This window comes from Cavia porcellus, unplaced genomic scaffold, assembly GCF_034190915.1.
Source record: "Cavia porcellus strain 051 isolate PalLab524CR breed Dunkin Hartley unplaced genomic scaffold, mCavPor4.1 scaffold_4, whole genome shotgun sequence".
Taxonomy (NCBI): Eukaryota; Metazoa; Chordata; class Mammalia; order Rodentia; family Caviidae; genus Cavia; species Cavia porcellus.
Genome location: NW_026947487.1, coordinates 61,042,125 through 61,164,020, shown reverse-complemented (window position 1 = coordinate 61,164,020; position 121,896 = coordinate 61,042,125). Strand labels below are relative to the sequence as shown.

The window sequence follows — 121,896 nt, the reverse complement described above, 5'->3', positions numbered from 1 at the left end:
AGTTGTACTTAATCAATACTGCTTTGTCACTAAACTTAGTTTCTACAGTTTAAGATCACTTCTCTGTGGTTTTTACATACTGAAATTAATAGAGTGTTTTTAAATCTTTGAAAGTCCTTTATTCCCATAGATCTATTTTACTACTATAAAGCATGTTTAAATACATTTTAAAAGTAAGAAGTGAGGTAGCATCCGTAGTTTCTGGACATAAAATACAAAAGGCTTAAGACATTATAAACATTTTTAAGTGGTTTATACCTAGATACGTGTGTTTAGAAAGCTTGATGAAGTTAGTGTTTATTTTTAATAACCTTTTATTTATTTTCTTCCTTGATTAGCATTGCCTTCTATGTTAAGAAGTGCGGACTCCTGTGAGGTGCTGGAGGTCTGAACCATCTTGAAAGGTTTCCAATCTTGGGTAGTTACTGCTGCAGAGGCACTAAGGAATTTACCAGGAAAAGCGATTTGGCACAAAAATGATTTATGAAATCTCAACATTTCCTGAGGTCCTACCACTGGGTACCTATTTTGAAACTATGAGTGAACTACAAACCTGGAAGCTTTTTTTTTTTTTAAAGCTAACGAGTATCTTCAAAGATGTCAATTATTTTGTCTTGAAAATTTTATAAATTGCATTTCTGTGCACATCAGCCCTGCCTTACCATTTGAGTTTATTATTCATAATAAAGGCTTTGTGCTTTTTTTTTTTTTTTTTTTTTTAATCTTTGAAACCTCTGCTATGAGCCCTTATGCAAAACGTGAAGGGGCTACTGGTGTTTTTTTTTAAATTCTACATACAGCCTTGTTTAGAGGGAAGGTTTTCTTGTGCAAAGCTGGTTTTATCCTCCTTAATCCCAGCAGTGATAAGTGGGAGATGCTTTAGAGTGCTGCTTTTCTTCTGCCACCCCTGGATCCAGTTTGGCCTCCCTGCCACCGTGGGAAGACTAGAGGCTTACCCCGTAGAAGTCGGTGATTAGTACACACCCTCCCAGCTTTAATCTTAGAAGTCATGCTTGATACTAAGAAACCAAACTGCCATAGATAGGATAGAGCAAGAAGTTACACAAACTGTTGAGCCACAGTAATGAAAATAGTTCTTCAAAAAAAAAGGAGTAATAAAAGTACAACAAAATAATCATGTTTTCAGAATTTGCTAAGGGGACATTGGTCCTTAGGCTTTTACTGTCAGCACCTGCCTGGGACTCCACTGAATGGTGGTGAAGAAAATACTAGTTAGTTAGCTTCGAGATAATCATAAACAACGTGGAGTGAAGTTGCTCACAGTAGTATAGACATCTGGTAAATAAAACCGGATTGCTGGCTCCAGCTGATTTTGACTCTTCTTAAAAATGTAACTTTTTTCAGTATCTTCCCAGGAGTTTTATTTTTTACTTTTTATATTATTGGTACATTTCACTTTTTCAATCGTATTTTATTGGTACATTCTAGATATGTACAGTAAAATTCATTATATGGTGTTTAGAGGGCCAGGGATTTAGCTCAGTGGCATAAGCGCCTGCTTGGCAAGCATGCTGTCGTGAGTTCAATCCCCGGTATCAAAAAAAGACATCTCAGGAGATCTTCTCTTTCAAGCATAAATGGGATCACCCAGTACCCTGCAGCTCTCACATCATGTGATCAAGAGATTTTTCCAGGCCTGTACACATGCAATTCTGTTTTTTACTTTTATTATGCTGACTTCTGCTTGCAAGTTGCTTTAGTGTATTAACACATCAGATGGTACTAGACTAATAAACTAATGAACCCTAGGAAAGTGCCACTTTTTTTAGCTTACCCTGAGTAGGGATTTTATAAGGAACTGCTATTTGATGGCACTTTTCTTCTGAACCAAGTTTACTGAGAAAAACACTTTCCCTGGCTTTACATGTTTTTAGGTGAATTTTCATGAGTTGCTTTGACAAGTATTACATCTTACGATCCTTTTGGCTAGGAGTTAAATTTTATAAAAACAGTGTCATCTGAAACAGCAAGCACCCTGTTACTTTTTCTGTATTTTACTTCTACTTTTTAGGAAACATTGCCCTTGGCAAACCTGGTGGAAAAAAATCAGTTATGTTGACTATTCACCACCTGCCCATCAAAACTCGGTCTTGTAATCTTAACAGCTTTCAATATCACATAACAATGATATTTACAACTTTTGTTATCTGGGCAGGCACAGTAGCACATACTTACAATCCCAGGTACTAGGGAGGCCAATGTAGGGTTGTAAGTTCAGTTTCATAATAAAACAATAAAAAGTAAAACAATTAAGAGGGTTGGCATAATTCATGGTATAGTGCTTTGCCAAGCACGTGTGAGGCCATGGGTCCAATCCCCTGCACCAAGAAAGGACATTATGTCCTGTGGACTTAAGGGCATAGTGCAACAATCATTTCCTGGGGAGAGAAAGCTGCCTCTGGTGTTGGGAGAAAGGATAAAAGCTAGCAGAGGATATTCCAGACAGCACTGTCTCTCAGTCTTAGGAACGCTGCAGTATTTTTGACTTTTGTTTTTGGTGGTACCAGGAATCAAACTCATGACCTCATGCTGGCCAGGGAGGTGCTTATGCCACTGAGCTGAATCCGCAGCCCCCTGCAGTATTTTTAAACAGACACTTATCTTGAAATTACGTTCTTGGGTTTTTTTGTTGATTGTAGCTGGAAGTCTGTTGGGAGGTCTTCTAGATTTATCTGTTTAGCTTTAGAATACAAGTTCTTTGACTTTTAGAAACATTTCATCTTTTTAGTAAAATGCCTTAAATTTCTTGCTAAGAAAACCATTAAACCTACATTGAAAACTTCAAAAGTAGCATGTGTGCAGGGGGGCATGCATGCCTGTGCAGTTGTGTTTGGAGAAATTTTTTTTAGTTTATTAAATTGACAGTTTATAATTGTGTTTTTAAAGCAAGTAAGTAACTCCTTGAAAACATGAGCTTACAATTCTGTCATACATCTAAAGGACAGATGTAAATAGGTGCAAATGGCTTAACATTTAGTCCCAACATCAAAATCAAATGAGAGGGGCTGGGGATTTAGCTCAGCGGCATAAGCACCTGCCTTGCAAGCAGGCGGTCATGAGTTCGATCCCTGGTACCGATAAAAACAAAAAAGACAAAAAAAAAATCAAATGAGCTTATTAAAAATATAAAGTGGCCTATTAAGTGGTATATCAGTTTCTAGAAGTTACTGCTCAATTTAGGTTGCAACCACTGCCTTCTGTCACTCAGTGAGCAGCTTCAGGAAGGCGGCTTTGCATGAACACTCCTGAAAACAGCCCTCAGGCAGATTGCACTACACATCCAATTCAAGAAAACTGCTTTCATATACGACATCTCCATAGGAAGATGGGAGGTAAGCAGGAGGTGACTGGAACAAGGCTGTCAGAATGGAGGTGGACAGAGATGGGGCACGGGCCAGAGCTGGCAGGGTGCTGGCAAGTTGGGCTGGACTCTGCCAAGGAAGAGAGAAGCAGGTGGCTGAGGCCGGGCATGAGTTTTGTCACCATTCAAAGCCAGTTACTGTGAAAGTTCCCCTGCTTCATCATCTTCCTCTACTTTCCTCTCTTACTGAGGTAGCCACTTCCAACATCTGGTGAGTTTGAGGGTGGGTGTTTACCTCCATGGCTCTAAATAGTACACCTTCCTGCCACTTCTTGGTTTATAGTTCTTGAAATTACACAGTTCCCACCCCTCCCCCAAGTTCCCAACCAAGTTGCATCGTTTAGCACAATAGTAAGTACATCATGACTGGGTAAGTGCTGTTCTTGTTTTATGTTTTTTGTTTGTTTTTGCTATAAGGCAGACTTTTTTGGGATGTTTTTGGGTTTTTTTGGTACCAGGGATCAAACTCATGACCTTGTGTTTGCCAGGCAGGTGCTTGTGCCACTGAGCTAAATCTCTGGCTCTGTTTGTTTGTTTGTTGAAACAAGGTCTCACTGTGTAGTTCAGGCTGGCTTCAAACTATGTAGCCCAGACTGGCTTTGAACTTATGGTGATCTTCCTGCCTCAGGCTTCTGAGAAAGTACTGCCTATAACTGGACTGTATGATAAAAATACTTGCTGCTTTCCCCTCCCCTTTTTAGGGGGAGGGCAGTGCCAAGGATTGAACCCAGGCCTTACTTAAGCTAAGCACAACTCTCCCGCTGCGTGATGCACCCCTCCCCCCATTTCTTTTTCTGAGAAACTTTTTGTTTTTCCTGGATACTGTTTTTTATTGTACTGTTCTATGCTGTTTACTAATTCACTCTTATCTCAGACATGTTCTCATGATCAAGACACCATACCTGGCACACACAACTTAAAGGAGAGGTTTATTTGGCCTCATGGTTTTTAGTCCAAGGCAGGAAAGGCATGGTGGGAGGATCTGGAAGCTGTTCACATCATCATGACCAGGAAGCAGAGAGAAAGGGAGGAGCCAGGAGGGAGATGCACCCTTCCAGGTCACCTTAGTGACCCGTGTCTCTGGGCTGGTCCCTCCTCTCAACAGCAGTTCCCATTATAGTGCCCCTGTGATTCAGTCACCACCCAAAAGCCCATCTATGAGTACGTGACAGTTCGGGGGTCACACTCAATAAGCCATAACAGCCCTAAACTGTCGGTGTTGAAAGGCCCTGCCGGTGCTCACAGGCACCTCTCCCCGAGCTCCTGCCTGGCACAGGTACAGGGCATCGTGCAGCTCCCTCTCCACCCTCAGTGTCCGCAGTGTACTTCCTCCTCTCCATGTTTTGCTTCCCTCTGTTTATAAACTCCTCTTTCATCACTGGGTGTGTCCCAGCAACTTCCTGAACAGCCTGTAAATGTGTTCTCTGTGTTCAATTGATAGTTTGGCTGGATATCGAATTCTATGCAGAAAAATATTTTTGCTTTGGAATTTGAAAGCATTGCTTCATCACTCTCAGTATCTCTGGGAGAAATCTAGTGCTAGTCGTGACCTTTTAGCCCTCTCTCAGACTTTTAAGGTCTTCTCTTTGTTCCCCAGTTCTGAAGTGTTACTATCACAGAAATCCAGTGGGTCTGTTTGCATTATACAGTAGGCACTTGGTGTTATGGGTGCAGTCTGGTGACACATCTTTCTGAGACTGGGAAGTCCTGAATTGTCACTTAGACACCCCATCTGTACTTTCAGGAAATCCAGTTATTCAGATATTAGTTCTCCTGGATACAGATTAATTTTCTTGTCTTTTCTTGCCCATTTTGTATCTCTGACTTTTTGTTGAGTTTTTATCTTTCTCCTGGGAGTTTTAAAAACATTTCTATCATGATTTTCCTTTCCAAGTTCTTTTGTTTATTACCAGATGTTCATTGTTAAAAACTAGTATCCTATTTTGTTTCATGGTTATGATACATTTTTGGAGTCTCTGAGAATGTTGGTACTGTTCCATTATCTGGTTTTCATCTGCCTGAGTAGTCACTGCTGACTTTTCTCTTGTTTGGGTTAGAAGTTTTTCCTCAGATTTCTGGTGATTCTGAGTTGCATGTATTGAGGAATCAGTCATGCCTGTGAGTCACTGCGGCCATGCTGAGTGTGGGAGTTTGGCATCCCTAACACTTCTTAGATTTTCAGCCTATCGTCCTCACTTTCTGAGGTGGCTAACACTCCCCGCCCTGAGTAGCCAGCGCTTCCCAGTGTGACTGGGATTACATGTTCCTTCTCCCAGCTGCCACCACAAGACTCAATCTCCCAGGCTGCTGTACCAGAAACACCAGACCAACATGCCTTCTACCAATGGCTGCTACTTTCTCTGTCTCCATTCTGTGACCCTTGAAACACCTCTCACTGCCATTTCAATGAGTTTGAGGAGCCAGCAAGTGTGAGTGTGGTTTCAAGCTATCATATTTCCCAGCTAGCTTCCCAACATAAAACTCAACTATCGGCAGAGAAGCATATAGGAGCATTCCCAAGCCTTTAGAATCAGCTGTCTGATGAAGTTTGTGTGGAGAGGATTAAAGGAAGCTGCCAAGTCTTATCTTTGGGTTGTTTCATTTCCTACTACGAGGTACATAACTGCTTCTGATTAAAAAACTGTGAGTCATTCTGTTGGTGAGTGCTCAGTGGGCACCTGTTACCTAGCGAGCTCAGATGGGAGACAAAGGAAAAGGGGGATGCCTCTTCCTCTTGAGGGCTTGCAGCTGGGACCAGGAGATGAGAAGGTGACTGAGTGTCATGTAATTATATGTGCAGAGCCCAAAAAAGTGTCTGTGAGGTTGGGTGGGAGGCTCAGGATGCTCTTGTGCTGACCTGCTTGACTGTGGCCCCTTTGACTGGTAGAGGAAAGAATTGAATTGGCTGTAAGAATTTTAAGCTTTTGTGGTAGAGATTGACTTAGGCTTCAAAAGCTTCCTTTCCTGCACAAGTGAGACAGGACCCCTAATCTGTTTAACTACCCCAGGAACTAACCTGGGCAACAAATGCTGAGGGTTCTTGGATCTCCCATGGTGCATGCTAGGGTCTTCAAGCAAATGTGTTCTTGAGTTTTTCAACACACTGAATAATTTAAATCCAAAACAAGGCATGCCTGGACATCTGGAGGACTGCTTACCTGGGTAGAGACATGCAGCTCCAGCTACAATGTAGACAAATTCCGCCATGTGTATCCCTCCACTCCAAGGTTTTGAGAAGATTTTCTTGGTTGTTTTTAAACACAAAAATAAACTTTTTTAAAAGTATGGACATGACCCCCATTACAAAAGCAGCAAGCCCAAATAACCTAATGATGCACTTCAAAGTCCTAGAAAAACTAGAACATACCAAGCCCAAAACTGGTACAAGGAAGGCAGTTATGATGATCAGAGCAGAAATCAATGAAATTAAGACTAAACAGTACAAAGAATCAAGGAACTGAAGAGCTGGTTCTTCAAAGAATAAACAAAAAAGACAAACTCTTAGCCAATCTTGACCCTTAAAAATGAAACAAAAGGCCCAAGTCAATGCAATTAGAAATGAAAAAGGTAAAATCATGGCCACTCTTGAATTCCAGATTATTAGCATCTACTTCACAGATCCATACACTAATAAACTGGTATGTACATATATATATGTGTGTCAATCACACACATCCCCCAATATGGAAACAAGAAGATATAAAATCCCTGAATAATCAAATAGGTTTCAAAAGCTCCCTCCACAGTGAGACAGTTCCCCCAATCAGGCAATGAAATTGAACCAGGAATTAAAAAATAAAACCCTACCAACTAAGAAAAGCCAGGACCAGATAGACCTGCTTGAATTGTATATGAACTTTGGGGATGATCTAACGCTGATACTACTCAAGCTCTTTAATGCAAGTGAAAGGGAAGGAGTACTCCCAAAGTGATTCCTATAAGTTAACATTACCCTGATTCTAAAACCAGACAAGGATCCAACCAAAAGAGAACTAAAGATCAATGTCTTTCATGATGCAAAAATCTTCAGTAAGATACTGAATGCAAACAGAATGCAATAAGTTATCAAAAGATCTAATATCACTTCCAACTAGGTTTCATTCCAGGGATGCAAGGATGGTGTAATATGTACATATCAATAAATGTAATTCATTACATAATCAGAAGCAGGGATAAAAAATCACATAATCATTTCAAAAGACAAAATTCAGCAGACATTCATGATAAAAACATTGAAGAAAATATGTATAACAAGACCTATCTCAATCTGATAAAAGTCATTAATGCAAACCTACTAGTAGCATCATATTAAATGGAGAAAACTGAAAGCTTTCCCTCTTAAACTCAGGAACAAGAAGACGATGTCTACTATCACCACTCCTGTTTAATATAGTACTTAAAACATTAGCAAGAGCAATCAGGCAAAAGGAAGAAATAAAAGGGATATGTTAGGAAAAGAAGAGTCACATCATTATTTGCAGATGACATGATCCTTTAAATAGAAGACCCAAAAAATTTCAAAGACATCCAGATTTTACATCTGGATGTAAAATCGACACACAAAAATCAATAACATTCCTGTATCCTAATAACTCACTGAGAAAGAAATTAGGAAAACAGTACAATTTACAATAGCATCAAGAAAAGTTAGATACTGACACATTAACCTAGGAAGCTATAGTACTCTGAGAAAGGAGACCAAAGAGAACATCAGAAAATCGAAAAATATTCCCTGTTCCTGGACAGGCTAACCCAAATTAGTCAAAATGGCCATACTTCCAAACCGATACACAGATTTAACACAATCTCAATCAAAATGCCAACAGCATTCTTCATAGAAGTAGAGAAAGCAATCCTAAAATTCACATAGAGCCGAAAAATACCCTGAATAGAAAAGCAAGCCTGAGTAACAAAACCAAAGTGGAGAGCATCGCAACCTCAGATTTGAAGCTATATTACAAAGCTATAGTGATTTAAAAAAAACATGGTACTGGCACAAAACAGACGTGCAGCTCAGTGGAACACAATAAAGGACACCCAAAGCAATCCAACTATTTGATCTTTGACAAAGTAACCAAAAACGTACACTGGAGGAAAGGTAGCCTCTTTAACAAATAGTACTGGGGAAACTGATTATCCTCATGCAGAAGATTGAAACTAGACCCATACATATCTTGATGTGTACTAAACTAAAATCAAAATGTGTCAGTGATCCAAATGTTAAAACAGAAACTGGAAGATATTTTATCTGCTGGAAGATAAAATAAGCAAAACTCTTAAAGTCATAGGTATAGGTCCTGAGCAGAACCCTGGTTGCATAGGAAATAGTACCAAGAGTCAACAAATCATATATCAAGTTTAAAAGCTTCTGTACAGCAAAAGAAAAAAAGCAGAGTGAAGACACAATCTACAAAGAAAGGGGGAATTTTTTGATAGCTTCTCCTTAGACAGAAGCTAATATTTAGAGAATATACATAGATCAAAAAATAGACACCCCAAAATAAAAGACCCAATCCAAAAATGATTAACTGAAGTGAAGAAATCCTTGTCAGAGAAAGTACACATGAAGAAATGTTCAACATCATAGGTGATTAGAGGAATGCAAATTAAAACAACAGTACTCCAGAAAGAATCATCAAGAAATCGGATAACAAATGTTGGAGAGGTGGAGTCACGGGGAGAACCCTTCTACAGCATTGGTGGGAATGTAAACTAGTACAACTACTATGGAAATTCCTCAAAAAAAGCTCAAAAACTAGAAATTCCTTTTGATGCAGGTATTTCTCTTCTAGGTGTCTTCCCCAAGGAATTATTATAGTGAAACAGTGATATAGTCACGTGTATAGCAACACAATTCATAATAGCTAGATTTTTTTTTGAGACAGGGTCTCACTATGCAGTTCAGACTGGCCTTGAGCTCAGTTTGTAACCCAGACTTGTCTTAAACTTGCAAAGATTTTCCTGCCTCAGCCTCCTGAGAATAGCTAGATCTTATCTTGAAAGTAGCCCATCTGTCCATCAGCAGACAAATGGATAAAGAAAATGTGGTATTTACATACAATGCACTACTTATTCTGCCATAAAGCATAAACGTGAGTCAATTTTAGGAAATACGGATGCACCTTGAGATCATAATGTTACATAAATCAGGTGCACAAGGGTAGATGTTGCATGGTTTCGCTCATACTCAAGAAACACAAAATACAAGTAAAGAGCAAAATAAAAGATAGATATTAGGAACTAGGGAGTTAGATCTTTTTCAAATAGAAAGGAGACCAAGAGAGGGAGGGAGGGCTGTGAATTTGGCTCAGCAGCATAAGTGCCTGCCAGACAAGCGTGAGGTTGTAAGTTCGATTCCCAGTACAAAAGAAAAGAGAGAGGGAGGAAGGGGGAGGGGTGAAAAAGAAACTAAGATGTATTATGTACATGTACCATCTTTCTACAAGAATGTAATCATTATATATTGCAAGTATGTATTAATAAAGTTTTTTAAAAAGATAATAGGAAACAGAGAGGTCAGATCCTTTGTAAAAGGGAAGAGATCCAAGATATGAAGGGGAAGGGAAAGAAAAGGCGAGTGAAAAGAATTGAGATATAGACACGGTCTCCACAATGAATGTAAACATTGTGTGGTACAAACATGTACTAATGAAAATAAAAATTAAAAAAAAATAAAGCATGGGCATAAATTGGTATCTAACCGTTTTTCCTCAGACTATAGCTGAACACTATGAATTCAGAGACCCATTCTTTTCCCTCCTGATTTGGGGGTACCATCCTTGACTTGAGAGAGCACTAAAGAGTGCATATTCCCATACCCCGGCCCTGGGAGTGGGACTCCATTCTTACCTGGAGACCAGTGTCTCAGGCTGGCCGGGGGACCTGCAGCCCTGGAGCTGGGCACACCCTGCTCTGCTGAGTCGGGGGCTCAGTGTGGAGCAGGTGATGTGTGGGTGATTCTGCCGCTGGCCATACTTTGAAAGTCACTGAGGATTGAATGTTCCAAGAGGCGACTGTCACTGAGAGATCCACAGCAGAATGGATGAGGTCGGCTCTTGCTGGCTGGTGGCATGCACAGGTGCAAACAGCGTGTTTAACTCACTTTCTCTAGCTCAGTTTTCCTATCTGCTGTCACAGGCCTGTGTGAAGATGACACATAGATGACTGAGAGGGAAGTCACAGCGCTGCTTCCTGTCTGACCTGAAAAGGGCCAAGGGCTCACCATGTGACCAGAGCTGGGACTCCTGTCTCCTTGCCAGGGACAAGCTGCTCAGGAGAATCCCTAAGAGGCTGCTGTGACCTGGCCAGAGCTGCCAGCGGGAAGGTAGACAGTAGGGAGCAGCTCCAGCCCGAGAGCCAAATGTCACCTTGTCCTATGCTCAGAGGCTGGAGGATCCCAGAAAAGGTGCCTGGGAACAGGAGGCAGTAGGGGGGCTCACTGCAGCCGGGGATCTATGCCTCACATCTGGAGTGGAAGTCAGATTTCCACCTTTCAGCATTCCACTGTGTGATTCCTCGGCAGGCTCTCAAAGTGGGTGGGCTCTGGGCTGGACTGCAGGTTCGCTTGGGCAGCAGGCTCAGGCCTCACCAGGGTCTTTTCTCACCAGCTAAGCTGAGGTCCTTGGTCTCAGGTCCATCAGAGCAGTTCCAGTGCACGAGCTTCCTGTAGCCTCCTTGTCACATGATCATACCTATGCTGGTTAAACTGCAGGTTCCCAGCCCCTTCCTGAGGCCACCTTTTTACAGTTGAATGAACTGAAAATAGGCCGGGTTCCTGTCCACTACAAGCAAAGAATTGCCAAGCCACCTCCTCTGATGTAGTAAATAACTATGCTTGGTGAAGATCATGGGATGGTAGCAAGCAGAAGGGCCAAGGAAAAAGGAGAAGAAGAGGAACCTTTTAGTGAACACTAACACAGCTCGGGCTTCCCATAGTGAAAGGATCAGACACCTCTGGCAAGTGCCTCCCATTCTGTCTGTTGTGGGTGTTGGAACTAACTCACACCCTCCATCTCCTAAGCTTAAAGGTGGATAATCACCAGGGCACTGTCAGGCCCCACCGTTTCCAACTGTGTCAGTCTGGCCAGGGCCTCGGAATTGGTCCTAAGAAATGGGAACAACAAGTGCCCTGTGACTCTTCCAGCAAAGCAAAAACCCATTCATGGGTAGAGGGAGCTCTGGACAGGTAGGGAGGGAGGGACTGGGGCAGGTGTCCCGGTTAGATGCCCTCCTGGGCTTGGTCACTTTGGTATCTGCGGCCACTCCCATCTGACTCAGAGGCTTCTTGTTCGCCCAGACTGGGTGCCTCTGAAAAGGAGCAGATTTTTTTTCCCTGCCAACTCGAGGGCCCCACCCTAGGCTACAGGGGCCATTCCCAGGTTACACACCTACTTTCTTAGCTCGCTTTGTCCTGGTGCCAGCGAAGGCCAGGTCAAGAAGGCCTGCGCTAGCCAGGGCAGTGGGTGGGCGGGCCCCACTGTCGGACCCTCCCGAGAGGGCCAGGCCTGAGTCAGACGCGAGGCCGGGACTGAGGCTTCCTCGTCTTGGCGGGAGGGCAGCAGCCGCCGCCGTCGCCGTCTGGGGAGCCTTCCAGAAACGGGCGTTCCTGCAGGGCGGGGGAGGTCTGGAGCAGCAGCAGCGGCGAGAGTTTGCTAGAAAGTGTCTCCCGGCGGGGCCGCGCGGGTGCTCCCCGGGCACGTGCGCGTGGACCCGGGCCGAGGACTCGAGTGCGGGTGCGGTCGCTCCCGGCGCTGGAGGCGGATCGGTGCGTTCTCGCTTTGCGGGCCGAGCGGGGCGGACGCCGGTACCGGGCTGGGCAGGGAGGCCAGTGGGGGGCGCCGTCGCCCGCTGCGCCCTTCCCCCTCGCGGCGACCCGGGCTGCGGTGCGGGCAGAGGCCCCCCGAGTCGCGGGCGGGGCGCGGCGGGGTGTCTGTGGGTCTCCCTCGCGCGGTGGGACGTGGCCTGGGGCGCCCCCCGAGAGCCCCTCTAGGTGGGGGCGCGGGGCGCGGACACCCGCCGCCAGCGGGGCCGGGATTGCGGATCTTCTCCCCGCCTTGCGGCCTCTGCCACGTCGGGTCTGGGCTTCTCAGACCCCTGCATCCCCTTCCGCCCTCCGGCACTGCCGAAGAGGCCCCCCGACCTCCGCTTTCCGGGTGACAGGACGGACGCCAGAGAAGGACAGGGTCCCGGGGGCCGGCGATGGTGCCTTCAGATTCCTTCCTGGGAGGACCTGGCTCATGGGGACAGAGGGGTGGGGGCTTTGTTGCTGGGGCCAGGATAGGCTGTTGGCATTGCCCTGGGAAGAAAGTCCAGGAGGACAAGGCGAGGGGGTTGGGAGTGGAGCAGTCACCTCAGAAGGGGCCAGGTACTGGAGTTCGGCCAAGCACAGCCCCTCCTTGGGTTTCCACCGTGTGAGAAAGACTAGGCAAAGGTACCCACCCACCCTCCTTTCTCAGGGTGGCTTGCAGCTGTTCTCTCTCTTAAAACCCCAAAAATGTTGCTTCTGAGTCCTCAAGCCAAGCCTGGAAACGAGAGTGTGGATCCACGCAGAAGCAGCGTTTAAGATGAATTCAGGCTCCTCACTGGTGGGATGCGGCCCTAAGGTGATGCCAGGCAGAAGGAAGAATGAGTGGCCAATAGCACTGCCATGGGCAGGCCCTTTGGCTCAGTCAGTCTCTGGCTTCAGTCAAGGTAGATCCCTCACAGGAGGCAGGGAGCAGAGAAGCTGGGAGCTGTGACCCCAGGTATGTGTGCAGGCCCCACAGCAGTGGTGGCCCGGCCCTGGAGAGCAAGCTGGGATCACAGGTGCAGGCAGGATGCTGCTTAGAGCTCCCTCTTCTGATGATAGGAGTCCAAGACCCTTGGCCCTGGACCTTCTTTTCCCTTGAGGCCCTTGGGCTTTTGAGAGGGGGTGCTTCTTGGCTTTCTACAGAGGAGGCTATGGAGAGGTGGGACCTGTCAGGCCCTTCCAAGGGTCTTCAGTTTCCAAGACTCCTGAATATCCCTTGTGTGGGTTGGTTATGAAGTAGGCAGGGCTGAAACGATCAGCCCTATATACACATGGGAAGACTGAGGTCATCTGAAGCCTGGAGCTGGGACTAGGCCTGACCTTCAGATCTTCTGTCCTGTTCTGATGGAAGGTAGAGTCTTCCCTGGGCCAGTTAAATCCCTCTCTGAGGGGCAGAATACATTGATTAACCCCTACCTGCCCATCTGCCGTTTTTTCTGTTTCTGCCCCATACCTTAGAGGCCCTTTGGGGTTTTGTCTCTGACCCCCACCTCCTGATCCCATTCTTCTGCAGCTGGGCACAAGAACTGCTGGTAGTTGCCTAGCTGAATCCAGCAAGGGGCACTCAGGTGGGCCTGCCTGTGTCACCCAGAAGTGAGGTAAGGGTGGCCCTGCTCTCAAAGGCCATTGGCTGATAGGGGCGACAGAATACACCTTGACCACAAACCCTCACACAGCCGGTGGGCCAGGCTGTAAAGCACTGGGTGGGGGGTTTTATGGGGTATCTTTGGGGGAGTTTGTTGACAGATCATTCTCTTACTCATGCTTTTTATATTTTCAAAATGTCTACAATGGGGAAGAAAAGCAAAGCCTTTTGTGTTTGTTTTGGTAAATTTTCAATCCTTCTGCCCTGGCACCTGGACTTCAGTTTGCAGATGAAGACTGGAGCCAGATGCAGCTTCTAGATTCAATAAAGAGGATCAAGAGACAAGGTCCCAGAGCTGTGAGACATCTTGGGACCAATTAGTCTCACTTACCCTAACAGAGTGGCCTGGCAGGCTGGCAGAGGGTGCCCTGAGTGGCTGATGCCTACATTCCATAGGCTGTCACTTTGGGCCTGCTGTACTTGTGGCTCAGACTGTTAGAAAGCGATCTGATGGGCCCAGCCCTGAGGCTGCTCAGAGGATGGATGGGGATCCAGGGGTGATGGCCAGCCCCCTTCTGGAGGCACCAGGTCAGTGCAATGTCGCCGAGGTTATCATTGGTTTCTAGGCCCCGAGCTATTGCTGTTTGGGAGCCACAGCTGCTGGGCACTGGACTCATGGGGTGGAGGCCATGGCCGCAAGGGGCAGGGACTGCTTCACCTGTAGGCTGGGCTCTGGGCAGTGGCCCAAGGACTCGTGCTGAGGGCTGTTTGTGACATCAGCCTGCAGGTTCTTCTTCCTGTTCTTCCCAGATCTTGCAGACTAACTAAGTGCTTGGCTGTTGCTTCTTCCTGTCACCCCTTGCTCCACTGTAGCCCTGCTGTGTGTCTTAGAAAGTGCTCAGGGCCCTCTTGGACAACTGGCCTCAGTGTTCCCTCCAGCCATGGTGGGCTGGGATGTGTGGCCTGGGACTCTTAGGACTTGATGCTTTGTCTCTGGGGCTTTCACCCTTTTCTGCCTTTGGGCATCTGTGGGCCTGGATGTTCCTTTAAGAGGAGAGAAAGCAGGCATTTCTGGCCCCAGCCCTCCCTGGCCCTCTCCGTGCCCTAGTTTGCATGGTGGCGGGTAGCTCCTCTCTACCTGAGCACATTCTTTATCTGGAAATGGCTACATGGAGCCCACAAGGTGGGGGTAGTGGGCATCTGGCCAGGGCCAGTGCCAGGTGCGGTGAGCTGGCAGCAGAAGGCCCAGCCAGTGTGTGCACCAGGGGGTCTTCAGTGAATGACCACCTGCTGAGTGAGGTGGCTTACATGGCATCCCCAGTGTGCAGAGGGAGCCTGTTTTCAGTCATCAGGACAAAGGCTGCTGGACAGGAGCATAGGCTCAAGAGGTTGCTCCTGGGCTTGAGCCCCAGCTCCGTTCTTCCTAGCTGTGCATCAGCCTCTAATCCCCAGTACTATAAAACAAAGGAGCAAGCAAACAGACCCAAACTTCTCAGATTTCTAGTTTCCTTTGCAGTCTTCTTCCCAGAGAGTTCCGTCTTCACTTTGCCCCAATCTGCACCTGCACAGCTGGCCTTTGTCCCCTGCTGGTTTCTGAGGGCTCTTATCTGCTGTTTTAGGGAGCAACTGCATGGTACCAGACTCCACAACTCGGGGTCTGGGCTCGTCCGTGCAGAGGGGCTGCATTGCACCTCCTCTGTTCAGCTGCTTTTCCAGTCCCCATGGCGGGGAGCAGGGCCTGGGGTGGGGGGAGGGGGCCACCAGGGAGAAGACAGTGAGAGCTGAGGCTCTGAGGCTCCAGCCTGCTGTGTTGTGTCCCGTTCCTAGTTTTCTCTGCCTCCTGCTGTAGTGCTGAACTGTGCGCTCGGTTCTCAGATAGGGATGTGGGGTTGCCGATCACCCCTTGAGAAGGCCTAGCAGGAGCTCAGAGTCTTGAATGGCTGTATGTTGGTGGGCAGTCAGTTTTCTTTGAGCCTCTGTTTATTCTCTGTGAGATGGGGTTACAGATTCCACCCTCAGGCGGGGTGGTTGGAAAGATTGTTGGCCTCTGCCTGTGACGCCGTGATGGTGGCTTTGTCTCAGTGTCTGTCTCTGGTGCTGCCCTTTTCCCACAGTCTGGCTGTGGGGTCATTAGGAAGTGGATGAGCAGGGGCTGGAAAAGGGGAACCCTGTGTGTAGGGTTGGGGTGCCTGGCTTACTGATTCTGGGGATATGCCTTTAAATTCCCACCTCACAGGGTGGAGGAACTCAGGGAGGATGGCCCTGGAGCTCAGATGGCTAGTTTGGGTGTTTGGTGGGACATGTGGGAATCTGCTCTCCTTGCAGCCTGGCAACAGCAGTGCTGGGACAAGAAGCTGGACTTTGGCACCCAGGTCAAGGCTCTGAGACATATTTCCGGGAGGAGGAGAAAATTATTTCTTTTCTCATTTTTAGCTGGTTTTAATAATTACAGAAATTACTTGCATTTGATTGTTGAAAAATCAGAAAAGCAAGCAGCTAAGGGGAAAACTTAGGATCTGTGCTCTTTGAGGCAGACCTTCGGCAGTGGTATGTAGGATCCCAGAGGATTTTTTTGTGGCTAGTTTGCAGTAGCACAGAGGGAACCCAAGGCCTTGTGCATGCTGGATGGATGCTCTACTGCTGAGCTGCACCCCCAGCCCCAGTGACTTTTTTTAATGTATGGTAACAAAAACAGAATTGAAGATCACAACAACTTTTGTTATTATCCTCTAAAGAGAGTTTTATCTATTGTAGACTTTGCGTGGAGTTGAGGGTCAAGAAAATTTGAGGTGTTCTCAGATGGACATCAGGATCGGCCCCATGTGCCATCCCAGAGGGAATGGATTAACTTCTCTGTGCCCTGTAGCTGGACTGAGATTGTTTCCATCATTTCTGCAGTTAGAGTGCTGGATCTAGCAGCTGGTAGCTAAGTCTTCTTATGCATTGGCGATTCTCTTTTTAGGGTCCATTTCTTGGCTTTGTGGTGCCCCTTTACTGCATCCAGACTGGATATGGGTTTGTGGTGGGACTGTGTCTGGGAGTGGGGAGGTTCCAGGCGCCTGCTGAGAACTTTCTACCCAGCAGTAAAATCTTCGGTGGTCAGCAGACAGGACAGGGAGGACTGCCCAACCCTGAGGAAGGCTCTGCCAGGAGAGGTGTGGAGACGCTGCAGTCCACCGCCCAGGCTGGCCCTCGAAGCTTCTGAGTCCCTGTGGGTTTGGCAGGAGGTGGGTGAAGAATGTGACCCCCATGCTCCTCTACTGGGTGACAGAGGAGATGGGCCTGGGCGCCTCCTTCGCTTACACCAGGAAGGTCTTGGAGGCTGCAGGGAGGCCAGTGGGTCAGGCTGCCCGCCGTGTGTCTTCCCCTGCCAGGAGCAGCACTGAGGCTGGTTCTGCGGTACTGGCTCTGGGACCCTGGTGAGTCACCCTCCACACATTCCTCATCTTTAGGAAGGGGTTGGATGTGGCCTTTTCACTCTGTGTCACTTAGATGAGACAACAGATGTAGGCGATTTTACAGGAACAGCATTTCAACATTTTGGTATGGAAAATTGAATTGCTTACGGAGGAAGGGAGAATAGTGTGTTTACTGCTCCAGCTCCAACAGCATCCTGCTCCTGACCAGCCTGGAGTCACCCTTGCAGCCACACACTTTCCCCTCTGCAGCACAGGAGTCCGCTTCATTCACAAAAATGAGCATTGACTCTTAAAACCACATGCAGTCACCAAAACAAACAAACAAACAAACCAAAACTGTTAGAACTGATAAACTAATACAGTAAAGTTGCATGATATAGGATCAATGTACAAAAATCGAGAGAGTTTCTATATACTAACAATGAACTGTCCCTGTCCAGACATGACATTTTAAAAGAATGCCATTTATAATAGCATCAAAACACAAAATATTTAGAAATATAACCAAGGATATGGAAGACCTATGTACTGAAAATAATAAAACATTGATAAAAGAAATTGAAGACACACACAAATGGAAAGATATCCCGTATTCATGGGCTGGGAGAACTAATATTGTTAATTGTAATATATAGAGCAATCTACATATTCAATACAATTCCTAGTAACATTTTTCACAGAAATAGAAAAAATAATCCTAAAATTCATGTAAAATCACAAGAGACCTCCAAGGAGCCAAAGCAATCTTCAGCAAAAAAGCAGAAAGCATTACACTACTTGATTTCTCCCTCTCTTTTTCTTTTTTTGAGACAAGCAGTTCAGGCTGGCCTTAAATTCACTATGTAAACTAGGCTGGCCTCAAACTCCAGAAATCCTCCTGTCTCAGCGTCCTGAGTGCTGGGATTACAGGCATGCACCACCATGCCAGACTACACTACTTGATTTCAAACTATGCTACAACAGTATAGTAATTAAAGCAACAAAGTACTCATGTTAAATAGACACATTGACCAATGGAACAGGATATAAAGTGCAGAAATGAACTCAAGCATTTGTGATTGATTTTCAACAGAGTTGCCAAGAATACACAATGGGAAAAAAGGCTACATTTATTCAATAAATGATATTGAGAAAACTAGATCTCCATAGAAGGAAGAATGAAATTAGACCTTTGTCTCGTGCTATATAGGGAGATCAGCTCAAATGAAGACTTTAACATAAGACCTGAAACTGTAAATATAGCTACTAGAAGGAAACATAAAGAGCAAAAACTCCACAGCACTGATCTGTACAGTGATTTTTTTTATTTCACTCCAGAAGCTCTGCTGACAAAAGCAAAAATAGACAAATAGGATTATGTCAAACTGAAAAGCTTTTGCACAGGAAGGGAGATCAATTGACAAAATGAACAGACAGTCTATGAATTGGAGGGAAATATTTATGCAAGTCAAACCTTTGATATAGAGTTAGTATTCAGAATATACAAAGAATGGAAATAATAGTAGGATAACAAATAGCTCAATTAAAAATCAGAAAGGACTTGGGTCAACAGGTATCAAAAACAGACTTACAAATGGCCAACAGGTGTATGGAAAAATGCCTGAGGTCGCTATTTACCAGGAAAATACAAATTAAAACCACCGTGAGCTATCTTCTCACCTGTCAGGATGGCTGTTAACGGTAAAGGTAAGTTGTTGGTGAGGGTGTGGAGGGAATGGAACCCTTGCACAAATGTAAATTAGTACAGCTATTATTAAAAACTAAAGGGAAATAAGGAAACTAAGAGCTATTATAAGGTCCAACAGTATCACTTCAGCTGGATTGAAATCAGTAGATTAAAGACTGGTGTGCACACCCACACCCACTGCAGCACCATTCATAAGAGCGAAGATATGGACACAACTTAAGTGTCTGTCAGCTGCTGAATGGATAAAGAGGTTGTGATACCTATGTACAATGGAATGCTGTTTAGCCTTTAAAAAGAAAGGAGTTCCCAAGCACATGATGAACCTGGAAGGAACTTCGCTAAATAAAACAAGGCAAGCACAGAAGGCCCAATACCACATGCCCTCACTTACACGTGGAATAGAAAACGATAGAATCCAGAAGTGCAGGTAGAATGGCCTTCACTAGACTCTAGGGTGGGAGGCGGAGACACCGGTCAGCGGAACAGGGAGACTGAGTGAACCACACTTCCCTTCACTCAGCTGCAGGCAGCAGCGCCCTGGTGATCATCCATGGTAAGCTTAGGAAGCTGGGATACCAGAGGCAGAGACTGTTCCAAAACCAGTGAGAAATAGGCACCTGGAATCAGGGGTGTCTGATCACAGGGGGAGGCACCTGAAGTTAGAAGTGCCTGACCCTTTGAATACAGGGACCCTGGGTGGGTAGAGGCTCCTCAGAGGCCCGTGGAGAATTCCTCTCCCTTCTGCCCATTCCTGCTGCCATCCTGCGATCTTCAATAAATGTATCTACTTACTACCAGGTATATGCATGGCCATTCTTGTTGCAAGAAACTTGGAGTACTGTGGCCCATTCAACTGCAATGGGTACAAAGTTTCAGTAAGTGGGAGGAATAAGTTTCAGAGGTCTATGGCACAGCATGGTGACTGTTGTTAATAACCTATGTTAAGAGAAAAAATATTAGTATATTTTCACAAAGAAAAAGACGGCGTGTATCTGAGATGATAGACTTGCTGAGTAGCTTGATCCTGTGGTACCATGTTGTGTACAGAATGGTAACATCACTTAGTACTCCAGAAATACCTACGGCTACCTTGGCCAATTTGCAGTACGATAACACACACACACACACACACACACACACACACACACACACACTCTCACACACACAATATTAACACCACACATAAACACTGGTAATAAGAGCACAACCATTCCTTCAGTCTCTGTATTTCCAAATCTTGAACCTGGGGTGCTGGGATTACAGGTGTGTGCCACCGCCCTGGCTGCAATGCCTCTGAAGTCCGTTGTGGCGTTGACACTGTATTCTCCAGCCTCTCCTGCATGTGTGTGTGTGCAGCTGCGTCTCTTCCCCTGCTGGTCAGCTTCCTACCCAGCGTCAGTGTTTCTCATCCCTGCATCCTGGGAGGAGGCTGTGTCTGGGTGTGCTCTGTTTTGACTTTTGCACATGCACAGACGCATGTTAAAGACAGCATCGCTCGCTTTCGGAAGGCTTGCACTGTTCGTGTCTTCTGGTGTACTGTTGGCAGCTGGGCTGTCCCATAGTTTAAACTTTTTTTCCTGGCAGTACTGAGGATTGAGCCCAGGGCCTTTGCACTGGCCTTTTAAACTTGTTTTCTTCAAAATAGGATCTTGCTAAATTTCCCAGGCTTGGCGTATACTCATGATCCTTCTGCCTGAGCTTCCCAAAGTGCTGGGATCACAGGTTTGCACCTCCACACTGCAGCTAACACAAACCTTGGATTTTTACTCTGCCACAGGTGGTGCTGAGGTTTGGTGCTGGCTGGAGAACGCCTAATCTTTTTCCTTTTTCCCTTTTCAGCTTTTACTTCATTGTTTTTTCTTCCTTTGTCTTCATTGGGTAGTGCTTTCATTAGAGAAAAATTGAAAAACAAGACCCAAGGGGCTGGGGGTTTAGCTCAGCGGCATAAGCACCTGCCTTGCAAGCAGGTGGTTGTGAGTTCGATCCCCGGTACCAATAGAAATGAAAAAGACAAAAAAAAAAAAAAAAAAAAAAAAAAAAAACAAGACCCAAACAAAAAGAAAGTTGAATTAAAACTGCTGAATTCTGTTGTCTGGGGTTACCTGCTGAGATTTGGGGTATTGTTTGATTGTCTCCCAGGGGCTGGGGCTGGGACCCAGGACCTGTGCCCTCTGGGCGCCTGCACTGCACTCCCAGCTCTGTGCTCAGTCCTCGCTTCGTGGCATCTCTATCAGCCCATTCCTGAGACCCGCTGAACGGGGTGGCGTCTTCCTCCCTGCCCTTCCTCTGTCACAGCAGGCTGGGTGCAGGGAAAGACAGGCAGCTGCTGGCAGGATCCAGCTGCTAAGTTTTTCAAAGGAAATAAGGCCTGTCAGTTGGCAGGGCTGTGTCTTCCACATCTGTTCGTTCTGCATTCTCTGCTGTTACTCAACACGTTGACCCCAGCTGCCCCCTGCCTTCTGCAAAGCCCTGGCCTGGCCTGCCAGAGATAGGACCTGGGTCAGGGGCCTGGCCCTTCCCTTGGACAGCTGTGCCATGTGCTGTTGCAGGGGGCAACCTTCCCTTCCGGCTTGGGAGCTGGCCCAGGCAGCTCATTAGATTTCTACCCAGGAGGTCCAGTGGTTACAGGGAACCGAGTCTGATGGCAGAGGTGCAGGTAAGAACCTGTTTACTTGGCGAGCCTGTGGGCTCTCTGAGGCCACCATTAGGACCATCACTGAGCTGAGGCACTCATGAGTTGTCACTGGTTGCATGTCCTTAAGTCTCTTCCCTTCTGGAAGAGCATTGCTCTATGCCAGTCTTGGAGGGCATGACCCTGGGCATCGCCTGGAAAAGAAAGGGTTCGCTGCAGTCCCGAGCTCAAGCCAGGAGGAGAGGAGGGTGGAGGAGGTGCACGAATGTGCTGGAATGATCTAAGAGGGCTGAATGACGGGACCACAAGGCTCTCTCTGCCTGGGGTGTAGAGGAGCTGGGCCTGAGGCTGGCACTGCGTCCTGTTCCGTTCTTTCCAGGTGGGTGAGACTTGAGGGAGATTCTTGCTCTGGATGTGCAGAGTGGGTTCCAGGCTTCTGTTTTGTATTCTTCTAGGAGAATCTGGGTTTGTTGTCATTGTCTTTTGAGACAGGATCTCTATGTAGTTCAGGCTGGCCTTGAACTCATTGTGTAGCTGGGGTAGCCTTGAACACTTGGTAATCCTCCTGCCTCAGCCTCCCTAGTGCTGGGAAAACAGGCGTGAGTCACCACACCTGGCTGAGAATCTCGGTTTCAGTTAATTTGGCAGATTCATCCTGAGGGCCTCTTGACTCCCTGGTGCTCAGGGATTCACCCCCTACATGGTGGGCCTGATGAAAGAGAAAGCAGGATGCTTGGTTGCTCCTGAACAGGCAGGAGTGCTGCACGAGAAAAGAAGTTAGTTCGGTTTCTTTGAGCTGCTGGTGTCTGAAGCTGTATCTCAACCCACGGGAAGCAGAGAAGGGGGACCTAGTGGTTACCGTGAGTAAAGGGGGAGAACTGGATCCAGGGACTCCGATGGTGCCATGAAGGCTCTAGTTCTCTCTCCACCCTGTCTTAACTTCACGTTTAGGCAAGTTCTCACACACAGTGGGCATATTTATAATCTACTGGTGCATACAAGATTACTCCCTTTATCTCACAATTTCTGTAGATCAGCAATTCAGGTGGCTCTGGCTTAGAGACCCTGCCGAGACTGCTGTCAGGAAGCAAGATAAGTGCGGGCACCAGAGGCTCCCTGGTGTGGGGGATCTGCTGCAGGGTGGCCGTGTCGCGTGGGTGGCAGGGTGGTGTTGGCTGTAGGCGGAGGCCTCAGCTCCTCACCACCTTGGCGTTTCCACAGGGCCGAGTGTGCTCATGGTGTCTGAGGGGCTGATCCGGCAGAGCAAGGTGGAAGCCTCCCTGCAGGTCACGCATCACATACACCATGTTTTATGGTCACATAGATGGCGTGAGACATGAGCAGCGGGGGCAAAGGTGGCCCAGCAACTCCCATTCGTCACACCTTCTTTTATAGACATAGTAGTTGTTACTGCGAAGTTGTTTCACTGCGTACCGATGTGACGCTTTTTCCTGCGTGCATATAGTATACTTTCATCACATCCTCCTCCCTGTCACCCGCCCTTGTTCTCTCCTCTCACCCTGTTCTCCTACTACCCTGTCAACTCTCATATCATCTTTGTGCATGTGCTGTTTTCTGTTTTTTTTTTTATTCTCCATATTAAGGAGAATATGAAATATTTGTCTTTTTTTGAGTTTGGCTTGTTTTGCCTAACATAATTTACTGTTCAATCCATTGTCCTGCAGGCTACATTTCATTCTTCTTGGATTTCAAAACAAGACAGAAGAAAATATTGCATATTGCTATCTTCTTAACAGATGCTCAGACTACCAGCCTTAGGCCTGCAAAGTCAATCAAACAATACAAGGATTAAGTTGTTTTTGTACCTTAGTTGCTATCAACTCAGCCTGTCCTCCAAATCAGCCAGGCGCTTACAGGGTGTGGGGTGGGAGTGAGAGTAAGGTGGTGGGTGGGGTGCTCCTGTCTCCCAGCCTGTGCTCCAGCTGGCTCATGGGAAGGGCGAATTGGCTTCTTGTTACTCCTCCCAGGCCCAGCATGGCTTCTGCCAACTCACAGGAAGGGCAAATTGGCTTCCTTGATTTCATTCTTCTTCTTCTTTTTTTTTTTTTTGGTAGCAGGGATCGAACTCACAACCTTGTGCTTGCCAGGTAGGCGTTTATGCCACTGAACTAAATCCCCGGCCCAGTTTCATTCTTCTTTATAGCTGAATATCCATTGTGCATATATGTGGCATTTCTCTCATCCATCCTTTTCTTCCTCCTCTTATTTATTTATTTTTTTTTTGGTACTGGAGATTGAACCCAGAGCCTTTGTACTGAGCTCTATGCCCAACACTGTTCTATTCTGAGACAGGCTATCACTAAGTTGTTAAATTGCCCAGGCCTGGCTCCAATTTTTGACCCCCCAGCCTCCCAGAGTTTCTGGGGTTACAGGTGTGCACCACCACACTTGGCTTTGTGTGATACATTTTCTTTGTCCATTCATCTGTGGGTGGGCACCCAGGCTGGTTCCCTGTCTTAGCTATTGTGAATTTTGCCTCAGTGAACCTAGGTATGCAGGTGTCCCTGTGGTGTAACTTTCGTTATTTTGGGAATACACCCAGGAGTGGTACAGCTAGGTTAATGGTAGTTGCATTTTCAGTTTTTTGAGGAACCAAGGAGAGCTCTTCTCCCACATAGTCACAATAAAAGCCCCGAGCTTTCTCAGTGGCCCACCATCAGCCCTGTGCCCATTCCTCTCTGCCTGTCCCTGGAGGGCTGGGGCTGCTTCCCATGCCTGCTACAGAAAGAGGTTCACACCGTGTGTTCTCTACAGAAAGGCCACTGGAGTCAGGGGTGCTGGGCCACCAGGAAGGTTTCCTGGAAGAATTGACGTCTGTCCCCGTGTGCACAGATCCCTGTGCCGTGAGCTGCAGAGACCCCTTGGCTGGGGCGGGAAACACCTCCCTCCTTACACCCCAGCCCCTGCAGAAAGTTTGAAACATGCCCTAAGTTTGGCTTCTTCTGGTGGGACCAGAGCTCCACCTCTGTGTCTGTGCTGGGGCCTGGGCTGTGCGCTCGGTGTGTAGCATTTGTCCCTTGACTGACTGACAGTGTTGTCCACCTTGCTTTTGCTGCAGTTCTGTTCCTCTCTCAGCAGGAGGAGGTCTGCTTCCCTGAGCTAGTTCCATATGTTGGTGAGACCTTGTTCCCAGCCCAAGACACTGCATGACTGTTCGTTGTTTTCAAATCACTTTTGGGTCCTTGGCCCCAGGGAGGAGGGTGGAGTCATTTCCTGAGTCAGGAAAGGATCGGGGGCCTAGAGCATGCAGAGCCCCGTATTCCCTGTCCCAGATGCTTTCAAACCCTGAGGCCACCTCCTTCCAGGGAGATCAAGGAGAGATGGAAGCCAGGCATGGTGGTGCATGCCTGTAATCCCAGAATTCAGGAGGCTGAGGCAGAAGGATCTCCTTGAGTTCAGGTCCAGCCTAGGCTACATAGTGGGTTCAAGGCCAGCCTGAACTACATAGTGAGATCCTGTCTCAATAAACCAAAAGGAAAGATGGAGAGTTTGCTCAGAAAACTGGGGAGAACAACATGCCAGGACTTGGCGAGCTAGGGGACAGACCCTTCCCACTCCCACAGAGGGCTCAAGTACGTGAAGACCTCAGGTCAGGCCATGGAGTCAGGTAGAGGTGAGACTAAATCCTGACTCGGCCTTTCTTAACAGCATGTGCTTGAGCAAGTGACTGGGTCCCCCTGAGCCTCAGCTTCCTTTTCTATAGAGGAGATGGCAGCGTGGATGGGGAGTCACCACAGTCTGCACATGTGAGGTCTCAGTGCACCATGCACACTGAGCGCAGGAGTGCTAGCTCTGCAAAGCCGACCCATGGCGGGTGTGAGGCATAGGGTATTGGGTGCACTGGGGCCTGGGCAAGGTGTGGCGTGTGTCAGGGAACATGTGACCACTGTGTCCTCCGAGGTGTAAGGTGGGAAGGAGGCTCCTCGGTTATTGAATGGCCAGTTTACTGTCACACAGCTGTGCAGTCAGCTATGCGTGGTCCAGAGCACCTTGAGTGCCTGACGGTGGGGAGTACCCTCCTGCAATCAGCTGCTCTGTGTCTTCCTCAGGCTGCCACCACACACTGCTGCTGGGGCCGTCTGTGCTCCCACCCATCACTCCAACCCCAGCCTCTGCTGGCCCCTTCTTCTCTCCCTGCCCCTCTCACCAGCTCATCTCCTCACTCCCGCCTTAGCCAACTCAGGTTGGGTTCTTGCCTGCTGGCTCAGAGGCAACTCACTGTGTTTTCCCACAGTGTACTAAGCACCTAGCACCATGCCCTACTGAATAAAAGACTGGGTCAGTGCCCATCAGAAACAGATGTATAATTTACATTCAGTCATCTGCACTAATGTTAAGGAAACACAGTCACGAGCTTTCTTCTGTACACACCCATGTTGCTGGCACCAGACTGAGCCACAGAATCTCTTGGGCCTCTAGAAGATCTCTGAGTCCCTTCCAGTCAGGAGCCTCCCTAACGGTAACTCCTGGATCTTTCTTCTCCTTTTCCTCCTCGGCCCCCTGCCTTTCTGCCTTTCTCTTCTCCCTTCCCTCCTTTCCTTTCTTTCCCCACTTCCTGTCCTTTCCTCCTCTTGGGGATGGAGCCCAGGGCCTTCACACTGATCTAAATCCCAGGGCTTTAAATTTTTTTAATTTTAAGGCAAGCCTTTGCTGAATCTCTTACGTGGTCCAGGCAGGGCCTGAACTTTCAGTGCGCCAGCCTCCGCCTCCCTGAGTGCTGGGATCACAGGCATGTGCCACAGTGCCTGAAAGATGGGTCTTTTCTGAAGTTTCGTGTAAATGGAACCCATGAATGTGCTCTTTGCTGTCTGTCCTCTCATTCTTGATGCCTTGGTCCATATCTTTGTGCGTTTGTTTAACCGTAATCCATTCTTTTTTATTACTGAGTAATTTTCCAGCATGTGAATCTGTGAAAAACCTGTTTATCCATTTAACTGCTGGCAGGACATTTGGACTGTTTCTGGTTTGATGGTTGTGATCAAAACTGAACACTTGGATGCAAGCCTTTCAGTGACATTCACACCCACTTCTGGGTAAACACTTAAGTGTGGATGGCTGAGCTGCAGGGCAAGTGTGTGTTTAGCTGTGGTCCACAGGCCAGATGGTTTTTCAACATGGTAGCTCCGTTCTGCGTTCTAGCCAGCTACGTTTGAGGACTGAAGTCGCTCCGCATCCCTGTCAGGACTTGGCATTTTCCTTTTAATTTAGCTATCCTAGGATGATAGAATCTTGGTGTGCTTTTAATTTGCTAATAAGTAATGCTATTGAGTATTTTTTTCAGGTGTTTATTGATCCTTTTGGTATCTGCATGGTTGAAGTACTTGTTTAAGTTTTTGCACATCTTTTTTGTTTGTTTGAGACACAGCCTTGCTGTGTTTCCTTGGTTGGCCTGAAAACTCGGGGCACTAGTGGTCCCCTTGAAGCTGTGTCCAGCTGTTGTCCATCTTTTAGTTGGACTGGCTTTTTTCTTTTCTTATTGATTTGTGGGTGATCTTTATATATTCTGGAGAGGAGTCTTGTCAGTGGTGTGTGTTTGAATATCTTCTTCTTGTCTGTGGCTCGCCTTATCCCCTCTCAGTGATGTCTGTTCCCTCCCTGCTTTGGATACCTAGGACCAGGAGACTGTGCCTTAAGGAGAGACTAAGTGACCAAGCTCCAGGAGGGCCCCACTCCCTCCCTGCTGTGGCTTCTGCAGCGGGCTAGAACCCTGTGTGACTCCTATGCCTCTCTAAATCAGATGTTGGATTTAAGCCCTGTTAAGCCCCAGTATGGAGCTTGGCACCAAAAGCATACCCACTGTGTTCAGTCTAGATGCCCATTCTGTGGCTTGCTGGCACTGGGCATCTGGGACACAGCTCCTGATGGTGCAGCCACTCTCTAAGAAGGCAGGGTAGCAAGGGAACTGTGAGGGGAGAGAGTGCAGAGACTGCAAGACCTTGAATAGCAATGACTGACTGTAAACCTAGGAGGGGACGGAGGGTCTTGAGTTTGAGGCCTGCCCGAGCTGATAGCAAGTTCAAGGCCAGCCTGGATTAAGCTATATAGCAAGACTGTGTCTTGGGAGGGAAGGAAGAAAGAAGATAATGAAGGCAGGGAGAGTAGGTGAGAGGGAGCAGAGGAGACAGAAAGGAAAGAAGGCACAGGAAGAAAAGGAAGGAAAAAAGAATTGGACACCAGGACCCAGGCCACCTGCTCAGAGGCTGTGCCACCCCAGCCAGGCCGAGGCTTCCTCTTCTGTCTTGGCAGTTTCCAGCCTGTCCCGGTTTGCTCTCCCTGCTGAGCTCCCCGTGACTTCAGCAAAATAGAAGGGGAGCTGGTGCTGGATTCCCGGCCTCATGATCTGGGGTGCTAGGTTCCAGGGGCTTCAACTGTTTAGAATAAAAACTCCAATTGCAAGCAGGCAGTCGTGAGTTCGATCCCCGGTACCAATAAAAAGGAAAAAGACAAATAAATAAATAAATAAAAAATAAAAACTCCAAGCTGGAGCCCTGGCTGGGGGCAGGCGTGAAATGGAGAGGCAGTGGATTGGGCCAAAAACCTATGACTTCCAGGCCATCTTTTGGGCTGCCTTGTGACCTGGATGGAGAAACCAAGTTCCAGGGAGAGGAGAGGGGCTGTCTGAGAGTGCATAGCTGGGCCAAGGCGCCATGCCAGACTGTCTGCCTCTAATTGCTTATTAAGGATGCATTTGCTCCCTGCTTGAAGCAGTCCTCTAGGGGCCTGTAATGGAGGTTTTTGGTTCTTGTTTTATTATTTTTTTTTCAAAATCATTCCAGTTTCATGCTTCAAATTTCCATGAAGTCATTGGAGCTAGACGCCTGGCCTAGTGGCTCCCCTAATTGGAGAGGGGCCCCTCACACCCCGAGCAAGCTAGCAGGAGAGAAGAGGCGCTGAGTTGAGGGCCCAGCGGTAGCTGAGCCGCCAGAGCAGGAAGTGGTGGGTCCCAGATGTGAGTCACGCTCATTAGGTAGACAGTTGGGGGAATCTCCACATGTGTGAGATTGGACACGTCTGCTGCAGGCAGGCAGGGCTGCGGCACCTCCCTGCAGACTCAGAGACTGGCCCGGCAGCTGAGGGGTCCCAGGAGAGCCAGGTAAGGTGGGTGTGGGCATGGGGTGGCACCTGTCACGCAGCCGGGCCTGAGGGGACAGGAGTGGAGAGGCCCTGGCTCAGCCGCCTGAGAGGCCCGTTGGGCCTGGCACGAGGGGGGATGTGGGGCTTTCTGGGCAGACAGCGGGGAGGGGCAGCTCCTTGATGGGGGACCAGAGAGAACTTGTCACTGGCTTTCCCAGTCTGACAGGAAAGTGCCGTTGTGACCGCAGTGTTGTTCGTTTGGCTGCTTCTACCTAGAATTCTGGGAACCACAGGCACTCAGAGGTCCACATTTTACATTTACAAGTACACTTTACTTTTCTCATAGAAAGGGAAAAAAATTGGTGAGGGAATTTATGTTATTAGATAAAACAACAAATTAAAAAACAAAACAAAATAAAACTCTGCAAGTGGGGCCTGGAGGTATAGTTCAGAGGTGGAGAACTTCCTAGCGCGTGTGCTAGGGTTTTAGGCCTGGGTTCTGTCTCCGGAGCCACAAATAAGAGAAAAGAATATTAAACCTTTAAAGAGGACAGAGACAGCAGCTGCCCAGGGAAGGGGGACAGTGCCCTTCCGCCCATTCCCTGGAGGGAGCCGTGGCCCTGGACGAAGGCGGGTGCTGTGGAGGGCTCTTCTGGATCTTCTGTGTGCACTTCTAAATACATGTGCAGTCACAGCGCGAAGCAGGTGCCTCCTCTCCACCTTATGTTGGGTTTAGCCGCAGGGATAGCAGGGACTGGGCCTTCCTCCCCAGCCAGGCCCAGAGGAGGCGGCAAAGGGCCTGCGTGTGGGGCTGCAGCAGGCCCCTGGCTTCCAGGCCTGCATGGCAGAATGTGGTGTGGCTGGCCCTGCCTGGAAGGGCTGTGTGTCCATGACTGTCACCAGCTCAGCCACAGATGTATAGGCCGACCGTGTGAGGGGTGGGCCAGCCCTTCGTGTCTCAGAGCGGGCTAGGGCTTCTGCAGGGCTCCCAACCCACACTGGATGAGCACATTTAAATTGTGAAAGTTAGTTTTAGCGTGCCTTAGAAAAAAATCTGCGAACGTCATAAAATCCATAATGAAAGTATTATTGTCTCAGGCAAGGCTAGTGGACAACTTAAATAACAAGCGGGCGTTTGAGAGGAAGTCTGCAGTGCCCTGCAGGAAGTGGGGTGTCTTTGGGTTGGGGGGGTCCGTTGTGAGCATAGCACAGTTCTGACCTGGCTGGGCAGCTTCCCCTCGCCAGAGGGTCTCCTGGGGTTTTCCTGTAGCTCTTGCTGCAGGGTGTGGCTGTAGGGTGGGGGGCTTTCTGATTGTTGGGAATTCTGGGCCTCAGCAACGAAGGCGTGGCTGCCAGCAGTGTCTCTGTGAAAGGAGGTGGCTGTGTCCTAGCAGCTGATTTCTGAGGTGGAGTGAGGAAGAGTCTCTGTGCAGGAGGAGGTCTAGGGGTTATGGGTTTGGAGGTGGGTGCCAGGAGAGCTTAGGCAGGAGAGGCGGGACGGGGCAGGAGTGACAGGCCAGAGATGCTTCTGCACAGGAAGACAGAGGCCACCAATGTGATGTCCCTTGAGAAATGTGCACCCTCATCCCCCATTACAGTTTGTAACTATTAGTCTGACCCATACGTGGTCTCCCCTAATGCCCTATGCGATAGATGTCATTTGCTCCCAATTTACATGGGGGAGACCTGGGGGCGCAGTTTTATCTGGAGCTCCCAGATAGTCAGTTTTTGGGTGTCCATCTATGTATGAACACCTGTGTATGGGGAGCTGTCATGTTTAAGGTCTGGAGGGGGGTCAGGACGCCACATCTTGTCTTTGGAAGCTAAGAGGGACCAGGAGATGGGCGTCCTCACTGGCTGATAAGGATCAAGTTCCTCTACACAGGCCCCCTGCGCCTGGCCTGACTTTGTTGCTAGGCCCACTTCAGGATGGCTGAGGGCCCTGTGTTAGCAAGGCGGGAACTGTTCCCACCACCGAGCCTGTCATTCTTGCCATTCTGCCATTGCTGGGTTCATCCTGGGGGGCTGTGTGGCCCACCCATCCGTGCTGCCTGTCTCTGCTGCTCCTGTGCTGGAGGAAGAGGATGTGGAGCTCATTCAATTAAGGTGACAGCAGCATCCCCTCTCTTGTCTTCCCGAGAAAGTCTGGGGTTCCCCAGGACACAGCACACTGGTCATCAGAGTAGCCCATTCCAGACTCTCCTGGGTCAGGAGCGAGGCTCTCACTGCACTAAACAGACCTGTGCAGCTAGGAGCCGGGAGTGAGTCTGCATCTGAAGGATCCCAGAGAGCCAGGGCCATCTGGAGGTCACGGTCCACCCCCACCTCTGGCACAGAGCACACTCCCTGGTCTGGTGGTCTGGGTTCCTGTTCCCTCTGCCTCCTGGGGCAGGGGTGAGACAGTCAAGGCAAGGTGGGAGCCTGATCCTTGCATCCGCAGCATGGGCTTCCTGACCGTGCTGTGCATGGAATGGTTGCAAGGATCAAATGAGCTGCACACTGCCTGGGCATTTGGCATTTTCCGTGCCATGGGGTTCTCTGCCTTGGGTGGGAGACTGGATGTCCCTGGGAAACCTGGGAGGTGATGATGGCCTGGGCTGGGTAGAAGGGCCTCCCTGGTGTCCTGTGTCCTTACTTAAATTAATCATTTTCTCTGTTCCTTGGTTTTCTTATCCATAAAATCTGGCTGATAACATTGCCCAGGTAGGTTAATGGGAGGCTCCCGATGCATAAAAAATGCTTCCCAGGTATCTGAGACAACGGTTTGACTGGGAGGCTGTCAGCAGTGGCTGGAGCTCCTGCAGCCTGTATATGAAGGGAATCCAGCCAGTCCCTCTTGATGCAATGGCCCTCTATCCTAACAGGAGGGTGCCACAGCACCCCCCACCCTGGCCAGCCATAGGCATCCAGCTCTACCTGCTGCCGCCCACAGATTTCACAACCCAGCACATCATGCCTAGGGCATTGCTCAACTCTGAGTGTAGACCCACTCGGTTGAAGAGCCCTCCATTCCCTGCTTTCCCTGGGAGCCTTTCTGGAAGGAAGTGGGCCATGAGGTGAGGTGGGGAGCCTTGGACCAGAGCTCCATCCTTCTTGGTGGCATTTTTCCCTGACACGGGATGGAAATGTCCTGCTTCCATGGCTGTCTTCACTAACAGATCTGTTTTCATAGGCATTTTCTGTATACAGGTGGGGTGCATGGCTAGGAGATAAACCCCAGCCGTCCATGTGGACAGGATGGGGTACAGATGGTGACCTAGCTCTGGGGAAAAGGCCGGAGGATCCCAGGCTCTTCCTCCTCCAGCATCATATGTGGACCCCAGTCTGGCTCTGAAGCCCCCCAGGACCTGGCCCATCCTCCCTCAGCCTCGCCCCTCATCCCCCTCAGCCGCTGTGGACCAGCCTGCCGACTTGCCCATCTGAAAGGCATGGTGCTCTCCTGGCCCTGCCTGCTCTTTGCCTGTGGTCCCCTCCTGGCTTGTGTCCCAGGTGAGGTCTCCTCTTCAGGGATCCTCAGGCAGGAGTCCACGGTGTCTGTCCTGAGCCAGCCCCGGTGGCAGCCTCCCTTCTACCCATCAGCCCTGCTTTGAGCCCCCCCTTCCTGCCATTGCTGGTACTTGGCTCACTGCTGTACCCCTTCTCTCTTGGCCTCTGTCCCTCTGTCTGCCATCACAGTGACCCCTGGAGGGGTTCCCTGCATCAGAGCCTGAGGGGAAGGGGTGTACTAAGGTCTTTATTGCAGGTACCCCCTGTTCTCAGGTGTGTTTCCTGGTCCCTGGTCCCCTGCTGCTACTGGGCTCTGACTCCTTTCCTCTGTAATATATCTGGACATAAACAGCACCAGGGAACATCCTTCAAGTCCCAGGGCGGAGACCAGGCTGCCAAGTGGGCCCTGCCTGCTGTCTGCCTGGCCCTGCCCCGACCTCCCACACATGCCTCCCACAGCTCCATCTGGTTAGAGAAGCAGAAGCCTTTGAAGTCTGGAGGCGCTGCATTAATGGGGACCTGGGCTAATGGGACAGAGGCCTATTTTTGAAACACCCAGACTCCTGGGAGCCACTGCTCAGTTTCCTGGGTCAGAGGTATGGGGGCAGCAGGCTGGGGCTGGGGACCAGGCCAGCACTTCCGCAGCCCCTTGTCAGGGTCAGCCTTCTGTGCAGCAGGGCAGTGAGGGAGAAGAGCTGCTGTGGAGGCTGACAGGAAGTGAGGCCCTGGGACTTGAAGGATGTTCCCTGGTGCTGTTTATGTCCACCTTTCTCAAGCTACTGACCCTCTGTGACTGGAGGTGGTGGCGTGAGCCGGGGGATGGCCCTTGCTGTATGCAGTACTCCGTGTGAATGCCTGAGGGCTGGATGACATTACCAGTCCATCCATTTGGCAGGAGGCCGAGGCCAAGGGAGGTTAATGAACAAGTCCAAGGTCGTACAGCTCCTCCAAGGTGGAGCTTGGTTCCTGCTCTGCTGTTGGGTCTCCAAGTCTGCATTTTCCTCGTAAGCTTTGCTGCCTGCCACCCTCCCCTGCCTGCGTGGCATGTCTTTTTCTCCTGTAGCTTACTAATCACATGTCTGTCCTCCCCCTCGCACAAGCTGCGTAGGGACCCCTGACTTGCTGTGGCCTCAACACCTCATCCTGTGCCTGGTGGGGCAGAGGCCCAGGGCACTGGCTCTTTCCATGGGCGTGTTTCTGTAAAGATTCTATGGTCAGGAGGCGAGGTCACTGCTGGAGTAGGCAACGGAGGGAGTGAGGGGTTTTATCTCCTCTGTCAGGTGAGGAACTGAGTCCTGAGAGGCAAGTGCTACACCACAGCTTAGGCAGAAGGCACTGGGGAGGTGTGTGGAGCGAGGGCTCTAAGTGTCTTTGTGCTCTGGGCAGCCCAGGAAGCAAGGCGGTGTGTGGCCCAAGAGCTCAGCTTTTGGCGGGGTGGGGGTGGGGTGAGTGCACCTCGAACCCAGGCAGGGGCAGGCAAGCCTATCGGGGCCCTGGGGCCTGGCCCGTGGGCAGCCTTCCTGGAATAGGCAGCATCTGAGGATGCTCTGCTGGGCAAGCTGGAATTGCCAGATGGAGGAGTGTGGAGGTGGGAGGTAGCAGCATTCTCAGGCCGCCCTGGGCCTAGAGAAGAAAGGGTGGGGCTTATTTGGGGAAGCAAAGTTGGTCAAATCACACAGCTGCCAGGAAGGTCTCAGGAGGACCCGGCGGAGTTTTCGGCCAGGGTGAGAGCAGGGACTAGGCTTCAGGTTCTTGCTGTTTTAGGCGGGTGTGGGGAGCCCCCCTGGACCATCCCTAGGGGAGGCCTGGGCACAGGGGACCTGGGACTACTGGGGTCGGAGGCTCTATCACAGGGTCCTGTGCCCAGCCTGGAACCTGGCTCTGGGAGGAAGGATCCTGTGATCCTGAATGGGGACTCAGGCTCAGGGGTCAGCTCTGTGCCACCTGTGCCTCTGGGGCAGCTGTTCGGGAAGCCGGGGCTGTGGTTGGTGGGGGTGGTGGGGTGGGGCTGCTTCCCCTGCAGAAGGCTCTTCCGGACCTCGCCTGGCTCCACGAGGCACCCGTTGCCACCCTTCATATGCCCCCTTGGCCTTGATGGGGGCCTCAGGAAGCCTCTAGGGGCTGGGAGGTCTCTGCTGGTGGTTTCAGCCTGGACCCTTGCACAGATGGTGCTGTGGGCACCAAATTGGGACCTATGGGGTGGCTTCAGGCTGGCTGTGGGAACAGGAAGGGGCAGGCAAGGCAAAGAGGCCTTGCAGGGAACCTGACTGGGTAGGAGGTGCCCCTCCCACAGCTTCTCTATCACCCGCTCTTCTGCATGCCCCTGGGGGAGGGGATCTTAGAAGCCCTGGGGCCAGGCCTGGAAAGGGTGAAGTCACACTAGTCACAGCTGGTGGAAACCTGAGCTGAACTTAGGCCTCCCAGCGTTAAGCCCAGGGTCTTATATGTGTTGACAGATGGGGAAACTGAGGCCACTTCTCAATATTCTTCTCTGCATCCTTATGGGAGAGGCAGGATGTGGCTCTCACTCCTGAAAGCTGCCTGGTGCAAGGGAAGGCAGCGGGGTCCAGGTCCATTCCTCCTCCTCTCCACCCAGGGAGGCCCTAGTCAGGGCTGGGGCCCTCATCCATGTGCCCTTCTAGCCCAGCTCAGTGTCAGGCTAAGTGGGGAGTGGAGCCCCAGCCCGAGGGAGCTCCCTGAGGTGTCAGAAAAGGGGGAAGATACAGGGGCATGCGTGTGGCCTCTCCACGGGCCTTAGCTCCAGGGAGGCTCTGGGGGAGAAGCTCTGAGGCAGGGCTCAGAGATGTCAAAGCCAGCATTTCTTCAGTCTGGACTCCTACAGTGTTAAAAAAAAAAAAAAAAAAAGCCAGCATTTCCTAAAGGAGGTTCTTTAGGTTTGTAGTGGAGAAAGGTTCTGGGAGCCAGAAAGATGGGGAGTCATGGAATGCTGTCTCACTGTGTGTATGTGTGTGTTTTCCTGGGCTCCCATATGGAGCAGGCAGTGTTCAAATCCCAGCGCAACTGCTTCCCAGCAGTGAGCTTTGGACAAGTAGATTAGGACTGCAGAGTGGGTCTCTCTCCTGGGAGTCATGCTCAGGGCTTCACACTCTGGCATCTCTGAGGGCAGGAACCTGAGTGGTCCTCTGCCCAATGTGTCTTCAGGCTGGGTCCAGAGGTGGCAGAGTGTGTCCCGAGGGCTTGGTGCAAGCTTTCTGTCCTGCCAGTGATGGGGAAGGCTGCCTGTGGGAACCCTCGGAGTCCCCTCAGGTCCCGTGTACTCAGGCTGATTCTATCCCTTTTTACAAAAGAGGAGACTGAGGCACAGGGACTGTCATGCCACTTAGGCAAGTTATACCTAAAATTCCTTTAAGAATTTTTCAAATTGCACAAGCAGTGTAACAGTAGAAATAGGAAACAGAAACAGAAAATGAGAAGTGAGATTTAGCCACTCTGTCAAATCAAGTTTGGGTTTTTCTGTGTCCCGCTTCAGTCCTTATCTGTTCCAGGCATTGCTGGGCCCGTGTGGATTTTCAACAGTCAGTCTTGTGACAACTGCCAGTTTCAGGCTGCTGCACCCTCTTTGGGCAGCGGCATGCTGCTCACCACGAGGATACATTGTATACTAATTTGTTTCCCCAGCTCCTGACTGGTAGATGCATTGTGTCAGTGGTTTTCTATTGGGAATAACTGATGCCAGGAATCATCTTGTACTCTCACTGCACACACTGTACAGATAGGGTGTTACTTGAAGTAGATCTTCAAGGTCCAGAGGAATGTGCATATTATTGACCTCTTAGATTTTCCTAACCTGCCTTGCTGAGGGATCTTGCTGGCTCATATTCCTGCTGGTTGTGAGTGCCTGCTTCCAGTGTAGATTTATGAAATGCATGGATCTTTGCCAACCAGAGAAGTAAAAATATATTTTCATGGTGGTTTTAATTCACTTTTCTCATTAGGGGGCAAAACCATCCTCTTTCCAAATGTTGAAAAACATTGGAATTACCTTTTCCACAGCTTCCTGCCTGTCCCCTTCCTCCATTTTCCTGCTGGGCCATCCGTCCTTTCCTTTGGCTGTTTGCAGGTAAATGAGATTGGTGGCTCCTTATGAAATGAGCTGAGCTACACAGTAGTTTCCCTTATCCACACCGTTTGTTTTTGAGTATGCTATTGTTAGTGTTTTTTTTTAATCCTGTAGTAAATTTCATTTATTTACACAGTGAAGTTTGCCAGTCTTTTCTTCATGGCTTCATGGGGTTGTGTTAGAAAGGCCGACTGTACCTGTCACAGTATTCCGTGGGCGCCCTCTCCCTCTGGTGCGTGGTCTCACCTGACTTTGGAGCCCATCCCGGATGGGTCCTCAGTCCGGCTGGCTCACTGTCTTGCAGACTGTGCCTTCCTTCTAGATGGGCGACTCCCAGGGCCAGAGTTAAGACTCACTGCCCTCCTCCCTGGCCTCCCACTGAGTAGAGAAATGGGTCTGTCCTGCATCGTCCATCCTCTTCATTCCTGGTGTCACTGGACCTACTGCCTGGTGGGCCCCTGGGCAGAGCATGAAGTCAGCTGGGAGGCCATGTAAGGCCAGCCAACTTCCCTCTTCTCTTCTTCCTTATCAAGGGAAAGGGATCAGAAATCTGTTCAGCGTAGGCGTGAAAGTGTTTCCATTCTAAAGGGAGGAGTCCACTGAGGGTGCATGTGAAGAAATGAATCACAAATGGTGGAAGGGGCGGGGAGAATCAGGCGAAAATGTGGATGTTCTTTCCAATAGGGGAACCTGGTTCGTTGGTTAGTTAGTCGGTTTACAAACACTGTTGCCTGGATACTGTGTGCAGAGTCCTAGCAACACCGGTTGAGGGAAGGGCACCGAGGCCTCAATATTTTCTTCCTGGCCTGGATCCTGGCATCCAGGAGGTGTCTGTGTGCCCCTGCTGAAGGGACAGGTGTAGGTGCCCAAGTGAATGACCAACTTCTGCTGGCACACCATACCAATCTCGTTACTGCTGGCACTCAAGAAGGCCAGCTTGTCACATTTCACTTAGAGGACAGACTGCCCGGGTCATGCTTCCCTCGGGAAGGAAGTGGAAAAGGAGGACTTCAGGCCTGTCCCCCCTGCCACCTTAGCTTCTCTCTCATCCTTATTGACTCAGCCTCTAGCCCCAACCCAGTCCTGAGCTGGGTCTTAGAGGGAGGGGAAACTGAGGCCAGATATGGCCAGAGGTTTGCTCAGTCACAGCACATGTTGGTGACTGATGTGCAGGTCTCTGGACCAGGACTGTGGTCCCCAAGGTGGCATCAGCTTGGGAATCATGCAGAGCCGGCTGGGAGCACCAGCTTTGCCCTGCTTGCTGGCTCTGCAGGCGTCAGCAGATGAGTGTAGGGTGGGACGTCCTGCCTGCACCCCCTCTCTGCAGCCTGGGCCCTGCCCAGCCCTGGGTCCTGAGCCTTCCCCAGAGCGTGGCCTGTTTGCCATTATTCCTTTGCAGACCACGTGGTAACCAGACCTGATTTGACCTGTGAGGAAATAGGACCAGGCTGGTGGTACAGCGCTGGGGAGGACGAGCCTTCTCCCTCGGTGCCTCTGTGCCAGGGAGAGGGGTGAGGCAAGCGCCACCCTGCTCTGGGGCAGCCCCTCTTCTGCACGCATCCTCTGCCCCAGCGGATTCCCTCCCTGCACTCTGGCCGCTCCCTCCCTGGCCCTGCCTGCCTTCCCCACCCTTGCCACTGTCCCAAGCATTTGCTAGGACCAGCATTGGGCAGGCAGATACGCAGATCCTGCCATGGCAGTTAGAGGCAGGGGCTGGCTGTGAGGTAGACGGAGCTGAACGGAGTCAGGGATGCACCTGGGAGGGAAGGTGTGGGGAGGGATGTCAGGCGCACAGAGGGCTGAGATCTACAGGGTTCTGGGGACAGGTAGGCAAGAGGGCGGAGGCCAGTGAGACTGGGACTGTTGGTCCCTGGGCTTCTTGGGTGCCCACTTGGCTTAGGCCTGAGTTGGGCAAAGTGGCTGCTGGCTGGACCTGCACCAGGCTCAGGATGTCTGAGAGAGGTGATGATGTGAGTCTCCCTCAGTGAAGTGGGGAGAAATCTGCCTGTGACACCCCATGCTCTGGGTAGCTGAGCCAGCCGGAGAGGCAAGTGGGCTTGTGACTTTTAGCAGCCACAGGGGTTATGGCCCAGGGGCCTGATGGGACCTCTCCTCCCTGGCAGGCCTGCCTGCTCCTTACGCCTCAGGCGCCCGCTTCCGTTTCTGAGGTCACTAGGGCCGAGGCCTGGGTCTCTCTGTGTCCTGCTGAGGTCAGCCAGAGTAAGCCAGGCTGGGCTTCCGGCCAGAGCAGTCTGTCTGTGCCTGTGACAGTGGAGGTGTCTAGCACAGCTGCCTCAAAAACACAGTGGGCCTGCGGGTACTGTGGGTCATTTGCACCGAGGAGGGGTCTTCCCTGAACCCTAGGCCCAGCCCCACAAGGGGCCCAGCTTCCTGCCTCTAGCAGCTCCTCAGCTGGGACCCCACCCAGTTCCAGCCTGTGTGTGTCTGCTGGGGAACACAGTTCTGCCTGAGAGCGGAGTCAGGGAGAGGGGTGTGGGTGGCTCTTAGGCTTCCTGAGCAGGCCTCTTGCATCCTACTGCTTGACCTTGCTCCTCTCTAAAAAAAAATGTTAAGAAGACTGGGAATGTAGCTCACTGATAGAGTATCCTGGGTTCAATTCCCAGTAATACATAAGAAAAAAAACTGATAGCTGGAAACAGGGAGCAGCTGAGTGCAGAGGCCTTGGCTTTAGTCCCCAGTTCTGCACCCACCCCGCCCCATGTGTCAGCTTATCTTTCTCCCCTTCTCCAGTAGGCTTTCCCAGGGTGGCTCAGTTCTGCCTGCCGCTCTTGCCCTGGGTGGTAAATGTCCCAAAGAGGATTCCCACTGGGGTAATTTTGGGGTCAGGGCTTGGGAGGGGCCGTGCTGAGCAATCCATCCCAGGCAGGGATCTCTGAATCAAGAACCAGCAGCTGCCCAGCAGAAGTGGGAACCCCCTCCCCCATCCAAACCATGGTAGGGTTCCCTCCTCTATAAAATGGGGTGCTGCCCTGTTCTGCTGACAGTTGGACAGTGAGGCGCTTCTCGGACCACTGTCCTCCCTCCAGGTCAAGGGCCCCTGATCTGTCCAAGTGGCTTTGGAGTTCAGACAGGACCATAGTCTGGGATGGGGAGGCAAGGCTAGGCTGGACCAAAGGGAGGACTGGTAGCCAGGAGATGTGCCCAACGGGGGTGTCTCCTGCCCAGAGAGGAAATGAGTGGGCGCCCTACCACCGAGCTGTGCAGGCCGAGGCTTAGGTCTTGTGTAGAGAGATGGTAAAAGGATTCCTGCGTCCGGGGCCTGGGGGGCCTTCTTAGTTGCCAGTGGCCTTAGTGACTGGCAGGGGAGCAGGTGATTAGACAGAGAAACCTCGAAACCTTCCTGGTGCCAGTGGCTCTGGCTTCAAGGTGGCTTGAGAGAGGAGTCACCTGTGGAAGCCAGTCTTCCCTGCAGCCTCCAGCCCTGCCTCGCTCTGCCTGGCTCATCCCAGGAGCTGGATGTGGCCCCTGCATGACTGGATCCCGGTGCCCAAGGCCACACACTGTCCCCCTGCCATCCAGCCTGTTGCCTGGGAAATGGCCTACTTAGATGTTGAGAGCTGTGCTTACAATGGCCCAGGTCTCCACAGCCTCGCTCTGTGCCCCAGCAGGGCGGGCTGGCGTTGCGGGTGTGAGGCAGCATGCGGTGAGTGTGTGGGGTTGGTGTGAGTGCACACTCGCACCACATGCCTGCATTCTGGTGGCCTGAGGCTGCATTCTGAGGCTTTGCCTGGACAGTGGATGCACGCTTTGGGGTTTAGAGTCCCAGCCTGGCAATCCAGTGCCCTGGGGTTTGGCCCCAAGCCGGAGGGGCTGGCACTGTTGCTGTTGGTGCCCTCATGGCATCTGGCTGGGTCCCCTGGGATGTTGGTGGGGAAGCCTGGCTGGGAAAGTGTGGTTTGGGAGTGGGCAGACCCAAGTTTGTATTGTAGTGCTTCCACTAACCTGCTCTGGCTGTGTGACCTAGTGCAAGCTACTCTGCCTCTCTGGCTCAGTGGAGGTGGCTCCTATAGATTATGAAGCTGAGTGTGACCCTGTGTGCGATGCCCGTCATCACAGGAGCTGCTGCTGTGATTACTGCAGACAGCTATTGGAGGGGTTCCCTGGTCTGGGCACACACAGTGGAGCTCAGGTAGTGCCCCTATGGAATACACACTGGTTTGGGTTTAGAGGTAGCAGACTAATGGACTCCACCACTTAGAAATTTTAAATTAGCAGCTTCCAACATTTAAAAATCATTTCACGTAGGAATCAGATCTGTAGCTTGTCTAAACTTTGGCAGCAGCCTTGGACCTGACCCCAAAGCGTTGTCCTGATTAAGCAGCTGCTGAAACTATGGACTCCTGCCCAGGCATGGAAGTGACTCAGACTTCCAGAGTGCTGCTGTGCTGTCTGGGTCTTTGCAGTGATAGAAGTGATGTGTTCTAGGTTGCACACAGAATTAGCCAGGGGCCACTTGCAGTCCAGGAGTCCTTGAATATTGAATAGTGTGTGACTGAGGGATTGGATTTTCTGTTTTACTTTTATTTATTTTTACTTCTTTTCTTATCTTTTTCTTTCTTTCTTTCTTTCTTTCTTTCTTTCTTTCTTTCTTTCTTTCTTCCTTTCTTTCTGTCTGTCTTTCTCTTTCTTTCTTTCTTTCTTTCTTTCTTTCTTTCTTTCTTTCTTTCTTTCTTTCTTTCTTTCTTTCTTTCTTTTTAAGACAAGCTCTATTTAGTTTGGGCTGGCTTTGAGCTCACTATGAGCCCAGGCTGGACTTGAACTCATGATGATCCTCCTGCCTCAGCCTCTCGAGTGTTGGGATTTCAGGTGTGCACCACCATGCCTGGCTCTGTTTTACTTTCAGTTAATTTGAGTTGATCTGTAAGTATCTCATGTGGCTGTGGCCACAGTGAGGGAGAGAGCAGTTCTGGGAAGACTTCAGCTCATCCTTACTCTCTCTGAGGCAGTGCTTTGCTGGTGTGACCCATGAGGTCAAATCCTGGTTCCGCTTTGTCTCCACAGAGCTGAGGACCCCGCGTGTCTGACTGGCCTGTCCTGGACTCCAGCAGCATTGTGCACCCACCTAGCCTCGTGCTGTCCATGGAGCTGCAGGCCCAGCCTGCCCAGCCCCACCAGCCACCCCTGGAGAGACTGGAGGCCTAGGCCCGCAGAGGAGGGTGCTGGCTGGCAGATGCCCTCAGGCTGCGGGGGATGAGTGCTGGGGCTGGAGGATGCCAGCCAAGGGGCGCTACTTGCTCAACGAGGGCGAGGAGGGCCCAGACCAGGCCAAGCTCTATGAGAAGTACCGGCTCACCAGCCAGCACGGGCCACTGCTGCTCCTGCTCCTCGTGGTGGCCATTGCTGCCTGTGTGGCACTCGTGGCCATCGCCTTCAGCCACGGGGTAAGTCGCTGGGCAACAGCAAGGAGTGCCCTGTGCTCATGAGTTGTTATCTAGTTGTTATCTTCTTGAAGTTTCTGTTTCCTCGTTGGTGAATGTGACCCGCAGTGTGTGGAACACAGGTTAATCTGAGTTGAATTTGGAGGTTGAATTTGGGAGTGAGCTTAGTGCACATTTACTGGGCCAAATTAATTACTCTCATTTTCTCCATCATCACATCTGATCCGTCTGAAGACCCGACTCAGACTGAGCCGTGACAGATGCTATTAAAGCTGAGCTCCTTGCCCAGGCTGGCTATGGGAGCAGCTCTCCCCCTTTTCATGCTGAGCTACCTCCCCAGCCCTTCTTTTAATAATATTTTATTTTGGGCTACGTTTCCCAGCTGGACTTGCTCTTGCAATCCTCCTACCTCAGCCTTCCAGAATATTATGATTACACATGTGAGCCACCATGCCTGATTCCTTTTTTTTTTTTTTTCTTTAAAGACAGAACGTGTCTTACTATGTTGCCCAGGCTGGCCCCAAACTCCTGTGCTCAAATATTCCTCCTGCCTCAGACTGTTAAATATTTGAGACCACAGACACATGCTACCCCAGCTCAGAATCCTTCTGATCCCAGCTCCCCAAGCAGACACCGCCACCATCATCACTGCCAGGGGCGCTTGCCTCGTCCCAGCAGCTAGCTATGTGCAGCTATGGTGGCTTGAAATGCGGCTGGGATGAGGGCCTGCGTTTTTCATTTCCTTTTTAGTGACTGTAACTACAGAGAGTTCCAGAAGCAGACATCAGAGACAGGGGTGTTAACTTTCACTGGGTGCCTGGACCTCAGTGGTTGCAGCCACCAAGCACTTATTTCCCTTTACTCCCTGGGTGGCCCTGAGTGCCCACTGTGCCACCCTGGCTCAGGCCCCTGCCCTCACAGAGTACATAGGTCTGTGGGGCACCAGCCCTTGTGGGCACAGTGCCAGCTGCTCTGCTGTCTTTTTGTGTTGCCCTCTGAGCCTTCACCACAACCCCTCCCAGTGCAACAATGAGAGGGGCACCCGCTGCCTGCATCCACTGGAACCTGTTGTTTATTCCTTTTTTTTTTCTTTTCAGTACTGGGAATTGAGACCAGGGCCTTTGCACTGAGCCACATCTCCTGTTCTTTTTACATTTTTTATTTCCATACTCAGTCACTAAGTTGTCCAGCCTCAGTCTCCCCAGAGCACTGGGAAGGATAAGCAAGTGCCACCACACCTGGTTCCTCTGTTTATTTTTGAAGAGTCAGGTGCAGCTAGGAGCAGTGGGACAGATCTGTTATCCAGTTGCTCAGGAGGCTAAAGCAGGAGGATCGTAAGTTCAAGATTTCTGTGTCTGTTTGCCCTGCCAGGATCCCTCGGAGCAGCAGGCTGTCCTGGGTACGGCATTCGTGACGCTGGCTGTGTTTGTGGCTCTCTATGTGCTGGTGTACATGGAGTGCCTGGTCCGGCGATGGCTCCGGGCCTCGGCGCTGCTCACTTGGGCCTGCCTGGTGACACTGGGCTATGTGCTGGCCTGGAACGCATGGAGGAGGGCGGCCTGTGCATGGGCGCAGGTAACTGGGTGGGTGGGACGGAGTCTCCACACCCTCAGCTTCATCCCCCACACTGGGTGCTACAGGCTGGGTCCGGGACGGGCCCCAGACTAGTTCTGTCCCCAAGTCTGCTGATGGGGCTGGGCTGGGAGGAGCATCCACTTGGAAGTCTGGCCATGGCCTTTGGAGGGACCCTCACTTGGTCCCAGTGGATGGAGCTCCAGCCCAGAGCACCAACCAGCTCCTGTGCCAGGAAGGATCCCACAGGGTAGCCAGACCCCACTTTTCCTGACTCTGCTCTCCTCTACTGGCTCATCCTGGGGTGGCTCCCCCCAGGTGGGGGCAGAGGTAGCTGCAGCAGCTTGTAGGCTGCTCCCCACCGGGTTACCTGCCCTTATCTAAAAGAAAGGCTCCTTCTCACCCAGCTTGTGTCCCAGATATGACTTGCCTTGTGGAGGAACTATGGCTCTGCTCTGTGAGCTGCTCCGGTGGCCCAGGGGAGTGAGGCTCTTGAAACCCTATAACTGGAGGCAGGGAGGGTTCAGGGCCCACTGGGGCTAGGGGGCAGGTGGGGCTGCACTGCTCAGGCAGCACAGGAGGGCTCTGGCCAGCATCCCATCCTGTCAGGGCATCAAGCAGGGGTGCCCTGGTCACAGCCACAGGGCCCTGTCATAGACAGTGCATAGGAAAGGAGGACTGGTGCAGGCTGGTGCTTTGTGTTTGTTGTGTCTGCCGCTGTGTGTGGCCATAAAGGGAGAGAGGTGCTGGGCTGCCCCAGCTCAGAGGGCCCTGGGAGAGCTGGCCCCAGGAGTCCAGAGGCTGTGGGGCCTGCTGTCACCTTCATGCTAGGCTGTCTCCAGGCCCAGGCCATGCGGCCAACCTGTCTCCTGACACCCGGTCTCCAGGTACCCTTCTTCCTGTTCGTGGTCTTCGTGGTGTACACGCTGCTGCCCTTCAGCATGCAGGCAGCCATCACTGTGGGTGTGGTCTCCACCATCTCCCACCTCCTGGTGTTTGGCACCTTCACAGCACCCAGCGTTGGGATGGGGCTGCAGGTGAGTGGCAGGCCGAGGGCCAGGGTGGGGTGTGTGGTCAGGGCGATCAGAAACTGAGACTTGGGAACCAAGCCTGCAGACAGGCTGGGCTGGGCTTCCTCTGAGTCTGCTGGGTTCCACCCTGTGCTGCTCACCTTGGCACCCTGTGGAGAGAGGGCTGCTCCTGAGGTCTTCCCAGGGCCCTGACTTGATGGGCAGGGGACATGGCCCTGGGCAGCACATCTTCTGCTTGTGTGGTGCATACACTTGCTCATGGGCAGAAGGGATGTGGAGATGTCTGAGAGGACTCTGTGCCTCTAGTTCACCTGGGTGCCCACTCGCGAGTGGAGGCCCTGGGCCACCATTCTGCCTTCCCCCTCCCATGACTGCTGTTGGCTCTGTGAAGCGGCCGCTTTTGCTTCCTTGGAAGTGTCTGGCCTCCCTGGCCTCCACTGGCCAAGCCCTACTGGGCAAGACAGGTGCCCCTGGACTCAGGGAGGGCCTAGGCCTGGTCTTGCAGTCACAGTGACTCATGAGCAGATCAGCCCCTGTCTGGGCCTCAGTGTCTCTGCCTACCCCAGGAACAGTACCCATCTGTGTGGGTTGGGGGCCGGGAAATGGGAAAGCACTCATTCCTATTTGCCAAGGGGGCGAGGTCCAGGGAGGGATGGATGTGCAAGGATGAATGCCTTGCCTTGCCTGCCCTCAGCTGCTGGCCAATGCCACTATTCTCCTGTGTGGGAATGTCACGGGTGCTTTCCACAAGCACCAGATGCAGGATGCCTCCCGGGACCTCTTCACCTACACTGTTAAGTGCATCCAGATCCGCAAGAAGCTGCGCATTGAGAAGCGCCAGCAGGTGAGGACCCTGCTCCTCTGGATCCATGCCAGGCCCTGCCAAGTCTTCCTGCCCCGCCCCCAGACCTCCACCCTCCGCACAACTCCATCCTTCTCCTCTCTGTTAGACAGCAGGCGCTTGTTGAGCTCTTGGAGCACCCAGCCTGCTTAGTCAGTTTCCCATGCCTGGGACCAAATACCTGACTGACACATGCACTTTAAAGGAGGAGATTTATTTGGCTCATGATTTCAGAAGGTTCAGGGTCGGCTGACTTTAAAGCAGAAATGGCATGGTGGAAGGGTGTAAACAAAACTGCTCCCTCATGGCAGCCAGGAAGCAGAGAGAGCAGGAAGAGCCAGAAAGAGGGAGACATTCTCCAACTTCCCAGGACCTCCCGGCTTCACTCAGGCCCTGCCTCCTTCACCCAGGCTCCGCCTCCTAACAGTGCAGTCAGCTATGAGCTTAGTAATGGATTCATTGACTGATGAGTGTAGCACCCCCAAAATCCAACCACTTTCCGAAAGCCCCACCTTGGGAGCCATGAGACTCTTGGGTGAGATTTAAAATCTAAACTGTAACAGCATGCCTGGCTAGACCCCCATGGCTCCCACTCCCTGGGCCTTTAGGGACATGAAAAACTGTTGGGTTGGGTTAATGCTGGGTGTAAGCCTGCAGAGGATGAGCTGGCATCATGGGAAGACTGGTAAGGTGGGCAGGGAGAATAGAGGCCAAGTAGGCCAGCCTGGGGCTTGATGCCATCCTGCCTGTCCCGATGGTCACCCTACTGGTACCCTACTGGTCTGCCCGCCTTTACCCAGGAGAACCTGCTGCTGTCCGTGCTGCCAGCCCACATCTCCATGGGCATGAAGCTGGCCATCATTGAGCGGCTCAAGGAGGGTGGGGACCGCCGCTACATGCCCGACAACAACTTCCACAGCCTCTACGTCAAGCGGCACCAGAACGTCAGGTGGGTGTGTCCCCTGGGAGCTGGGGCCACCATGTCCCGGGTCAGTTGGGCGTCACCTCTGCCCATCACAAGGTTCAGGCCCCACCAACATGAGGCTGGGCGGTGACGTTTCCTCCCTGGGCCTCAGTCCCCTCTCTGCTTCACCAGAGCCAGGATCAGATTAGATTCTGAAATATGAGAATCAGGCTGGTGGTAGGGAAGATCCCTTATCCCCCCAATGGGAGGTGAAGCCCCCAGCCCTGACCGTGTCCTGGGCTGATCGGAAGGGTATGAAGGGCACTGCGTGAGGGTGCAGAGAGGAGTTAGTCCATGCATGCTGTGAGCTCGCCCATCTCTGAACCCCTGCATGCAGTCCCAGGCTACTGCCTTACTGCTGTCCCTCTGGGTTGCGGGGCAGGGAGATGTGGTGGGAGTTATTGTTCTCCCCCTGGAGCCTCAGTCTGCCCATCTGCAGAATGGGTGTTCTGCAGGCTTAAGGGAACAAGAGGAGTTTAGTTCTGGTCTTACATAGGACAAGCATCTGGGTACAAGAAGGGGACCAGGGTCCAGAGCTGCCTGGGCGTTACCCCCTGGAATGTCTGCAGTGATGGGCCACTATTGCCAGAGTCAACTCTGTCCTGCTGTCATGAGAAGCCTCTGAAACTTGCTCTGTCCTTATGGCTGGGATATCTCTCCTGTCAGATGGGGGTCCAGGACTGACTGGGCCTCACGAGGCCTTGGTCCTGACCCTGACTCTGGCCTGCCCCCAGTATCCTGTACGCAGACATCGTGGGCTTCACTCAACTGGCCAGCGACTGCTCCCCCAAAGAGCTTGTGGTAATGCTGAATGAGCTGTTCGGCAAGTTTGACCAGATCGCCAAGGTGAGCCTGGCCCCTGCCCCGTGAGGAGACTGGACCCTTGGCTGAGTTTTAGCATTCTTGCTCTCAAGACCCCAGATGAGGTTTGGGAGAATTGTTATGTGGTGGCCAAGGCTGCAGGAATCCTGCTCCCCAACACTGGGTGGGGCTGGTGGGGAGGTGCTGCACACATCTGGGGTGATAGGGTCCAGGAGCTCAGGCAGGGCACTCAGCCACCTGTGGAAGGTGGCTTCCTCCTCCCTATGCAAAGTCTCACCTGGCAGTCTTGAGGGCTGCAGGTGCCCTGTGTCACCCAGAACCTACTTTTCACAAGATGCCAAGTAAATCCTGTGCACAGGAAAATTTGAAAAACCTAAAAAAGAGATCCAAAGAGGAGAGGGAATGGTGTTTTGGATAGGAGAACAGCATGTGGACAGAAAGCTGTGTGCCTTAGAGTGATGCAGAGCCAGGTATTCAGGGGACAGGGATACTACTGAGGGGCACAGCTGTACCAGACAGGAGGATTTTTCATTAATTTACCAAATGGCCTGAGGCTTCCTGGCTCCTGTGAGCCTGGGCTGCTCTTGGGTTGCTCATGTGTTTTAAAGCCGGTGCTGGGGCTGGGCAGGTGGTTAGGGCAGACTTTCTGGAAGTCGTTGCCCCTAACTAAGTAGGACTACAGGGGAGGTGTAAGGCAGTGGCTCCCTCTCTTGGCTGCACGTGTAAATCACCTGGAAAGCTAAAACACCAGCGCTAGTGTCTACACCCATCAGAGTTTCTAGGAGGCCCTCAGGTGACTTTAGGGAGGGACAGTGGTCCAGAATTGATGGGAGACAAGCTCAGGCTCCTCCCTGCAAAGAATTCTTCATGATCAGAGATGTTCAGTCCTGAGAGGGACTGCCCCACCAGGAGCAGGCTCCCCCTTACAGGGCCAAGCTCCCCATCACTGAGGATAACCAACAGTGTTAGATACCCCTGGCCAGTGGTGTCCTGGAGAGCATTGTGGACTGAGAGGCTCAGAAGTTAGGCCACCCTGGAGCCTTCCTTCAGGAGCTCTCTGGCTTCAGAGCCAGCAGGACATTGTGTCCCCATGTTGGACACCTCTCCTTTCCCCGCAGATCCCTGAGCCCTGGTTCAATTGCTTCTCCAGTTTTCAGGTAGACAAGCAGGGTGACCCCAGCCTTTACTGCTGTCAGTGATCAGATCCCGAAATACCTACCTCTTCTCAGGGCCCAAGGCTCAGGACCCTGCCCTCTAACTTCCCACTGTCAAGGACACTGCAGGCCCATCAGCTTGTGGAGGAGCAGTGTGGGCACGTGGCTAAGTTCCCCTGAATTCCTGACAGCCCAGGCCAGCCACATGTCTGCTTGAGAGGATGTCAGGACGGTTTAGACATAACAGTTCCTCTGACACCTTCTCTCTACTAAAGCCACTGTGCCCAGCGTGTACCTGCCAGGGCCAGGGCCGTGCAGGCACACAAGAGAGGAGGCTGTGTTATGCCAGGGTGCTGGGTCATTGACACCAGACAGTTATCCCCAGGCCAGGGAAAGATGCGCACAGGCCATGATCCAGACCTGGGACAGATGGTCCAGCAGCATGGCAGCCCATGGCACCTTGTAGGAGGGCACTGTGGGGTCAAGGCAGAGTGTAAGGCTGCTGCTGGCGCCGAGGGACTAGCATCAATGAGCAGGCACTTCAGGACTTTAGGTCAGAGCCTCATGTCTGCATAGGGTCCTTCTCAGAGTCCTTAAAACTCACCCACAAGGCCTGGGTACTGGAGGCTGCCCTTGCCGAGGGCTGTGGTGGGGTGGAGGCTGGACCACAGCCTCAGATCGGGCCAAAGTCATCCCCACTGGCTCCTTGGGTTCTCTCAGGAGGACGCAGCCTCTCCATTCTCCGACCCTCCTTCCTTCCTGCCTTTTTCTGCACTCTCCAAAGCAGGGCCATCTCTAGGCTGCAACTGACACCTGCTGACTCTGGTTTAGGGCACCTGCTACCCTTCCTCCTCCTTCCCATCCTGGTTGTCTCAGACAACTTGCTGGTCCCCGCGCCTTTGCATGCACCTGGAACGTGCTTCCGCCAGGTACTGGCATGGCTTCCTCGCTCTACTTCTTTGGGTCTTTGCTCAGATGTTACTCTGCGAGTGGCCTCCAGCTCTGCTCCTGGGTACCTCCTCTCTCGCCAGGCCTCATTTCCTCTTAGTACTCTGCAGCAGCTTAGTGCTCTTCCAGCCTGTGTGGCTCACAGTTGAGGGGTTCACATTGGTCTCCCTTTCTGCTCTGTCCCACTGCCTAGCCCAGCACAGGTATTCAGTAGGTGCTCAGACAAGGTATGGGCAGATGAAACAGAGCAAAGGCCCTTGTGAACACTTGCTTTCGCCCCTGCATTCTTGGTTGGGGTTCCCCCAATGTCCCTGGGGCCCCAGTCCTGCCAGGCTCAGAAGCAGCTGCTGTGGGTGGTAAGAGGCTAGCTCCTTGGGCGTGTGGCCTCAGACTCCACTGACCAGGCCCCTTGCTTGTAGGCCAACGAGTGCATGCGGATCAAGATCCTGGGTGACTGCTACTACTGTGTGTCAGGCTTGCCCGTCTCCCTTCCCACTCATGCCCGGAACTGTGTGAAGATGGGGCTGGACATATGCGAGGCCATTAAGTAGGTGCCAGGGCCCTGGGCAGGTGGGGGATGCACTGGAGGCTGGGAGTTGGGTGACTTGGATCCTCAGCAAACTCTGCTCTTGCTCTGCCTGGAACTGCATCCTCAGATCTCAGGATCTCGGAACTGGTGATGGGAGGACGGGTAAGCCCCATGCCATCTCTCCCAGGACAGTCTCAATAGCACGAGGGGGACTCAGGGAGGACAGCAGGGGCCCTTGGAGCCAGGTGCAACCGAAGGTCCCATCTGCTTCCTGCTCCTGTGAGTCAGGCTCTGGCCCTCAGGCTCCTTCCCGCCAGCCCCCTGCCCCTCTCGAGGTCTTCTGGGCTCTGTGGGAAGGACTCCTGTGGACCAAACTGGCAGAGGCCAGGGAGGCTTGGGTTTGGCAGGGCTGCCCATGGCTCCCAGGTGTCCCCCATAAACTTCCTGAAGCCTTGCCAGAGTGGCCTGTGCTGCTGGGAGAGTCACCACCAGAGTCAGTGCTGGTCCCAGCCTGGCTCAGGACCACGCCTATGTGACCGCAGTGTGATCGCTGTGTGGCCTTGGCAGCTTGCCTTGAACTGTGTGCCCATGTCCCTTAGCTCCCTGGCTCCAAGCCATCTCAGTCCTGTTGGACATGTGGTGCCCTGTCTCTGCTGTACCCTGTCTCTCCCTGCAGTCAGCAGGGTTCAGAGGTGCTGCTCATGGTCTCCTGGGTCCCCAGAAGCTCTAACTTGGGGATCCTTGTGCCCAAGTGATAAAGTGATGTGCAGGGTTCCTGCTTTGTACAGGAGCACCCTGGGACATGTCTCTTGTCTCTGCTGCACACCGGTGGTGCCCAGACCCCGTCTGCATACCAACAGCATTTTCAGACCCAGCAAGGTTACCAGAGGGGATGCCAGGGGTGGATTCATAGGCCCACTGACATGAGCTACCATGACCAGAGCATTGGATCCTGCTTTTTCCTGCCCACCCCCCCCCACTCAAGTCTCTCCTGGGACTGGCCCAGCTCTTGAGCTTGAAGGTGGCCGTGTCACTTGTCATTCTTAGAGACAGATGCTCTGTGCTCTCTGAGGAGGTGGCTTCCTTCCTCCATTCCTGCCTGGACCTAAGACCTCCACCTGCGCCTGAGCAGGAGGTGCCCCCCTGGTCCTAGCTGCGTTGAGTGACTACACTCTTGCCCTAGGCAGGTACGGGAGGCCACAGGTGTGGACATCAGCATGCGTGTGGGCATCCATTCGGGGAATGTGCTGTGTGGCGTCATCGGGCTGCGCAAGTGGCAGTACGACGTGTGGTCGCATGACGTGTCCCTGGCTAACAGGATGGAGGCAGCCGGAGTCCCTGGGTGAGGCTTGTGGGGTGGGATCAGACCCCAGGAACACTCTGTGGGCTGAGGGAGGTTGGGGCTGGTTAGCTGTGGAGGCTGGGGACACAGTCGGTGTGCACATGGTCTGGGGAGCCAGCCTGAGGTTTGGCCCTGGTTGGTCCTTTTGCTATGCATCCCCAGCTGGGTGCCAGCCCTCTCTGGGCCCTGCTGCTGTGTCTGACCTGGGTCTCTCCCAGCCGGGTACACATCACAGAGGCAACACTGAACCACCTGGACAAGGCCTACGAGGTGGAAGATGGACAGGGGCAGCAGCGGGACCCTTACCTGAAAGAAATGAACATCCGCACCTACCTGGTCATCGACCCCCGGGTACGCAGATCAGAGGTGGTGGGGAACGGGGCTGGCAGGGCCACTGGGTGTGAGGATGGCAAGGACTGAGGTGCCACTGCCTGAGGAAGAGCATGAGCCGAGTTGCGGCCACACCATTGCAGCAGGCACATCTCAGGCCCTCTGCAGTAGCAGTCGCCGCTTTATTTACCTGGGAGCGTCAACTTCCACAATCTACACAGGCTTTGAGCAAAACTCACCGTAGCAGGAATGACTGGGAGTGGGTCCTGGACAGGAAGCTCCAGCGCCGGCTCTGACCTCTGTCTGCCTGGCTCAGGGCGCTCAGGCTGCTCCCCACAGCTCCAGGCAGGGGGGTCCCTCTGATGCTTCAGGGAAGGAGCCGATGCTGTGGCTGCTCTGTGAATCAGCACTGGGGCTTGCTCAGGAGCCTCAGCCCCACACCCTGGGCTCTTTACAGCTCCCTTTCTCTCCTGCCACATTTGGGGGCAGCTTACGAGTCTCCCCAGCATCCACTCCCCAACTCAGCCCTCCCTGGCCCCGCTGCCTTTGTCCCTGGACTCCTATCATATCACATTCCTGTAGGGTTAGCACTGGGGAAAACCACCCTGATCTCTTGACTTCACTGTCCCACGGCCCCAAAGGACCCTGCTTATTTGCCTTTCTCTGCATTTGTTGTTACCATAAGGTCCTGTGGGTAGCTTCCCCCTGCAGTATGTCCACGATGTGCCCAGGATGGCAACTGGCATGGAGTGGCTGCTCAGGTGGCTTTGAGATGAGAAGCAGCGCCCACTGCTCGGAAGTGGCTGCAGACAGCTCCACACCCGCACGGCAGCCTCGGGCTGTACACCCTTGCCCTTTCTGTTTATTCACATAGCTGCAAATGGGTGTGAAGGGCTTGTTACAGTCTTCCTCACCCCAGCACATCTCCCTGGAGGGGACCTGGTGGGGAGCGTCTTGTCTCCCTTTTAGGGATGCAAAATTGGCAGCAGAGCCCCTAACATGCTGTCCAAATGCAGCTCCCTGGAGGACATGGAGGTTGTCCCCAGCTCCACACCTGCCAGCCCTGACTTGCTGTATCTGTGCATGTGGGTGTGCCATCCTGGGGGGCTGGCCCTGGTGGGCACCCCTGGGCAGTGCCTACCCTTTATAGGCCTCATGCCAATCTCGTACCTGTTTTCAACAGGTGGGGTTGACTCAGAGCCCCGGGTCTTTATTACACACTTAGCTATTTCTCAGGGGCTGGAGACTGGCTCCGATGTTCTAACATGCATGCAAGCGGCACTGGCAGCAGTGGAGGGGGTGACAGGAACACTGCCCCATACCCCAGATCCAGCATCTCCTTTTTCTGACCCTGGGACCCTTACCAAGGCTGAATTCCCTGGGGCTATGCAGACATTAGGCTGGGCATTTAAGTGTTTCTATCCCCAAAGGAGGCTACAAGTTTCTAGCCTCCTCTTGCTATTTTGGCTTGGCTAGTACTTGAGGCTTAGGTGCTTTCGCCTGTGGGTGCTGGTGGGGCCCTGGGGACAGGACTCCTGGAGGGCAGCAAAGTGGCCCAGGCTTGTTTCTGGTAGCCAGGGGTTTTTCTTTCCCTTCCCCTTTCCCAGCTTTGCCTGGGGAAGTCCCAGGGTGCTGTTTTAGGGAGTTTGGGCTCAGTAGGGGAGTGGGCAGGGCAGGCCTCTCACACACTGCCTGGGTAAGCCAGAGTCCCTAGATGGTGCTGAGCCAGCAGGTGAATGACGTGGGGGCCATGTGAGTGGAACTCTGGAAAGCTATTTTGCTGTGCCTTGGCTGGTATGTCTGGGTACGGGCCAGCAATCCCCACATTGGCTGCTCCCCACAGGAAGGAAGGAGCATGTGCTGGCCACATGTTGGTTGGCGAGCAGGATGCTGCCCTGGGAGTCACCTTCCTGGGGTGTCTCATGGGAGGGGCTGTGGGCATTCAGCCCCTAGGGCTCGCTGTTCCCAGAGCCTGGGGCAGGTGAGCCTTAGGGTGAGGACCTGAACCCATCCCTTAGTCTGGCAGACAGAGCAGGCTCTGGCCCTGGGCAGCGACTATATGACCACTAGCCTCTTTTCAACCTGGGCAGGGGCAGAGACTGAGCTGGGGTCCTCTGCAACTTTGGCCTTGGCCCTCCTGTAACTGGGTTACATTTCACGTGGAGCCAGAGGGGTGGCAGAGGGATAGTGGCACAGACCAGTGTCTCTGCCTGTAGAGCCAGCAGCTGCCTCCGCCCAGCCAGCACCTCCCCAAGCCCAAAGGGGATGCAGCCCTGAAGATGCGGGCTTCTGTGCGCATGACCCGCTACCTTGAGTCCTGGGGTGCCGCACGGCCCTTCGCACACCTCAACCACCGGGACAGCGTGAGCAGCAGTGAGACCCCTGTCCCAAACGGGCGGAGACTCAAGGTAGGTGCCCTGAGCCTGACCAGAGGACTGGGTGTGGGTCCTGAGAAGGGCCGGGGAGCCTCCATGTGGCTGTAAAGTGGGTGCACTCTGCCCCACCTCCCTCCAGATTTTTGGGGCAGGGCAGACAGTAGGAGGGGCTCCCGGGAGCTGGGAATGTCCTGTCCTCTGTGCTTCCACACCTGGTTCCACTTTAGGCTACACACCCAGGCTGTGAGGGGCTGTAGGGCCAGGGTGTGGGGAATGAAGCCTCTCCTCTGGTCCCTTCCAGGCCATTCCCCTGCGGCGCCACAGGACCCCTGACAGGTGCGTGTGCCAACCCTTTCTTCTGTCCATTTGTGCCCTGCCTGCCTGGCCAAGTTCTGCTGTGGTCACCTCCTCCAGGCAGGTGGCCCTGACCAGTCTGGGACCCAGCCACATCTCGGGACAGAGCATTTCTAGGGGCCACCATTTCTAAGGCCCCTCCTCTGCTGGTGACCCAGCTGAGCACCCCAGGGCAAGGCCAGTGGGGCTGTTGGTGAGAGCTTTGGGGTGTGTGGACTCTGGGAGAAGCAGAGGAGCCCTAGGACTGGGGTTGGGAGTCTGCCCTCCGGGTGAGGCTGAGCCTTCACTTGCACTCTCTGGGCCTCAGCACGCCCTGCCCCAACCCCCTGTGGCCCTACACTCTGGTAAGCCCACAGTGTATCACCTCACCCACATTCCTCTGAGTGAACAGATGTGGGTGCCTAGGGCCACACAGTGGGGGTGTCTGTTTCCAGGAGCACATCCCCCAAGGGGCGGTCTGAGGACGACTCCTATGACGACGAGATGCTGTCGGCTATTGAGGGGCTCAGCTCCACACGGTGAGGCTCCATGTGAGCAGGCTCCTGTAGTGTCCTCAGCCTGGTGGCCCACGTGGCTCCTCCCCTTCCCCCAGAAGCCTCTTGAGGGGTGCCGTGGGTGCCCACCTCACACTGCTGTCTTCCAGGCCCTGCTGCTCCAAGTCCGATGACTTCTACACCTTTGGTCCCATATTCCTGGAGAAGGGCTTCGAGCGCGAGGTGAGGCCTGTGCAGGGGTGGAAGTCCCAGGGCAGCTACACAGGGAGGGGACTTCCTGCAGCTGGCTGCGGCATGGACAGTGCAGCCCCAGCCTGGGCTCTGGCCCGATGGCCTCACTCCCTGACCCGGAGCTCTCACCGGGATCTGCTCACACTGTTTTTGGAAGTCTTTTGCTCCAGTAATGGCCAGAATCTCAGCAGATGAGGCCCTTGAGTGCCCCAGGCTCCCAGGATGGGCTTCCCATTGAGGAAAACCCCAAATCTGGCCTCAGCCTTAGCAGGACTGTCCCAGCATGTTCTGCCTCCCATGTGACTGGGGGCACACATGTCCTCATGTAATTCAGCCCTCACCTGGCAGAGGCCTGCACCTCTCAGGTTCTGAGCTGCCCTTACCCTCAGAAGCGGCTTGAGGAAGGACTGGAGGGAAGGGTCCTTCCCTGGAGCTCCCTGGGGGAGGTCACTAGCAAATGTGCCAGGCCTTCCTGCTAGCCTAGGATGCCCTCTGAACCTGACCGTGGCAGGGGCCCTCTCGGGGCTGGGGTCACATGGGATCTCTTACCTGCAGGTCAGGGATTCAGGCCCAGTCTTCTGGTAACTTGGTTTAGGGTGAGGTCAGATGGACTAGCAGCCCCAGGGCCTCAGACTTGGCTCCTGTCCATGGGGCCGAGTGCTCTTCAGGACCATGGAAATAAAGCCAGTGCCCTGATTAGGGATACGACAGGGGGAGGCATGGCTTCTCAACCTGAAAAAGGATCTGCAAATGCAGACGAATGGAAGTTACTAAATGTGACATCACACGGGGCTCAAGGAGGGATGTGAAGTATTTTTTCAAGATGATGAACTTGAGTCTAGAGGCTGAAAGCCCCTCACAGTCATGTTGCCCCCAGTACCGCCTGGCGCCCATCCCCCGGGCCCGCTATGACTTCGCCTGTGCCGGCCTTGTCTTCCTCTGCATCCTGCTCGTCCACCTCCTGGTGATGCCCAGGTGAGTGTGGGCGGTGACCTGCTGAACTCAGTGACTGCAGACCCTGGCGTCCCTGTCCCTGGAGCAGAAGTGGGGGCTGCACACCCCGAGTTGCCCACACTCCCTGTCATGGAATGTCACTCCTTGCCTGCTTGCCTCTGTCTTCTAAGTCACTTGCTGCCTCTGTGCCCTGCAGGTATTATAGTTTGCAGCTCTGCCTTGGGGGTGTGGAGTGCTTTCAGGGTGGACCCTGGCAGGAAAATGAGGTTCCCTGGGTGAAGGACAGCCAGAGCTGGGGAAGCCCCTGGGATTCATGCTTTAGGCTCTGGGGTCCTGGTGTTGGGGGACAGAGATAATGGGGGTAAGGTCAGAGAGGGTGGGGAGTGAAGGTGGTTTCTAGAAGGCCCATTAGGCCAATGGCCAAGCTAATACTGTGGTTTAAGATGTGCTTAATAAAGACAAAACTGGGAATGCTTTTATATCATTTTTATGTGCCAGGCCCAAGGCCAAAGGCTCATGATTAATGCTTAGCTCTTCTGTGGTTGGTCCAACGGGACATAATGTGACCTTGATCTTTATGTCTTAGGCAGGCCTTGGGTATTATTGGGGGGGGCACCTGGACCACAGTTCTCAAAGACACCTCTGGTTGTGAATAGCAGTTCCGGTGGGAGCAGGCGACTGAACACAGCAAACTGGCTGGGGAGGTGAGGGATGGGTGCTAGGCACTTAGGTCTTTTTCTCCTCTCCAGGATGGCGTCTCTGGGTGTGTCCTTTGGGCTAGTGGCCGGCCTGCTGGGGCTGGTGCTAGGCCTCTGCTTTGCCTCAGAGTTCACGGTGAGTGGAGGGCCCTGAGCTGTAGTACTGTGCATCCTTAGCCCCTTCATCCTCTCCCTCCCCACTTTGGGGCTGACTGGGCCCCTCTGGGTGAGCTCTGGGGGTCCAAGCCTTGCTCTGGCAAGCACTGGGTGCCTGGCTGTCTTGTGTGGGAGTTTACTTTTCCCGAGGGTTCTGGCTTCACATGTACCTCCAGGCAGACTCCATACTCCTTCTGGTGCTCAGGGTAACTCCACCTGTGTCTCCACAGAGATGCTGCCCAATTCAGGGGACGCTCCGGGCCATCTCTGAGAGGGTGGAGACACGACCCCTGCTGAGGCTGTGCCTGGCTGTGCTGACCATCGGCAGCCTGCTCACCATCGCCATCATTAACCTGGTCAGTTCTAGAGTGGGGACCTTTCTGCCATGGTGCACTTTCTGCCTTTGACCCCAGGGACCTCATATGTCATTGCATTAGCCTTGTGTCTGGTTTAACCGTTGTAGGGCTCTACGGGTGGCCCTGTGAGGTCCCCAGGGAAGGCCCAGAGCTCCTCACCCTTCTCAAGTGAGGACTTGAAGTACCCAGGGTGCTTGTCTGGCTAATCTCATAAGGATAAGATGTTTGAGGTTTGAGCCACCCAGTGACCTGACATCACATTCCTCTTCCTTGGCTCTGAGGACGTCCAGTCACAGCATCTCTGGGACTCAATTCCCTCACTAGGAGTTATGTCCCATTCCAGCTCCTTCTCTAGTTCTGTAGTGCCCCTCAGGGCCACAGAGGAGGAGGGGCTCCTGGGAGTATGGGGCAGCTCCTCTCTGCCTGAGCCACAGGGAAAGGGCTGAGAGCTGCTCCTGGTGCCATCATGATTCAGGCCATCATGGTGCCTGTGGGTATCTTGGGCTCATTTCTCTGGGCCCTGGCAGGTTACAGGTCTCCATCCCCTGGACCAACCTTAAGGAGGATTTGTCTCCTCTGTAGCCCTTGATGATGCCTGACTCAGCCCTGGGGCTGCCTGCGGGCAACGAAACTGCAAGGAGCGAAGACATGACCTGGAGGGAGCTTCTCCCGGTGAGTGCATCAGAACAGGCACCAGCAGAGCCCAGCCAGCGGAACCACATGTCCTCACCGAGATGCTCCTGTCAGTGGGCACAGCTCTGGCGTTAAGAGTACTGGTTCTGGGCCCTGAGACCATGGCTGTCGTGGCTTGAGTCCAGTGTCTCCTAGAAGGGCAGGAGACAGGGTCTCGGCTTGCTGAGCTGGGGAAAATCTGGGTCAGGTCTGGTTGCTTGCTCTAAACCCTGTGGGGTGGGCAGGGAGGCAGGAGCTTAGCTCAGCAAGCTTCACGTATGAGCTTCAGAGGTGATGAAGACAGTGCTGGGTCCCCTATAGGTTGACACCAAACCACATTCTGTGCCTGGAGTGGCCTAAGATAAGCAGAATGAGAGCCTTGAACTTTGCAGAGTGTAGTGAGTGGTCGGGGAGTTTTGAGCAGGAATCTAAAGGGCAGAAAGATTTGGGGGCAGAGTGAGAAGAGTCGTCAGTGTGAGGAGCTGAGGTGTGCATATCTCAGGATTTCCAGGAGCTGTGTCGTGGAGCGGGTAGCGGGAGAGGAAGCTAGAGAGGCAGGGTTGATCCAGGGTGGCTGAAGATTGCCAGGTGAGGAGTGCAGTCTTTGCACTGGGGGCAGCATGAGGCTACAGCATGATGCTGAGCAAGAGTAACAAAGGCAGAGATCTGCTAGGAAGCACTCAGGAGACAGAGGATCGTTCAGATGTGTGCACACCACTGCCTGGACCTTGCTCTGAGACCCACATGGCTTCTGGTTTTACTTATTAGCATTTTCCCCTAAATGAGCTCACACTTATAAGTAAAACTGCAGAACAGTGTAACACCAGGACCCCTGGCTTCCCTTGCTTGCTGTGTTGGTGCCATGGTCAGTTGTCCTGTGGTAACTGTGCTGTGCTCTGGAGAGGAGGTTCCTGGCGACAGGATGTGGTGGGATGACCCCTGGCCCTGAGGAATATCCCCATTTCCCCAGTATTACAGCTGCAGCTGCATCCTGGGCTTCATCGCCTGCTCTGTCTTCCTGCGGATGAGCCTAGAGCTGAAGTTTCTGTTGCTGACAGTGGCCCTGGTGGCTTACCTGGTACTCTTCAATCTCTCTGCCTGCTGCGGCCACAGCCTGGCCAACCTCAATGACACCGATTGCCCAGCCAACCTTACCAGGATCAACAGAACCCTCAGGTAGGGCCCCATCTTGCTGTGCGTCTCCTCGGTGGCCAGCTGTGGCACCTGTTTTGTCTTAGTGTCTTGTCAAGTGGAGATACATCTGCATTTGCAGACCCCTTTGGCCTGGACGCTGGGGGCAGAGGGGCAGGGGAGATGGCAGCCTTATTGAATGGCATGGTGCAGCACTGTGGGTGTGCCTCACCGACGGGTTCCTCAGGGTTCTACAGAGGGCTGCCAGGTTCTAGGTTGGCCTACGGGGAGAGGGAGGAAACTTGAGCCAACCCGGCCCTCTCTGAGCCATGTCCTGGATTGCTAGTTTTGGCAGGAGCAGTGTTTCTGGTCTGTTCCTTGACAGATGTGACAAAAAGGCTGGGCTGTGGGGTTCTGGAGATGGGGGGCTCCCCTGATCTAAGAGGCTGGAAATCAAGGACCCACAAAAGTTTCCTCTTCACTGTATGCCCCTGCCAAGCCCTTGGGCCAATCTTCAAGTCCCTGTCCTGTGCCCATGAGGTCTTCTGGCTGCCTCCAGACCCAGTTGTGGCTGATTCTGGTTCCCTGGGGGTGGGCTCAGATGTTCCTTCAGTGAGGTCTGTCCACCTTCCATCCTTGCACTTGCCCCTTGTACCTGCTCTTGGCTGGGGCTGATTGTTGCCTGTCATCCATGGCAGCCACTGCTGTTCGACAAGGGATCTGAGGATCATGATCAACTTCTACCTGGTTCTGTTCTACGTCACCCTCGTCATGCTGTCCAGACAGGTGGATGTGGCTCCTGGCTCTCCTTCCTCCCTGAGGGAAGGATGGGTGAAAGGGGGGGGGGCGCGTAGTCCCTTCATGAAAGCCCTGACCCCAGAGCAGGGAACATGTGGGTGCCCAGGATTGCAGCTGGGGCTTCCAGTCCCTTGCTAGGTGTGTCACCCTCAGAACAGGCGCTGATGGGTCTGTTTGCAGATTGACTATTATTGCCGCTTGGACTGTTTGTGGAAGAGGAAGTTCAAGAAAGAACATGAGGAGTTTGAAACCATGGAGAATGTGAACCGCCTCCTCCTGGAGAATGTGCTGCCAGCCCATGTGGCTGCTCACTTCATCGGTGACAAGCTAAACGAGGTGCAGCCCAGCACTGGGGCAGGGGGCCTAAGGGACTGATAAATGCCAGGTGCACCGCAGAGCTACAGAGCTGCCGAAGCTGCTCAGCACAGGCTGTGCCTGGCTTGCTCGCCCTGCACCAGTAGACAGCATAGTAAAAACTGGCTCTATCTCATAGCCAGGGTTTCCAGACATGGAAACTGAGTCACTTGCCCAGTATAGGACCCATCTTCTATGCAGTGCATGTACCCAGAGTGCCATCAGCCACACCTCCTCCCCATCTAATTCAGAGCTACCACTTGTGTCTTCCCAGCCTCAGCTTGGGAGGGGACCCACTGCTCAGTCTTGAAAGCTCACTGGGAAGGTCACTACCATGCATGTCCCCAACCCCTCCAGAGGCAGAGTGGCCATAAGGTCCTGTTTCACCCTTATCCTGCTCCAGGACTGGTACCATCAGTCCTATGACTGTGTCTGTGTCATGTTCGCATCCGTGCCGGACTTCAAAGTGTTCTACACAGAGTGCGATGTCAACAAAGAAGGGCTGGAGTGCCTGCGCCTGCTGAACGAGATCATTGCTGACTTTGATGAGGTACAGCTTTGGCTCAGCCCACTGAGGGGCAGGACTCAGGGCAGGGCAGAGGCTGGGCGGCCTGACTGCAATTAAAAAGGTCAGGGGCTAGGGATGCATGTCAGTGGGAGCCCGAGCATGTGCTTAGCATGCATAAGGCCCTGGATTCAGACTCAAAATGAGGCAGCTCCTTTGAGGGAACACCCACTACAAAACTAACGGGACAGGGCTGGGGATTTAGCTCAGCTGCATAAGCGCTTGCCTTGCAAGCGTGCGGTTGTGAGTTCGATCCCCGGTTTTTAAAAAAAAAAAACAAAAGGGACAAATTTGTATTTACTCAGCAAATACTTTGCTATCTTCTCCGTGGAGGGCAGCTTGTTTAGATTCAGGTCCTTATAGAAAGAGTGTTTCCAGCTTAGCCGGTGCTATCAGCCGTCTCAGAGTTTGGGCTGGACTCTACAGATTCACTGCAGACAGTGAACCTAGAATCGAGCTGGGTACTTATGCCTTCGAAGGGCACTTGGACGTGCGCTCTGACTAGAAGGGGCCACAGGAGACAAGTCTGCCTGTGCAGAGGCTTACACCCTTTCTGAGCACCCCTGTGCCTCTAGCCACAGCGTCATCTTTTTTGCCCTATAGTTGTTGCTGAAGCCCAAGTTCAGTGGTGTAGAGAAGATTAAGACCATCGGGAGCACCTACATGGCAGCTGCAGGGCTCAGTGTTCCCTCGGGGTATGAGAACCAGGTACTGAAGCACGGGGGGGGGGGGGCCGAAACGCAGCAGGCAATCTTCGGACCTGTCACTTCCTGCTTCATGGGGCCTCCCCCTTGCCATCCTGTGAAGGAGGGCAGGCACTTGTGTGGTTCAGCCCGGAGAATTCTGGAGGTGGGGAGTGGAGAAGGGTAACTGTCCACTGACAGCCTGGCCCCATGGGTCCCTGCCAGTCAGGTACTGTAGCAGCCTGAGTCTCTGGTGGTAGGGCCTCACATGCCCTGTGTCCTATAGGACCTGGAGCGCCAGCATGCCCACATTGGTGTCCTGGTGGAGTTCAGCATCGCCCTCATGAGCAAGCTGGATGGCATCAACAGGCATTCCTTCAACTCTTTCCGTCTGCGAGTCGGTGAGAGCCCAGCTACCGGGAGCCTAGCAGCTTCTCCCCATGTGCCTTGCCACGCTGTACCGGGTTGTCCCCTACCAGGTTTCAGAATTCCCTCTAAACTAGTAAGTGCAGAGGCTGGGAAATTATTCTGACCTCTGCATATTGCTCTTACAGTTATCTAAATTTTAGTAGGAATATATCACTATAGCAAAATGAGTACCAAAGTCATAGGTATAAATAGATTACCTTAAAATACACTGATGCAAAGCAGAATTATTAAACCTAACTAATTATTGTTAGTTTGGTGTGTCAGAGTTAGCCCACTAACTTGTTGAAAGGGAGACTAATAAGCCCAGACGTCCTGAGTGCTGGAACTGGTATGGTGTGATGGCATGGCCCCTGGATGATCATCTCTCTCTGCAGGAGACGGACACAGCCCCAACCCAACCTGTGTCTTAAGTGGTGTTTTCTTGCTGCTTTCTGGGGTTATGGGGCGGACTCTTATGACCTGCAGCTTTCCTCTGGGATGTACCAACTGTTAACATGATTTTTAGGCATCAACCATGGGCCTGTGATTGCTGGAGTGATTGGGGCACGAAAGCCTCAGTATGACATCTGGGGGAACACAGTCAATGTTGCCAGCCGCATGGAGAGCACAGGAGAACTTGGGAAAATCCAGGTAAAAACTCATCGTGGAATGTGGCTGAGCGGAAAGACCCTCCCCCAGGTGAGGGGTCCTGGGCCTAAGAGCTGGCTCCACCAGCACTCAGGTGTGTCACTCTGGCCACCAGTTCTGAGTCGAAGCAGACATGTATACTGCTTACTGGCCCCTGCTACCTGTCCCTAGCACAGCAGTTTTCTTCCTGTTTCCTCCCCTACTCAGGTTACTGAAGAGACTTGCACCATCCTCCAGAGCCTGGGCTACTCCTGCGAGTGCCGGGGGCTGATTAACGTCAAAGGCAAAGGCGAGCTTCGGACCTATTTTGTGTGCACAGACACTGCGAAATTTCAGGGGTTGGGGCTGAACTGAAGGCTTCCGGAAGAGTCAAAACACGGTAGGAAGCTGGTTTCCTCTGGAGCAGGTCAGGAAGCCAGCCCCAAGCCAGTTGCAAAGTTGATGGAAGGTTCTGGCCAGCACTGCCCCACAACAGGTGGCTGAGCATGGCTTCCAGGGATTTGCACCAGAAGATTCTCAGAGATGGGCACCAGGTCCTGCTTGGAGCAACTGCTTGCTATAGGGCACAGTGCAGCCAGAACTTTTGTGCTGTCACTGCCATGGTTTCCAGGTCAGCTGGAAGATGATCCTGGGATGTGATACCAACTGCGCTGGTGGTGATCTTAGAGCATGACCAAGACAGACATCGCCCTTGGCAGCCTGTGAGCATGCACAAAGAAGACTAAGCCAAGTTCTCTACCATGGGTTGGAGGCTCTCTTCTTTCTAGCAGGACAAGCCACGTGAAGCTATCTCCCACACAGATGTGGAGCTGGAAAGGGTGTTTTACAAATCCCCCAGTAGAGGAAACAAAACAAAACACAACAAAACACTTCTTGTTACCTCTGACATGTGTTTTAAATGGATACATTCCCAATGGGGGTTTTATCTTTACTAACAACTTTACATGCTGGACAAAAACCTCCAGTGTAGTGTAAATAGGGCTACTGTCCAGCGGCAGTCGATGGGGTTAGCTGGCTGTGGGGCTTGAGTTCTGAGGAACGGACTCACAGCAAGAAGGCAAAGAGCAGTGAAGCCTGGGCTCTGAGTTGGGCAGCTCTGAGGGAAATTTCCTGGGATGATGTTCAGTAAAGATGAAACGCTTAGGAGCAAGGTACCACCTTTTAGTTCTGCCCTGACTACTTCTGCACTTTGGACCTCCCCCTGCCATCTAACTATCTTATGCTATTTCAGTGGGAAGGAAGGGAGGCCATGTGGAGAAACCTTGGACAACCTGCACTACATCCTTCCTTTTCTTTAGTCTTCACATAGCTGACTCTGGCGAGCTTCAAAACTAGGAGGATCTACTCAGCATGAGATGTGTCAAGGTTCCCCTACCCAGAAAGCCAGCTCCTGACAGATGCTGAGATGTTGTTGCTCTGAACCTGAATGAGTCAAGGTAAAAAGCCAGTTTTGAGATGGTGTCTTACCATGCTTCAGCTCCACAGGGAGCTCAAGTCAGTGTAACTTTCATGGAGAGAAATAACCAAGCTTCGTGTTCCTTTTCCGAACTGACTTCACTGCTGTCAGAGCATCTCTGGGATCTCTAACACCACTGAATGTCACTATATCGCAGGGATTCATTGCTAGAAGCCAGCCGTGAACCCCCTAAAGTTATACAGAAAATCTTGCAGGAGTCTTCAGGAGATTGATCATACAGGGCTGTGATGAAGTCCACACTTGCTGCAGAGCAGCACAATAGTACGCAGGCATGGGTGGAGGTGGTGCAAATGGGCTTGTCTGCTCGAGTTGTGTTTTATCAGCCTGAGGAAGGGGGGTTGATTCTAATTTGCAAAAAGGTGCTGGGTGGGCTAGTGGTGGTTCTAATGTGTCATATGTAACTGGAATTAACATGCATTCAAAAACTTGCTCTGTAAAGGAGTTCTATGGCAAAAATGCCAGCAAGGGATAGAAGTTTTGCCTAAAATTGCCTTTTTTATACACTGCTTTCTCACAAAAAGGGCTGATTTCAGGGGAATACTGTACTGAAATGTGTGCTCTCAAAATCTAACAGTGGCCAAGGCTGCCCAGTTGGGTTTTCCTGGGGTAGGAGGGTCCTGTTGCTGACATAAGGCAGACATGTATCAGGGCATGAGTGTCCTTGAGCTCTGTGGTTTTTCTACTCTAGAAACATTCAAGATATTTTCTTCCTTCAATAATAGAAATCCCAGCAAGGAGTTTTAAAAATAACTGGTCACCATTCATGTATCTTATTTTCAATTAAAGCACTGTGCTCAGATAAGACTATTTTACAAAATTTTAGTTTCCAAGTTCAAATCAGAGTATAACTGACCATATGAATCACTTGTAGTTGTATTTTTTCTTTTTACCAAGCAACTTCTTTGAAAGTGTCATTTTGTTTTGGCAGGAACAAATATTTTCCAACAATGACCTTTTCTATTGGGTTAAAGACTGGCTTAAAATTTTTACCTGTTAGCCTCACTGACTATGGAAAATACCTGAAGTCTTTCTGGTTTACTTATTAAGGAAATTTGCTAACAGAAAAGCTGATCCTTACCCACTGTATACTTTTGTCTGTAGCACATCAATGTATGGAAATACACTTTGAGATCATGTATGCAGGTGATAAAAGTTTGTTCTGTATAAGGTTATTTATAAATCTGTTACATTGTTTTGGATATTTTGTTTCATTTTTATAAACTACCAGTGGATGGCTGCTTTTGACACATTAAATTAGCAATGTGGAAAACCTGAATGTCCTAAGGTATCTTGAATTTAAATTTATCTTAATCTTTGGGAGCTTACCTGAGGCCAGTATTGCCTAAATAGTATTTTAGAAATTAGACTTTAAAGACTTGATAAAAATGTATTCAACTGGTTTTGTTAGCATAATATTCTAAGTAGTTTTTAAAATGGTTAGTTCATGTTTTAAGTTTAAAAGAATCTTGCTTTTCTTATTTGCTATTGTTCCATATTAATTTTCAAGTCAAGAAAACATAAAATGGCTTCCCCTCTGGGTGTTGTACAGAAGGGCACTGTATAAGGACATTAATCTGTTCACAGCATTAGTCTATATGCATCTTGGATTTTTCCTTTGATTTACTTAGGGTACTAGGGATTGAATCTAGAGCCTCACACATATGAGGCAGGCACTCTACCACTGAACTAAGTCCCCAGTCCAACACTGCTTTTTATTTTAAACAGAATATATCCGGAATCAGATTCAGAAAAATCACCATTCATCTAAGCTTAGTGACTGGGGTGGTGGTGGTGGTAAGGGACATCATGAGGACATCATTTCTATTAGGTAGACTACACCGTTAAATCCTAAAATTATTTTAGATTTGTTTCCATGCTCTACGTCAGAAAATCTCATTGAACAGGGCTATTTTTAAAGAGCTTCTTTGTTATGCAACTGCTGAGGAAACATAACCAGTATCAGCACTATTTTGAAGAATGCTGCCCAGGTTGGCAGTAGCTCACAGCCTATTTCTTCCTCATGTAGACCACTTTTTGGATAAATTATCAAGATGATTATCTGCTTAGTTATGAATTAGTTATAATTTCTTTAAATTAGTGGAGAGTGTAAAAAATGACTGAGGATTTTCTTCTTTTAGGGGATGATACTGAAGAAGGCCATTTTATGTGCTGAGGTTGTCTCTTGGTCACATCGTCCACACACACAGCCTATAGAAAGCTAAAAGGGTAACTTATTTGATACCACATACTCTTCAAGAGTCCCAGGTTCACCTTTATTACCTAATAGAGGTCCAATTTCTAGAAGATTAAAGTTGATTGTTCCAAAGTTTAATTAAAAACACAATTTACAAATAGTTAATATCTTTTGAAAAGCATTTCCAAGTTCAGAATAAAAAAATATGTACATAATATGTAATCAAATACCAGTTGGCCTCAGCTCCCATCAGGTCCACACTCAGCAACGTCTGTTTTCTTAGGTTCTTCCAGATCTTAAAGAGAGAACACTTCAATCAGCGTTTTTTTTTCCATTTTAATCAGAAATGGAAGTGAAGGTGAAGTTAGCATTCAGAAGAGTTAGCTGTACATAGCACTTCTGTGTCATTCAAGGTTAAAGAGAAGCAGTATTATTATGTCATCATTGGAGCTTTTTTTCACAAATGTGTGAAATTCTTATTCTTTAGACAAGACAGAAAAGTAGTTTTATACCTTAAAAACTCAGGAACCAAACTTCTCAAATGTTAGCTGCAGGGAAAAGACTAACACTCCTTTTACTCCCAACAGGCACTCCCACCCCTGCCCTACTCGCTCTCCCAAGAAAATAGGGATGTACCTTCTGTTAGATCTACGAAGTTGTTTTCCATGGTGGGTGAAGGAATGGAAATCCCCATTGCTTTTCGTATTCCATACATGCTTACGATATCACCTGGAGTGACTTGCTGTGCAAGTTCTTTAAGATTATTGGTCACTTGTTCAGCTGGGGGAAAAAAATTACAGGTACTGAAAAATAGGTCCTTTAGATAATTTTTAAATTTAAAATACTAACTGTATGAATGCAAAAAGACACATTATCCATGGTGTTCATTTGAATATGACTTTATGGTGGTTTCACTACTCTGAAGTTTTTCCTTTAAGCATCTCCCAATTCTCCTACTGGAGGTATAACATACCAAGGTGAATTTCTCTGTATGATGGACCCAAAAGACAGATCATATTGGGAGGGGGTCTGGTGCTCAGCCGCTCGTTCTGTGCATCCTGGAGCTCTCTGAGCAATCTTGTGGTTTCATCAAGTTTCCTCTGGAATACTTCAGCCTCTGTGTGTAAGAACAACTAATGAAAACACAAGCATACTTTCATATGGTCTTGTGTGGTAAACTGAATCCGATGTTCTCAGGCTTGCCTATTTGTTGGTTAGCCTCATTCTTCAAGAGTAAAGCCTCTCCAATAAAATCAATACCACATCCTTGCTTTATTATTCTTTTTTTATTTGAGACAAGAGTCTTGCTATGTAGTGCAGGCTGGCCTTGAACTTACAGAAATCTTCCCGCCTCAGTCTCCAAGGTGCTGGGATTACAGGCATATGTCACCACACTGGCTTTCTATCATTTATTTAACTTGGTTGGCCATGTTTCTGTGGTGCATGGCTAGCATAATCTCTGGTATTATCTTGATTACCTGTGTTGTGTAATGTTTCCAGCAACGTGTGTGAGCCACATACCTTCAGAGTCAAAAACTTCAACTGAAGCCCCAAAGTTTGTTACTGCTCTCAGTGCTGTAAGCCTGTCTTGAGTGCTGGAGTCCAAATGCCCTGCTGGCTCCACTTCTGTAATCTGAGTCAGAAGGAAAAAACAAAAAACAAAAAACAAAACAAAACAAAAAGGCAACTCTCTGAGCCAGCTAAGCCATGACAGTGCTAAGTAAAAATCAGTAAGTTGACCTGTGTGGAGAGGCAAAGCCATTCCATCTATTTACTTCAAAGGCATGATTTTAATGAGTGCCAAAAATGTCTTTCCAAAATACCCTTTTAACATGCTATCCCCAAACTGTGGCAAAATAAGTGTCATAAATTCACTGTTTTGTGATGTCTTACAAATTTGCATTACTTGTTTCATATGTCAACAACTCGAAAGATAAACAGCCTCATCACTGCCTCAACTTTGAAGTGCTATGGTATGACAAAGCCTTGTATTTCCGCGACTCCAAGGCAAATGTTTTACCCCGCCCCACTTTGGATTTGGATTTCTGTACCTTTGGATTTTTACAGCATATCTTTAATACAGCTTGGATGCTTTCTGAGTCTCCTTGAGGCCCTAAAGATAGGCTGTCAGTACTGCATGGGAGAAATAAGATTTTAAGAAAGGTAGAGTTTTATTTTTGGAATTCTAGGACTCAAAGTCTCCATAGCCTCAATTCTGCTTGTGGGGGAATGTATCAACTCAGATTATAATCAAAAGTTAGTGGCTCCATTTATATTTGATGTTTCAGTCCAAGATTAACCTGGATAATTGAGTCTTCTGCCTGCATAGGTATGGGCTCAAAGTGTGCAATGTAGGAAAAGTGTAACTTGACACTAGTACATATTTATGGTTTGCCTTTTCAGCTGGATCCCCACTTCCTTTTTATTCTCAAGACTTCTTGCACTCCTGCCTGCTCATTAAGCACTTGGCCTTGCTTGGCTCCCGTTTTCCTGAAAACATGGCTGTATAAACACCATCTACATCTTTACTGGATCTCACATCTCCAGTCTTCCTTCCCCTCAGTTGAAGGGCTTGTTTGTATAACTTTTAGTCTAGTTTCCCTCCAGGCCCTTAACTGGCTGAAGTTTACCTTGTGCCCCACCATTTTACTGAGGTCACTCTGATCAAGGTTAACAGTGACATCTGCACTCGCCTCTTACTAGGCTTCTGCAGCATCTGACATAGAACTATCTCTCTCAGGATCCTTTCACATGTTTCCTACCTCAACTATTGATCTTCTCCAAGGTTCCTCTAAGGTTTCTCACTCTAATGACTGGAATAAAATCCTATTTTTACACCAATAGTTTCTGGCTCCACACCTCCAGCAATGTCCCAAGTCACACTAATCTGAAGTGGCTTGTGATCTCTCTCCTTGTCAAAAATGTACTCCTTTTCCTGTATTTCCCATAAAAGCTAATACTATTATCTACTTTATGCCTCAGGCTTCATCAACAGGTCCACTGTTTTTTCTTTTTTTGGCACCAGGGATCGAACTTGCAACCTCACGCTTGCTAGACAGGCGTTTATACTGCTGAGTCAAATCCCCAGCCCCATTTTTTTGGTACTGGGGATTGAAATCATGACTTTGCACTTGCCAGGCAGGCACTTATGCCACTGAGATAAATCCCTGACCCAGTCTACTGTTTTTTTGCCAAATCTTTCTTTTGACTTGGTATACTAGTCATTGATTTGATGATGATGATTTTGCTTTGACAAGCCCTCAAGCTTTTCATTGGTCCTCTTCTTCCACATATTACCATAGAGTCCCATCATCTAGGTAAATTTTCAAGTCCCAGCACTGCACAGAAGATTCTCTACCATTTGGGCCTCACCCATACTCACTTACTGCCTGAACTCTACCCAGGAACCCTTGGGTCACCAGCTTTGTACATTATACTATAAGTCCCTAGTGCAGGAACATTCAAGTTGTGAACCTTAGGCCAGGGGTCTAGCTCAGCAGTGTAAGTGCCTGCTAGGCAAACTCAAGGTCATGAGTTTGATCCATGGCACAAAGAAAAAAAAAAAAAAAAAAAAAAAACCAAAACCAAAACCAAAACCAAAACCAAAACCAAAACAACCCACCAAAAACCTCAAAAAACAAAAACAAAAAAACCCAAGATCAAGTTGTAAACCTGTACTGTGTAAGACTGACTTTGTTGGCTTAAGAACAAATCCAACTTATGAACAATTCTCCTGGAACAGAACTCATTAGCTGGAGACTTACTGAAGACTGAACCCAGGGCCTCACAAGTGCTAAGCAAATGCTCCACTACTGAGCTACACTCCCTCCACTTTTCATTGTGAGATAAGCTCTCAAAAAGTTGTATAGGCTGGACTTGAACTTGTGATCCTCTTGCCTCAGCTATCCATGTAACTGGGAGTACATGTACAGTACCATGCCTGGTTGGGCACTGCTTTGTAAGACGGCCTCCCCTGTGCCCCGCTCTCACATGGCTCTGTCATTACCCACTCAGGTTTGAGGCCCTGCCTGCTGTCTCTTCACCCTGCAACCATTTCCACACAGCTACCCATCCTGGGTGCCACGGCCTGGGCTGACGGTGCAAGGTAATTGGGCCTGGCTCCCTCCTTAGCATGCTTGCTAGTGTGTGAGGTACTAAGCTCCTCACAGACAAAAGTAACCTTTATGATTCATGACACTGAATGAGTTTTTTTTTAAAGTAAAGTTATAATGTTTAGCTCTTTTAGCTTAATTTTCACTTAATTTTTGTAAAGAATAAAATATAATCACCTCTACTTCTTTTGCTGTATCAAGTGTCCTGGTCTGGCCTTCATCTTCGGGTGATAACTGTTAAAGGAAAATAATTTATAAAAACATTTATGAAAAGGTAAATACTAAGGAAAACAGAAAACTGTCAGAAATTTTGTAATAGTAACAATTCATACTAATGGAATATATCTATCCATGTATCCACCCAGCTAGCAATTGGTTTTTGAGACAGGGTATCAAAAGTATGCAACTCAGGCTGGTGCTGAATGCAAAGCAGTCCTCCTGCTTTAGCCTCTGAAGTGGATTACGGGTATGTGCCACCGTACCTGGCTAGAATATAACTTTTTTTGGGGGGGCGGTATTGAGAATCACACTAAGGACCTTGCATTTACCAGGTAGGCACTGTGCAGAGTGTAACTTATTAATGAAAAATATTAGTGCTTTGACAATATTTTGAGAGTTGGGGTACTTAGTAGTAGTGCTGAGCTCTGTATCCAATCAAAAGCTATTCATGTTAAAGAAGATATTTGATAAACAGTATATGAATACCTAAATAAGTAGAGGCTGTCTTCAATAATAGCTTATGTTTCTGACAAGACAGGAAGAAGTCCTAAGGACTACTGTGTATTAACCAAACAATATTCTCAGCAGAGATCACTATAAAGTATGTATTGTGATTTATGATTTTGGGGCTGGGTATGTAACTTAGTGGTATAGCACTAGCTTACTCTGTGAGGGGCCTGGTTTGATTTCCAACACCACAAAACATACCCCCTCACCCTGCCCAACAAAAAACTTCCATGAGATACTTATGAGGTTCCCAATTATGGTAACAAGAATACTTGGGACATACCTCTATCAGTGGGAAAATTTTCTGGCTCTCATCTTTGAGCCATGACTCTGAATTACTTCAGATTGTGAACTGTTGAGAGCTTACAAATGTTGATAGCAGACTACAATGAGGAAGCTTTTTACTTTCTAATTCTTACCACTTAATTAATTCTTAATTAGTACACAATAGGAAAAGGGTATCCCTATCTTTTTAGTCAACTAACTTTTAAGCCAGTGAGCAAGACTTTTTTCTTAGAGAATATAGCTCACACTGACTTCAGAGGACAAATTCCATTTCTGAATTGTGCATTCCTCCCAAAATTAGAGATGATGGCAATATTCTGGCTCCAAAAGATCCCAGTAGTTGAGTTACTCCTTTCCGTTCATTGTTCTCCACCCATGGCCTCCACCCGGGCTGGGCTGCACTGTCTTTTCAAGGGAATGGAGTTCAGCTGTCCTACTGGTTAATCCCTGGTTTCATAACTTGGAATGACTCATGATTCACAGCCAGTAATAAACTATTTCTTCAGCAGCATTCTTACCGCCTCCAACTCCTGTAGGGTCCTGGAATGCCCTCCTTTTGTCAAAACATCCAGTAAACTATCTGCCATAACATATGGGTAATCTTGGCATGTTGCCAAAAACTCATGGACACTGAAAGAGAATTGGGAAAGTTACTTTCATATAAATCATTCCCATTGGCTTAGTTCTTCTAATCACAGCCAACCGTTTCCATTAGATGCTTCTGATTTATACACCATGATGTAAAACTCTGTCAAGAAGTAAAACTATTTACATATTTACTAGTGATAAATTTATTGTCATCAGAGAATGAACACCAAGAACACAGTAAAAATGAAATGTTCTTGAAGGAACTCCAAAGAAAAATAAGACCTCAATGATGAGGGCCCAGACCTTGGCCCTCAGGCTTGCTCCCCTCTGTGATCCTGTTCCCCTTATGGATTCCATGAACATACTAAACCTCAAAGCCACAACTTCACTTGGATGTCTGATAAGCTCCTCAGGCCTCAAACACTCAAAACTGAAATGTTGGACTGTCTCCCCAAGAGGCAGATTTTAAAACCGTCCCCTTTTCCATAAATGGCAACTATGTCCTTTAATACTGTCTGAAAATCCTGGATTCTCTCATTTTCCCTCCCCCTTTCATCAGTAAAACACGTCCTACTAATTAATGATCCTTTCTCTCAGTACCTCAATGGCTATGCCCCTGGTCCATTTCTTATCTGGATGATGACACCACACTCGCAGCTTCTGCCCTTGATCAAGCTATTTTCTCTACACAACAAGGAGAGTTCCCTTTTAGAATGTTAAGCCAGGCTGGGTCACTGTTCTGGTCACACCAGTAGTCTCACTCAGAATAAAACTCCAGATCCTTGCGAAGCTCCACTCCCACTTACTACCTCGCCAATCACTTTCCCCTTCACTCCCTTTGCTCATTGTTCCACGAACAGGTCAGGCAAGTCTCTCTTCAGGCCTCAGTACAGCCTATTTCAGGGGCTGGTGGGCTCCTCTTTCTTTGTGTAGTGCTGCTGTTTCCTTATCTTAGTTTTTTCTTGACTTTCTTTTTTTTAGCAAAGAATTCTCTGACCGCAGCACTCCATCTTCCTTTGTTGCTTTACCTTCCTCTAAAGCACTGTCAGTATCTAACGGGAGGAATCAGGTCTCTGTCCTTACTTGTTCCCTGTGGAACCTCCATCAGCTAGAAGAATATCTGGCCCACAGTAATGGCTATTTGTGGAATGCATAGGATATTCCAGAAAGAATCTGTTCATGCTGGTGAAGTCTGAATAAATATATAAACAGCTTGATCTGAAACCATGGCCTATCTCTAAGTCAGGGACTCTTGACCATAATAACAATAAAACCACACATACTTACAAGAAAAGAGAATAACTTTTTGTCAGAAAACCAGGGGACTGGCTAAACTACAGAGATACAAGTTCAACATATACAGTTAAAATTTTAACATACATAATGAAAGTTAAGGAGGGAACATTCAAGCTCACCCTGAGCCACGGCCCCATTAAGTTACAATGGTACCTCATTATCCTACATCAGAACAGAGAAGTTACTGACCCACAGAACCATACTGTAAGGAATGAGTATAACTGCAACAGCCTGTCTGCCTCATAATCTGCCACACAGGATGGATTATGTGGGAGTTATTTTAGGACTCAAATTATCATGTCTACACCTTACAACTTGGGGAAAATGTGCTGTGGGTTCCCAAGCTGATCAAGCTTGGAACATAACTGATACACAAAAATGTTACAGCAGAGGGCCAGAGGTGCTGCTCAGTGTTAAGAGTCTGCCTAAGGTTTGATCCTGGGGTATGTGTGTGTGTGTGTGTGTGTGTGTGTGATAGTATAGTAGAGCAGATGGCATATAACTCTTGGAGGAAACAAGTTCCTGAATTTTAGTATTACTTGAGGCACACTGCACATTTAAAAGCATATTTCTCTAAGACAATATTGCAGATGTTAATACAACGGAGATGGCCAGAGGTGCTGCTCAGTGTTAAGAGTCTGCCTAGGGTTTGATCCTGGGGTATGTGTGTGTGTGTGTGTGTGTGTCTGTGTGTGTTAGTATAGTAGAGCAGATGGCATATAACTCTTGGAGGAAACAAGTTCCTGAATTTTAGTATTACTTGAGGCACACTGCACATTTAAAAGCATATTTCTGTAAGACAATATTGCAGATGTTAGTACAACGGAGATATATTCTCTTTAGTATACCATTACAGGATAACTATGGGTCTACTACTGTCAATTAAGAAAATGACTGAATACATTTCCTACCATTTGGGTAACTTTAGAAGTCTACCCACAAATCACTATTGTGCACTAGTCTCTTAGAAATTATTATGCTTAGAATAATAACTAGTAACTCACCTAAAGTCACTTGGAAGGTCAGAGTCTTCTCCATAGGTTGAATAGATTAAATCAGAATCATCTTTGCTGATATTTGCAAAAGTGGAATCATAATGTGGGGCATAAGAACTGTAAGGCCCATAATTCAAGTATAACACTGTTGAAAAAATTAAATACTGTAATATTCTTAGTTTTTACGTAAATCTATTTTCTCGCTTTATTAAAGATTACTTTCTAATTTTGCTGCTTCATAAACTGACAGGCAAATCTAAGATGGATTATTTTCTCCCAACAGATACACTCATCCCTTAGCCTCCTTAAGGAATTAGTTCTAGAACTCCACTCACTCAAAGACACAAAAATCCAAGGATGCTCAAGTCATATAAATGGCATAGTATTTGCACTGAATCTACACATAACCTCCATACTCTATCTCTAGATTACTCTATAGAGTAATTATCTCTAGATTACTTATAATACCTAACTGTATTGTTTAGGAGTAATGAGAAGGAAAAAAAATCTGTATGTGTTCAATATAGATGAAATAATTTTTAAAAATATTTTCCATCTGTGTTGGTTAAATGTATGATATAGGATCCACAGATACAGATGGCCTACTGTACTTGTGAAGTCAAAACTTAAGTGAATTATTCCCACAAAAGGGAAGAGGAAAAGAACAAAAAATTCATTTTGAATACTAATATCTGATTTAGTAAAGTAGCTGATATTACAAACATATCACTAAGGGAGCTAGTGCATAAACTAATGAATGGTAATTATGATTCTTCTCCTTAACTACCTGAAATAGAAAGAGAAAAAAATATTGTAACTATGTAGGAGCCTCACCTGGGGTTACTTTGTTCCTTTTATCTTCTTTAAACCCCTGCAAGGTATTCACTCCAGACTGAAGTCTTCCAGTTGTCATCCCTAGTCTCACAGGACAGTAGCCTGGTTCTAAGACACAAAACTGAGCACAGTAAGACGCACGTGTGGAAATGATCCATAGGGTACTCTGCTGAGTGCTTTCATGTGTATCACTTCATGTTATCTACATACCCCCAAAGGAGGTTGGGTATCCCTTCATCTATCCATTTTTAAAATAAGAAAAATCTGAGTTTAGAAAGGCAGGAATGTACCCAGGACCAAAAACTAGATCTTTTCATTACACTACTACCTCCTAGAATTTTTTGTGTTTGTATTAGCACTCACTTATAGATTTTTAAGCCAGATATGGTGATGCATGTCTATAAGGAGGTAGGAGGATCACACATCCTAGCCTAGACTGGGCAACTTACTGAGGGGGATAAAACAAGTAAAGGAAAAATATTCTATGGCAGGTATACTTTTACTGCAGTGAAGAATAGCCGTTAGAAATGTGATCTTGGTAAACAGGAACTCAACTGAACTGAAGCTGGATATATATGATGTAAATAGGAATAATGAAGTAGGCATACTTAAAAGAATAGCAAAGTATGTTATCAAGAGAAATGTGGTCTCCAAGAGTATCCAAGACAAAGGGTATCTTTTTTCTCCAAAGTTTTGGTCTTTGTAACGTCTCCTGCCACAGAGGATACTACTACAGGTGATGTGTATGATGAAAGCACCAGGAAAAAACTTTAAAATGTCCAAATCATAACTCTCCTTCTGAGTTAGGCTGTAGTCTGATTTCCTTACATACCAGTACCTCCACTAGGAAGACGAAACAGATGGTGAACAGGGTCATCTTTCACCTTCCACTAGCACAGTGGCCTGCTGAGGGATATACTCTATTAGTGAAGAGTCAAATCAGCTTGGCCACATATGGCTATGCCCACGAGGAGGTGGAAACCAGACTGAGGGCAGAGACTAGACACTGGCTTCAAAGAAATGGGTGCATCTTGGGATTACTGAAATCAACTTAGTCATTTCTCTCATCACATTTTCACCAGTTACACTGTGAAGAGCAATGTTCTTAATGCTGTTGTTTCTCCTATGAAAAGGTCACATGAAAATAAAAGTGGTTGGGTGTGGCAGTGATGCCTATAATCCCAATACTCTGGGAGATTAAGACAGGATAGAAAGTCCAAGCCCAGCCAGGGGAACTTGCAAGACCCTGTCTCAAAAGGATAAACGGAGTAAAGTGTAGGGCAGATAGCTCAGTGTGAAAGCTCTGGGTTTAACCCCTAATACTTTAGGAATAATTTTGTTTTCAAAGCACAGCACTCATTCCTCCTCTATTATGTTCAGAGAACATTAGAAAGTTAGCCTTTTTAGTCTTCAAATGCATCCAGTTCTTTCCTGCTTCCAAATTATTTTCACCTGCCTATTCCTCTGCTATTCCCTTGTCCCTTACTTACTGGTGAGATCAACCTAAACACTGCTTCATTAAGGAAGCCCTCCTTGGCCCCCAAATACTAGGTAGTAAAATTTTTTCTTATATACAATCATAGATGATCTATTCCTCTGTAGTACTCATGATAAGCAAGTATTTGTTCATAACAGACATCTTTGTATGTTCTGTCCCTCTCTCACCCAGAAAAATATAAGAAGAAAGGATTCATCTTTTTATTTTGCTCCCTACAATATACCTTACTCTACCTACGGCTCCTATAATGGTGTCTTGCCCATGGCACACAATAAATAAATACTGGAGGCTAGTTCTTAAAGTGTAGGAATTTTGTCACCATTCATTCCTGTATCTCCAATTTTCTCTCTCATGTAGTATGAAAATAGAGTTTTGTTAAAAATTTTTAGTATTGGGCTGAGGATTTAGCTCAGTGGTGTGCCTGCTTGGCAAGCTCCAGGTCATGAGTTTGATCCCTGGTCCAAAAAAAAAAAAATTATTTTTATAGTATTACCATGAAATACATGATGCCCAGCCAAGTTCTTTGTGGATAATAACACAACTGGCTTGTTGCTTTAAAATGTTAACCATGTTCCCTGTGAAATGCCATCAAGTTCATGCCCAGCCTTGCTCTATGATTCTACCTCCTATGATGGGATCCACAGGATGTAGAAGTCCAAGCGTTGTTGTTCCATCTGGTTTTCTTCTTTCAAATTCACACTGCAAGGAACCAAAGTAGAATGGAAAAAAAAAAAAAAGGTTTTATACATTCTACATGTAAATGTAGCACCAGAAAACTTTCATCAACCTGGCTGATTCTAGGCTTATTGTTGTCCTTGAACACTGCCTTTCATAGCTGTCATCTGTGTATAGAAGTGCCAGAAAAGTGGAGAGTAAGGAAAAAAAAACAAAATAAAAAACAGACTGTAAGGAAATCTTAGAACTTTAAGTGGTATATAAGTTCTTCAGGTCACTCAATTCTATCAGAAAGACACTGTGACCAAAAAAAGAAGGGAGTAGGTTCCCTAAAGTCATATACAAATTAGCTTAGCTTAAAAAAACAGTAATGGTGCTTGCTTTGGCAACGCATATACTAAAACTGGAACGATACAAAGAAGATTAGCATGGCCCCTGCGCAAGGATGACACACAAATTCATGAAGCATTCCGTATTTTTTCATGGAGCTGTCTAATCATGAGTTAAAAAAAAAAAAGAATAATTTTAAAAGGCCAGAATATAAATGTTTTCTTGTAAGATTAAAATAAAGCATGTGGTTCATTTTCCAATTTTAGAACACATTATCTTCACTAAAAATAGAACCCCTTAGTAATAGAGGATTAAGAGGGATCATAAACAAATATATTAATTTTTCTTCAGTTTTCTAGTGACAAAAGCTCTATGGCAAATGTGGACTGAAAGCACAGGAAAAATGTAAATGCTAACAGTCTCTGAGGGCAGGGAGTGGAGAAGGGAAAGGAAGTCACTCACCTGGCTGTTGGCTGGTCGACGGGTCAGTTTTCCTCCTGACTCCTGGACAGCGCGTTCAATCTGCTCCTGCTCCCTTTCTGAGTTGCTGCTTCTCCATTTATCTTCAAGCACATCTTTGTCTTTCCTGAAATACACATTAATTGAGCATAGAAAAGACGGTAATATCATGAGCGGGGGCATCTGTAACCTTTGTTTCCTAGTAATGTAGTAAGTGTTCTAATGATGCAGAAACAGGAAAATATAATGTAGCAGTTACTTCTTCTTCTTCTTCTTTTTTTTTTTTGTCTATGGTTAACTTGTTTAAAATGTTTTCCTGGGTACTTTCGCAAAAAAGAATTTTACTTCAGATGTTATTTTGAAGGAGGAGGAATATACATTTTAAGTTTAATGTAAAAAACTCAAATCTAAAACACATTTAAAATATGTAAACCTTAGAAACAGAACAGACATTTGCATGTATAACAGCAGAAACTCTGAACTCTAACTCTGACCCTCCCTTCCCAGGCCACAGTATCCTTTTTTATGGTTGGGAAGAATCAGGTGACCTATTGGACACACACAGCTCTATAAACCCCAAGGTTAACAGTGAGGTGCAGGGCAGCTTGTCAATGCCAGGAGGACCAGTGGCTCTCACCTCTGTGTACCAGATGACGTGTAGGGGAAACACACACACAGTTCAGTGACTTCCCAGCTATTTAAGCAGGAACTTTCAGTGTGCTTATGTCAAATTTTTTTCTTTGTGGAATGAGACAACGAATACACATTTTTTTCTTAAACAAATAGTTTCATTTAAATAAACTCCCTATCAGTCTTTAGTGAGAATTCAACTTTAAACAACTTTACTAAGAACATACATTTGGAATTGTTTTCTCAACTGTTCTGACAATTCCATATATAGCAGTGCTCTGGAAAAGGAGTCGGAGAGCATCAAAAGGGATTTTGACTTCTCCTGGTCATTCTTTCAACCAGTGGTTTCTGCCCACTTTTATTAAATAGAAAAGATAGTTTAATATTCCAAAATTCCTTACTTTTTATTGTCCTTGTTGGGACTTTTGAAAGCTTGTGCTTCAGCGTCTCCAGAGTCGTCTCGCTCCTGGGGCCAGCAGCTGCTGTCCTCTCCGCTCTGGGAGGTGTCTGCTCTGTCTTTCTGTTTTCGTGTTTTCTGTAAGTCGGCCATGAACTCTATGCTCTGCTTTAGGCTTTGAATTCTTTCCTGTAAATATTTTAAAATATCCTTATTGTATGGTTGTCATTAACTTTTAAAGTATTCATCTTCCTCCATAATTCTGAACTTACATTGTCATTAAGCAGGGAAAAAATATTAGACAGTAAGAGTCTAATATTTAGGAACAAGATCAATAAAGTCTTATTCCTCTGATTCAGACCATTTAATTTCCAGTGTAAGAGAAAGCTTTATAGCTTTGTTGTACTATCAGAAAGTTAACAGAAACCTTGGCTCTCATCCTATGGTGGTCACTGATGACTCTGGTACTTTCTGTGTGAAAATGGCATGCCTTGAGGAGAGTGGTCGCTAGTTCTCAGAGTGCACAATGTTCTTACCAAGCAAAGACATCTTGTTTCTGTTTTGCAAAACATGCACTGTAAAATGTTCATTGTGGTTTAGGGTTAAGGTTTTTGGGTAAATTTTAAAGTGGCAAATTTGTTCCTACAGACTACCTCTGCCTTTTAACTTAGAGATCTGTTACTGAATGACATCATGAAGTGCAGCCTCCTTAGGTTTGCACTGCAATGGCTGAGAAGACATTTGCAGAATGACAGAAACTAGAAAGGACAAGAGGTCAAACAAGAACAATGTAGCCCAGAAATGCCTACTGACTAACCAAGGTCAGAGAAGCAAAGACTGAAACCAGGCCTCTTGTCCCTCAGGTTGGGCCATTTCTTATCTCTAGAATGTCTCCTATTCTAGAGAGAGAGAAAAAAGACCATGGTTTCAGTAACAGAGGCAGAGAGGGCTCACTTGAGTGGGGCAGATAATGGAACGAAGGGGAAAAGGAGGCAACCACTGGCAGGAAAATAGCATGGCAGAGATGAGGCAGCGAATGTTGGCCATAATCACTAATACAGATGGCCTCAATTCACCAATAAAGAGAAACATAGGCAGCGGGATCAGGAGACAGGGTCCATCAATATGCTTTATACAAGAAACACATTTAACCCAAAAGGGAGCTTACAGACTGAAAGTAAAGGTGAGACATCCTCTATTTGACAGGGAACCAGAAAAAAAATGGGGATAGCTTGCACATCAGCTGCAGATTGATTAGAAAGACATGAAACTTTTATACAATGGAAAACTACTCAGCTACAAAGAAAGGTAACCTTGAGGCTGGTAAATGGATATTAACTTGACATCATGCTCACTGGTAAAAAGGTTCAGAGTCACAGGGGTGAATAGTGCAGTTGCCTCCCTAATATAAACACTAAAGGAGTTAGTAGGATCCAAAATGCACGATACACCCTGTGAAAGTGAAGGGAGAGGAACTGTTTAAAAAGAGAAGGCAGTGGCCATCGTTAATCTATTATTGTGATCTGAAACTCGTATTGTTTTCATTGTTCTGTTTAGTGTGGTTTTATTCTGTTTCAGTTTGTCTAATTTTATTATATTTGATGGCATGGACAGCTATTTCAAAGATAATAAAATATATTATGGTAACCATTTTTGACTTCCTGTCAGCTTGATCTGAAGTCCTGTATTGCTTTCATTGTTTTGTTTTGACTGATTTTATTCTGTTATGTTTGATAGTATCATGTCTCATGTATAGGGAACTATTTTGAAGACAGTAGGATGCATTATGATACTTATTGTGGTTTTACTATTATCTTTTTTTGAAGTCCTATGTTTGCATTATTTTGTTTTTATTGGTTTTGTTCTGTACTGTTTTGTTTGATTTTGCTTGATTTTATTATGCCTGATGATATGGGCAATTCTTTTGATGATAACAAGAGGCATTACAGTAGCCACTGTTGATCTCCTTGTATTTTGTTTGTAAGTCATGTACCATGCTCATCCTTTTGTTTTGATTGACTCTATCCTGCTTTGTTTCATTTGATTTTATTCTCTTCAAAATAAAAAAAAGTCTCCAAGTCAGCATGCTATTTATTTTCCCCAGTCTTACAATATTAAAGGACTAGAAATGTGGATTACCTGCCATTAATATAGCTAGCTTTTATAAAATGCTTCCCCTGTGTCAGACGCAACTCTACGAGCTAAGTGATATTGTTATTTTCATTTTTACACGAAAAAGGCTGAGAAAGGTTGCATGGTGTCAGGTCACACAGCTTCTAAATCACAGGGCTAAGACTTGAACCTTGGTTGATTAGTCTGATTCTAAAGTTACTATGCCACAAATAGTACTGTTTGTACTTTAATGCAGCAGTAGTATTTATTTAGGAAAGCAAATGAGTTTTCTTCATCTGCTCATTCTTCATAAAAATAACACTTACACCAATACTCATTATTGGTGTGTAAAAATGCGATGAATGACTACGATGTTTTCAATGAGCAATGCAAAAGTTCTCTCTAAAAAGATCTTTGGAAGGATACTCTAGGTTCTCTTGGGAGCATAGTTATTAGCAAGCTACTCAAATGTCTGAGTTTAAACATTTTAAAATCACAGTTGTAAGGATCCTCCACCCTGAGTGGAGAGAATGTTCATAGGAAGCTGTAACACAGGATAGGATGGGTAGGGCTCTCAAGAGGAAGAGTTCTGAGCAAAAGAAAGATAATGAGAAGAGGGACCAGGAAAAGGAGGAGAGAAAAAAGGAAGAGTGAAGATGCTATTTTCTTTCTGTGCATCCCAACCCTAGTAATAGGAAAGAGATACGGGATCAACTGCTCTCTCTCTCTCTCTCTCTCTCTCTCTCTCTTTCTTTCTTTATGGTACCAGGGATTGAACTCATGACCTCACGCTTGCAAGGCAGGCACTTGTGCTGCTGAGCTAAACCCCTGGCCCTGCAGTATTTTTAAAGAGAAATAATGGTAGATCAGAATTGATCACAATAATTAACTTTTTCCTAAAAATTCAATGTACATATTTTAGAATGAATAAAGATACATTTGCTGAGTGCATATTTACTTCAATTATACAACAGGCATTTCCAGGTTTTTAAATTTGGAATACAGGTTGGCTCTAGATTCTGAGCATTTCCTTTCTCGTGAAAATTTGCCAGAGATGGATAACAATCTTACATTAGCTTCCCAAATCTTCAGGAAAGGGTGGGAACTGATGTCTAAATATTACGAGTGCAAGAATAATCATCGGGGCTGGAGGTTTAGCTCAGCGGCATAAGCGCCTGCCTTGTAAGCAGGCAGTTGTGAGTTCGATCCCCGGTACTGATAAAAAGAAAAAAGACAAAAAAAAAAAGAATAATCATCAAATGTTTTCCATTCCCTAAGTAAAGTGGATCCAAGAACCTTTCAGAGACAAGTACGCACACACTCAGACATTTGCACAAAAAGGTTTTTCTTTAAATGTAGACCTATAGTACAGATGATCACCATAAAAAATTAGAAAACCATATGCAATTACGTAAAATTCACTTTTATTATCCTTTAATTCGTCTGAATCTGAGCTCAAGCTCTTAATTCTGATTCTTTTCTCCTACCTGGCTTAAACCCACTCACTTCCTTACAAATTCCCTCTGTCTGGGGCTTCAGTTTCCTCTTTTTTTAAATTATAAAAATTTTTTTCACAGTTTCCTCTTGATTTTAGTTCTTACCTGAAATCAAAACATTCATTATGAAAATCAACTTGGAGAATAAAGATGAAATCTTCACTATGGGGAGAAAACCTGGGCCCAGGGTGGTTACTATCTTGTCCAAGGTCCACAAATTAGAAGACAGGATACCACTCAGACTTCTGCCTGCCTGTCATGATATATGGTGCCAGGGTCATCCTCAATTTCTGAAAGTAGTCTCTAAGTAACAGATTTACTATTCAGAGCTGTGAGCAGAACCTTAAACACACAACTTAGCTTTTGAATTCTCCTTTCTTGAAACTAGATGTGTATTGCTTTGGCTTACCCTTCATGGGCTATTTTATCAGCTACTGCTAGATAACCCAACCTTTTGGCACTATCTAAGGTATTTTATGTCTAAGCTCTCTCATCCTGTTTGACGACAATATGGCAGTACGTCTGCATACTTTTTTCCTACCTAAAATGCCTTTCTATCTACTAATTCTTAGCCTTCAAGGAAAAGTTTGCTCTAGTGGAAACGTGGTTTTGAGACAGTTTCAAATGATTTCTCATTTGTTGTTGTTGTTGTTGTTAATGTTTTTGTTTTGAGACAGGTTTTGCTATGTAGTATAGGCTGGCCTCAAACTCACAGTAATTCTCCTGCCTCAGCGTCCCAGGTGCTGGATTACAAGCAGGCACTATCATGTCTGGCTCATTTGTATATTTTGTTTCTTACTATTAAAAGGGAGATCTGTGCTTCAACAAAAAGCATACTACTGAATCAAACATACTCATCGTTACAGAAGGAAATATGAGAGCTTTCTTCCTAAAAAGTCTCATACTTCATCTAATCTGATTCTGGAAATGAGCCTCTAGAGAAATAATTAAGTGATTAATATTTGTATCACTATCCAATCCAAATGAGAATTCCAGTGCCTTATTTTTTTTGAGTTTTAATTCAATTTGCTCTGATCTTAACATGATCTGCCAGTAAAATGAAACCAACACTACTGAATCTATTTCACTAAGACTAATAAACACAGATACAGAGTTTATAATTGTTATTTATGACAAAGATTTCCCTTTACCTGGCTAAGAATTTTCATTCCTGAGTGCAAAAGCTTCTTCGCAGCTTTATAATAAATGGTCTCTGGTTTGTTGTAAATCATGGCATTGGTACACATTAGTTTGAAGTTATCCTACAGAGACAATATTAGAGAAAAAATATATTAGAAAAACAAAACTACTCATACCCTAGTCTGAAGACACACAGGTTTTCTAAAAATTTAAAAAACAATATACCTTTCCATCATTATTTACTAAGCATCACTAAGCAATTTACTAAATTTTAAGACTCATGAATGAAACAAAGCATTTTATTTTACCTGTATAAAAACTTTAAATCTAGAATCAAAATTCACAATGATTTTTTCAGTATAACCTTACTACATACATGAAGAATTTAAGAAAATATTTCTATCTCACCTTTAATAATTTTAGTTGAACGGTTTAAAAATGTTAGTTTTAAAACAAATACTTTAAGTTTCCACTTAGGAATTAAATATTTTGTTTTAAATCCTGACTGAAAATAGGGATCATGTTAAATTATCACAATATTTCCTGCCAAATTCACATTAATTCAGCACAAATGTTGAAACATTTATCCTATTTTAAACTACCTTAAACATAATTTGCTAAGTACTATAAAACCATGCTAATATAAACTAAATTAAAACTAAACTAAACTAAACTAAACTAAACTATACAACTATAAGGAGTTAAAATCTGTAATGCGATTTCCCAAATTATCAGAACTATATTTTTGGTTTAAAGTATGTGTACATGCTGAAGTTTCTCATGGTTAAGAATTTTATATCCATAAATGTGACAGTGATTATAGAATGAAAATAGGTAAACTGAGGCAGGAAGATCATAAATTCAAGGCCAATGTTGACTGTGTAACAAGACCCCATTTCTAAAAAACTTAAGTATATAAGAAAACTAACTAAATAGTCATAATAAATTAAAAGTGAGTGAAGTGTATGTGGATTTGCAGTTTTGGCCAAATCTCTACTTAGGATTATGCTAAGTACCAGGCCTCAAAGCATCTGATGAAAGTTATGGAGTTACTCCTCAAGTACACATACACAGAGATGAACACAAAAATCTTTATGTACTTTTAGCAGGTTTCTGGCATCCTCTCCCCAAAGGCTCCCATGGTATTCGGAGGAGTGACTCCAGAATAAGAAATTCTGAAAAGCTTGCATTCCATCAAGAATTATTAAATAATTTATTGGAGGAAGCAAGTGAGAAGAGGCACTAAGTAACTGTCTATTCATACTAAATAGCCATTTGGTTGTAAATGGCAAGAGTATTGGATCTTCCTAATGATAAAAATCTGTTATTAATATTTTTGTGGACTGGACACTACACTCAGGACCTTGCACATAACATGCCAAAACTCCATTACTGAGCCCCAATCCCTAGCTTGTTATATTTTGTGGAAGTGGGGACTGAACTGAGGGCCTTACTGAGCTATATCCCTGACCAAGGTAATGTAAAGATCCCTCATATCTTAACTGTAATGTGCTAAGCTTTATTTGACTTGGTGTAATGGCACTTTGATCACTCAAAAAGCTGAATCTGCACACTTTCTCTAGTGTGGAAAACTCCAAAGAGAAGTATTAATTCATTTCAATTGAGAAACCTTAACCTCCTTAAAAACACTCAGGGGACACACTTATACTCTCTCTTGTTACAACAGGATAAAGATCAGAGAGAAACTGTTCACAAATAGAAAAAACCCAAGCTGTGAAATTCTTTTCTATTAAGCAACAATAAAGTCTGAAATATGCTGAAATAAATGGTTTTAGCCTAACTTTCACCAGATGGATTGAGAAAAGTTTTCATTTCTCTTAGAATGCAATTCAGGTTTTCCCAAGGTCGAATATTCTCTATAAGCTCAAAGAAATTAGATGATGGTGTTTATCTTAAGTTTCGGTTGACCTGGATGTGGATGAAAAAAGAGATCAAGTAAAGACATTGTCTACTATCATTTTTCCTTCAGGAACTGATTAGGATCTAAGAGTCAGTAAGCACTACCATGTTTATATGGCACAATAAAGAAAATATTTTCTAAACTGAGTTATATTTGTCCTGGTTTAGTTGCAAAGGTAGTAATACACATGCTTTCTTTCTTTTGGTGGCAGCAGGGATAGAACCCAGGTTCTACACATTGAATTATGTCCCCAGAACATATTTTTATTTTGAGATAATTTCTTGCTGAGTTGCCCAGGATGGGCTTGAACCTACAGTCTTTCACAGTCAGCCTACTAGAGCGCTGAGATTATAGGAGTATGCCACAATGCCTAGCAGTTTCTTTTCTTTGTCAAATTTTGTTTTTTCAGGCTGGCCTTGAACTCATTATGTAGCCCAGGCTGCCCTTGAACTTATGGCTATCTTCCTGCCTCAGCCTCTTGAGTGCTGGGACTACAGGCATATGTCATCATTCTTTGTAAGATTAAAGTAAAAAAGTACTCCTGAAACAAACATGTACCATGACTATTTGAAGATGAGAGAAAAACCTCAAATATGAGACTAGGCATGTATGTTATTTTGGTAGCATTTATGTTCTTGTAAATTTTTTCTTAAAATTGAAGAGATATGTTCAACAAATACAGCTGATGTAAACTCAGAGTGAGATGTATCAAACTGCAACATTAAACTTTTCTTTTTTTTGTAGTGGTGAAAACTGAATCTTGAACTCAAGGCTTATGCATGCTATGCCAGTTCTCTCACACTAAGTTATATGCCTAGTTCTAAACTTTTCTTTAGTATTTCAGGACAACCTAATTTTTTTATTTCAGTAGATATGCCTACTTTATGTTTAAAAATAAATGTGTTTAATTTTCACTAAAATGTCAATTTTAAGCCAGGTGCAGTGGTACATGCCTACAATCCTAGCACTTTGAGATTTGAGTTTGAGTCCAACCTGGCCAACGTAGGCAGAATCTGTCACAAAACATACAAAAAAAATTTTTTTTAAAAACTTATACTGAGTTCAAGTTATAAATCGAACATCTTTTAAGAGTTGGAAAAAATATATTGGAGAAAACACATAAAACTCAAAAGAATAATAAAACTCAAAAGAATAAAAATAGTACAAAATACCAAAGGGCTTATTTCATCTGAGTTTTTATCACTGAGCTCATAAAAGTCTTCTAAAAAAGAAAAATAAAAAGGCCAATGACACTATTATGAATACAAATATTTATACTTCTAACAGAAGTTTGCATATACATTTTCAAGGGTTTGACTATCAATTTAATAAAGATGTAAGTTACTTTGTATCACTGCTCAGTTCAATAACACTATAAATAATTACAATTACCTTTAATTCTTCTATGGACTGGTAATCATTGTTTTTGATCTTTTCTTTCATAGTACTAAAATCCATTGGGTGTTTAATGATCATGGAGTAGCCGGGAGCAATAAAATCAGTCACAGGAAATGAAAAGAAAGCACTTGGGTCTTTTCTGTGAAGATACCAAAAGACAACGTTACATTTCATTTCTACTACAAATAAATCTACTGGTTTAGCAGAAGTCAGAAGAAAGCCTTCAGATGTAGAAAGAATTTGTAGTATGTTATGTTAACAAGCTTTTCACTGAAAACTATGAAAATGATTTTCAGAACCAGTAACCATTTAATAACAAGGTTAAGATATTTTACATATTAGAGTACCCTTAATACAAAAACTTAATACACTTTTTACTTGGGGAAAAAATGAAGTAAAATAAATAATTTAGACTAGCTAACAATGTTGTAGCCTTTGGAAGACTAGTACTGTGCATGTGTGTGTATTTATCAACTATCAGGGAAAAGGCAGAGTAATTACGAATGCAAATTTGTAATCTATTACTTCGGTATTTAATAGTCTTGTACTCAATCAATTAATGGATATAAATTCTATCATGTGTAAATGAGGGTGCCTAAAACACTGACATTTTTACTCTGTCTTACTCTTTCCCTACCTTTAAGTGGCCTGCACTTGCGCTGTGGAGCATCTTTCTTTTCCAACCTTTAATAAATATAAACCTTTGGTTGTTAAAAAAAATCACTACCACCACTGTCACCAGTGCTTTCTATCACAGGTTTCCAACTCCAGCTGAGAGGTGAAGAACTTTAAAAAAAGTCCAATCATGAGGGGTAGGTCAGTGGTGGTAAACCTAAGCCACACATGCTGCACCTGGCTGTGTGTTATTTTTGAAATGTTCGCCACTGCTATTCTAGGCTCATCAAATCAATCTCTTAAGAAAGGTAAACTTATGACATTGCTATTTCCAGAGCCAAATACTGGTATTTGATATTTACTATTTTCAATACTATCTGGTTTGAAGATCAAGGCTCTGTATCAAAATCATACCAAAGCACACCAGTTTTCCTTTTCCAAATAATAACAAAATTTTTTTAAAAAACAGCAACAGGGGCTGGGGATTTAGCTCAGCGGCATAAGCGCCTGCCTTGCAAGCGGGTGGTTGTGAGTTAGATCCTTGGTACCGATAAAAAAAAAAAAAAAAAAAAAAAGGCAACTACTTTAAAATATGTTTATCATATTGCTGGTCCAGTGGTAGATATCTGACATACTACTTACGTAACCCTCACAAAAGCCATCAAGGTAGTAGGATCTTTACTTTTACAGATAAAAATATTGAGGCTCAGAGAGGCAAAAGTAATTTGTTCTTGGATATAAATATAATAAAAGATTTAGAGTCTGAGTTCAGGTCTACGTAAATCTGTGTTTTTCTCACTGAAGGATCGTTATACAGCAAGACTAAAAATCAACAGTTTTTCAGCAAAAATATCCAGTCTGGCTTACACATCAAAACTTGAACTATTCAAAGTAGTTGAAAAACAGTGTTCATCTATGGGTGATCTTTTGCAAATATCTTTCAGAGGAAATTATTTACATTCCCTAAATTTAGTCTTTTTAATATAGTCCTACCTCATTTTGGTAACAAATAGAATTACCAAACTTAATTACATTTTTCACTAAGTTTGGCTCCGAGAGTCAAAGATGAAGAATCATCTGATAGCTCACATTAGTCCAAAGAATGTGGATGTGGATTCTACATAATCCACAAAATGTTCTGAGCAATGCTACTGTCTTTGGATGCTTTAAGTTGATTTCCTTTTAGGGTGACATTATTAAACTCCATTCTGATGTTACGTTACCAAAAATAAAACTAAGAGCTAACCAAAACATCTTGTAGTTATACCTTCTAGTTGAGACAGAATAAATATCCAGTAATTATTTGTTCATTCCTTTGGCACAACTAATGAATAAGATGTCATTTTCTCAACCACTTTGAACACCACAAAAGGAAAGGCCAGATACTTCTGGCCTTAATTGTAAAGCTAAACATGTGGTGGAGAATACAGACTGCTCTAGACACTTTACTTTAAAAAATATTTAGGATGTTTCACATTAAGATACAAATACAATACAATGAAAAGGAAGCCCAGGGTATTAGAATGCATGGTCTTATGAATCTTCTGAAAATAATGTGTTTCTCAATTGGACACATTCTGAGTAAAGAGAAGTATCAAAATCAGTATTTTATTAAAGACTGATGTACTTTTTTAAAGCGCTATACATTGGTTTAATTCACACACTGAAAGTTTTTAAAATCTTTTCTTCTTCCTCAGTTCTGGGAACTGAATTGTTTTGTACATGCGACACAAGTACTCTACTAGTGAGCTACACCTCGACCCAGAGTGAAAATTTTAATATGAATTTCTGTATTTAAAAGACAGAAATTCTACTTATGGTATTTTTTTCTGACTTAATAACTAGTTAATACTCTCAGCATGAGGACTGCATAAATATACAGAAGGCACCTCCATCTATTAGTAAAGTGGAAATAACTGTACTGTTATTCCTGGGTTTAATGTTTTAACATCAGAAATCACTTTAGAAAAAGAGAAATTTGCCATTAAGGGTATTATGTAACACCTTTCAAACCGCCAGTTAAAACAAACCAAGTAAGAACATCTAAAAGTCAGCTTCTTAAGAGTATTTTCTATTGCCAGCCAAAATATTTACCATCCACTTTAAAATCAAGTGTATTTGGATTTAGGCCACAAAATGTGGTTTTAGATAATCAAAACTGGAGAAGTGCTTTGGACTCTTTAAGGTTACGATTTCAATTTCTACCTTATAAAAATGTTGGAAAAATATTTACCTTTGCAATTGTCTCATCAGTTGATTTAAAGCTTCTTGAAGGGGTGTCTGTTCTACTTCTAAAGCAAAGACAGGAAAAGGATGTTTAAGAAAGGAGCATTCTGGACAGTACTATTTGGCTTTTATTCTGCATAACTTATCTGTATTCATTACTGAACATCTCATATAGAAATTCCATTTATCTTAAAAATGTTGAAGATGAGAATATCAATTCAAAATTGAAGCTAATTTAAAACTCTTATGGAGTAAGAGGGACAAAACTTTAAAAAAATCCACTACAAGTCTTTTAAAACTGAGCTAAGGCCCAGTTCCTAGCTATAACAACTGTGGTCTATTCATTCAAAATAGATAGTTCAGTTATTCCAACCTTCTTGTTTGGCTAAAGAGCTTGTGAGAGGCTTCTCAGGAGGCAAATCTAATCTCACAGGGGCGTGACACTGAAAGTCTTTTTCTGCCTCATTCTCCATACGATCTCGATCTCGCTTTCTTTTATCCTCCTAAATGAAACAAAGGGAGACACTCAGAAATATTTAAGAATCAGTATCTTTCAAAACATGGATCATTTTAATTTCAATGGAAAGAAAATAGTCTTAATAAAGAAATCCTAATGTATTTTTACTGCCATCTACTGAAAAAGGAGTGAATGACATATTCACAAAGAAAAGTATGCCAGAAATAACCAATTAGAAAAATGTTAGTATTCACAAAGGCAATATACCATCCCTAGGAATAAATATATTAAAAAGTATCCATGACCTTTTAGAAAAAATTATGAAACATTTTTGAAGGCAACACTAGAAGACTGGAATAAATGAGATATACCATGTTCATGAATTAAAAGTCAATTCTCTTTAAAGCACTCAATAAACTCAGTGATACCAATTAAAATTGTAAAACTGATTTTTATGGAATTTGACAGGCCAGTTGTATGTGTACAGTTCATTTTGAAGAGTGAATGACTAACAACAGACTAGCTCTGGTAAAGGTCACAATAAGATAATGTGACTTACCAGCTAGTAAGTATTCATAGGAAGTAACAAAGTGGATTAGACACAGGGATGGACATACAGACCAAAAGAACAGATGTGAGAGCCCAGACACAGACTCATGCACACAGAAAAATGTTGCCATAGTTTAGAGATGACATAAAATCAATGAAAAAGCGCACAACTATTTATGTGGAAAGGAAAAAATAAAAATTAGATTTCTACTTCGTGTAATATTCAAAAGTAAATTCCAGATAGACTTAAATGTGCAAAGCAAAGCTTTAAAACTTCAGATAAAAAAGCAAAGAATCTGGAGACTTAAGTATAGGGATTTTCTTATGATACAAAAAGAGTAAATATAAAAGGGAAAACTTTGATAAATGACATTAAATTTATGAATTTTGGTACCTCAATGAAAACCATATACTAGGCTAAAAATCTAGCTACAAACTAAAACTCAAAATACACTCATAAAAGTATTAACAAAGATTACACATGAAGTATTTACAAATCTATGTAAAAAGCTAAAGAACATAAAACAGTAAGATATTACATGTAATTTGCAGAAGAAACCTGAAATGTCAAATATGAAAAGTAGCTCAAACTCAAGAGAATTTAGAGGATTATAAATTTAAAAATTAGAAGTAATTTCATATCTCTCTGGCTGGCAAAAATCAAAGTGAAAATGTCGAATTTTATAAGAACAGAGAATAGCAGGACTCTTATACCTTACAGATAGGGGAGTAAATAGTGACAGTTATTAGGAAAGCAATTAGCATGGTCTACTGAAGCTTCCCAGACACATTATTTCTCAGCTATTCCTTTCCACGCACATATTCTGGAGCAGGAACGGCAAACCTATGGCATGTGTGCCTCAATTGGCTGTTATTGAAAGTTCTGCTCTCAAGAAACATCCTTTCACAGTACAATATACATGGGAACATGTATTAGATTATGAAAAGGAATAATTCCTTGACTCAATAAATGAAAATGGAGCAATAAATTGTGGCATATTTACATGGCTGGTAAAAAATAATTAGAATTTCATTCTGAATATGCTGAAAATGAGTGATGATTATCAATAAGGCTAACTCAACAATAATGTTTAGAGAAAAAGGTACAGAATCATTTGTCAAAAAATCAGGCTGTCTGAAGTCTGAAAATGTATAATCACATATTCTTTACAGATGTATGCAGAACTAGAAAAAGTCTAAAAACAGGTATGCATGTGACATATACCAAATTCAGGACAGTGGTTCTCGCTGGGGAAAGAACAGAATTCTGGAAGAGTACACAGGGTGCTTCATCTGTGTTTGCACCTTCATTTTTTAAAAAATAAAATGAAGGCACAAATGTTGAGATCTACTAACGTTGGATGGCAGGTATCCTTGTGGCAGTTTCATTATTCTCTGTACTTTAAATTCTTGACATGGGTTTTGTCATATTACTCAAGATAGTACTACATTTGTGCACTCTGGCAATCCTGCCTCGATCTCCTGAGTTGCTGGGACTACAGGTACAGCCTCCAAGCCCATCTATGGTACTTTGTATTTCTTTGAAGTAAAATTGTTCAAAATGCCCATTTTATGCTCATGAGAATTATGATTCTTAATTAGGATCTTACTGACCAAAAAGGAAAACCAAAATAAAACAAACAAAAGTCTTTTCTTGGCTTACATCTTACTATCTAGGAATCTGCCAGAAAGGTAAATGCTGAGTTCCCATTCTTGTTCTCAAGCTTCTGTATGCATCAGAGTCATCTGCAAGTCTTTTGAACACAGATGGCCAGGCCTACTCTCCAGAAGTACTGACCCAGAAGGTCTGGGTAGTCTGAGAAAGTACATTTCTTACAAATTTCCAGGCCCTGTGAGAGTTGCTGATACAGGGATCAGACTTTGAGAATTACTAATATAGAGTTTTGCACTGTATCTACGATGGGTGAAAAACACTCAGGGAGCACTGTTTTAAACTGCACTCATCATGCATTTAATCCCATCTGCCATTACTATATGGTGTTTGGTATCTGGTTTCTACAGCTTTACCAATTAATTCTCTTGAAGGTCTGTCTCTTTTGCCCAGAAAAACTCACTCAAATCTTTTGTAGACTGGCAGGTTTAGAATATCTGTTCTATGAGAAAAGACCCCCATAAACACAGATTCCTTCTCATTAAGTGTGGTATGTGTGAAGGGCAGTTTGAAAAGCAATTTTCACTTTGCACTCTATCACATAGAAAGAACTAGAACCAGGTGACAGTAATAAGGGTCAGCAAGCTCTTTTGTAAATGGCCAGAGAGTAAATATTAGGCATTACAACACATCAAGTCTGTCATTATCACTAAACTTTCTTGTTGCACCTGAAAACAGCCAAATAACAAATACATAAATAAACGAGTATGGCTATGTTCCAGTAAAGCTTTATTTACAAAACCAGTTAGTGTTGGGAGTTTGTTGACCTACAGTTAGCTTCATCCTTGAAACACCGTGATCTCTGGCAGTGCTTTCACTCTCTCCAGACCTCTTTATCATCTGTGAAACAGATTTAATTGCTGATTACAAGTAACAGATGAACACCAACAAGATGATGTTTAAATGTGAACACAAAATAGAAATGTTGAAAAAATACCAAAAAATGGTGGTGTTTCTGAACCACCTCTCCCTGGTAACTTTATTCACTACATAATTATACCAACCGCCCCTCCCCGCTTTAACCCAGGGATCTGCACTGAGCTACATCCCAAGCACTTTTTCCTTCCTGATCTAGCTATACTGGAATAGTTTAAAATTAGATTTTCTATTTTCTAGGACTTCAGTTACTTTTTTTATCTGACTTTTAAAAACTGATTATGGCAAATGAAACAACTAAGTGATGTAAGTATACAAAAAATAACTACTTGATTTCTGTGAAAATGTGTTTCTCTGCAATTCCTGAATGGTTCCAAATTATGCTAACTAAGCATAAATATTTACTCTGGGTTTTAGTCTTTCAAATCTGTGCTCTAAACTTTTTCCTCATTGCTATGTTTATCACCAATGCTGTGATGGTGTTCAGTTGAGGTGCCTATCCTGAGCTGTCTTGCACAACCATTAGTGTGTACATTTGTCCTTTTATTTCCACTCAACTGTATGTTCTATGAGGGTCTAATACAGATGTTACTTAATAGCTACTGAGGTCAGACAATCCAAGGCTATCATTATGCTATTAAGTTATTTAAGGAAGTTCATAGATACTTCTGGAATTGGTTTTACCTCTTACATGAGAACATATTCAACAGCCCAGATGGGCTTATAGTCTGTCAACTCTTCTGGTTCGTCAATCCCTATTCACTAAGGGTGTGAAAGGGGCTCCTTAACAAAGCATTATATACAATACCTCTATCAAACTAAAAAAACTTCTTGCAGTTAAAAGAAGAAAATTGTTTCTCCTACTGATTTCCTCCTTGCACAAGGCAGGGAAAGCTTACTGGCGTCTACATGCCAGCTTTTGGCCTGTGAAATGGATTTAGAGAAAATAATACAATCTTCAATCAAAAAAGGAGGATGACAAAGGAAAATAACTAGGTCGTACTCTCAATCGTGCATTCCTACGCAAGATGCCTCAACTCCTCACAGCGGTAACAGCTGACCTCACCCATTTGCTGCACTGATGGCTATGTGACCAGTCTCACACCTATAGCCCTTCACTTTGGTATAGTCTTTCTGAATGTGTCTATATTCTCCACAAGAATAGCACTTCTGCTCATCTGCATGGGGACAGTGGCGAACCAAATGGCTTGATTTGCCAATTGTAGAAGCTGCTCTCGCTGTCTCTCAGGCTCCTTGCAGTCCTTGGTGATGTGGTCACCTCCGTGGCAGTTATAGTAGGCCTCTTCCTGAAGACCATAATCTTTGGCAAGATGATTAGACCTATTAGTGATAACAGATGTCTGCAAGAGATGAGGAAACAAACTGGAAACCGCTTCCACGGCTTCTCATTCCACAACCACCTCCTCCATCACTAGGGTGCGTTCTTGGGCCCGATGGGGCTATCTACACTGTCTACACTGTCTATACTTGAAGCACTCATTGCTGCAGACAAATCTTCAGTGTCTGAGTGGACCTGCAGAGGCAGAGACTTGGATGTAGGCCTAGAAAAGGTCCTTCAACAGGCAGTGGCTGTTTTATTTTCAGGGTCCTTGCCTATACCACACACGTCTTCACATGGCCCCACATCTGCCGTTGCACACCTCCAGCACTTTAAAAAAATATTTTTATAAGATCTAGTAAGTTTTCCAGGCAGGAGTGCTGAGATTACAGGCATGTACCACTACAGACTGCTTTTTTTTTTTTTTAAATAATAACTACTTTACTATTAAATATAGCAAAATAATACAACCTTCAGGGAGAGTTTGAAAGAGAAAAAAATACAAACACATAGGGTGGAAACTATCCTAAACTGAATGAGGATTCTGTAACATATTATTGCCAGCTGGTAATTAGGGGAACTAGCTTCTAGTTCACAAACACATGACCTTTAATAAGCTACTACACTATTTTAATCTGAGTTTCTCATCTATACAAAAGGCTTCTATCTTTACTACAGTTCTTTTACTAAAATCCCGATCCTAACCTTCTAATTTTCTTTTTCATAATTCAGAATCCTTCTGTGAAAGTTGCGGACTTCCGGGAGAACATGGCGGACAGATAACAGCAACTACCGGAGGCTCTCTGAAAGACTCGGCTCAGAAGCCAGGAATGGTGCGGACTAAGGAGACATAAGCAGGTGGAGATATGCTCTGCTGACTCAGGAACGAACTGGGCTGAGAGAAACCAACTTGGAATGCAGTCCTGGTGCTAAAACAGGAACAGAAAAGCCTCGGTGTGGAGCTGGACCCCGCGCCACTGTAAGCCGCTATTTGGGTTTCCCGCCGCGCGGCGGCTGGCTGCCTTTACAGTGGCTCAGCAAGGAGAGAGACATGCAGAAACTCTGAGAACAGCAATCTGCGAACGGCAGGGAGGCGTGCACTGACTTGTGGTGAGGTGAGTGAGAGAAACTGACACTCTACCACAGTTTGACTCCAGCGGAGGACTTTCTGGGCCCGAGCAGTCCTGCGGGAGCAGGGCGTGGTGGCGACTCCAGCCACACATCCCCCTCTTGGGCGGGATTGGTGAAAAGTGCCTGGCCTGCGTGACGCTGCCGGCGGACCTGGTAGGCTGTCCCAACCCAGATCCCAGAGCCTGACGGTGGCCCAGAGGGGCGACTCCCGCGTAGGCTGCCTGGTCCGTAACTCCCTGGTGCGCAGCGGTGAGCGGGAACACCTAACTGGCGCAATTCGATCAGGCTGTGGCTGACTGGGAGAGAAGCTGGGCCTCTTATATAAGCTTGCATATATAAGGAACAGAGAAGAAGAGGCAGCATGGGAAGAGGCAGCAACAAGAAAGGCTCCTCGGCCCCCAATTCTGAGAAACAGGCAATAGCAGACACCGCACCAATATACATAAGGCACCATATAGAGAGCCTTATAGACCAATTCAGGAATGAAGTTATCAACGACCTGAAGCTAGAAGTATGCAGAATAGTTAGAGAAATGCTAAGTACCACCCAAGAAAAAACAGGCGGTGGAATGGAAGAACAGAAAAAAAGGGGAGAATTGTTTGATGGAGAAAACAGAGAAACCATAGAATACGTGAAGCAGGTTCAAAGGGACTACCAAGATACCAAGAAGTCTATAGAAGACTGGCATAACAGCTTGAAAGAAACTAAGGACAGACTATCTGAACTGGAGGGCAGACTTGTAATATGGGAGAATGAAATGAAAAACTTCTTAAAAATAACAAAGAAACAAACAGCAATAATACAAAGACAAGAAGATGATAAGAGGATCCATAACTTAAGGATTAAGAACATAAAAGAAGAAGTAGGGACACAAACAAGTGAACTACAAAAGCTACTCACAGAAATAATCCAGGAGAATTTTCCTAATTTAGCAAAAGGTAAAGATACTCAGATGTATGAGGCATACAGGACCCCAGCTACCTACAACCCAAACAGACCAACACCCAGGCATATAATAATAAAAATTCCAGAAATTCAATACAAGAACAGAATATTAAAAGCTGTCAGAGACAAGAAACAGACCACTTACAAGGGAACACCCATCAGAATTACAGCAGATTTCTCGGCACAAACCATCAAATCACGAAGAGCATGGGGGGAAATAATTCAAGCTTTGAAAGATAATAATCTCCAGCCAAGATTGAGATATCCTGCACAACTGTCCCTGGAAATTGATGGAAAAACAAGGTGCTTCCAGGATAAAGAGGAACTGGGGGAATTTGCAACCACCAATTCAACTCTACAGAGAGTATTGCAGGATATTCTAAAAAAAGAAAAATACAAAGAATCCAGAAATAATGGCAGGGAGGCCACAACGAATGGAGCAGAGAACAAAATGAAGAAGACAAACTGACAGCTACTGACAGAAAAAGAGCTCAACAGAAATGAGGCAGAGAAGATTGGATGATAGGAATAGCTATTTTGGAGAAAATGACATCTTAATAGGTAATACTGATTTAGTATCATCTTGTTTTGAAGTCTCATCTAGCTTTTGTCCTTCTGTCTCCAATGGTCTAAATAGGTTGTATCTTACTGGATTTTATTATGTACGATAGTATAAGCAAAAACCTTGTAAAGACAAGGAGATTATACAGAAACCATTATTCATTTTCTGTTAGTCAATTCTAAATACTCTGTAATGCTGTCATTCTCTTGAATGGTTTTACATCGTTTTGATATACTTAATGCTACAGTATACGAAGTTGTACTCAAGGATTTCAAAAAAAGACAATATAGTAACTACTTTTAGGTTAGAATTATCTGGTGGTGAAACACTATTCTGCTTAAATGGTTATGTTTTGATCTGCGCTGTTTCGTTGTTATGCCCTCTTTTATCTCAATCTCCACTCCATTATTTACTTTTTTATCTTTATCCTTTTAATTAAAGGAAAAAAATAGCAGGATATATTATAGTAACCCACTTTGACTTTTCATTACTTTGATTTAAAGCCCTGTATTACTCTCACCATCTGGTTTTTAACTGATGTTCCCCTATTCTGTTTTGCTGGATAGTATCAGGTTCGAAAGTTTAGGCATCAGCTGTGAAGATAATGAGATTCATTATGACGCCCATTCTTGTTGACTTTTATCTACTTTTGAAGACCTACAATGTCTCCAATGTTTTGGTTTTGTTGGTTTTATTCTTTACTGTTTTGTTCAATTGTATTATAACTAACGATATAGGCAATTCTATTAGAGATAGCGGGAGGCATTATAGTAACCATTGTTGATCACCTTGTATTATGTTTTTACATTATCTATTATGTCCACCCTTTTGACTTGACCGATTCTGTTCTGTTATGTCACATTTGGTTTTACTCTCTTCCAAAAAAGTAATAAGAACCGTGGGAGCAATGAAACCCAAAATGTGTAATAGTCATGGTACAAAAGAGAGGAAAAGAAAGTGCTCCAAACTATATAACTGCATGTATATTTAAGTGTATAAGATAGAAAATGATATCACAGAGTTTTATTGGATCAATGAACAGAACTGTTTGCAGTATCGTTGATGGAATGTCCACTTTACAAGCTTTAATTTTGTGACTTGAACAATTATTTCTAAGATGACAATATGTAATCCATTAACTAGTGATTTCCTACTGTTCATTTTTTTCTGTAAATCTGTATAAATTGTACCCTTTCCCTGCTTTTTTTTTTTCCTTTTCTCCTTAAATAAAATTTAAAAAAAAAAAAAAAAAAAAAAAAAAAAAAAAAAAAAAAGAAAGTTGCTTACAAAGTAATATAAATATAGCCAAGTATAGTGGCTCATGCTGTAAACCCAGCACGCTGAAGGGTGAGGGAGAAGAATTCCAAATTCAAGACCAACCTGGGCAACTTGTTGAGATTCAGTCTCAAAAATTACAAGGGGCTGATGGCACAGCCCGGTGTGAAAGGCCTGGTTCAATCCCCAGTACTGGAGTTTGAATCAGGGGAGACATAAAACTAATTTAAAATATAAAATATTAGTGTTATTTAACTTTAGGTAGCTGTCTTAGTCACTTTCTCTTTGTTGGAACAAAATATCTGACACCTATAAACTTCAAAGAGAGTTTTATTTTAAGTCAGTTTCAGTAGGTTTTTCCCCATTGCTGGCTGGCTCCAGGGCATGGCCGAAGAAAGCTGTTTAACCCATGACAGCCAGGAATCAGAGACTGAAGGAAAGACTTGGGCAGGGAAACAACCCTTCCAGATCACACCGTGCGCTTAGCTTTTCCAACCAGGCTTCACCTCCCAACAGCACATTCAATCATAAACTAATGAGTATAGAGTTCCCATGAGCCAATCACTTTCCAAAAGCCCATCTTTGAACACATGAGGCTTCTGGAGAACATTCTAGACTTCAATCATTTTGGCTTCAAGCAGCCAAAGAACAGTTAACAGTATGACTTATAGAATAGGTTCAAATTCTGCTTGCCACATATAATTATAGCATAGATGAGATCATGGATAAACCATATACATTTCTGATGTCTAATTTTCTCATCTTCAAATATAATTATACATATCTCAAAGCAATATTTAGAGGATTAAAAAAGTCAGTGTATGTGAAAATGTAGCACATTTCCTAACACATAATGTACACCAATTCATTCAATAAACAAATGAGGCTATATTACAGGTGAGTCCAACCTGTAGCTCATGGGTTGGCTTGCTTGGACCTCACTACTGTTTTATGCCATTTATAAAATACCCAATGTATTTAATGCATATCAATAAAACTTCATTTTAAAACATTTTTATTTTTAAAAGTATATTTTTATATACCTTAGATTTATGAAAGTATAGAAATGCTTCAGAAATTCTACAGAAACTAGAGCTGAAAAGAATTCAGGTAGGTTTAGGGGTGGAGGAAGTGGATAGGCTAGTATTCCAGGTGGAGGAAATATACTGTGTGGATGGAGGTATGCGGCAGGTAAGAGGAACAGTGGCCATATCCTTAACTACAAACGTGCTGTACTTATTTCAGACTAGATTCTAATTTGTCCATGACTTGATGGCAAGTTGATTTACTAATGTATAATACCTCTGAAGCAAATTTTTGCTCAGATTATTAGCACTATTAACACTCACTGCATTATATTACAGATATATCTGTTTACAGGAATTGGAGTTCTCTGTGGGTAGGGGCCCTTGTCTTTTTCAGCTCTGTATCCTAAGTTTGACAGTGCCTAATACATATTATTTGCTAAATGTGTATCTGTAGAATTGATTACAGGAGACAACATGAAAGAGGAACATGAATGTAAGCAAACAGCCGAAGTCCTTAGTAGTTAGTACTACTCCCCAGAGTGGAGGCTACTTCCAATGTTCAAAACAATTTGATAATTTTAGAATCCAATGAAAAGTCATTTTCACTGCTTTGCAGATAGGCCTCATTTTTGGCCCTAGGTTGAAAATGGCATTGGCCATTCAGGTTAGCTCCTACCTCTATAATGACCCTCTCCCAAATAAATAAACAAACAAATAAATAAATAAATAAATAAGATTTTTCTCTTAGCTTTCCAATACAGAATGAAAAACACTTTCCTCTGGACTCCCACAACACTTGATCCATACTTCTACTAAGATTTACCAGGCCATGAAGTTCATTACCCTTTTGAATCTAATTCCTCAGCTCAACGCTGAGCTCCTGTAGAATTTTACTCATCTACCTGATATATCTTCATCATTCAAGCCTATCATAGTCTGGCTAGATAACAGATATCTGATCAAGTGAATAAACAGCCCTTCTGCCTGGGAAGCGATACTACTTATATGCCCTTAGTCAGAGTCTATAAAATATAAGCAGTCTCAAAGAGATTACTGTACAACCTATGCTCATAGCAGCATTATTCCAAATAGAAGGTAAAAGGAAACTAAGTGTTCATCAATTGATGAACAGATAAAATGCAGTATATCTACACAATGGATTATCATTCAGCCTTAAAAAAGGAAACTGTAACACATAAGAAGAAAATTCTAACACATACTATAATATATATGACCCTGAAGATACTATGCTAAGTAAGTTAAGCCAATCACAATAAGATGAATACTGTCTGATTCCACTTACATGAGGTATCTAGAAGACTCAAACTCATGGGAATAAAGAAGAATGGTATTTGCTAGGGAAAGGGGAAAAAGGAAATAGGGAATTGTTTAATGATTATGAAAACGTTCTAGAAATTGGCTGTACAACCTAACACTGAATTGTATACTTAAAAATGGTTAAGGTGTTGAATTTTAATCTATGCATATTTTACTGCAAAAGGAGAAATAAAAAAAATAAAATTATACCAATTTCATAGGATTATACTAAAGTAACATACAGAAGGCACTCAGCACAGAGACCAGTAATATTTGTAAAATGTAGGTTTTTAGTAATCACAATGGATATGATCATTTCACATAAAATGGTTTTATAAACACGTTTGTAATTTTTATAAAATCATTATTTTATCAACTTACACGCAATTTTATCCACTAAATCTGTTTTATTAAATTATGCTCCTGTGCATATATTACTTAATCAAATGGTATGAACACTTTTTCATGAACTGTTATTTTTTATTTTATATACTATGAAATATGAGTTGAAAATGCAAGGCTGAATTTAATACACAGTTAAGAGTTAATCTAACAACCAAATTTTCTGCCAACTTGTCAGCAACCAAATATTTCAGAGAAAATAAACTTTGGCACATTTTCTTTCTTTTTTAACTTGTTTCAGTCTATGTAACGGCTTGTCTCACAGAAAGGAGCGTGCTGGAATAGGTTAGACTTTCTTGCTATAGCAAGCTCAAATTGTGACAGACTGTTTTGATAATCTGTCACAGAGTGTTTGCTTGCACATTTAGCACATTTTCAAAGGTACACTAATCTACGTTACAGTCTGGTTAAAACAAGGCACAGGGGACCTTTAATGCTTTAGTTAGCATTAAACACTACTATTCTGCTGGAAGAAATACTACTGATTCTACTATCTTATTGGGCCATTGTAAACTAATTTAGTCAGAACCTTTCAATGAAGATGATCAGTTATGTAAGTCACTTTTGAAAAGGTATTGGGTTTTATATTTGTGTATTTCCCCTGAACAACTTCTTTTCCCAAGTAACAGGGGTTGTTCAGGCAAAGTAACAATATACCATGCTAAAACACTCACATATCACTACTCTCTGCAATTAAACAACATTTCCCAGTCTCCCTCCAGTTAAGGTGACCGTGTAAGTAGGTCCTGGCTGATGAAACATAGCAAGAGTTATGTATGCCTTTTATAAACATGATTTATCTTTTTATACATTTATTTTTATATGTCTTTCATAAATAGCTTTTATCTTTTTCTTATGGCCTTCTTCCATCTTATTGCATGCAACTGAGAGAAGAGTCATTAGTCCCTTGGAACCACACATCAGACCCTCCTAGGCCAAAGGGTGTCACATAGCTGACTTGAGCATTGGCTTCCAAAATCCTTGGAGATCCAGCACATAACTGAAAGAGGCAACCTATTCTGGAGACTCTATCCCTAGACTACAGAAGCAGAAAGAACTCTTCTCCCATGCTCAATGTGGCCAAGAAAAAAGAGACAATCCAAATAGCTTCTATGGAACCAATGACACCCTAGAATCTAGAAATGTCCCATTGTTCTTAGACCTAGTCTTGGCAAACTGGGACTCTGGGCAAATCCACTTCATTTCTCACGTACTTACCTGACTTACTCTGTAGGGTATTACAAACAGATAAAACTATAGATATTAATGCATCTAATTTACAATGGCATCAAAGTATGAAGGTGGCTAATAATTACAGACACATTAAGAAAGTGCAGAGTGGCTGGAACACAAAAGACATTTAGGAATCTGTCTGGAAGACATACTCATAAAAACATACGAAAGTGTATAGTAGGCACAGTATAGAACTATATAGAAGAAAAAGTAGTGCTAAGTATGGTACATCTATCAATGGTGTTATGTATGGAAGTAGCTGCCCCAGAATTAAAAACAAAAGTGGGTAAAAGTGATTAATTCTAGTTAAACAATATGATGGCAAAAAAGTAAAGAGTGGAGGTGCAGGCCTGTGACTCCCAGCAGTCTGGGAGGCAGAGGCAAGAGGATCACAAGTTCAAGTCCATGCCAGGCAATTTTATGATTTAGCAAGATGCTGTCTCAAAAAATAAAAAAGGCTGGAGATGTAGTTCAGTATAAGGTCCTAGGTTTAATTATAGTATTGCAAAAAGAGGACAGAAGAGGGAACAGTGAATAAAAGATGTCCACACTTGGGAAATGGAAGGCAGATGGAGCATGCGGAAGAGAGCAAGAAATTGCCTACACTCCATGAGGGGGAAGCCTATGGAAAATCCTAGCACCCTGGACTAACTCAGAACTTGGACACAAGAGGAACAGAATTGCCAGATTTTGAGATGTCAAAAGTGGGGTGACAAGTAGGCCTGAAAGCATGGAATTAAACGGTAACATCTTCAGAACATTTTCCTTGATTGACTCCAGAAATAGCGGTGCCAAGGTAAAAGTCTCCTATGAAGAGAGGAATTTTCTCTAGAAAAACTCAAGACACCCAAAGAAAATATCTGTAAGGTATAGCACAAGGCAGTTAATCAGCTCTTTAATGCTGCATGTTTAAAGACAACTATCAGATACTTTTGACCTAAAAGAGCAAGCAAATAAGCTGAAGAATTTGGAGGAAATACAGGAAAGAAAATGTAAGAAAACTAGAGAATCAGCCCAGAGTCTGACATCTAAATGGCAGGAGTTCCAGAAAAGAGAAAACAGAAATACATATTACAGAAATATTTCTAGCAAACACTTCAAAATTGAAGGAACCAGTATCAACTGTCAGGTACAGCACCCAAAACAAAAGGGAAAGATCCTAAAATTTCTAAGAAAAGCCAGAAGTGGTGGCACATGCCTATAGTTCCAGCACGCTAGGCAAAAAGATCACAAGTTTGAGCACAGCCTGGGCAATTTAATTTAGGGAGACCCTCTCTCAAAAAATAAAATAAAGGGCCTAGGATATAGATCAGTGTATGTGTCTTGGGTTCAATCCCCAGTACGGAGAGAAACTTTTTAAATAGCAAACTGGGGGAACTGGCCAAACCTTCTTGTGAGCCAGCTGCTATGTGGGCTGGATATAAGAAGTGCAGAGCCCCACGCCACCCCACGCAATCTGCTGATTCAGAAAAACACAGATTGAGATGATAGCTACTGAAGTGAAAAAAACAATTTAATGCCTGTATTGTTTGACTGACATTGCAGGCCAAAAGCCAGTAGTTTAAACATCTATTTAGAGGATAACAACATGCAATAAAACAACTATGGGCATTTTCTTCTGAAACAGGTAGCCATTGTTAATTCCCTATTATCTTGTTTTAAAGTCCTATAACATTTTCATTGTTTTGTTTGATTTTATTGTATCTGATGGCATAGACAGTTATTTAAAGCTTTATTATGCTAACTATTGTGATTTCTTATTATCTTGTTTTGAAGTTCTGTATCACTTTCACTGTTTTGTTTTGATTGGCTTTATTCTGTTTTATTTTGTTTGGTCTATTCTCTTTATGATAAAAAGCCAATAAAGCAGAATCATGGCCAAAAAAAAAAAAAGGCAAGCTGGGAAGACAGAAGACCACAGAGTAAGGCCTTCAAAATTTTGAAGTATAACCTGTAATCTAAAATTCCATACTGACTCTCACCACTAGTCTATGTAATGAATCTAGATAAGATAGAATGAAGACTTTGAAACAGGTAAGAATTTATAAAAACCTACTTATGCATGCTTTCTTAGCAAGTTTCTTAGGAAGCCAATACTATGAGAATAAGAGAGTAAATGAAGAAGATATGGGATCAGGAGGTAAGCAAAAGGAGTCCCAGAAGGTCCAGAGCAAGAGACAGAGGCCACATAATGATGTCTCAGAACGAACAAACAAACAGGAAGCCATCTAAAAACAAGTCGGATGAGTTTTCCAAACACGGCAGTTTGGGAAGAATAAGTAAGCAATAAACCAAATAAAAGCAATTAACTAGTTAGTCAAGATCAGACTTGTATTTGTGTATTGTACTTGTCACCAATGAACAATAAAATAATCACTAAACATTGATTTAACAATTATGTATGATGCGTCTATACTGGGAGGAAGGTGTAGGGGAAAGTGGGGGTGTTGAGAGAAGAATGCTAACTTAAATTCTTCTGTAACGCTGTCAGCACAAAATACTATATAAGTCAATAAATCATTAAACAATACTATAAACCTACATTTAAAGATGGAGACAAATATCCACAGAACTAAAAAGTTTAGGAAATAAAACTCCATAACGTGGTAGGAGATTGTACTCTTGATTTACTCATTACTAATAACAATTTTAAAAAAAAGGAGACTATATTAAGAATTAGGGTGAAGAAAAGTTTTAAAAAAGTTATGTGTGCTTCTTTATCATTTGAAGTATAAGAAAATGCACATACTTTAATAATTTAGGAAAGGAAAGGGGTATTTATGTTGTCACAGTTTAGCCAAAGGCAATAAAAACTGGGACAGAAAGTAAGATACAGAGGAGAATAGCTATGTAATTTAACAAAAGAAAACTTATAAAACTAACCTATGGAAAGATTTACCTTCAAGATGCAGTAATTGGCCTCAGTAAGTCACTTAGTGACAGATTAAATTTGGGAGGTACAGATTTCTAAGATAATTTCAGATTACGTATGTAATCACCTTTGGAAGCAACTGAATTACTATTTTGTTTAGCTTGCAAATTAGCTGGCTACCTGCTCTTTTCTATCAAATGCAAATGGTTAAGAAAATTCTTAATTTTTATTCCTGGTGTTACTGCAGTCTCTAATCACATTTTCCCTTTAACAGACTCAAACTTTGTTTTAAAAGATGAGATATTCAATATACATTTGGCATTATGCTTATTTCAGGGAAACATTTGAATGTACTATTTTGAAATGACTACTTCTGACAAACCTTGAACACTGAGCGTGACTTATCACTCTTTGTGGATAGTTAGAAGTATTCTTTGGAAGAGTTCCTGAAAACCAGGATTTAGCTGCTTAAGCCTGAAGTGTAATCACAACTGCCTAACAGTAAAATGAGGTAAAGACTTACTAAAACTCACAGGTGAATTCGTGTTTCTACTGTCCTGTTACTGCTTAAAACAAGCCAGATTTTTGCTGTTTTTTCGTGTCACACTGGACACAAAGATAAAAGTAGCTTAGCAGCAAATGACTAAGCCACGCAACCACCTTTACCTTGACTCGTCTCCGTTTTCTCCCTTTTTCCTCCCCAGGCACCTGCTTCTCTCCTTTCTTCCTCTTTTTCCGCTTTCTGTCTTTGTGTTTATCATGATCGTTTTTGTCTTCGAAGAGACTCGAGTCGTGTCCAGAGCTACCCGTGGATAACTCGGTGACCTCGTTCCCTCCCACTTTCAGGACCAACTTCAAAGGCTTCTCCACATAGTCTGGAACAAAAAAGGGGGCGCCCGGGTTACAAGAGGGTTCCGCCGGGCACTGCCGACAAGCCAGGGACCGTCGGCCGCGGGCACGTGTTGAGTGACAGACGCCTGGCCGCCCGGGGCGGGCTCAAGACCCCACTGAGGACACCCGCCGCGGCTGGGGACCCGGGTTCGAACGCCGCCCGCCAGGGCTCTGAGCGGCGTCGGGCGGGCCGCTCTCCTGCTCCGGTCACGACCTGCGGCGGGAGGGGACGGCCCGGGTAGGGTGAGGCTCACTTCGAGACCTGACGCCGCGCAGCTCTACCGCGCGCTCCTCACCCTCGTACAGGTGTCTGTCCGACTTATGCTTCTTGTGCTTCTTGCCCATATCCGACCGGGCCCCGGTGCCCGCCCCCCGCGCCAGGCCCAGGCCGTGCGGCGCCGCTTCCGGTCCGGGCCAGGCGAGAGGAGGGCGGGAGCGGGGCCCGCGAGACCCAGCGCCGCGAGGCAGGGGTACGGCGCGCGCCCCGCGGCGCGAGGCTCCTTAGGAGAACACGCGCCCTAGACGCTGCCGTAGCCCGGCAGCGGCGGCAGCGGCGAAGGCAAGCGATGAACGGCGAGCGGCTGGCGCATGGGCGGGAGAGAGGGGCTGCGGCGCGCTCCAGGTCACGGCGTCTGCGCGTGGTGGCCCCTGGTGGCTGGAGGTGGCGTTACAGGCTGCGAGCCGAGGAAGGGGCCGGGTCTAGGGGCGGGGCCTATCGCTCTGAATCCTTTTTGCACCTTCCCTCTTTCCTCTTGTTTTTCCCTTTGCTTCCTTGCTTCCTCTTCCTTCCTCGTTCTCTTTCTTCTTCTTTTTCTTCCCTCTGTGTTTTCCTTTTGCCCTCTCTTTTCTATTTTTCTTGACTTTTCCTTTTTCTACCCTTCCTCCTTCACTGATTTCTCCCTTCTTTCTACCTTCCCTTGTTTGTCTGTCTTCTCCTTAACAATATTGAGCCCTTACTGGATGCCAGATTTAGCATAACTAGCTTGAAGGACACTAAATTAAAAAACAAGCCGGGCATGATGATGCACACCTGTAATTTCAGCACTCTTGGAGGCCGAAGCAGGAGGGAAGAAAGTTCAAGCTTAGCCTGGGCAACTTAGCAACTGAGTGAGACCCTGTGCCAAATTAAAAAAAAAAAAATACAAAAAAGGGTTTGAGATATAGTTCAGTGCAAAGACCCTGAGTTCAAGTCCACCCCTTACTCCGCCCACCACTGCAAAACCAACAAACAAAACCTACAGAAACCTTATGTAATGATAAGGCCACCAAGATCTTAGTTAAAAGCAACAAGGATGTATGCCAAGCAGTGTTTCGTTGTTTAGTAAGATCTATTCGTGAAAGTAAGTGTGGACCTCTGTGTGACAAGGTTGTGAATGGACACAGGAGAACTGCTTAACTGTGGTCACCTTGGGGGACTAGAGCTGGAGGAGAAATGAATTATTTTAGTTCTATGGCTCTCTATTGTTTGAAACAAATTTAATGTGCATGAGCTTTTCAAAAAGGAAGAAAAAGATAAAATTAAGAAATTAGGTTAGTTAAAATTAACAACAGAGAAAGAGATAAAAATGTCACTCTCGAATTTACATCAGGTGAGCATTCAGGCTGACTCTGTTACCATATAGATTGATGTCCACTATTGCAACCTTCTGTTAAGTCCTCATTCATTCTTAAGATTTGGAGACCATGTGGAGTAATGAGTTATTCACGTTTCTGTTCATTGGTATTGAACCACAACTACTGTATTAAGATGTGCTCATTGTAGCATATCCAGGGATGTCATTTATGGGAAACAAAAGGATGTCAAGATTTTTCAGTATAACAAAGCTTGTAAAATAGGGAAGTCAGTAATATTCTTATTCCCTTTTTATATAAGGGGAAATGCATTTCCAGAGATGTGAAATAGATTGCTAGTTAGTGTTAAGGATTCAAATCCAGATTTTCTGGGTTGCAATCAGAAGTCCTTTCAACATATGAACATGGTAAAGCTCTTTTGAATATCTGTACTTTTAGCTCTGTAGTGCCCAGTGTATTTTCAAATAAGCTCATAATTATAACCTTCTCTTACAAAAAGATCTAATACCAGTCATTTATAGTTTAATAAGAACAGGAAGATTTGTAGCTTTATATTGAACTCAGTGATGGCTTACAATTTAGGATCCTATTGTTGGCAAATGATAGAAACTCAATTTGAATTTTTGCAAGTTAACAAGAAGAGATTTATTCATTTACATGTCAAGAAAGGGCAGGAATAAAGCTTGCCTGAGGGAAGATGAGAACAAAGAATTTGATGCTATTCTCTCTCCCTTTCATCTCTGTCTATATTTTTGTGGTAGTTTGAATCTTCAGTGTCCCTCTGGGACATGTGCCCAGCTGATGGCCTTTTGGGAGGTGACAGATACTTCAGAAGGTTTCGCCTAGTGGAAGAAAGTTAGGTTGTTATGGGCTTTCCCTTAAAGTGAGAATAGGGATACAGACCTCTTTCTCTCTCTTGTAGCTTCCTGGTTGTCATGAGGTAAATGGTTTTCCTCTACCATGCACTCCCATCATGGTGTCATACCTCACCAGAGGCCCAAGGTGATGGGGCTGAGTGACCATGGATTTAAACCTCTAAACTGCGAGCCAAAACAAACCATTCTTCCTTATAAATTTATTGTCTCAAGTATTTTGTCACAGTAATGAAAAGCAGACCAACAACGCCTCCCCCATGTGACTAGAAAAATAGCTACTAGCTGCTTCAGAAATTTTATACTGTCCTGACCACTCAGGGAAAAATTCTCTTCCTTTTCAGCTTAGAAAAACCTCAGGGAAGGAACATGATTGGCTCACTTGGAACACATGTTTCATAGGGGGCGGTCAGCTTGGGTACCAAGTCCAGCCCTGTGGCTGGGAGGAGTAGGGGCTATGGATGGCAGTTCCTATAAGGTCCCTGTGGTTAGCCAGGGAAGAAGAGCTCCCCTTGTAAGAGCAGTGTTTTTTTTACAGAAGCTAAGTTTGTATCTATTACTTCCTTGTAATAAGCTTCTTTGGCATCTGAGGTAGAGGTCAGGGAAAGAGTAGATACATTGGATAAGTGAACCTCTGCTGCTCTGAAATCAAGCCATAAGGTCCTCTTTTTCAACTCTCAACTGTACCTCATTTTGCTTTGGGAACTGGCATGCCCACCCCCTCTGTGGTCAGGCTTGTGCTGTAGCATATTCACTCCAGGCTGGACTTTGTGCATATGCCCATCTGCCCTTATCACTCTGCATGCTGCCCAAGGACAGGATCTGGTCCCATTCTGCTTGGTGCCTACAACACCCAGCACAGTGAGCACTACTCTTCACATGTCCCTCAGAGCTATTTCTCCCCCCCCCACACACCTGCCCTGCCACCCTGTGACAGAGGAAAATGATCTTGTTACCTCATTTACACTATGGACTTAGTAACTTCCTGCCTTGAGAGCAAGCCTAATAGGTCACAGAGTGTTCACAGCGGTGCAAAGAGTAAGAAGAAGGAAACGTGTCTCAGAAAAAGTGCCCAGAAGATAGGGACCCCAATTTATGCCTTCTGGAATTTCTAGCCCTAGTCCTATGCCTACCACAGAAGGTACCAGAAAATGTTAGTTGAAATTGCACTCTACAGTGACCTCAGAGTCCTGTTTCCTGTCATCCACGCTCCTCCTTATTGAGTGCAATTTGTTTCTAATAATAGGATGCAGCAGAGGTGATTAGGTTAATAAGGTCATGGCTGTCATTTCCGTGATGAGGTTACGTAAGATCATGACTTGGATCTTGCTGGCCAGCTCTCTCCACTGCCTTCTGGTTTGCACCTTTTGATGAGGGAAGTTGCCATGTTAGAGAGGCCATGTGGCATAAACCCCAGGCTGGCCTCCAGCTAACCTCCAGCCATCCTCGAGGCTCTCAGCCCTATTGTCAACCCTGGAGGACCATCACCTGAGGTGGAAAGCAAGTGGCGTGTGCAGATGAGACCACAGCCCTGGACGACATCCTCACCATAACCTCTTGAGGGGCCCAGAAGCAGAAGACCTAGCTCAGAAGTACACAGGCTCCTGACTCACAGCAACTGGGAGTGATGAATGTGCATTTACTAAAGACATTAAGGCTTGGGGTAACTTGTTGCATAATAGTACATAGCTTAAACTAACATCATGCCCAACTGGGAAACTGCGTTGGCTGTGGGTCTCAGTAAGGACTAAGTGACATAATACCAGCCATGGTTAAAAAAGTACTCTGCCAAAGCATTACACACATTATTCTCTCCATCCTGAGTCTGTCTTAGAGGGAGGAACACTGTTATCCCTTCCCCACACGTGGGGAAATCAGGTGCAAAGTCACATAGCTCATCTTCCTGGGATTTGAATGTTTTCCTACCTCCCAATATCACCTTCTAACCCCTGTGCCACACTACTATGGAAAGAACCAAATCAACTCTCTTCCTGCATGGAATATAGTTAAATTAAAACAAAGTCCAGAAGAGGATACATATTCATGGATTGAAAAAGATCAGAATATACCTGAATATACCTTTTTTGATTGTTACTTTTTGATTGCTATTCATTTTTTGATTGCTATTTATTTATTTATTTGGGTTGTGCTCCATAGAGTTACCTAGACAAAGCGATCCAGGAAGGAAGAGATGACTGCTCCACTTGGGTGGAATCATTCTCCAGCAGCAGAACTTCAGGTTTTTGATGCCTGGATAGGGAGGTGATTCTGACCTGGGATTGAAGAGGGACTTCTCTGCAGCAGTACATTGCCTGCAACAGGATCCAGAGCTCCTGTGGTCCTGAAAACTCACTGACTGAAGAGGAGAAGGATGATCCTGGGGGGAGGATGGTGCCCCCCAGCAGAAGCACCAAGCTCTATACTTTGGTTCCTCCTGCCCTGCACCTGCCCTCGTCTGAGGGCCTTTGTCTTCTCTTGCAACCTGCTTGATGCTGGGCTCCATTGTGGAGACAGGATTGCTTTCTCTTCCTTGAGTGACGTGGCCTGACACATATTTCATCAGATCCCTGACACACAACCCTCAGGTTTTGGGTTTTGGGAATGAATGACTGGTGTTCCTTTATTGAATACCTGCCTCCAGCCTGGATCCTGTGCTCAGTGTCCTTGGTGCAACTCCAGGAAGACCACACACATGTCCTTGCAGACAGTGGACTGGATACATAAGAGTGGTGACCTTTCAAGGCCATCTAGCTGGAATTGACTGCAGGTTCCCTCTGCTGGGGGTTTTGAAGGCACTATGGCTGTGACAGGACTGAATAACATTTGTTTCTTAGATGGTTGGTGGGACCTAGGGTTGAGACCCAGGCCAGGGAAGCCCCACAGATCTGGAGAGGGACAAAGCTGGCTCAAGTTCCAGCTTCACTCTTACCAGCCCTGTAGCCGTGGACCTGGCCTCTGAGGGCTCTCCTACTCCAAACCTCTGTGTCTTCCTCCAGATAAGGGTGAGGGAATTAAGTCTGCTGTGGCAATAGGATGTTCTGTCGATGAAAGAAGACAATGAGGTCATAATGCCTGATGTGTAGTAAATGTTCAATAATTATCACTACTAATACTAATTCCTAAATATTTATGATTAAAAAAAAACATAATTCAGATAATATCGCTTCCCTGCTTGAAGGTGTCCCATGCCTCTGAAACTCACTTAGAGTCAAAGCCAAATCTAAACTTTAGCTTTTAGGATGGGATTTGACCCCTGTTACCTCGCTACCCACTGTGGCTGTTGCCCAGCCCATCTGGTCCCCTCTTTTGCTTTGGGCACACCAGGCAGCCCTGGGACTTGGGTCTTCGCTTTTCTGAAATACTCTTCTCACAGCTCCTTCTCTCACATCTCCTGGGGCTACACTGTGATCACCTCAGCACTGGTTTCCTGCCTTCTCATCCCATGTTGCTAGGGTCTTCTCCATGGCATTCAGAGTTGCTGACATCATATCACCTCTGAGTGTGTGTTGCTCATCCTTCCCCCACAGACTCTCAGCACCTCAAGGACAGGGCCTGGCCCCATCTCCCTCAGGGATGTGTCTCCAGCCCTAGCACAGAGTTAGGCTCAGCACAGGTCCTCCAAAAATATTTGTGAGTTGAATGGATGAATAACCATCACAATATCGTGATGATGGGTCCTCCCTGTTGGTCCTCCTAATATCCTTCCTGGCAGGAACAGGAGATGACCTTCTTGGTGGCCTCTAGGAAGGGCCTTTGGAGGAGGAGAGGTACCGTGGAATGCTGGCCACTGGGGGGTGTGGCATCCCCAGGAAATCTTTGCCAGTCTCTCACCAGTGGTCCCTCTGCAGCTGGCCTCGCTGAAGAGACACTGCCAGGCCCAGGGCATGGCATGCTCAGGCCCTCACAGCCCCACTGTCCTGCTGTATGTGGTGATTTTCTGTGCTGGGCCTTGGTGCTTCTGCTGGGGAGCACTCATGTCCTGGCCACCTGGCCCTCAGGGACAGGTGGCTTTCTGTGGTGGGTAGGAAATGGGGCCAGCCCCATGGCCTGGTTCTGGGAGACCCATTGGTGGCCTTTTATAGATATCTCCCTACAGCCAACAAATGAAAGAGGCTTATGTGAGCCAGATAGCAGGGGCTGTTAAGCCTCTCACCTCTGCCCACTTTGTTTCTTTTAGACCTTTCCTGGGGGCCAGTTAGAAACTCCCAAGAGTTCCCGGGGTCCTTACTTCTCTCTCTTTGTGTGTGTGTGTGTGTGTGTGTGTGTGTGTGTGTGTGTGTGTGGTACTAGAGACTGAAACCAGAGCTGCATGCACACTAGGCAAATGCTCTATCACTGAGTCACATTCTTAGCCCTTCTAACATTTCATTCTGTTTTGAGACAGCGTCTGGCTAGGTTGTCTGGGCTGAGCTTGAATTTGCAATCCACCTACCTCAGCCTTCTAGGTAGCTGGAATTACAGGCTTGTACCACTGTGCCTGCCTCTTCTTCCTTTGGCTTATTCTGTCTGAATCTCAGTGTTCTCTGTTCTCCTTTGAGTGTGTACTTGTGGAAGGGTGAGCAAAAGCGCGTCATGAAGAGTGGCCTGGCTCAGTGAAGGTTGAGTGCAAAGGAGTGGGACACATTGGGGTAAGGAAGGGCTGTCCTCCTGGGTATGGAGCCGAGTGCTGCCCGCTGTCCTGGTAGAGGGGAGGGAGATGACATTTCCCAAGCCCAGGCCCTGCACAGCTGCAGCAGGTGCCCTGGCTTGGCAGCCGAGGCAGGGCTGGCCTTCCTCGTGCCAGCCTGTCATGCATGCTGGGCAAGCCCCCAAGGGGCAGGGGTTGAGACTGGTTCAGTTGCAACTCTTTGGAGATGCAGTGGCCTGAGGTGATTTGCTGTGACAAGTTGTTGACAGGGCAGCTTCCCTGGCTTCTCAGGGTCACAGACCAGCAGTCCCAGCTGCTTACATCTGAGCAAGCGAAGGAGAAGCAAAAGCTGGCAGTTGTCCACTTGGGGAATCAGTGCCACCTCCACTGCATGGTGTCAGAGCTTCTTATCAGAGGACAGCAAGTCCTGATCATGGTGCTCACTGTTGCCAACCCAGAAAGTCCCTGGGACTCAGATCCTGGCCAGCACATGGGTAAATCCCAAACCCTTGATTAAATAAGAAGGGATCTCCCTCCCTCCTTCTCTCCTTCCTTCCCCCACCTCTCTTCCTCCCTTCCTTCCCCCCTCCTCCTGTTCTACCTGCTTTCATCCAGGATTTATTGTGGTGCACTAGGTTCTGGAAAGATGGTGGGAGCAACACGCATAATCCTGCCCTCACAGAGTTCACAGCTTAGTGAGGGAGACAAACGTCAAACAGGGAATCACACTGGTAATTCTTAAATTGTGACTGTGCTAATTGTTTTGAAGGAAAACAATAAGGCACTCTTAGAAGCAGGCTGTGACCCAGCCTAGGGGTTCAGCTGAGGTTTCCTTGAGGTAGCCACCCTTGACCAGGAGGGGGAGCATTAGTTTGAATGCCTTACATAGTGGGTGACACAGCAGAGAAGAGGATCAGTGGGGGCAGTGAGCATGAAGAGCCTGCAGGAGAGTGAGAGGGACAGGGAAGAGCAGGGTGGGAGCCACGGCAGGCAGCCCAGTCCTGTGTCGGTGGCGTGGTGAAGGGACCATGTGCTGGGGACTGGTCCTACCTTGAGGGGAGGGACTGTCTTTTCTTAGTTTTCACCAGTCAGTGAGTTCTGGCCTGGGCTCCTCTCTGCAGAGGTGATACAATTTGTCCCAAAGCAATTCTCTAGAGGAGATGGTGGCTGCTGGCCCCTAGAGATGCCTCTCTCGGGAGCTGAGCTGTGAAGGGCATTAGTATACCCACCATACAGGCTGAGAGTTCCATACATGCAAAGATGGGCATGCTCAGGCCAGGGAGAAAGTCAGCCTTGGGGATAGTGTGTGTATGTGTGTGTGTGTGTGTGTGTGTGTGTGTGTGTGTGTGTAATACAGCTCTAGTGTAAAGCTGTGCAGAACCTTAGGAGGTGTGGTACAGATGTTTGATTTTTTTGGGTCACTGTGAAGATAGCATTTAAATTTAAGAAGAGAGTTGTGGCTTCTGATTTGGAGGAAAGGCCAGAGGGTTCACAAGCTGGGAACCTGTATGGTTTTCAGAGGAGTAAAGGGTGCCTTGGAGCAGCATGGTGCTGTGGATGGTGCAATGGGGCCATCTGAAGCTATTTAGGAGAAAGAATTTAGGGGAGGTTGCTGATGTACAAGAGGAGATGCTAAGGAGGGAGCAGAATGCATGGTGCTAGGGCTCAGAGGAGAGGCAGGGTCTGAAAACACTCTGGCATAGAGATATCTTTGTGGCTTCTGGGGAAATTAAGACCATCAAGGAGAAGGTGGCAGAGTGATCAAAGGAGATGAAGCTTCAAGGGGTTTCTAGGACAAACAGTCAGGAGAGGACAAGATGGCAGTAGAAGAGATGGAAGAGGAGCAGCAGAGGGAGAAAAGGATGGGGACAGTGGGTGCGGCTGCAGGGAAGCTACATACCCTATAAGGTGGGAAAGACTGGGAAAGGTGGATGGAGCCATCAGGATCATACCTGCTTGCACACCAAGTAGGAGAGGCTGGATGAGTGGAGAGTGTGACTAGAAGGAACAGCAGAGGATGGGTGGCTGAGGCCTTGAATGCTGGGCAGTGGAATGTGGGCTTCATTCTGTAAAGCAGAAACAACCAGAATACATGGCCTCCTGGATATGGCTGAGTCTTTCTGGGAGTGCTGGGCAGTCTGTGGTTTAGAAATGGGCTTGCAGGCCTCAGGTCACATTCCACCATTGCTTTTTGATGAGGCCCAAGATCAAATTCCCTAAAGCAAGTGGCTGTGTACTTGACAAACTCTTATCACACTGTAGCTCTGGCTTGTGTCGTGTTGTGCAGATTTTGTTGTGCAGATCTATAATGTCATAGTCTTGGCTCTGCCCAAACCAGCTGGGAAGTGTGGACATGCCCCATGGTCTCTAGGTAGGCCTCACCTACTCCATCTCTACAGGACCACAGAAAGAGGACTTACTGATTGCTTTCAAATGCCACTGCTTGTGGGGAAGAACATCTGATCTTCTATCATTGTCTTTTAAGAAGTTTTATCTTAAAACTTTGTATGTGTTTTAGGTTTCTCTTGTTTTACTTGTTTCATTTTGAACTTATTTGTTGCTTGAGCTGAACATGTTCAGTATAGATAAATGTGAAAATGCAGATAGACACAAGGAATTTTTTTTAAACTGAGGATTGAACTCAGGACCTTGCGCTTGCCAGGCAGGTGCTTATGCTTCTGAGCTATATCCCCAGGCACAAGGAATTTTAAATTTCTCATAATCTCACCACTTTCTGGTATATGTCACTATATATGCAGTAGCTCCTAATCTCAAATTAAGTTTTAGTAGTGGTTCTCTTCTCCTAGTCTCAGGAATATATTCAGGATATCTCTCTACTGGCTACTCAGTGATTCGTGAGCCGGCTGCATTGGTAGCATCTGCTGGAAATGAAGATTCTCAGACTCCACCCCAGAACTGTGAAATTGGAATCCACATTTTCAACAAGATTCATGAGTGATTCATTTATGTCGTGCAGATGTAAGCCTCATGCCTAGACTATATTTCCTTGGACAGGAAGAAAGGACCCTTTCTATAGAGTTAGAACAGTTAGACACCAAAAGAACTTGACAAAGGCCACAAACTCAGACATCCATTATTGTTTCTCACAAGATGGAGGAGACCAAGGGACTTTATTTAAAAGTACTTTTAAGTATTAAAAAAGATGATTAAAAAAAGCTCCCACACAGGCAAATGTATTAAGTAATGAAATTTTATAACTTGGATGCAAATAGGACATTAAGGCTTGGGTCTTCATTGATTATAAAAGTAAATGTTAAAACTTTTAACTTAAAAGATAAATTACATTTGCACTAACAAGATTTCTTACACATAGAAGCTCTGCTTTAAGACTTCCTTTGAAACAAGAAGTTGTCTTTGAAAACCACTCAATGATATAACCTCCAGGGACCTTTCCACAGCTCTGTGATTCAGTTAGATAAAACACTATTGTGAACAGATGTTTTTATTTTTGAAATATCCATCTTTTAGCACACTATAAAGCCACACACAGATTAGTGGTGTGTTTGTGTGTGTGTGTGTGTGTGTGTGTGTGTGTGTGTGTGTATGTGAGTGTACAGTCACCTGGAACACAATGCAGGCTGAGAACATTGGACTAGAAATCAAGGTGCCTGCTTCTTCTTGTTTTGCTTGACCTCCATATGACAGTCAGAAGCTCATCCCTAATGACAAGAGCTTCAGATAGGGCTGTATCCAGGGGCTCAAATTTTGTTCCAAGATTTAGGCTTGTTCTCTCTATCCCTCATCTCTGCTTCTTTCTTTAACTGGTCCCATTGACAGTCAAGCATGACCCCCAGAATCTCCAGGCTGACATCCCTAGAGCCCAGATCAGATAAATGAATGTTCTTTTCCCTAGTGAGCCATCAAAAGTCATGGGGTTACCTTCTTGGACCGATTTAGGGCATGTTCTCCCAGAATCAATCACCACAAAAGGGCAGGGATGGGGTTGGGAAGGGTGGTTATGATGGCGGTGGAATTCAGGAACGAGCTAAACCTAAACCACAATTTTTCTTTTTACTCTTGGAACCTGAGTGGAACCTAGAGCCACCTAGGGCCTAAACTATATGGCCTAAATTATGATCCTCAAGAGAAATGATGGTGCTGTTTCCATAGGGTTGGCGAATGGGTGACGGATAGACAATGCAATCAAATAGAGATAAAATCTAAAGAGTTCCCCAAGTCAGTTTCTCTAACTGTTGGGAGAGACCTTATTTGGGAGAGTCCAATGGGAGAAGGGCAGGAACAATGAATACCAATCTACTGAGAGATGAGAAGAGCCTGGAGGCACCTCGCTGGCATTGCACAGACTGGGACAGACAAGCTAATTCCTTGCTGAATAGAGGCACACTGTATTTTAGAAAACACAATGTGCTTCACAAGATGTTAAGTCTTGCCCCTCAAGATCTGGCAGACAGAGTCTTTCTTAGTAACCCAATTCTGGTTGGCTTAGGTGACTTTCACCCTGTTCATCAGGAAGGCAAATGTGCCCCTCTGTGCAGAGAATGTAACCAGGGAGTTACTGTCTACCCTTCTTATCACTCTGACCTTACCCTTTAGAGGCCAGTGGGCATTAGACTTGGAGTTGCTGACATGGTCAGCTCTGGTCTCTCTGGAGCTCAGCCAGATCTACTGAGGACAAATTTTATATCAAAGGGGTGGATGAATGGGCATCTCTTTCTAGGTAAAACTTGGAAAACCAAGACTTCCCTTTGTTCAGGGAAGTGGGAAGTGAAGTCTTCTCCCTCCCACCTGCCTGTTCATCTTTCACTTGGAGTAAAATCCTCTCCTCCAAGCCTTCTCAGATATCTCCATGAAAGAAATAGCTCTCCCCTCTGTGTACCTTTGATATTGACTTGGGGAGGAAGAGTCACCACATTACTGACCAGCACCATAGACAGAGTGACTTTTGAAAACATCTAATGGGTTAGACCACATCACTGTCCTGGTCACACTCTTTGGTGGCCTCCCATCTACCTCAGATGAAGCACAGGATCTTTTCCTAGGCCCACAAGGCTCCATGTAATCCAACCCCATGTCCTCTTCTCTGACATCATCTTCTGCCATAACCCACTTGAATCCTAATCTTAGCTTCTTGCTTCCTGAGAATAGCCAACGTGGAGACAACTGCTAACAGCTAGCATCTTGATGACAGTGTTTCTGTTCCTGGATCCCACTGAGCCAAAAGCTCATTAACTTCTTACACTCTTCAATCCACTGAGTCCACAAATTCCCCCTTTGAGTTTTGGCTACTTTGAACTGGATTTCTGTCACTTGAAAATGAAAGAACATTGGCTATGTGTGTGTCACAGTTACACATCACTCATTCCTTTTACTTACTGAGTCTATTCTCCATTGCCTGTTTCCACAGCATACAGAACAGACAAAGGTGTAGCTCCTGACCTCAGGAGCTTTTAGTGGGGGCAAAGAAACCAACCCTATGGTCAGATGGTTTTAGGTTCTCAGAGGGCCTGCTACATAATTTGTAGGAGGAGTGTGAAATGAAAATGTAGAGTTCTCTGTTCAAAGCTAGTAAGAAGGTGGCAACAGCAGAGCATTAAACCACGTGGGAACCCTGTGTCCCTGTTCACTTTGCTCATTCATAAAGGCTGCCTTGGTTCTCAGCTTATAACCATTTAGGTGTAAACATGAGGAAATTACTTGGAAAACTATTACCAAACAGCACTAAGTTATGGTCCTCTGAGGGACAAGGCCTGGCTATTTGCAGATCAGATGTGTGTGAAGGACTCTGAGGAGTGTTCACCATGGCAGAAGTCTTGAGAGGAGCTTCCAGCAAGTGGGTGACAACACCACCTGCCTGTGGTCACAAAGGAAGGCCCGAAAGGGAGGAGAGTTCCTGGGAGCAGGAACATCTCAAGTCTGAGCAGGTGATGGGTAGGAGCAGAGGGACAGGAAGCTGGGTGGCCTCCTCATTTCCTGCCACAGAGATGGAGAGGTGGGAGGAGTCCGTATTTGTTTTTAAAAGGAGTAAGAGAAAAAGAAGTTTGCCAGGGAGACTTGGTGATGTCCTGGTTCTGCCACTAGATAGACCTGAAGTTGAGGCCCACTTTGGCAGCTTAGTGACCTTTGGCAAGTCCCTCCACTTCTGAGCATGGTTCCACAGAATGTAATAAAGCAAGCAATGACATGAGGCCCTGCAAGTTTGTAGTGAGTACCAAGTAGGGAAATTCAATGAAAACCCTCTATTTCGGGTGTGGTGATGCATGCGTGTTAGGAGGGTTAGGAAGCAGCAGGATTGTCATGAGTTTGAGGCCGTCTTGGGCTCCGTAGTTCAAGGCCAGCCTAGACTACATAGTGAGACTCAGTCTCAAAACAACAACAACAACAAAAAACTTTAACTGTTATAAAACAGTTACAAAACGGTTAAAAACTACAATGTAAAAACTATTATAAAATAGTACCACAGAAATATTATCATGATTCATTAGTTCTAGGATGCACCTCTTTGCTTTTGAATTTTATATCTCTAAAATTAGGATGAGTTTGATAACTCATGGCATAACATTTAACTGGTAGATTTTTATTTTTCTTGGTGGCTTATAGTTGTGTGTGTATGTGTGCTCATCAGTGGCATTTCAGTAGCAGACTGAATTAAATGATAGTTGAAACAGTAATCATTATTATCTCCCTTCCAGAGAGCATAAATGATACCATTTTATCTGTGCCCCCTTGGTGCCTGGCACACCGTCTGGATCAGGTCAGACAAAGGCAAGTACTATCTAAACAGTTTGTCTGGAAGGGCTTTTGACAGTACCAACCCAACCTTTTTGCCTTCTAATTAACTTGGAAATTTGAGACTGAGGTCATTTGTGTGTCTTATTCTAGCTGTTCAACATCCATTCACCCTATTTCCTCTCTCTCTCTCTCTCTCTGCCTCTTTCTGTCTCTTTCACTTTTTCTCCCTCTTGCAGAGGATTGCTCCTAAGGCTTTTGCACTGAGCTGCAACTCCAGTTGTTATGGTTTATATTTAGATGTCTCCCTCAAAGGCTCATGCACTTTTGGGAGATGACTGGATCATGGGTGTGTGATACTAGGTTAGTCCACTGGTAGATTTATGACTGGATGTGATGTTGGAAGGTGAATCCTGGTGGGTCATTGTGGGCATACCTTACTCCCTTGCTGCTTCCTGCCTGTTAAGCCATGAACTGTTTCTCTGCTGTGATGCCCCTCCACCATGCTGCCTTGCTTTGGAGCCTATGGATTGAAACCTCTACAAACTGTGACCCAGAATAAACCTCTCCTCCTTTAACTTGTGGATGTTGGATATTTTGTCCCAGCAATGAGAATTTGTTTGAGATACAGTCTTGTTAAGTTTCTCTGTCTCAGAATAAACTTGTAATCCTCTTGCGTCAGACTCCCAGTGTGCTAGGATTACAGGTGTGTACCACCATATATTCATTGTATTTCTGACAGCTGCTGCTGCTGTCATCTCTCCTCCCCCTTCCCATTTCTTTTCTCCTTCCCCTCTCCTCTTCTTGTTCTTGTTGCTCTTTTTCTCCTCCTCCTCCATCTTCTTCTTGATATGGAGTCTTGCTATACTGCCTAGGTTTTCCTTGAACTTACTATACTTCTGCCTCAACTTCTCCAGTAGGTGGGAGGCCAAGTGAAGTACTTAGGGTGCAGAATTTAAGCAGTCCTAGTCCCAGCCCTTAAGCAACCCTCAGACAATGGCTGAGGGGGACTGGTGGATAAATATCCTCTGAGATGCATGTTCTGCCTTGTGTTCCTGGTGAGATTAGGCTCTGAATGCCCACAGAGATAACTGGTACGATAACATTCCCTTTGAGAGCTCCATTTCCTTTCCTGGCTTGTTTCTTCAATCTCTTGTTGTATTTTCTGTGATTTTTTTTTCCCAAGGAAATCACTTGTGCTCAAATCCTTGATCCAGGGCATATTTCTGTGGAGCCCAAAGCAAGACACTGAATTCCTTCTGTCTTCTGTGTTTAAGGGACAGTGAGATCTAGAAGCTAGCAGCTGTCTTGTCAACAGCGAGGGGCAAACTCTTCAGGAATAGAGCCAGTCTGAGAGGCAGCAGACCTGAGAGATGGTAGGTGGTGAAGTTTTGATGACAGGTTGTTCTCAGGATCATACACTGTAATTCAGACATCTGCTCTCCATTGCATTTCTGTGCACCCATGTCTTCCTCCCTATAGTCAGCCATCTCTTCTCTTCTCCACTCTTTCCAATTATAGTGTCCAGATGTTCACTTCACTATTTCAGTTTATGACCCTTACTCCACAATTCATTCTCTTAGGAATTACCATTCTGGATATTATCCAGCCATAGGTTGGAGAATTACGGCAAGAGCAAAAAGGGAGTGCATATATATAAGCATACAGTGTGTGTGTGTGTGTGTGTGTGTGTGTGTGTGTGTGTGTATGTACATTTATTTGTCTTTGTGCTGCTTGGCAGGATGCATCTCACGATTATAGACCTGTAGAGCTGGGAACTCTTCTAGGAACCCAAAGCACAGGATGGAATGCCCTCTCTTTCCCTCTCTCATTCTGTTCCTTAGGAACATTTTACCTCCCTCATCTCTGCTGGTCTCATTTTTGTTGGTTTTTCTTCTCTCTCTCCTTCATCTACTTCTTCATGACTCGTTGTGGTCATCCGTTCACATGCGCTGATCCCAGTTCCAGTTCTCCATGAAAAATCTGACAGGCTCTGTTCAACTACCAATGGATGAGCTTCCCTCAAGCTACTTCCTACCCCTCATCCAATCAACTTGGTGCTGAGGGCAGGACCTTGGGGAGAAGAGCCAATGAAACTGTTTCAATGTCTGTAACTACTAAGGTATACCTGCTTCAAGGGCTTCCTCAGTAGCTTCCAGATAGGAAAGATGGTTATGATAATAGTGATAGCCCACAGGGA

At 46.2% G+C, this 121,896-nt stretch overlaps 2 protein-coding genes, 1 long non-coding RNA gene and 2 other non-coding genes across 13 annotated transcripts; 2 read left to right on the top strand and 3 right to left on the bottom strand.

Moving 5' to 3' along the window:
• Positions 1-6,415: 6,415 nt before the first annotated feature.
• LOC111753831 (uncharacterized) lies at positions 6,416-11,906 on the bottom strand. The gene is made up of 3 exons (XR_010046929.1): positions 11,770-11,906; positions 10,232-10,521; positions 6,416-6,625 (listed from the first exon to the last, which is right to left on the bottom strand). It is a non-coding gene; the product is annotated as an uncharacterized LOC111753831 (long non-coding RNA).
• A 100-nt stretch (positions 11,907-12,006) lies between these two features.
• Adcy7 (adenylate cyclase 7) lies at positions 12,007-64,717 on the top strand. 6 transcript variants are annotated; one of them, XM_013141364.3, is made up of 26 exons: positions 12,007-12,146; positions 41,178-41,557; positions 42,926-43,129; positions 44,014-44,163; positions 44,852-45,001; positions 45,799-45,947; positions 46,697-46,808; positions 49,306-49,433; positions 50,599-50,757; positions 50,976-51,108; positions 53,304-53,495; positions 53,764-53,798; positions 54,251-54,334; positions 54,460-54,532; positions 55,419-55,516; positions 56,245-56,329; positions 56,580-56,705; positions 57,288-57,377; positions 58,348-58,553; positions 59,207-59,294; positions 59,487-59,642; positions 60,064-60,210; positions 60,829-60,933; positions 61,195-61,309; positions 61,843-61,967; positions 62,172-64,717. In XM_013141364.3, exons 2-26 carry the CDS (start codon positions 41,387-41,389, stop codon positions 62,316-62,318), a joined length of 3,228 nt encoding a protein of 1,075 aa, XP_012996818.1. In that variant the 5' UTR covers positions 12,007-12,146; positions 41,178-41,386; the 3' UTR covers positions 62,319-64,717. The 6 variants fall into 6 exon arrangements, with proteins under 6 accessions (XP_012996818.1, XP_012996819.1, XP_063103211.1 ...); XM_013141365.3 differs by lacking the exon at positions 12,007-12,146 and adding an exon at positions 28,278-28,607; XM_063247141.1 differs by lacking the exon at positions 12,007-12,146 and adding an exon at positions 32,654-32,670.
• Positions 64,718-65,692: 975 nt separating this feature from the next.
• On the bottom strand, positions 65,693-106,500 carry Brd7 (bromodomain containing 7). 4 transcript variants are annotated; one of them, XM_063247146.1, is made up of 18 exons: positions 106,172-106,500; positions 105,693-105,901; positions 92,818-92,886; positions 89,742-89,871; positions 89,376-89,433; positions 86,522-86,666; positions 83,220-83,330; positions 78,465-78,649; positions 77,437-77,560; positions 76,593-76,668; positions 74,472-74,579; positions 73,647-73,782; positions 71,277-71,388; positions 69,925-69,981; positions 67,157-67,268; positions 66,609-66,752; positions 66,272-66,415; positions 65,693-65,930 (listed from the first exon to the last, which is right to left on the bottom strand). In XM_063247146.1, the coding sequence occupies exons 1-18, from the start codon at positions 106,260-106,262 to the stop codon at positions 65,875-65,877; spliced, it is 2,067 nt and encodes a 688-aa protein (XP_063103216.1). In that variant the 5' UTR covers positions 106,263-106,500; the 3' UTR covers positions 65,693-65,874. The 4 variants fall into 4 exon arrangements, with proteins under 4 accessions (XP_063103216.1, XP_063103217.1, XP_063103218.1 ...); XM_063247147.1 differs by having other exon boundaries at positions 106,214-106,500; XM_063247148.1 differs by lacking the exon at positions 92,818-92,886 and having other exon boundaries at positions 106,172-106,498.
• On the top strand, positions 77,020-77,124 carry LOC111753883 (U6 spliceosomal RNA). Its single transcript, XR_002788652.1, has one exon. It is a non-coding gene; the product is annotated as a U6 spliceosomal RNA (small nuclear RNA).
• On the bottom strand, positions 101,153-101,279 carry LOC111753902 (small nucleolar RNA SNORA28). Its single transcript, XR_002788670.1, has one exon. It is a non-coding gene; the product is annotated as a small nucleolar RNA SNORA28 (small nucleolar RNA).
• Positions 106,501-121,896: the final 15,396 nt, after the last annotated feature.

What these genes read in the sequence shown, in the direction of transcription:
- Adcy7 (XM_013141364.3), top strand. Translation starts at nt 41,387, where the DNA reads ATGCCAGCCAAGGGGCGCTACTTGCTCAACGAGGGCGAGGAGGGCCCA. An exon ending in AGTTTGACCAGATCGCCAAG is followed by an intron (nt 46,809 to 49,305) that starts GTGAGCCTGGCC and finishes CCTTGCTTGTAG; the next exon opens with GCCAACGAGTGCATGCGGAT. An exon ending in GACATATGCGAGGCCATTAA is followed by an intron (nt 49,434 to 50,598) that starts GTAGGTGCCAGG and finishes CTCTTGCCCTAG; the next exon opens with GCAGGTACGGGAGGCCACAG.
- Brd7 (XM_063247146.1), bottom strand. Translation starts at nt 106,262, where the DNA reads ATGGGCAAGAAGCACAAGAAGCATAAGTCGGACAGACACCTGTACGAG. An exon ending in CTCTTTAGCCAAACAAGAAG is followed by an intron (nt 89,434 to 89,741) that starts GTTGGAATAACT and finishes TCTTTGCTTTAG; the next exon opens with AAGTAGAACAGACACCCCTT. An exon ending in GACCTTCCAAGTGACTTTAG is followed by an intron (nt 71,389 to 73,646) that starts GTGAGTTACTAG and finishes ATTCTCTTTCAG; the next exon opens with TGTCCATGAGTTTTTGGCAA.